We start from the raw sequence: 144,179 nt of genomic DNA, 5'->3' as shown, positions 1-144,179 counted from the left end.
CTACAAGATAAAACTCCTGCAGACTTGATCCCAAAATGAGCCACTCTGAATTAATTCCCATGATTTAAATGCAGTTCCTGAACATTTTGGTATTGAGTGAATGGCATGATGGAAGATTTGGTTCAATAATTACAGCCTGTTGAAGTCAGTGGGATTTCTGACGGAGCAAAATCTTACTGAGCATTATGCAAATGACCCCAAATCATTATACAGTTATTAAATGACTGCGTGCACCAGGAAGGAAGAAAAACAGTTGGTGGCCATAAATGCTTATAATTAAAACTGATGGAAAGTAATGGAGCAAAGGGAAATCTGGGCTGAATGCTAGAAAAAACACTTAATGTTAAGGTCCATCAAACTGCATAAAAGTTCACTGACTAATGGAAGCAATTTTCAGTTATTACACTGAACTGGACAAAGAACTGAAATGTATTCTAGGAACGTTTTCTGACATAGTGAGCTGAATAGTGACTTTTCAGAATATGTGAATAATTATTTTCTCTAAAGATCTTGTTAGCCAGTCTGTAGGTTTGATCAGGAGCTTCCTTTCTGCTTAAAGGTTTTGTATTCTGAGTTGCAGGTGTAGGGAAACATGTAACTTTCAAAATATAATTCTGGTTGTGTGACAGGTACAAATTTCCCATTTACCTTTAGAAAACAACAAAAAAAGATGTTTCAGGACTTTGAGGAGAAATGTTTTGTGCAGAATTGAGAAATGGGAGAACAACCACAGGCTAGACAAATTTGTATTTATTTCTTTAATGGTTCCCACAATCACTGAATTGTTGAGGTTGGAAGCAAGCATCTGGTTTAATCTTTGACTCAAGCAGGGCGACCTAGAACTAGGACTGTGTCCAGCCAGCTCTTGATTCTCTCCAGGGATAGACTCTCCAAAACCTTCCTGATCAACTCTCCTTGGTCATCCTCACAGTCAAAAATTGTTTTTTGGGGCTCAGAAGGAACCTCAAGAGTTTCAGTTTGTGTACATTGCCTCTAGACCCACCACTAAGAAAGCAAATTACCTGGTTACCTGCCAATGTAACTTTTTGGCTTTTAGATGCTGTTTACTAAAATGGCCAAAACATACCCACACCATTTTTTCCCTCTTTATTTAAGTCCAATTCCATTTTCCAGCGGAGAACTCTACTTAAAAAAAGAATTAACTCTGCACCTGTGTTTTCAAACTGTAATTAATAATCTGATTTGTGAGAAGTGAGAAAATGTAAATTGTGCATGGATTTCATATCATCTCTGTGAGGTGATGGAGTGAAGCTTGAGAAGGATTCTGAAAAAGCTGAATTTGTAGGCCTGGAGTCTGAATTGTTCAACCAGGTGTTGTTCAGTCCTTAAGAAGCTGCAAAATACAATTCATCCCGCCTTAAAAAGTAGACTGCTAATACCTGTACCTTCTGCTTTTATGATTAATCCTTAAATTGGAAGCATCCAACATCCTTTTCTTAGATGGTGATAAAAAGAACTAGAGGTTGGGATAAGAAATCTGCCACTACCCTAAGAAAATGCATCTTAGAAGAAGGTTTCACATGACACTGTTATTAGTATAGACCTGGCAACAGCTTGTTGTAAGTTTTTACATCTACATAGACATGCTTGTGTGCAAGAGGCCTTACATACATACTTTATCTTTACCATAATTATCAAGAGAAAAATTAATCACCACAGAAATCCCCTGAGAAATTCAGTAAGCAATAATTTTATAGTAAGCATTTTATATATATAGATTCACACTTATTGGTGAATAAATATGCAGAAACAATTCCATAGAAGCTGATTTATTATTCATAACAAATAAAATGACTTAGCAGTAATTCAAACACAGATCAATACAGAATAACTTTTTTTTCAGTACCAGTGACAGATGATTTTTATCTTTAGGTGATATAAAATATTGGAACATGGTACCTAGCATATAACTCCTAAGATTTAATGGTGCTGAACAGCTTGCTTGGATGCCTTTCCAATGATTTGCAAAGTTCTGACGATTTCACAGTGATTAACTCTACCATATGCTTTTTTTCAAAGGCCAATTTTGCCAGGCCATCAGTTTACATGCAGATTAAACTGACAAGCGTAACCAAACTTTTAAAATAAAGTAAATGTTAATTGTTTGTAACTACTTTTAGTTTTCATATTACAATTAGAAAGTTACAAAATAAATAAGACAGGTAATAGATGAAATTCCCATTTGGAATAGCAGAAAATTCTCCTGTAGTCATGGGCTATAGCAACCAGTTACTTTACATATCAATCTTTTCTCTCATCTCTGGTTGGCAGGATTTCATGGCACCACCGATATTTACAGTGGCTAATTCTCTTAAAGAAAAGTGAGAAATATTTTCCTTTCTCACTGCTTAAGAATCACTTGTATTTGGTACCAGAAAGAAGGCAGATTTCCAAGTAGACAACAGATGTTTTGGGCCCTGGAAATGGACAGAAACCGGCAGGTATGAATAAATACACCATGAGATTAACTCAGTTGGTTAGAGCACAGAAATAACCCCAGGATCGTGGGCTTCATCCCTTTATGGGTTCATCATTTAAGAATAGGACATGATGATCCTTGCAGATCATTTCCATCTCAAATATTCTGTGATTTAACTAGCAAGGAATATGGTTAGAGAAATCCTCCTTCTGCAGCACCCCACTGTCCAATGAGAGGATAATAAGTGTTGCTTCTCTGGCCATAGACAATAAAGTGAAACTTCTTACAAACTGGTTTGTGAGAAAATGTGAGGTGTCTGCCACAGTAGGCTTAAAACCAGGGTCAGGAATTCAGTAATCAAAAAATGCGCTTCATTACTATTGTCTATAGCTCAATTAAAAAGTGCACACAATCTCATATATCTATGTCTATATGCATCTAACATAGATTTCCAATTTATAAATTGGTTGGTGGATAATCTCCTGCTTTTGTCTTGAGATCTCAGTCTCTTTCTGCCAGGAAGGAAAGAACATTTTGCTCTCAGAAAACTCATGAACTGCTTATATTCACTTAGACAATCATGTTTTCCTAATTTATGAGTATGTGAAGAAGTTTTCCTGAGGAAAAAGCTAAATTCAAAGTCTTGACTGATTTCTGCTCTCAGAAATCCTTATGCTATGAAAAGGGACATGTCTAAAACAAAATCCAAGGAGAGATTTAGGTTTAGAATTTACATGTGTCCTCAGATTGCAGAACCCTTCTAGTGTGTCAGTCCTAAGGTTTATGTAAGAGCAGACACACAGCTGAGCTTGTGGTTAGATGACAAGGGAGATAACTGCTAGGTGACAAGAAAGGAGAGATCTGTCACTGATACTGATGAAAGCCTGCAGCTTGTTTAATTTCTCTGAACCTATTCATTAAACCTTTGTCGCTTTATTGTCTAATTCTAGACGTGGAAATGAATTACTAATATTTACTTATCCTATGTGCTTTGCAAACACTAAAGCATGTAGATAAATACTTAATAAAACTTCTAGGGATCTTAAAGGAGAACAGGGGCGGGTTCTTGTTTAGAGGAGTTAAAATATCCTGTATTTGTAATACAGCTTCTCTGTGGTGGGAATACTTCCATGTGAAGAGACTCTACAGTGACTCCCTGCTGATGGGAGAAGCCACCAGAAATCCAAGGGTTTACAGTACATTTGTAGATATCTTCCTGCTCCTCTAGACTGGAGACACCTAGAAGAGGTACTGAAAGTATCCTGGTTTACATTAGTAGAACCTGGCACTAACTTTTATATTCTAGCAAAAGGTTTCTATGCTGAACAGGTTACACACATTCAAAATTAGGGGAAGAATAATTTTATTCCCCTCAACCATATTAGTAACTACCACGGTGAAAAAAGTTTGCAGGCACAACAGGTATTCAGAAGGTGAAGTTTTTTTCTGGAGGGAGAGGTGGGAAGTTCAAAGACTAAAATAGATATCACAGCTTAGAGGGGTCAAAAATTTAAATTAGGGGAGCAAATGAACGCAGAATAAGAAAGAGGAAATGAAGACCACAATTTAATATTTTCATTTCCTTGCAATCCATTAACTATAATTAAACACTTATCAGGCGGAGACAGAAAATTAAGAAAGTATGAAGGAAATAAGTGATTTACTAATCAAATCATCTAGGAGAAATCAATAAATGCATCAAGGTGGTACATCCTAGAAAGAAGAAACTGCACCATCATGAATATAAATGACTCAATAAGAAAGAAGTCTATCCATAAATATTGAGAGTCTAAATAAATAGGAGATAAATTATACCTCATTAAAAGCCAGGTGTAGGAGTACGTGGAAATACTGTCCATATTGATCATTTGAGACAATATTCCCTTCCCATGATACTGGTTAAAAAAATCCATTACGGAATGAAATTGGACATAGGGATGAACATTTCTCAAACTTTAAACCATGTTAAATAATAAAATTAGAATAAGTTTAATGTCAGTCCACATTTAGAGGTACATATCTTAAAGAGGTAATTAATTTAGTTAAAAGCTGTAAACTTTATATTGTCTTAAGAAAATATGCTGTATATTGTAAGAATTTGCCACACCTCAACAACTTTTAGAGGACTGCCTTTTTTGTTTCTAAAGGTATTTTTTTCTTTGAGACCAATTCTAGGAAAAAAAAATAGGTTTAGCAGACTAAAATAGATTATGAATAAATAGTAAGTATAGAATTAAATTAATACAATATGTCAGCAATTCTTTCTTTGTTGAACTCCAGAAGCTTTCTTGAGGTGACCAGAAGATGGAGGAAGAAGGTCACTAACTCTGAAGAAATCTTTATTGTATGAGGGAATTGACCAACAGAGAACAACATTTCTTTTTTGTTTCAACAGCATAAGAAAACATGAGGGATGTGGGAAACTGAATTGCTGGCCTCAAGATTTCCTTTTTACTTGTGATATCGGTCAAGGAAAATGGAAAAGTTCAAAATCCTTTGGAAAGTTTTTTTCTTCCAACTATGCGTACACATGTACACAAAGAGAAGACATGACACTTGGAAATGCAACAGCAAGGAGTAAAGGAGGAAATAAAAAGAAAATGGCAATAAAGAAGAAAAATATATGTACCAAAATGCCAAGGCTCGTGGACATAGTAAGGAAATAATTGAATTGTATTTCATCAGTATCATTATGCTAGCCCTTGTGTTAGAAAAATACATTTTAATGAATATGCTGAAACACTGCCTTTATTTTTGGTTGTCATCTTCAGAAAAAAGGTTAGAAAACTCTCCTTGTTCCCCCTTTGTCTTTCTGCCCTGCACAGGAGAGGCAACCCAAAAGCACAAGTTAATGCTTACTGTGTCCTTGTAAAGGGATACACAGAAGAAAATCTTCCATTCACACTGAGACCCACTTTGGTGGAAAATGAGTCATGAATATATAGCCTAGTGTAGCCCACAATAAATTTATCATCTGCATGGTGTTGCAAATTAATTTTAAACTAATCAGTCAGCATCTTGAGAAAGTGGATGTGTCTGAAATAAAATTCATGTAATACCTTGATTGTAGACCTAGTAACAGGAAGTCACTTAGAGAGCCAAACACAAATGGTTAAATTAAAGGTACCTATTTTCATGCTAACCCTATGAAGACAAGACAGGTGAGATTGCTACGAAAAAGAAAAATTTTGATTCACTTTACGTTGACCCTAAATGTTTGGTGATCTGGAGGTATATTTATGAACAAGCCTCATGATTTCTGATACCATGGCATGGCAGGTGGGTCTTGATGTAGAAGTTAAAACAATATCTTCCTACTGCAAAACAGGGAGATAATCTTCAAACCAGAGGCACAAATCTTGGTCTTCTCTATTTTGCAAGACCCAAATGGCTGAGGTTGGAAAGCAGTTCTGGAAACAACAGCCCAGCCCTCAGTTCAAACCAGGCCAGCCAGGGTAGGATGCTCAGTGCTACAGGTGGATCCCTAAATCCAGAGGTTATAAAGAACGTTCAATTTCTTTCTTCAAAGCTTCAGAGCTGGAGAAAGAGTAGTGATGTGTTTTTAGGAAAACAACATATCATGTAACCACTTTGTTTATGTGAGTGCTGGGAATCCAGGAGGCGTACCAGTAATCAAGCAGAGGAGGTAAGTGGACATTTTTTGGATTAGTGTTCCAACAAATATGTTACAACTTGAGGCAGGCTATTCTAGACAGAGCCCTTCTGGGAGAGAAGAGATTCCCTTGTGGCTCTCGAACTTGTTTAAATATACTAATTACTTATTCAGCAATGTTGTTTGTGGGTAATTCTGCACATATAGCAGAGAGGTATTTGGTGAAATTAGGAGGCAAACCCCCTCCCCCACTTCCTGCTGGATTTTATGGAATCGTCGATTCCCCAGGATGAGAGAGCAGCTGGATGGAGGTTTCTGGGGTTATTTTGAATTCAGGGAGAAAGTTAAGTCACTCCCTTTCATTTTCAGTGCATTTTTAATTTGAGCTGGTTGCTGAAACACAGGTAGATAGCAATATAATAATCTGTAAAGTTATTCTTTTTCGCCCTTTATAAGGACATTGACAATAGCAGATAAACTGAATTCATAAGTAATTAGAATGAGCTGTTAATTGCCCCAGTGCAACTTGCCACTCCAGCTGATTGTCTCTGAGCAAATCAATCTTCTGACATTTTCTAAGGGCCCTGGAGAATGTGTGGCTGAGCACCCAGCTGACCTCCCTGCTGCCCCGGGTGAACTGCAGGTTGCCTGAGTGATTTGTGATCCCACATCTCACCACACCTTTTAAATACCTGCTCAGTTGGATTGGCCTCTGGTGAAGGTGAATGAATTGAATCTGCTGAGCCATGATCAGGGAAGCAAGGTAGAAACATATGTTTTCACTTCTTGTCTAGCTACAAGGCTATTTCCTCAGGGGTGGGACAGAGAATTATTGTCATTTCTGAGTTGCTGAAGGATATCTAGAATCGCATATATGTGTGCAGAATAAGAACAAGAATCAACTAGTAAAAGTTGCATCTGTCTCTCTTAGAAGTAAAGGGACTGAAGCACTGAAGAAAGGAATGGAGTCTTCCTGTTAGTCTATCGGGTCTGAAACAGAAAGATTCAGAAATTTGAGTCCTTTCCTGCTGTTTTCTAGTCAGGGTCAGGAGCCTTTGTTAGGGAAGAGGACACGATGGCCTGCAGACCAAAGTGGTAGGTGACAATCACACCGAGGTCAAAGTGAGTGAAAGATCAGGGTTGGATTTGTTCAAACCCCAGGGTGGCTGTGGTAACTCAGTAACAGTGAGTGGTGCCTTTTGTTATGCACTGTCCTACCAGGCAACGGGCTGGGGGTGAGGTAAGATAAGGAGCTGATTGAGCTGATTGTCCAAAAATCTCGCTGTGTGTGGGAGGAAATACATAAGATATTCCTCTTTACTCAGAGTAGAAGGCTAGGTAATATAAATGGAATATATAACTTTTTCTACTTTGCTGCTGTTATAGGATGAAAAGAATGGAAACTGTAGAGCAACAGTCAAATAGAAGGTATGGAAATGGCACAAGGATGGAATGGTTTTAACTGCAAAGAGGAGTGTTGTTATATTTCATATTTCCAAAGTCCCATATTGTCACAATCATATTTCTAAAGTTGCATACCTTCTCGGCAATATTTCTTGGGGGCAGTTCATCGCAGACTTCTTCTTCTGCTTGTCACTGCTTCTTAGTCAAGACTCCTTCCATGCTCTCCCTGATGGGCCAAGCCCATCCCCTTTTATCTCAGTTATCTTCACTAGCCACAGCTGCTGCCCAATTAAGGATATCACAGCTGCAGCCCATCAAGAACAACTGGGGCTTATCAGGGCAAGGCCTATATACAGATATTCAAATACAATACAGATATTTTTCTAGGACTCCTACTATAGAGGAGAGATTTAATTAGATGTTAGGAAGAAATTCTTTACTGTGAGGGTGGTGAAACACTGGCAGGGGTTGCTCAGGGAAGCTGTGGCTGCCCCAGCCCTGGAAGTGTTCAAGGCCAGTTTGGATGGGGCTTTAAGAAACCTGGTCTAGTGGCATCACTGCCCATAGCAGGGGAGGAGAAAATGGATGATCCTTCAAGTCCCTTCCAACCCAAACCATTCATTACCACATTTTTATCAAACATTTTGATTCAGGCTGAAAAGAAGATTCAACACAATTTGGGGGGAGGGAGGAAGGGAAAGAAAATCATTGAGTTTGGATACATTTTGGTTTGGTTTAGGTATAATTGATAGAATCTGTTGTCCTTTTAAATTGATAATTTGAAATTGAATTATGAAAAGGTTTTTCAACTTGGATAATAACTTCCAAATCCACTTTCAAATAGCCTTTTCAGAAAAGTAGAATTCTGGTTTAATGAAAAAGTGATGTTCCAGCTCTTGATTTTCTTCCACAAGAAGAAGAGCAAAATCAAGAATAAACTTTATTCAAAAGCAGCCAAAAGCTTGTTATTTAGACACAAGTTAAGATCCCAAACCTCTCTTGCTCTCAAATACTGCATTCTGAACCAGAGAAAACATCTTCTTTCACTGCTATTATTTAAATTATAGACTTCCATAAAAAGTCTTTTTAGAAATTTGATTTTTTTTCAATTACTCATACATCCATCAAAGAAGTGCCATTGTAATATAGCATAAGGTTTATTGGAAATCCTGATTAATCCAGATATTTATGGAAACAAAATTTCCAGTTTTATTGGTCTATATTTTACACACATACATAACATATTTCAGAGCACAGCAGGACAGCATAAAATAAAAGGGATGGGTACTGGTTAATATGAAAGGCTATCATTAGTGAAAATTAAATTAATTGTATTATGCCTTATGTGATATTGGTTTTTAATAAAAATACTGGAACAAAACAGCAGGATTTCTTAAGAAGGGAAAAATTCTGTAAACAAAGCATCAAATACCTCACCAGGAAGCATTAAATTTCTGAAAACAAGAAAGAAATCAACCATAATTTCTAACCTACTGGGGAAGTTGGAACCATAGTCTCCAAAATAATGTCTGTACTTTCAATTCACATCAATGACTTTGCTGAATCTTTTTAGCCTATTTCTGGTAAATTCAGGTAGTGCTCAGAGTAACTTGTTTCATGCCACAAGAAGATTCTTCAAACTCTGGTCAAATGGATAGGACTAGATCATATTTAAAGACAATTTCCATATTTGTAATTTACCTAATTCTCCTTCAGAAATTCTTGGAATAAACTTTTAAAATTTTCTTTCTTGTCTCTGTGTGTGTAATTTTGTATTGATTAGGGATATATTGAATTGATCCATGGACTTTAGGCAAGGTAATTGCTGTGATATATAGAATGTCCATTAAATAAACAGAAGTTAGTAAAGCTTGCTGTTATACACCAAAATATCCATGGACTTTGAGTCATATCCCAGTTGGGTTTTTCAGTGCAAGGGCATAGATTTTGTGGATTAAATTTGTACTGTGCCAAAATGGAGCTATTAAAAGTCTTTTTAATTCATTACAAAACCTGTTCTAATCTGGAGCCTGAAAGCTGCATACACCATAAATCTTTCCTGAGTATTTACAACAAAGTTGCCAGAAGGAAAATTACTCCATCTGAACACTTTTCCAAATAGAAAAGAGCCTGAAACATCTATTAGCATTTAGCAATTTTTTGGTGAAACCTTTAATCCAGTATTGATACATAATATTCACTAAAATGTGAAAGTGTAAATAACTAGGCTGTATACAATGAGGTGTTTAAATCAAATGGGCATTAAGAAAATCAAAGCACTTCATTACTGCAGTAATCTGTAACTGTTCTTTGCTTGCTTAGCTAATTTCCTTTTTCTTTACAGATGAAAATCTATGTAAAACAATAAATTTTATTGTAGTAATTTTTTCTCAGGTATTTAATTTGGTGTTTCACTATATTACCTCCTCAGCTGCAAATTGCACTGCAGATCAGAATGACACAAAACAATATATCTTAATGGAATAAGAAGATGACTAAGAGTTGTTCAAGTGGAAGAACAAGAAATCAGTTGGAGCAGAAACAGAGAAGGATTCTGAGGAGTGGCAGTGATACTGACAGAAAAAAATCTGTGAAACAAACCTTTTGACTTGCATCTGTGGAGTGAACTTGGAGTAAGAGCACTATCCAAGACACACTGCCTACCATGATGAAAAGTACGACAGCTGGCCAAGGGCTTAGCTTCATGTGGGGACTGATATTTTAAAGAAAGAAAAATAAAAAAGAGCTTTTTATAGAAACAGCCAAATCACTGACAAAATGTAATTAGAAAGCTTTAAATCCTACAGAATTCAATGAAATGGTTTGAATTTTTTTTCCCCAAGTGATTCAACTGGATTAAGAAAAACAAAACTTCCAAAAGTAAAATGAAAAATATTTCTTTTTTGGAATTGATGATCACCAAAAGAGGTGTAACATAAAATACTTTTAAAAGTTTTTGAAGATTATTAGGTCTCTGGTGTTTGTAGAAATGCTTTTAAAACTGTTTTGAGGTTGATCCACCAGTGACTAACAGACTAACACAGAAAAGTGGAGATGAGATGCTGTGCCACATGGTTTTCAGAGATATCACAGCTAAAAAAGGAAAATAATACATAACCTTGGCAAGGTCTCTGGTGTTGAGATAACCCTGAGGTGTTAAAAAGTCTCTTTTTTTCAGCTCTGAGACTGAAGAAGAAGGCAAAATTCTTTGGCTCTCATTCTCAAGGTGGTTTATTTGCTTTTATCTATAACATTCTTTCTCTGACCTACTAAGCTCTGTCTAGCACGTCGGTTCACACACACAGACTGCTTTGGGTCGGTGTTATCTTTTTATACTAAAAACTACATGTACATTATTTACAATATTTTTTCTAACATCTATCACTTAGGTTAGATGGTTTGTCTCTACTCTAAACTAGTCCTTCTTGTCCTCCACCATTGCAGCAGAAGTTGGATGACAAGAAGGAGGAGAAAGACTACATGCTCAGATTCTTCTATCCTGCTTCTTGAACTCCTATTCTAAAACCCCCAAAATTCTACTTTTTCACTTGGTGATAAATTCAATAACATTCTACTCAGACTCTTGTGGCTTGCAACTCCTTGCACAAAGCTGGTAACTGTTTCTAGGGGATAAAATCAAAGGCACAGGTGTTTTTGACTCTGTGACAAGGTCTCTGAGCCCCCTGTCAGGGACTCAAGTCCTCCGGGGCAGCCAGAGGAATTTCTTGGGTTCTGAAAAACCTGACAAATCTTATATCTGTTTTTTATGGATCTTTCTGGGGAAAAAATGTTCAAACTAAATAATTAAATTCCTGCAATATCTGTTTCCTTCTGTTTTCCTTAGCATCTGTTTCCTTCTGTTTTGCTCAGGATCAAGAGACTTGTTTTTTTTTGCTTTCAGGACGCTGTAAATAAAAATTTAAGAGGTGATTTGAGATACGTAGGTTTAAATCAGACTTAAAAAGTTGCATTTATGCATTTAATATATTTCCAATATTGTGCATCATATGGTAACAAACCTTTAAAAATGTGGGAGGCAGTGCTAAGCACAGCAGGATTGTTAAGCTTAAACAACATCCAAAGCATCAGATTTACCTGAAAATAAGTCAGAACTACTGACATTTTCTTTGACTTCAGTAGGTGCTAAAGAAGGGTTAGTTATGAGACTCCTCATATAATGACCCTTAATTTTAAAATTAAGGTCTAGAAATGTGCATTTAAGTGGTGGCTGTGACATTCTCATTGGCAGGGAACACACAAAGTGTGCCTAAGTGCTTTCTGCAAATTACCCGCCAAGCTGCCTAAAGGTGGCATCTGAGTGAAGCAGATGAATAATAAATATCCTTTTTAAGGCTCAGAATTAAAACTGGTCTGTGAGAAGTGAATGCTGGGGCATTTTCAACATTTTCATAGGAACAGTAGGATAGAGTAACACTACTTCAGTAATATCAATTCAGACCCAATGGGACCATTCCTTGTGGCAGATGGTAGGACACTCCTGTGCACAGAAGCCTGGAGCCCTCAGACATCTTTGGCATTTTTCACTCCGTTTCTTACCATTGTAACTCTGATATTTTTTTGGTATCTCTTAGCCTATTTTGAATTTCATTGAGATTTTGTCTTCACTACCATTTGTGACAGTTAATGACAGCATACAGGACATTTGCTTACTCTGTGAAAATTACTGTTTCTGCTGTGAGATGTAGATTTGGTGCTTCTCGTCTCATGCACTGGCTAGAGACTCTCACCTTGGCATTTCAGGCTTATCTAGCTTTCTTTGGGTGTTTTTGAAAACTCTGTGTATGTGGTTTTATAACTATGCCACATACAGGCACAGTTTGTGTATCTATACTGCGTTTGACAACTAATTTGATATGCATCCCTAATTTGCTCCCTCTAGAGGGATTTAGTTTACAAAGCCTTTGCAAGATTCAGTCCTGAAACACTGCATGTACTTAGGTGCACTTGATCCATGACTAACTCAAATAATAAAAAGCAGTGGCATTGTCTTGGAAATTGCTAATGGACAAGGATCATTAAAGAAGGCAACAGTCACACAAAGGTGATTGTCACAGTACTCTTCTATTGCATTTCCATGCCTACAGAAAAGTAATTTTACAAAAAATTCAGTTACATTGAAGGACAATTTAATTTTGAAATTATATCTTCATTTGATTTTTTTTTTTTTTTTTTACTGTGCATTTTTTACTGCACAGCAAGTAAAAATCACAAAGCCTTTTGGAAGATTTACAGAATCATAGAACCATAGAATGGTCTGGGTTGGAAAGGATCTTTAGATGTAATCTAATCCAACTCCCCTGCAATGAGTGAGGACATCAATCAGGCTGCTCACAGCCTGTCTGACCTGACCTTGAAGTCTATATTTGTTACCTCTAATGTGCTCTCTTTGGGAGAAGCACAGGGAAAAAGGCTTGGACCTAGCAGGACTTTTGTCACCTTTTGTCACAGTCCTTCACTGAGGTAGCTGGATGCATCTGGACAATCTCCACCTCTAGACTGAGGATCTTGTGCCTTTTTGGGTGTCAGAAGGTACTGAGATGAAGCAAAGAATGCACATTTGCTGTGGTATGTGGTGTTCCCCTCCAGAGAGGCTCCAGATCATCTGAAGCTCTGACTGAAATGTCAGTTCTCCTGAGAAGCATTTTACAAAGGCTTGAAATGAAACTGAGCCTACTCAGTTTTACATTTTAATGATAATAAAAAGCCCCCCTACAACAAATCCTTTGATAACATTTTACTGTCTTTTTCCTTTTGGAGAAATTCACAAGGCATCAAACGTGTCTTAATGATGGGACTTGGGAGTATGACACAATGACTCAAATACGTTTAAGAGTGTCCTGATTTCAGCCACGACAGAATTAATTTTTGGAGCAGCCAGGAGAGGACATGTCTGGGACACAGAGTTTACTCTGTACCACTTCATGTTATTTTCCAGGATGAGGGAAGGGCTCCCTTCTGGATCATGTATTGTGGTGGAAGGGGTGGTTGGATATTATGGATGTTTCTGTGAGAATAATTTCCCTGTTTCTTGTACCCTGTGTCATTAGTATTGCTGTTACTGTTCTGTTTTCTTTTCACACTGTTGGTTCCAGTAAATTGTTCTTATCTCAACCCCTGAGCTTTGTGGCTCCACTTGCCCTCTCCAGCCTGTTTCAGGGAGAGAGAGAGGAGGAAGTGAGTGGCACATGGTTTGGAGAGTCTCAGTAGAAGCACTAAACTGGGGAGTACCAATCCTAAACCACAACAGTTTTATTTGAAAATTAACCCTGTCTTGGCTGGAACTAGGACAAAGAGCTATTCCAACCACTCTATGTAAAGCTCCTGCTTTCTGCAAATGAACTCTACTCTGTTCAGTAGAGTTGGACTCTAGTGTTTTTAAAATATTTTAAAAATGCCATGTTCTTAACCTTCCTGGGCATAATTTTCATGTATTCCTCTTTGTAACCATCAAATTTGTTTGTATTTCATTGTTATAAGTTTGAATTTCTTGCCTCTATTTCCTGTGTGCTATATATTAGACTTTTGTTTTCTCACAGTTTTCTTTCAAACTCAACAAGTACCCAGTTTTAATGAAAAGGGCTTTCCTTCTCTGGAACATGCTAAAATATTTTAAAATAATTTCTCTTTTTTTAGTCACATTTATAAAATTTTACTTTTTCTCCTCTGCAGTCTTGTATATATTCACTTCCATGGTAAATTAAAAAAAAATTACCTTTATTTGTGTCTTATCTTTCTAAATTAAAAATTAAGCATCTTTTCACTTTTTTCTGACCACATTAGAAACGAGTTTCCAGCTTTCAGACCCAGCAGCAGCACGTCAACATTTGGGTATTGGACTAACAGCAAGTGGTCATAATTTTGTCATGAAAATATTCAGGACAATGTAAATAATTTTTTAGAAATGCAAAATATAAATCAGAGGGAAAACTAAAGGATTAATCCACCTGTCTACAACTTTTAATAAAATTGCTAATCTGCTGCTTGCTCAAAAAATGAAAATCATCAGCATTTTGATCCCCACAATTTTCAGTGACAGAAAAAAAATTATAGGGAAGCAAAGCTTACAACAATTCTAACATGGTTTAGTGCATATATTTATCTCTCTATCCACACTCAGTTAAATAGTATGGTATGTGGCTCATCTAATTTCCTTGTTCCAGCACAAAGACACCCACCACTGAAGTTAATGGGGTTTATACTATTTTACAGAGCTATTCTAAGTTGAATGAACAGGAGCATTTTATTCAGTGTTGCAGTGGAGAGTCTCTTGTCAATCTCAGGGGCATTACAGCTTGGCTCACACTTCCACACACTGATATGTGCTTAACCGTCTCATGAACACAGAAAAACTCTCTGAATTGTATCACATGATCAGAGCTCCAAGAAGCTTGAGTTAATGTCAACATTACCTTTCTTGCCATTTTCAATCTGCAGAATGAAATCACAGCTGGAGTATTTGGAAAAACATGTATATTATTATTAACCTTTGGAAACTTATGGATTGAGCACTGGTAAGCCTAAGGTTGAAATCACAACAGTTTCTTTAGGGTTTAGAAAACAACTCTTCTGAGCAACAGCTCAGGGAACTGGGGTTCTTTAATCTGGAGAAACAAAGGCTCAGGAGTGACCTCATTTCTCTCTACAGTCACCTGAAAGGAGATTGCAGTGAAGTGGGGGTGATTCTACTCTGCCATGTCTCAAGTGAAACGATGACCAAAAATGGCATGAAATTGTCCCAGGGGAGGTTCAGATTACATATTAGAAAAAAAAAAAAAACCACTGAAAGAGTAATCAGGCATTGGAATAAATTGCCCAGGGCTGTGGTGGAGTCAACATCTCTGCAGGCATTTGTGTGTGGCACTTGGGGATAAGGTTTTGGAGTGATTATGGTGATTCTGGGCTGACAGCTGGATTAGATGATCTTGAAGGTCTCTTTCAACCTTGATGATTGTGAGATTCTGGGATTCTTGCCTTGCTGTACTTTCTTCAGCATGGAGGTGTAGTTTAATTCTCAGCTGTAAATTGTGAAGCATTTGATGTTTATTTTTTGGGTAATTTTTAGGAATGGTACCTCAATAAAACATCTAATCCTAATGTTCACTTGTTTAGTAGGAGCATTCTTGTTGGACGTCTTGTATTTTCCTGTATCACCTCCCACCATAGATGAAGTAGAAAAGATACAACAGCATCCCTTCCTGAAAATAAAATTGACTTAAGTGAGCTTAGTCTGAAGTCTTAAGTTATTAACAAATAGCACTATATATCTAATAGCAGAAAAGTTTATTTTTGGTCTTCTGGAAATAATAGAATTACTATTTGCTATGTATTCCTAGTCTTCAAAAATTGCATCAAAAATCACAGGAAATGTGATTGCATTAAATGTGTTCAAGGAGTATATTTTCACACTAGCCACACAGAAAGAAAAGTTATTTATTTTCACACATTATACCCAAAACACCATCCCAAAAAGACAGAGACTGGCTCTTCATAGTGGAGCAGGGGAAGTATGGGAGAGCACAGGTACAACATGAAAAAAGAGATGCTGCTTAGATATGCAGAAGGACTTTTCCCCAATTAAGACATTATCCATCACTTACTTGGATCTGGTAAAGCACATCCTGTTCAGCTGCACCACGTGGAGTAACAAAGCCTCACACATGGTTTATAAACATAAAAGCAGGATAGATATAAATTCAAGCAAAAATTTATAGACATAAAATCAGGAAAAGTAAAAATTCAACTCTCCTTTGAAGGGTTTCAGTTAGTCCTGAAGAATCTGAAAGATTTATAAGAAAAACAGTCCAAACTCTAAAACACTTTAGTGATGCTTTAGATAGCTAAAGCAGATGGAAGAGCCTGTGTGTGTACTTTTATTTAGGCATTTGGAAAGGCATCAAAAACCCCCTAATTTATTGCTCTATACTGATCATCTAAGAAGAAGAGAGACATTCCACTTCTCTTCTGTAAGATCTTGGGTGATTTCTTTACTTAATACTCTCTCCTCTTCATTAATAATAGCAATAGGTTTTCATAGGGAAAAAAATCATGGGAGAAGTATTTCAGTGTAATTTCTCTAAAGAAATGACACAAGTGTTGCATTGTACTGACCCAAAATGTAGTCTGAATTTTGTATTTTGTCAATATTAATCAATATATCTAGGTCACTTGCTGTTGTATTTCATGAAAATGATTGTTCATTCACACTTTCAGTCTTCAAGAGATCAACTTATTTTGCCAAGTATTTAACACAGTTTCTCAGTGTACCATGACCTTTTCCCTCTGGGTGAGCTAGAGAAGGATTTGATGTGGAATGAAAGTAAAAGTAATTAATTTTGGAATTTTCTGCAGGATGGAATTTCTGTTTTTCGGTTCCTTTTAAACCCAGTAATTGTCTCCTCCATAATTCTCCCTGATCATGTCATGAGAGGGTAAATAATGTGATCAAGTTGCACAGACAGATCTCAAAGGATGAAAAATACTAGTGGAGAAAATTAGCAACCTGAAAACATTTTAACCAGGTTCCCAAGCAGAAGGATTGAAGCTGAATTCAAACAGCAATTTCCATGTCTTGTACATTCCAGATGCCAAATTGTGCCAAACTCCAAGTAACTCCAAGTAGAGTCAAGTAATATTAAGTAATTTCTTACAATAAAAGAATGGGCTGCTTCCAATCCTGAACCCTGCTTCTGTCCCACTGTCTTGTTAATATATTGTGACAACTGGAAGGGGAAATTCATGGCTGAAAATTAAACCAGTAGTGAAAACAGGCTATTTTTAACTTGTCCCTTCTCCTTGACTATCAAAAAGCTCCACAAAGTGATGCAAATGAAGCAATGAACGGGAGCAATTGCTGATATGACTGTTCAAAGAAATATAAATATAAATTCATAATTTTCCTTCATCATGATGAGCTGGGTATAAGTGCATGTGAGTCTTTCCCCTTAAAAAATTATCTTTTGAGAGCTGTGAACTAATTTTAATGAAATACTAACTCTGAAATTTAAAAATGTTAAGGTTCATCCTGCACATTGCTTTGTCACAGCTCATCCTAGCAGAAGCAGTCAGTTAATGGGATCCTCTCCTGATTCTGCATTTCCATTTCAAATATTTGGAACTCAAATGTACATAAAATGCTCAGCAAAATTACCAAGAAATTCTTAGGTTCCTGTTCCCTCAGTCAATTTCTTTCTAGACTTTATGGATGCATCTGTTACTGAACAACTGGAACTATGACTTTCCTAAATACACATACATGGTGAAATGGATATTAATATTGGTTCATGGTGTCTTCTTCCCTGAGCATATTTTTGTGAAAAGATTAATATTGAGTAGATATTGTGCCATCTTTTCTTTTCAGAACTACCTAACTCCTAACAGCATTCTTCTCTAGTGCTTAAAGATTTTCTTTGATTTAGTCTCCTCAGCTTCTCTGCACATTTCATTTTTCCTGCTGTTTGATGTGATTATTGAAATGTCTTGAAGACAATTTATCTCAAAATAGCAGCAATCTCCTGGCACCATGTACAAGACAGAAGATGGTTTCTTTCTGCTCACATTAACATGCAGCCCTAAGGTCTTCTCAAGCCAGTAATGAAACATTCACTGAACATATCAGACACTGAGAAAGCATGTGAATAACTCTCTAAAATCATGTAGCATATCTTTCTGTTACGAAGACATATTTCTTATTAAATAATGTAAATGCTATTACCTAAAGGAATCCTTAAATACTTCCACTGTAAAAATTAGTTCTACTTGTAAATGGATAAAATAAAGTCTGCTTTGCAGTAGTCTTTTGTAACTCAAAAAGTCATTCAACTGAATTTTTGTTGTAAAATTTAAATTTAGGTAAATGGTCAGTTTTTTAACTCTTTTAGATCAAATGCATGCAGAAGTAGGACCACAGATTTTGAATTGGTTTTGATTGACTAATTAGTTTAGAGGGAAAGAGGCCTGTGTTGGTCATACAAAATGTATGTGACCATAAATCTGTATTTAGTGATGATTTGTGAAAGTGGTGCATGCTCAGTTTATATTTCAGCCACAGCTGTACAGAGTAGTGTTGCTTCTTCCACATTTGTCATTCCTATTTGTGCTCCTTTGTGCAAAGTCTATGTTGCTACAGTATATTGCCCTTATTTCTCAAAAATTAACTTCAATTTAGGTGTTTGTTTTTAAAGAATGGATTTGAAAGTACTGTTTCAGAGCATTTCTTTGAGCCTGGAATTTCATTGAGTATAATTAGTTTTCAGTCATTTATCTTTAATAACTAGAGATATTTAAATAAATATCTCTAAGTAAATCTTCTAATAAATCTCTTAAGAAATTTGGAAGAAGAAGCTGTGAAAATAATTTTATCTTTTAGTTAGAATCATCAAAGAAAGGTTTTTTAAAAATTGATTTTCTCCCTTCAACTTTTTTGTCTGTATCCCATCTGATTCACATTATGTACATGGGAAGACAAAATTTTTTTAGACAACTATTTCTCACATATCCCTTATTTTGATATCTCTAAATCAACTTGAGCATGACTTTCCATACTAAGAAGTTATTTTTCACTGAGTTGAACTTCATTCACCTTTACTAGCAGCAGAGTGAATTTCTGGAGGGGGGGAAAAAATACTTTTAAATAGATTTTGTACTCAGGGATGGAAAAATGAAGAAAACAAGTTATCACAGTTACAGTACAACTTTTTCATTTCTCATGACATGACTGCTTTTGAACCTGCAGGTTAGCTTTAGGTGCTTCCATGCAGGCATCAATTTGGAAAGAATTAGCTATGGGCTTGAGTGAATTTATTAGCCTGATACCACTAGGAAGAATTTCTAGTGAATTTGCTCTAGCACCAAAACTGTTGCTGTTCCTTCTCAAAATTTTAGGTGTTTCAGTAACTCAAGCAAATTTTTCAACTTTCAAATATTTTGCTAAGTCAAAACTACGGATCTAATCAGTGGAAGTGTCTTTCCTTTATAAATGCACATTACATTACTTGGTTTTCCATTACCATGGTCTCATCTCCTGCAGAAAATCAGCTTTTTCTCCCTGACACAGTTCCAAGGTGCTGCTGTTTGAAGCAAGATTATTCAGATTCCCAAACACTTGTTGCTATACCAACCCAACTGATGGCACAGCCTTGTTGCTGAGCAGCTGGCTTGATACAAATTGAGGTTTTACAAGCTAAACCACAAACACATGGCTTTGTTCCAATAAATGTTTTACAAGACAATCTACAGCCCCTGAAATCTGCCTTAACACATTTGCTGAACTAAAACTCAAAGTCTTCATTTAAATAATTCAATTTCTACTCTCAGGACAAATAAGCTGTGTTTATGAAATCTAGTTAACAAAATATAACTGTTCTGTAACAAAATTTCCTACTGTCATTGGTCTTCATGATCTGCCAAGACACTGAAATTAAAATTAGAGAATTTTCATTTCTATAATCTGGAGAAAAATCTGATTTGCTCTTGCAAAATTCTAGGCTCTTTTATCACCCAGGAAATTATTTGATAAAGTCTCAGTACAAGAATGAGGTAGTATTTCAGAATCTCAACTAGACCTGACTTACTTAAACAAATATAATTTTTTTTTAATATCTTATTTCTTAATTAGGTAGTGTGCTTTATTACCTCTATGTTATAAAGGATGTGCAGTCCCAAATAAGTCTGGAGTAGAGGTTTGGCTCTGGCTGACTGAGGATTAGCACTGCAGAAAATGGCCTGGGATGATGGAAGACAATAATTTAGGTGAGGTTGCAGTGTTCCCCAGCAGTGATGGTGCGGCTGCATTAGCAAGAATGCATCAAGAACTCAAGGGAAGTGATTATTCCTTTCTAGTCACTATTTGCAAGCGCCCTCCTCCTCCCCAGCACAAAAGACAGTCTGAGGCACCAGAAAAAGTCCAGCAGAAAGATTCTAACATGGCTGGGGTGCTGTAGTTTAACATGAGGAGACACTAAAGAGGGTGGCTTGTTTCAGGCTGGAGAAGACAAATGTAAGTAGTCTTCAGCTGCATAAATGCAGGGTATAGAAGACTCTGACTCCAACTTCTCTACAGTGCATAGAATGACAGGCAGTACCCACAAGTGGTAGCAGGGGAAATTCTGACAGGTACAAGGAAAAACAAAAATAAAAATAAGAGTGGTTAAGCACTGAAATATGTTAACCAAAGATGTGATTTCTCCATCCTTGCAGATATGTAAGAGATGACTGGACAAGGCAAGAAATCCCTTCTGGACTAAAATATTCTGTGATTCTAAGGTCATGTTAAACAGAGAGAATATCAGCTCTTTCCCAGGACAGTAATAAATGGCTACATTTAATCACTCTGATAAGGTCAGCAAAAGCAATAAACGCCTCCCTAGAACTGCTGAAAATGGATTAAACACAGCCTTTAGCTAACCCAACGTTAGAGGTATCACAATCTGTCTACTCTTTGCAGCTCATTGTCTAGTGACACAGTTTGGCAGTAATGATTTGTCAGATAAATGTATCAATTGCAGAGGTGAAACTTCTTTTAGTGAAACTTCCCTGAACATCTCTATCATCTCACTGATGCTCCATGTATTTATTATGCTTACAATTGGTGTGCCTCAGAGATGAATGGCGCTTCTTGTGTATCATCTATCCCTTTAAAACCATGACACAGGCATTACTGTACTGCATTACACTGATATTTATGAATTTAGGTCTTCATAATAATGTAATCTTGACCTTATTGAAACGAGTGGTTAATCCCCACTAATGGTGGTAAGGAATGCACACCTCTTCATGGAAATGGTGTATGGGGAAGAGTCTGGAGAGAAACACCCACAATTATTTCCAGCACTTGAAATAAGGAATGAGTAATACTCTTCCCAGTCATTTATTCAACAGTAGTAGCTGCAGCAGTTTTATAAATCAGATTCAGAATGTGTCTTTGAGAATTTGTGTCATAAAAATGCCACATGAGACTGTGCTTAATTATTAACCCCAAATGTATAGAAATGAAAAGTTGTATGTCCACGCATAATAAGTTTCCTGTCCTGTCAAAATATACTTCATGCTTTTAAAAGGTTGCATAAAATTTTTTGAGTTTAGCATTATTTTATGCATTATCTATGAACCATTTCTTTTTGTGTCTAACTTGCTTCTACACCTACAACAGCATTATGTCAGGAATGCCTTCAATTTGAATCTTTTCCAAATGATGACACAAACCAGCTGGACTGTATTTTCATTTCCCAGGAATACTTCCTGAATCTGTTTAACAGTTTTATCTTTTTTAAGTCTGTGAAATAAAACTTGAGCAAAAGGATAAAAAAGAAATATTCCCAGGCAAAAATCCCTGACACATATTATTCGATATCCAGACAGTGACTGTGGCTGTCTGTAGCCCTGGAGCAACATCATTTCACAATTTTCAGGTTACCTCTGAACACAGAAAGACTTTTTGACATTCCTTAATAGGACTTCTGTAAGGACTCCTCACTGACTTGCAAAATAGTATGTGGCTTGGAAAGATCTCTGTGTTTAGTTTCACTCACTTTTCAGAGAGAAAAATATGGGGCAACACTAGTTTAGCATATTTCATTCTGCCTTAAAGTTTCCTTGACTGAAAATAACCAGTCCTCTCTTCAGTTTTTTAGCTGCCTTTTGAAATCATAATTTTTATCAGCATTTACCATTAACCTTACATGAGTGTGACAGTAATGAAACAATTCACCCATCACTTTTGCATTATTTGTTGTGCTACAGTAAGAACTGCTTGCTGGAAATGAGGAGCTCTTTGTACTATTAAGACTACCCATACTGCTCCATTGTACTCAATATACTACTCCACTATCCTGAAACCAATTAAATCATGTGGTATATTAAAAAAAAAAAGACATACTTTCACTCACATGTTCATTTAGACTCACTGAAGAAATCTAAGCTAATTCTGTTTGTCATTTGCTCTAGACCATGTTTCATAAAAACCTCAATATTCTTGAAAGACATCTTGGGTGTAAATTTATCACTTTTTAATAAGACGGGAAATAATATTTTCTAGTTTCCCCTCTACAGTCTAGATCTGCCTCTCCATCTGCCTCTCATATCAAAACACTCCAAAGTCTTCTGAGACCTGGAGAAGGGGTTGTGATCCAGCCTCTGGAGGAGGCTTCCTTTTTCAGTGACCGCTATATGTTTGAAAAAAAGATTGTTAACTAGTATTTTCAAATTAACTTTCCAAAACATACTGTTTCCATTTTCCAAAAGGCATCAGGATTTTTAAAATTAAGTTCTGGTAGTCTTTCTCATCCATCTAAAATGCAGTGTCCCATTCTTACAGATTAATATAACTTTTCCATTTTTATTGCAAATAGCATATTTCTTTTATGTCTGCCCTATTATTTTTTCTTGTTCTCCTCTGAAACAGAAAAATGTTGACAGTTTCTTGGCTTTGCCACATGTTTAACTATTCTGACTGTTTTTATTTTGCTCCTTCCAAAGATGCTTATTAAAAAGTGTGCTTTTATTAATCTATTATTACATTGGATTTATTATTGATAGCAGGAATAGCTCAAGGCAAGAAAAAATTGAATGAATGCTTTTTCAGACTGCAGAGTTGTGTTGCATTTGAATTCATAGATAAAGTACCTGTTTTAATCTAGTTTTCCAAGTCCTTAATGATGAGACTGCCAGTGATGCAAATTTTTTTTTTCTTTCATACACAATGGAACATTTTTTTGACCGAATAAAGAATTCAGAAGCAGACCTGAGTATATTTTACATTTATCTCATTCTCTTAACTCTGGCTGTGAGTTGGATGCAGGAAAAAGGAAATTGGAAATGATGGAATGGTACCTTAACAAGAGTTGATGTAGACACTCAACATCTAAGATTTTGGATACTGGATTAATTTCAGAGGTGGACATTGAGTTTTAAAATGACTGTGAGCCAAAGCACAAGCTCACTTCACACAGAAGCTGTGATTTTCAGAAATAGTCACGGACTAAAACAAAAAAAAATCTTTGGCCTTATCAAGATATGTTAATTAGAAATAAAAAGAATGTTTCTTTATTGTCCATGCAATTACTTTTATTTCCTTCTTCTGTTATCAACCTCTTCTTTCAAGTCTAATATGAAATGAAAGTGCAGTATGGGTCCTGTCATTCTGTTGTACTAATTCAGCTCTTAGCTGTGTCACAGAACCAGTAATCCCATTTATCTTTGAATTAAACATGCCACAACTTTCTAAGAAAAGAAATAAAATTAGGTCATTAATATTCAAAATACTGAAACAAAAACATATTTAAGCAAAATTTACGGCATTGATAATATTCCTTTTTATATGCAAAATATCTAACTACATAAATATGATCAGTGATCATAGTAGATAACCTTACAGAATGTGTTTCCAGTTATCAGTTATCAAAATCTTGTTTGCAATTACTATCTTTCACTATCATCTAGAGTACAAAAATACTTTCTGCAAGTGCTTGGTGAAGAAGAAGAATGCAAGAATGCACAGAAGAAACACTACTGTTTTCCAACTTAATTAAAAAACTTTTAAACAGAAAGTAATTCCTAAGGTTTACTTCTGTCCATCTAGTTACTCAATCTTGAAAGGTCTATATTGCTAAGCATGCATGGCCAGCAAGGAAATATGAAATGGAGAGGAAAATACAGAGCTTTAAAGACCAATACCATTACAGAACATAGTGGAGCAGGGATTTCAGTCTCAGTTGTATCAGGGCTTTAAGGGCTACAGGAAAGTACAGTCAAAATTTGTCTGTCAATTTGAACAGAAAAAATAAATACCTAGTGAAGAAAACCATTAGAATATACTTCTAAATAAAACCCCCAAGCCCCTCCGCACCAACAACTAAAAATTTAATTGCCCAAACAAGCATTAAATATATTTCATATGTTCCCATGAATTGTTCATATTTTTACATAAAATAACAAAAAAGAAAACATGGCAGGTTTGAGTCAAGGTCTCTTAGGGCATTTGTGAGATATTTTAGTGATGAGTGTTTCTGTTTGCACAGTGAAGAACAGAGCCATGCTCATAGCTTATATGTTTGAGCCTTACCCTTCACAAACACCCATGTTTATAATTTTAATTAGCAATATTGCACTGAAAGTATCTGATCACCTTTTCAAGGAAATACTTACAAAATTTCAAAATGAAAGATCATATGAAACTATTGCTTCTACATACATGCTCTTGCCACAGCCACATGATCAAATTCAGTTTTCACTTCACAACATTCAAAGACTGCACAAGTTATTCTGAGTAAAGTCAGGACTATATTCACACATCCAAAAGGAAATAGGATTAAAAAATAAAGGTGAGTAACTTGAGATGATGTTAATCTATTCAGTCCTGGTAAAATTGGCCTCAAGGAGCCATGGCACCAGATACTTAAAATGACAAACTTAATGCAGAGCATTAATGATCTGTTCTTAAGTGTAACTTTGGTGCCAAAGGCAGTATAGTGAAGCTAAGTAAGCCAAAATTACATAAGGGAAATTTATTAACATAAAAAAATTAATAAAAGGTTGATTTTTAAAAATAATATCTAAAGAAATTGCCTTTGCAACAAAAATCTCTACGCAAAAACCCAAAAAACAACAAAACCCCACCAATTATCCTTTGAGTAATAATAATGATAATTGAAGAGCAGATTAAAGTTGTACTGATTTAAAGTTGTACAAATAATTGGATTCATAGTCATCTTCTCATCCTTGCAAAGTGGCAGAAATATTATTGCAGGTTCAGCTGTAGGAATCTGAATTGGTGCCCATAAAATTTAAGATAAAAAAAAAAAAAGTTCTCATAAAATTTCATTTTAAAATAATAATATTTGCAGTTAGTGGAAGGGTAAAGTAAACTGAACATTCTTGATTAAGGCAGATATTGAACTTAAAAGGGTAAGGAAGATAAAATTTTGAGTCTACTTAATATTACTTTTCTTAATTAATTTTTTCTTGTATTTACTATATCTAGAAATAATCAGTGGCATAGATCAGTTTTCAGTGAGCAAGAAAACACTGTTCCTATTTCTCTACTTAGTAACTAACAAAATTTAATTAGTTCAAGGTTCTGAAAGTATTTAAACTAATTTTCTGTAAAGAAAACATTTTCTTCAAATTTGAAGTGTCATTTCCTTGCATTTTATTTTGGCTATGATTATCTTTGAATTATGAACATGGTAATTTTTAATTGGAACATAACTTGAAATCCATTAAGCAGTAAATCAACTTCAATCCTTTGTGAAATTAAGTACATGTATCTAGAAAAATATCTCTGTATTAATACTTGAACATTTGATGTCACACTGCATTGGACTTCTAAATTTCTGCTTGCTGTTTTTAGTGCATTAGAAATATTCAGGGATATAACTTTTATAAATAGTAAAAAAAAAAAAAAAATCAGACAACTTTGCAATCTTTTGACCATAAAAGAAATAGAATAAAGTTAAAATAACTTTCTGAAAACTCTCCTAGCCTCACAAAGGAGTCTGCATATAATATTCTGCACTGGAAAAGAAATAGAATAAAATTAACTTTCTGAAAACTCTCCTGGCCTCACAAAGTATTCTACATATGGTATTCTGCATTGGAATTCAGTAGATATTCCTAATATTGTCCCATTATAAAAAATATCAAAAACTAAATCCATCCTTGCTAAATGAGGGTTTAGAAAAATGCTTAAGAACAAATTAGAGAGAAATAAATAAACTGCACAGGACTAGCATGCAGGTTGCTAAGACCATTGTGCTTTTTAATGTATATATTTTCTTGTCTCTTCTGGGATGGCTGTCTTACTCCTAAAAATAATAATAATAAAAAAAAATATAGGAACTATATTAAAAATATTTCCCAAAATCTCCAAAAGGAAGTGTGAAAACTTATGAAATCATACATCAAGAATGGATATTGATACCAGACATACTCCACACCATGCATGCTTAGAGAATTTTAAAAAGCAATTCCTGTCACTAAACTGAGAGCTCCCAACACTTGCTTTCAGACAGATTAAAAATGTAAAGACTAGCAATGACCTCTAGTGTTGTGGTTTCAGTACTGCAAAATACTCCTGCTAGCAATAAACCACAGCATCCATGGAGAATCCAGGGAATTTTAGACTTCATTTTTCAGTTACTAGTGCAGAACACAAAAAGCTCCTTTAAAACATAGAAAATGTTTTGTCTGTTACCTAAAGCTAACAGCAACAGAAATATACATTGCTATTTCTCCAGTTTAAAAAAAAAAAAAGTAGTTTACTGTTTGAGTTGAAAGTTTTTGCATCTGATGATATAGTGGGTAACTTTCTGTACTATTCTTTGCACCTGTTTCAAGAACAAGGATTATGTGTCAAGTGAAATGCCACTGGCTGGGAATTACAAGCCCAGGGCAAGTAGGACAAGGGGAGTAGGAGATAGTGAATGAAATTTCAAGAGGAAGAGTAAATAAGAAGGCATTATATTTAATACTATTGCTGGACACACATATTTTAGACCATTTGCAGAGAACAGACAAAGCAGTATTGCTTTCTAAGATGACCTTCATGCCATTACTGTCCCCTCCACAAGCAAATGTCCATGCTGTAGTGTATTGGTTTTATTAGCTGTGAGAGTAAACAGAAAAAGCCTTGATACACAAATGTTGTTACAAAATGACAAATGACAGTACTGGGACTTAAACCAATTGCCCACTGAGGCTTGAGAGGAAATGCACCACTTGTCTTTGGTAATACCACAGAATTATTTGCCTTACTCTTACAGCTCAGACCTTGCTTTTAGATTTTTTTTTCACTTATTTAAGAAGCAGGACCTTTTTTTTTTTTCTCTACTACATGTTGAACAAAAAATTCCACAGCTTCAGTGAAATACGAAAAATTGTCTTTAGGGACAAATTGCCACTGCAGAACAGTTAAAAAGATCATATTAAATTTGCTGAGAAATCCTTGTGTGGGTTACTTGATGATTGGGGGATACATCCCAAACACAGATGAACTGAAATTACAAAGTGATCTTCCAAGGTTTTTCAGGGCTTCCTCTCATCACCAAGCTCTGAAGAGAGTAATATTTCTGCATTTATTTCCACTTTTGGATCTTGCTTACTCTCACTTGTGCCTCATTTTTGTCTTTCTTAATATTTCCTTATTTTTTTCTCTCTAACAACAATGTTAAACACACTGCTGAGTTGTTCCTTACAGTAAGAGTTTTCATGCACTCTTTTTATCACTTTGGTTTTGTCTAAATGCCTCCATTTTACTGCTACTTTCTATATCAATGTGGATATGTTGTTTTTTTCAGAGTACACCTGTTCAATGCTCTAGCCAATCTTTATCTGCGATTTGAGATTATTTTTATCACAGACTTTCAGAAATGTAATCCTGTAGTTAGACACCATAGAACCTCCTGCCACAGGTTTGACTCCGCTGGCTGTAAACTGATAGCAGCACTGTGGTGCCATTGCTGCAAGAACACGGAGCTCAGGCTGGGCTGGCCCTTTGTGGATTTCTCCTTCACTCACTCAGCCTTGCCTGAGCCACACAATGTTTCCTACACTTGTGTGAAGCAAGTTCGCCTCTGCTTTGATGGTCTGAAATCCCATATAGAGTATTAGCATTGTGTGCTCATCCTTAGACTAGCTGCCTACAGTAAAATCACAAAACACTGCCCTTCATGTTAGAAATATGCATCACAAAAAATTTAGTAAACACAAGGACCTTAAGGCCAAGTGGGGAAAAAAAAAGGCTTTTTGAGATGGTAGTCTGGAGAATTTCTGAATTATAGATAATTGCACAAAATTCTTGAATATCTATGTGGCATTGGAGAGCACAATGCAACCCCAAATTTAGGCAGGTTCAGATTATAAGAAATATTTGGGACAGACCAAGGTTTTTCCTCTTCTGCATCCTAAGAAAACTCATAAATTGAGTTAGCATGAAGAGAAATAATAAACAAAAATTGAGTTAGCATGAAGAGAAATAATAAACAAAAATTTTTATGACAGTTTCTCCAGCACTGTCTTTAAAAAATAGCCTCATTACTAAGCTGGAAAGAAAAACACCAACAATTTCTTCTTTAGATAAATTCAGATTAACTGAGTCTTTGTGACTGTTCAGTGACCACCAACAGGTCTTATGTTACATTCAAAACAGATATATTTTGTTAAGATTTAGGGACACGTGTAAACTTAGCAATTACTTTAGACTAAGTTTCCAGAGATCAAAGTACTGAGAACAATTAATTGAGAGCAAACATACAAATAAAAACACAGACAAAAATTGAGTATCTTAAAAAGGATTTAATAAGCAGATAAAACCCCCAAATTTTGCAATCTAGAGAGAGCTACAGCTAAGAGCTTTTCCAGATTCATCACCTATATAAAAATACAGTTCGAAATTAAACAACAGCAGTAACAAATCTAATCAGTATTATGTAACAAAATATAGAGGAAAACAGAGGAAAAGAGAAACTGATAGGAGTAATGTGAACTCGAAGCTATGAAACATGGTCCATAGCCAGTCAAGGCAGGGGTCAGTTGCTCTTTTTTTCCCTAGAGTCTAGAACTAAACATTGAGCTTAAAAAAATGGCTGAAAGTATTAATGACATGAAAATTTTCTGCTGCTAATTAAGAAAGTGACTGGACAGAGTTGGAGTTTAAGGAAGTTGATCTAACTTGGGGTTTTACACTGTGGTCTCCTAATGTTAGTATTAATAAAAATGTGAAAATCAGGGAAACTTCAGAAAACTGCAAGTATTAATATTAGGGAAATGTTCAAAAAGGGCATATAGATAAAACTGCTTAATTTATAGTCTGATGTCTACAACCCACTTTTCCTTTATGCTGCCAATGGTGCAATTCAGTTACTACAGATAAAAGGATTAAGAACAGTGTTGCTCAGAAAGGTTTTGTGAAAATGGACTCCAACCAGTAAATTTTAATTGACTGTAATTATGTATTTGAGTAGAGCACATACTGCTCACTGAAGTTAATTTCTTCCTTGTTAAATGAGAAACAATGCTAAGCTTCATGTACAAATCCAATTTTGTACCTAGAGTGCTTAAGAAATAAAAGAAAATCAAAACTCCAAACCAGTCTTCAAGGAAGCAGTAATATTGTGCCAGGAGCTGGGATTCTGGTCATCTCTAGCTGAAACCTCAAGCCACAAGCCAGCCAATATTGCAGCAGTCAGCCTGGAAATGTACATCACCAGGCCCTCCAGTCAGCCAGACTTGGCTCTACAGTTTTGACACAATTTTTCTTTCTTTCTTTCCTGTGCTCAAATAATTAGGCAAGTATTGATCTCTATTACCTCTAACTTGCTTATTTCAGTAGAAGAGAGTAATTTGTAATTACTAGAGATTTGCATGTGTCAGTTTCTATTTGGTTGTCCTTCATACATTGGCATAAAAATGTACTAAATGAGATAATTTTAGAAATTTATTTTAGAAAGACATTAATTTAAGAGCCTTGGTATTTCTAACTGCAAAAGAGCCTACCACAATCTCCATCTATCTAAAGAATTCCCTGTCTACACAGATTTGAACAATTTATACATGCTTTTAAAATGCATAGGAAACATAAATGATGTAATCAAAGCAGAAACCATCTGAGCTGCTGTGTTGGAAAGCTCAAGTGAAGAGCAGATTCCAAAGCTGCAAAGCTCTGAAAGAGGACTCCACCAGCACCCACGCCTGAGCTCATCAATGAATATAAAAAAGCTCCCAAGAATGAGTAATGAATTCAAGTGCACTCAGAATAGTCAGATTTCTTTTTCTCTTTTTTTTTTTTTTTGAAAAGGATTTAAAACCTAGTTTAAATTAGTCTACTCCTACAGTATCTTTTAAAAAATGTAGCTAGGTATTTAGGAATATTTGAAATGTATAGTCTCTTCTGGAAATGCAAAGAATCACCATTTCAGTGGATTTAGTTCATAATTTCAGTTTACTCTGTAAATTGAGGCCAGTGACTAATGCTTTGAATTGAGACCCTGGGAGCTGCAAAAAAAAAAGAAGATGGTTTTGTTTCTATTCCATTCAGAAATAAAAGTGAAAGAAAAAGGACTGAATAGTATAAGTAAGCAGAACAAACGACAAATAGTATTCAATATGTTAACAGATTACATTTTCAGTTAGCAATTCATCTTTATGTAAGTACACAGTGGGTTTTATTTATTTGGTTTAAGGCTCTTTCTAGTTTATTTAAATATGTTAATAAAACATATTAAACAAAGAGTTTTGGTATCATGAATTTCTAGTTTGCATTACTAGAAAGGCTGGGAAGGAGAGGGGAATTTAAATGCTTATTTTAAAAAGGCAATTAGTACTTATTAACAAAATGTAAAAAAACCCCCAAATGTCTAAATTAGCGACTCAGATTAAATATAACTATACTTTTCTAGCCTCTATAAATAGACTGCACATTAAAAGCTAAATATAGAAGTAGTGGACATAGTCTAGAAGCATTTGAGTTTAACTCTCTGGAGTGCCTGGTGAAGTACATTTCCAGACCAGCTGCTGTGATGCTGGCTGGCTTGTGGCCTGTGGTTTCAGCTGGAGATGCCTAAAATCCCTGCTCCTGGCTCAGCACTGCCATTTGGATTCCCATACTGTTCCACAGGTTATAGGAAGAGACAAGTCCACTGGCATGCAGGGCTAAGGGAGAAGCTGAAGCTTCTATCCCTTGCTTTACAGATTCTGCTTTATGGTTACCAAACCAGAAGAGGGAGTGATGTGAATGATGAAAGGATCAGAGTATGTCATCTGGGAACAGAAAGATCATTAGAATGCTATTTTGTAAATGGGGACAGTATATTTTTTTCATGACTGTAAAAAGAAAAAAATACATCAAGTTTCTAGCAGTACAGGCCAAACAAATTCCTAGTATACCTTCTTCAACTGAAATTTCTGCATACGTCATAATTTTTTGTTAGCAGGAATTAAATTTTAAAAACATGATTTTATATGTGAACAAGGAGACCTGCACAGATTAACAAGGAGCTCCCGGACAAAATCAGAAAAGGGAAACCTTCAGAGGGTGGAAGTGAGGAACCTTAGAGGAATGTTGGCAAATTGTCCCAGCAACCAGGGATAAGATTAGGACAAGTAAAGCCCTGAAAGAATTAAACCTGCCTAGGGATCTCAAGGACAACAGTAAAAGCTTCTATAGGTACATAAGTAGTAAAAGGAAGACTAAGGAAAATGTGTGTCCTCTCCAGAAGGGAATGGGGGAGCTGGTAACCCAGGATATGGAGAAGTTTGAGGTATTCAGTGGCTTTTTTTTTTTGCCTCAGTCTTCACTGGCAAGTGCTCCAGCCACACCACCTGAGTTGCAGAAGGTAAAGGCAGGGACCGAAAAAATGAAGAACTGCCAGCTGTAGCAGAGCAACAGGTTTGAGACCATCTAAGGAACCTGAAGGTACACAAGTCCATGGGACCTGATAAGTTGCATGCATGAGTCTTGAGGAAACTCACAGAAAGTGGCTGAGCTACTTTCCATCATATTTAAGAAGTCATGGCAGTCCAGTGAAGTTCTCACTGACTGGGAAAGAGGGAGCAAATTTCTTTAAAAGAGGAAAAATGGAATACAGGCCTATGACTAATACCAATTTTATTGCTAATGTCTCCCCAACTCCAGTCCTTATTAAAGCTCTAAGATATAAGAAAGAAGGTTTTTACAACAAAGGTTTTAAAATTATGGAATAGCCTTCCTGAGAGGTGGTGGATGCCCCATGCCTGGAAACATTCAAGGCCAGGTTGGATGGAGCTCTGAGCAACCTGGTCAGGTTGAAGGTTTCCCTACCCACAACAGGAGGGTTGGAAGTAGATGATCTTTAAGGTCCCTTCCAATCCAAACCATTCTATGATTCTATGAACATGACTTCAGTGCTTTAGTATAAAAAACCAAAGCTGACAGACAGTAAACAATGGGAATTCTATGCTCAGTAACACTAAATATTCAGTAATGCTTACACAGCTATAAGTTTCTATAAATATTACTTACAATATTACTGTTCTATGTAGTCTGTGCTGTAATGCTTGTTTGACCTTGTTGTACCTATTATCATCTGAGTGCTGAGGAGAAGTGGTGGTATTGGAAGGTCCCTTACATAAGTGGAGCCTCTTAAATGAAAATGCACAACAAGGGATTTTTACAGGATTATTCAGGCTGCATGTTTCCCCTTGAGAGCTTTTGTCCATAACCACTTCTGAGGGTATGTCCACTCTGACTTTTTAATCTGAGATTTAAATGCCCTTTGCATATTTCTGCACAGGACCAAGAACTGATCTCGTGACCTAGATGTTAAAGTGAACCTAACTATTCTCTTCCTGCAAGAAGCTCTCACAGAAAACAAGAAAAATCACTTGTGAATTCAAAACTTGTGGAGTCAGAACTACTGAAACATTGAGAAGCCACACGATGTTAAAATCACTGGTTAGGAATGATCCATAACGAGGTCAGAGGGAGTGGCATGCTTTCAAAATGGCATCAGCTGTTCTTGAGTCACTGACCATTCAAAAACAAATTAGTGATTGCTTATGGGCCAGTCAGTGCTCTCAAAAAGAAGCAAGAGATGAGATAGGACTTGGTGTTTGCCATGGACTGCCAGGCTACGTGAAAGGATAACAGAAGTTCTTGAAGTCTCTCTCAAAACACGCAGGAGCACTGGTGTTGTTGGATACTGCTGTTCACTTTGCATATTCCAGGTCAGAACAGTACTTTGTCCTTAAAAAATATTGTTTTCTGAAGTGGTTGTTTAGTTGGAGGAAGACTTAAATTGAAAACAAATACTTGGTGAAAATCACTTTGCAAGATGCCGCAAAGCATCAACAGAGAAGGAAGGAACTTGGGTTTAAAGCATCAGCCTGACCTAGCAGAGGAATGAATATAGATGTTTTCAGTATTTGAAAAGGCAGAAAAACAAAAAAACAAACAAACAAAACCCCAACAAAACAAAAATCAAGGGACACTGATGAAGATAGCAATGTGTTTGGTTTTGACTTGGGCAGAGTTAATTTTCCTCTTAGTATCTGGTACAGAGCTGTGGTTTTTTAATTTAGTGTGAGAATAATGTTGATAACACACTGATGGTTTAGTTGTTGCTAAGCAGGGCTTATTCCAAGTCAAGGACTTTGCAATTTCCCATGCTCTGGCAGTGAGTAGGTGCACAAGAAGCCAGGAGGGAGAATGGCTGGGACAGCCAACCTGAATATCAGCTGGGGGGAGTTGAGGCTGGGAGGGGCTGATCACTGCCCCTGATCTGTCAGTGGGTGGTGAGCAACTGATTTAGGTATTATTTGTCTCTTTCAGGTTTTATTCATCTCTCTTTTTGTTGTCTCTATAATTATTCTTATATTTATTTGAATTATTAAACTGTTTATATCTCAACTCACGTGTTTTACAATTATTTCCTGCTTCTCCTCCACATCTCACCACAGAGGGGAACTGTGTGAGCGAGCATCTTTGTGGTACTTGGTGGCTGGCTGGGGTTAAACCAAGACACAGCAGTATGGGAAGCAGAAGTACCCAGGGCAAATTTCTGGCAAGCAGAGCTAAAGAAAATAGGAAGATGTGGGTTTTGAAGTACATTTGGAACTAAATAAATACTGACAGTATTGGTCCCTTACCAGCATGCAGATAACAATTGTACAGAAAAACAGTCACCAGAACTCACTGATACTGTGGGATTGTGCCCCTTGTCCATGACAGTGCCCCTTGCTGCCAGCCTTGGCTCCCAGTTTGCTTTCCCTTAAAGAGCAGCCTGCTCTTTTTGCTCTCTGACTGCAGCTGCACAAATATGTAGTTTAAGAGACATGTTCTTTGGTATGCCAAATTTAGCACCCAAAATTAAAAGTGCACAGTGAAAAACCCCTTCAACCTTCTTGCTTATTTTATAGAATGTGAAAAAAGTATAGGTGGATCCTAAACAGTATCTTGAAAGAATAATAACCTACATTTTGTACAGCACCTTGAAAAAGTGAGGAATTCTCAGTAACCCTGATTCAATGCTTTCTTTTTGTGTATCCTAGAGCAAAGACTTCTTCATAAAATGCTGCTTTTTTTTAGGATAGAATATAATGCTACATTTTAGGTTTTGTTCAGACAGGCTCATGAAAAAACCCTGTAATTAGTTGTTTGGCACGAAGTGGCTCTGGAACACTTTGAGAGGAAGCAACATAATGAAATGTTACAAGAACAAGCCAGAACAACCTGCTCTGCTAGCAGCGCTTTGCTTACTCCCCAGAACTGAAGTTCCTGCTTCAGTCCTGCCTGAGCTGCCTCTCAAATCAATCAACAGTTGTCCAACACGTGCTGTAAAAACCAGAACCACGCTTAAGTGCCTGAAGCCTCGCTTTATGCAATTGTTGAGAGCCTGACTGGCAGAGGTGCTTTGCCAGAAAACTACAAACCCTGTTGGCACTGCTGCTTCAGTGTTTGAAGAGATGCTGCTGCTTCTCTTGCCAGTGTCTCAGCTTCTCAAACTTCAGGAGGTCACTTTCAGTAGTTTCTTCTCAAGAGAATTTTAATGATACTTATTTGTGCTTCAGGCTTACCAAACCTCAAAATTTTGGGTTTTTTTCCTTGACTTCTGACAATAGCGTGCATGCCACTTGTTCTGTATTATACCTCCCAATACACTACATCTGTTTGAGTACTGCTGTCTTTTCTGCCCCATTTATTGTTGTAGTCTGAAGTGCCACAGGTGTCTTGCAGATTTTAGATGCATCTCCCAACAAGCTGCAGAGTTGGGGAGTACTTGTTTATGGGGTACCACAAGGTGGCAACTGGGGGCTTTTTTTAAAAGGCCAAGAAATTCCTGTCTGGACAGGCTGTGACTATCCAACATAGTCTTTACTGTGTCAAACAGGCAGGAAGCTCTCCAACATAGCAGAGGTGGCCACTACAAGTTTACTGTGAAAACCATAAGCTTGGTCCAGCTTGTGAGCAGTACCTTAAGGTATGGAAGGCCACAATCAGGTCATCCCAAAGCCTTTTATTTACCAGGATGAACAAAGGAAATTGCCACAGCTTTTCCTCATAGGAGAGATCCTTCATCCCTCTACTCAACCTGGTGGCCTCCTCTGGACTCTTTCCAGTATGTTGATGTCCTTCCTGCACTTGGGACCATGACATGCTTGCACTCTTTTTTGCAATTCTCCTCTTATATGCATAGTATATTCTGTATCTGAATATAGAATATACTATGCACATAAGAGGAGAATTGCACTTATGGTCACAACATTATGAAAGTGTCATCTAAAACCATCTCTTTTTAGGGTTTCTTTTTATAATTCCAAATGTCAGTGAAGCGTGTGAGTTTTTTTAGTATATCTCTTTACAATAAAACTCAAAACACACAGGACATATATTTAAACCTCTCTGTAGATTCCCTTAACTTTTGACTGCTTATCATCCCAGATTAAAATGAAATTGAATAAACCTCCCACTCAGGTAAGGCCATGGGCCTGACTTCCAAATGCCAATCATGTCCTGGGTTGGATCAAAAGCAGCACAGGCAGCAGGGCAAGGGAGGGGATTCTGCTCCTCTGCTCTGGTGAGACCCCACCTGCAGTGCTGCCTCCAGCTCCGGGGTCCCAGCAAGGGAAGGACATGGATCTGGTTGGGAGTCCAGAGGAGGCCGTCAAATTCATCAGAGGGATGGAGCACTGCTCCTGTGAGGAACGGCTGAAAGAACTGGGATTGTTCAGCCTGGAAAAGAGAAGGCTTCACGGTGACCTGATTGTGGCTTCCCAGGATCTTAAGGGAAGGAAGGAGGGAGGAAACCCGGGTTTTATTGTATTTACAAGGGCATGCAGGGACAGGGTGAATGTGTTTAAATTGAAAAAGTGTAGGTTTAGATCAGTCACTAGGAGGAATTTCTTTAGTGTGACGCTGAGGAAGAAATGGAACTGGCTGCCCAGAGGTAAGGTGAAAAGATCTTGAACACATCCCTGGAAGTATTCAGGGTTGGGGTGGATCGAGCTCTGTGCAACCTGGTCTAGCGGACGGTGTTCCTGCCGTGGGCAGAGGCGGCTAGAACCGGAGCCCTCCAGGGCCCTTTCACCCCCGGACTGGCGTGGGCAGAGGGGGCTGGAACCGGAGCCCTCCAGGGTCCTTTCACCCCCGGACTGCCGTGGGCAGAGGGGGCTGGAACCGGAGCCCTCCAAGGCCCTTCCACCCCCGACCCCTCCCGGTTGCGCCCGCCCGGGCCCGCGCGCCGCCGCCGCTTCCGCCGCGCGGTCCCTCCCGCGCGCCGCCCCCTCCCGGCAGCCCTCGCGCCGGAAGCGGCTGACGACAACAACAAACACCGGCGGCGGCGGCGGCCGCCCCAGGCAGGGCTCCCCCGCTCCCCACGGCCCCCAGCCCGCCCCGCCGAGCCGCCTCTCCCCGCTCGCCGCCTCTCCCCGCTCGGCCGCGGGCCCCGCCGAGGCGCTGCGCGCCCCCGCGGAGCCGCCGGGCCCGGCCGCGCGGCGCGGGGGGGGACGCGCCGCCACCGGCGCAGGATGAGCGGCGCTGCCCGCGCGGGACCCGGGGGTGAGTGCCGAGCGCTGCCGGGGACGTGCGGGCTCCCCCCGCCGCCCCGTTCAGCCCCTCCCAGCCACGGGGAAGGCGGGGACTCCGGTACCGGGAGGGCGGCCTGGCGAGGGGCGGCGGTCCCGGCGCTGGGCTGTACCCGTGGGGCGGGCGACAAAGAGCTGGGAGGCGGCGGAGCGGGGGTCGGGGAGGACCGGGAGGACCGGGATCCCGCGGCCGGAGCCGGTCCCGGGGCGGCGGAGTGAGCCCAGCTGCTGCTGGTGGGTGGGTGGGTGGGGGGGCGGTGGCTGCCCGGCGTCACGGGGAGCAGCGCCGGGCGGGCCGGGGTGCTCCTGCCTGCCCAGGGCTCCGCTGCCAGGGCGAGCGATTCGCGGTGAAGTTACTACAAGGAATGACTCAGCCTGGCAGCGCCGCCGTGCTCGCCGTCGGCGGCGGTCGGGCGAGCACCGTGCAGAAGCGTTGAGTGTTTACAAACGTTGTTCTGCCTCTCCCTCGGTTGTTTACTTGGTCCTGCTCCCGAGGAAGCATGTGTCCTGTAATGAATTGTTCCTTCGGTTTTTTCTTACGGCTCTGTAGTGGGCTTGCAGGATGTTCTTTGGATCAGTGCTCGCTTTTCTTTCTCACTGACCCCCAAAAGTACTGGCTGCCAGTGATCCGGAGGTAGATAGACTAATATAAATACTGGGAGAATTAAATGAGCTGACCTTTGTAATGTTCGTGTTTCTTACTTAACATCATCTAGATATGAAATAAAAAGTCATGTCTGCTCCCGAGAAACACAGAAATGTTAGTTTAGACCATAGCTTTTTTTTCTCTTGTGTCATATGTTTTTGTCTGAAGTAATTACATGGTATGTCCTGGCCATGAGCCATTTCTTGTGGTTCATATTTTAAGCTTTCACCTTTTAATTCTTTGTGGGGAAGAATGAGAAGGTTGAGGTTTGGTTCTTTTTCCTTGTATTCGCATATATGTGTGCCAGAAGTAGTTTGTGCTGTTGGGTTTATGGAAGGACTTACACTTCTGGAGGTGTGTGTTTTACTGTATGGTAAAAGGTACCTCAGCAATGCTGGAGAAATGGCAAGGATGGAAAAACATTTCAAGCAGTTGAATTTCATACAGCTGAGAAGTATTGTGAGGAATAACACTATAAATAGAATCAGAATTATAGAATGGCTGGGTTGGAAGGCACCTTAAAGATCATCTAGTTCCAACCTGCCTGCCATGGGCAGGGACACCCTCCACTAGACCTGGTTGCTCAAAACCCCATCCAACCTGTCCCTGAAGACTTCCAGGCATGGGACATGCACAGCTTCTCTGGACAACCTGTTCTAGTGTCTCACCATCTTCACAGTAAGGAATTTCTTCCTTATATCCAATCTAAAATTATACTCTTTCAGTTTAAAGCTATTGCTCCTTGTCTTCTATACATACCCTTCTAAAAAGTTCATCTCCATACATCATGGAAGTACTACATAATAATAGTGATAATGAAAACGTGCACTATTATGATATATTTCAATTGTGAATTTTAAGAATATTTAGTATGTAGTACCTTGGGAAGTTTTTAAAAGATGAGGCACATAAAGAAATTACCTTACTCTTATCTTGTGGTCTAAGACAAACTTTTGTGTCAAGAAGCAAATATTAACAAGAAAGGATTTAGATATTCTAGCATCATTAAGTTTAGAATAAAGTATGCAGAGGAGGTATTTGTACTTACTCAAAATGCTGCCTGGAACTTAAAATGGCTTTATTTTATTATGCTGAAAGTAGTAAAGAAAATTACTTGCTGAAGAACATGTAGTATGCCAGTTTTAGAGCAGGAAATGCAAACAGGATCTATTGGGATAGTGGATTATTGTAAGATAGACCTAATTGTGCTTTGGAAGTCCATTATTGTTGTCCACTCTGTACAAGTAGCTATATCTTTTGTAGATTGTAAAATAGCAATCTATCTTAGCCACAAATTGTGTTGCTCTAGGCTTGTGCTCAGCACAGATTTGGGTTAGTAGTTTCTGAGATCGTGTCCAAGGGGCTGTCTCTCTCCCCATGTCAGGTTACTATATTTATAATTAGAAGTGTGTGCAGCAGACTTGTGCTCTGACTGGAGGAGAGGGCAAGGGTTATTTTGAGGTCTTTTGTGGTGTCTGTTTAAAAAACGGTGTGTCCCTGCATGTTGTTGGAACACAGCTGTTACATGGCCTTGCAGAAACTAAGGCAGAAAACAATTTCTAAACTGAAATTCAGTTATTTTGTTTAATTAGGGGACTGAGGGTATGTTTGGGATAAGGGAGTAGCACAAGTTGATTTGTGTTTGATAAGAGTGGCAGTAACAGTGGAATCACTGGAAAGAATTTTTCTTTATCAGTGTGTCCTTAAGTCTTTATTTGCTTTTAAACTAGCAGTTACTTTCTGTGAAAGAGTGGTGTGAGAGTCTTGAGACTTAAATTGCACAGGATGGGTTCATTAGCATGTTGAGGTAAAGGGGAAACAAGTTCAAATGAAAAACTATAGTGTGTGTACCCAGTTGTTACACGAGCTACTTCAGTCATTTGGACAGTGCCCAGGCAGTCATGTGTCTCCTTCAGCATTTGCAATATTGCTCAAGAAAGTTGTGCTCCTGATTTTTGGTCCACATCTCAGTGACATTATATGAACAGTTTCTGAAGATGAGGAGGGGAAAAAACAATTAATACCTTACTACTTTTAAGGAGCCTATTAATAGGTAGCATTCTGGTGCAAAGTTGCTAATCAGTATTACTGAGTAGCAAACACTTGATTACAAGATGCCAGCTTACATAATAATATTGTATTATACTGCAGGATGTGATTGAATGCAGTGATAGCAAACACACACACAAAAAAATCATTAATATGTAAATTACTAATCCAATTGCAGGAATTACAGAGTGCCTGTTTTCTCGCTGATTTGCCAGACTAATGTTTTAGGTGTACAAGGTGAAAGATCTTCTCATGAATTGCGTGTTGTAAAGGCCTATAGCACAATTAATGGTGATAAAGAAATTTCTAGCAATTATTTTTGTGAGGTAATTAACATTCTGTGGTTACTGAGATGGTCACTTGTTTATTTATGAGTTAATTCATCGTGCAGATCCACTCTTTATTTTGTTTTAATTTAACTTTTAGTATTTTTAATGTAGTTCAGTTGAAAGACAAGTTGGAAGACATAATGGCCACATACCAGCCCTAAATTTTTTTCTATTTGTGAGCAGGGTTGGAAGTAGATATGCTTTGTATTTTCTAATAGGATTCATCTTGTTAATAATACGTGAATAATTTTTCAATACTAATTATTGGAAGTTGTCAATAGAAGTATCTAAACAAATTTATTGGTACCACATTTATGCTCATAGATTGAGGCAGGGCTGGTCAGGAGAAACACCAGGGCTGTCAGGGCAGTTCTTGCTACTCTTGTGTCCATCTCCAAGTGTATATTTTCCTTTAGTTCTTCACGTTTGCTGTCCATGGTTCAGGAGGGTTCTGAGCTCAAGCAACAGCTTAGTGTAGCTTTTTATGTCCATCCAAGATGTTGACAGTTTCTTTTGGAAAGAGATTTTGCACCTGGGCCTGCTGTCTTTTATCGCATCCAGGTGAAACGCTTACAGTGTGCTATATATAAAGCTCTGGTAGTTTGTGCATCTAGAAAATAAACTGTGGTAGAATGTGGGGAACCGTTTGCTATGAGTTAGTACAAATAAGTAAAAAAAAAAGGCTTGTTTGAGTGCTGTATGAATTTCTTTTTGACATGTGTAAATTACTTGTTAATGGAAAGTAAAATGTGAAACTGCTTTGTTGGCTAGCTGGGTTCCAAGTGTCCTGCATCTGTCTTGCTGTGTAATGCTATAGGATCAATGAGAAGAGTGGTGAGGGAATACTTGAGAGCAGCTCTGCCTAAGTCATGTTCTAAGGGTTTTTAAACTGAGTTCAGAGTGTGGATGTATTTTCTTTTTATGAAATAACTCATGTTTTCTTACCTCTTAAGACTTTCTTTTGAAACAGAATTTTTGCTTTTTCAGGAGAGTAGGAAAGCTGTGATGGCAATAGTGAAATAGTGTGTTCAGTGTTTTGATTGCCTGTTGCTTTTATTTGGAGGGATTAGGTGGAATTAGTATCTGTATGATACATCAATCTTCATTATTTTTTTTGAAGATGTACTTGACAGACCAGTATGCTGTTTTCATTTTGAACAGATTGAAAACTGTATGCATTTTAGAGGTAGAATGCAGCATTGGAGAACTAATTACAGGGAGAGTTTTACTTACATCATAGATTCAAAAAATCATACCACCCTTACCAAAGCAAAAATATAAATTCTGTAAGAATTGCACTTTGCTGAGGTCTGATTTTTGAATGTTTGAGGTAGCTGTTTTTAAGTTCCCAACTTCTATTTTGATTTAGTTCTATGATTGAACATGTTATGCTCTTTTTGTATTGTAGTTATAACTGCAGTACTTTTTGCTCTTTATCATTTGAATAGTGGTTTTTTTTCCTGATATTGCAGGGACTTTCAATGTCAGTGGTTTATCTTGAACTTTATTTTGAGTTTGTTGAGGCCAGGAGTAGCTGTGCTGGTACATCAAAAGTATGAAAATTTGACTCTTATTTATTGTAGTTGGCTTAGGATAAACAAGTCATATTGACAAAATGGTGCTTTTGTTTATACAGTTATTCTTCCATCCTCCAGAGTGTGTATTTTTATTAAATTCAGATGAAGGGAAGATTCTTACATAAGAATATATTGTGTAACAGGACTAGAAGCTGTCTTCTAATACACTCTGCTTATGCTGTGTTGTAAGTGTTCTACTAGTAAATTCAAGATGACTTCTCTATTTAAAAATATTCTTCACAAGTACTTGTGTAGTCTGCTGATTGAAAGAAACTTGATTCTCACCCAGTGAATGGTTTGAAAATATGACTCAAAATTCTCAGTTCTTTCTGAATGAAGGGGGGAGGGGTAGTGTGTAAACTTTCCTTTTTAAATGAAAGGCTTGGTGGTAAAATACCTATACATTTCAAAAAGCAAATGTATTGTGACAACATTTTCACATGCATGTTATGGCTCTGAACAGCACAACCAAGGTTCAATAAGGCAGGAATATAGTTGTAATGTCTCAGTCATTGTAAGTTGTGGTTTTCTCTGGAGTTTCTTTGGTGATTGTATAGTTCTTATATTGGTAAAACTACATAAAAGAATTTATTGGTGCATGTTGTTAGCTGTTATAAGCTACCAATGATTTATATTCCAGGAGGATAAAGAAGGGCAGATGAAGATCAGACAACACCTTCTTGAGATTAGAGGCAATTTAATATTCTGCAAACTATCCTGCAGTTTTTCTCATTTCTCAGCACATTGCTGTTATCATCTTTCGCACTTTTGCCAGTAGAGATATGAGGGTGATTTGTAAATGTGTGATATCCAAAAAGAGTTAATAAATTGATCTGAGAAGAATCTAGACATTTCTGCATATGTCTACCTAGGGAGACTGGGGTTTATATCAGCTCTGCATCTTGCTGATGGTCGTTTACTTTCAGATACCACTAAAAATAAAAGTAAGGTTGATGAATATGTATGAGGAGGTTGGTAGGTGACATATGAGTTATAAGTAACTTAAAAAAGAGAAATTTGATAAAATTTATCTTTAGATCTTGAAAGTTCAAATAATGATTTTATAATTAATGTAGAACAGGAAAAGTTTGAAGCAAGTTGTAAAGTTGCAAAGCAATTAAACAGTTTACCAAGACGGTAGAGGATTTCCTTATTGCTAGAAAACTTTAATGGTTCTTTTAAAATCTGATTGCTTATGAATAGCAATTAAGGAAGAACCTGTGACTTTTATGTAGGCAGTCAGACTAAATCACAAGAATCTTTCCTTGCCTTACATTTCATTATTGTCAGTCTTTGACTTTCTTTTCCATCTGTAGTGTTTTCATTGCTGTGAAGTAAATGCCATTTAATCAGTCCTATGTTCTGTATTTACATATTTTAAAAAGTTCTCGCCAAGATTTTTCTCTTTTCCATATAAAAGAAAACAAGAAATTAAAAAAAAAGTTGTAGCATCAGGATGTTGTATCTGAAGAGGGAAGAACAGGGGAAATGGCCTCTTGTACTAAATTTTGAGAAACTCTGTCTTTGGTTGCATCTGTAGTAACTGGAAATTTTTAAGTTATCTTAGCCTGCTTTTTAAGAGGGTACTGGTTTGGGCTTTTTTACTAGGTTTCTAAGAAGAGATCTATTAGTAACTGAGGATGGCAAGGGCAGTTAGAAACATGAATGATGCCTTCTGAAAATTTTCATTTGTCTTCTTGAGTGATGGTTCTGATGTTGAGTAACCGCTGTATTCATTGGCTTTTCTCCAGCCTTAGTTGAGTGTAGTTTTTGGAGTCTATGTAATGAACCGGATCATGGAACCAATTTGAGATATCAGTATCCTGGAGAATGGTGTTTCTAACTTACTACAGCACAGTCATCCAGTTTATTGCACAGATACACAGGTAGTTGCACCACTGAAAGTTGGTGCAGGGAAAGGAGCAGAAGAACAACTGGCTGAAGAAAGAGAATAATAAGTCTGGTGCACTTTTTGTTTGTGTTCCTGAGTTGGTGTTCTTGGTTGATCAGAGAGAGTGTTAGTGGAAGAAGTGTTGGTGACTTGTCTCAGTTGGGTATAAGAAAGAATGAATTTTTTGTTGTTTGTTTCTTGCAGAATTGTTTGCAAACACTGGAAGATTTTATATGCTAATTATTTTAAAGAGTATGTACCTACAGGAAGAACCTTCGCACCACTATGGAGTCAGTCAGTAACTTGAATAAAACCACATGAAGCTCCATGTACCTGAGAGTACCAATCTTTGCAAAGAGAATGTATTAATCTCTGTAATTCAAGGGAGGCTTGCACTTCACAAATGCTCTGAAAGGGCAAAATGATACATTTAAAAAAGGAAAATCTGACAAAACCTTCAGTTAACTTTGTCAAAAGTAAGGCGCAGACAGCTGTGGAAAGACTTGTTTCCATCAATTAAAAATAAAAGAAAGAAAGAGAAGGGATACTCCTGTAGGCTGTGGGCTGTTTCCTAGCAATAAGATTGTCAGAAATCCTGAGTTTGTGTTCTGGCTTGTACCTGTTAACTGAGGCACATAAGTTTCACTTTTTATCATGTAAGAGACGCAAGGTTTTTAAAAATGGGGTAAAATTGTATTTACTATTGGAAGAGGAGAGCTTTTGTCTGGTCTTTTATATGGACTGTGTTTTACCAGCTCCTCAAATCAGTGAAAACAGCAGTGTGAATAGATGCTAGCCATCAGATTTGAAGCTTTACAATCACATCCATATGTATTCATGACCTAGTGCCTGATCATGTGCTTGTTGTCTTATGAACATGTTTGAAACTATCGCGTTCCTAAAATTCAGTGTAAGTTTTGTCTGAACTTGTGAGAAGCTGCATTGTTTTGGCCCACACTGATTTCAAAGCACTCTTTAATGCACAGTGTTTTCTTACCTGCCCAGATTTGCTTTTGATCTGCTCTTTCACCCTTGATGTTGCTGAGGACTTCTGAAGGCGTTGCAGCACCTACGTGGCTGAATGAGGAGCTTCCATGTAATTCAGAGTTGTAGGCGCAACTCTGAATATGATGGCCCATATGTAACTGAAGTATTAGGGTAGTAATACATAAAATGATTCATCTTAAAGGAGGGGAAGGAAGGAAGAACTTAGACTGTGAAATACTGAATTACTGACTTTTGAAATTCCTCTTTAGTGCATTGGGAAGTAGGGGTTTAGGAATGTGTCTTGGCTGCTCTGCAGGATTGAGTGGAAAAGGGTTGCTGTTCTGACCAGGAGCTGAGTGTGAGAGCTGTTAAGAACACAGTGACTGTTGGAGATGCTGTAATTAAGTAACCGCCTCTGTGCCTGATGCACATCTCAACATATAAATAGAGCTCCAGATGGCTGCAACCTTACAGATGTCAGGGACTGACAGCCTTTCTTTGAGACTGCAGTGTGGCTTGAACATGAGGCTTATAGGCTTTGATACAAGGTGGCAGTGGGAGATAGGATCTCCACCTTCAGTAATATGTATCTTATGATTAAATGTGGTCTTCTCATTAAATTTATTTTGAAGGAGTAGGAGAATTAAATTATTCTCTGTACCTGGGTCAGGAGGAGCCCTACTACTTATTAATCACATAGCTTAGGGGTGTTTTTTTATTTTTTAATTTTTCTTTTAAGTTTTTTTAGTGCTTTTTAAAGCATATTTCCTTTCAACAGTTGGCTATCCAGAAAATTATATGCATTTGTACTGTATTTTAGAAACATAGCCATTTCTGTTGCTTAAAGCATTTCTAAAGAATGTGTGCCCTCACAATGAGGTCATACTTTCTATTCTTTCTATTTCTTCTTTGTGGTAGTAGTAATGTTCTGCAAAATTAAGGTATTTCTGGTTAGATGCATTAGGTTGTTTGCAGTATTGAAGAAAGGTCCTTAAAGCCTACTTTTAGAGAGGATCTTACAACTGACATTAAGAAAGGTGTTAGTTGGATTAAATTTAGCTTCAGTTTCTATTTTCATTTTCATTTGATTTATGTGCTATCAAATACTGTGCTGCTGGGGTCTGCAAGTTGAAGCAAGAGAGCATTTTTTGAGAAGGGCCCTTGGAAAAAATAAGGAAAGTGGAGGTAGAATGCAGGTTTATAGAAGAAAACAAAATGAATTATAAGGAATATTCTGCACTGGTCTTGTATCTTTGTCTATTATAGAGTATATTAAGTCGAGGTGAAGCAGGAAATCCTGCTCTGAAAGGTGAAATCACAGAAACTGTAGCATCTGAGAGGCAAACCTTAAGAATTGTGGTATGGAAATGAAGCACAATTTAATAACATGGTAATGTGCTCCAAAGTTGACTCCATCTTGAGAGGTAATAAAGGTATATTTGCCTTGAGGGGAGATGTTACCCAGATAAGATATTTACTGAATGATGAATAGCACTTGAGTCTTTTTAAGCATGTCACAGACTTGTTAGCCTTTGCCTCAGATGAATTGCCCTTTCAACAGTCAGGAATTCTGTGATGGTGCCCTGTGAGACTCCTGACCCTGGTAATTGGGGGTAGCATTTATGACTCATATAGGAGACACTGTTACCTGTGGTGTAGCCTCAGCGCTTCTGCAGTAAGGGAAGTGAAACTTCTTTATCAGCCACGCACAGATGGTGATCACACAGAAATATGTGAATGTCTAGTAGCAGTATGAAAGTGCAGGCACTGAGTGAACAGTCTTGCCTTGATCAGGTAATTCAGCTGTCTGTAGTTCTGTCTGCTTTCAGGCTTGAGCCCGTTTTGACCTGGAGATACACACAAGGGGAAAAGAATTTGGGCCTCTTGGTTCTGTCTGACCTGGCATATGAAGAATTGATGAGTGCAACACTTAGCATACAGATGTGGAGCCACACTTCCCTGCTCTTCCCTGGGAACAAAAAGCAAGATACCATGTACTGCTTGTGTGTTGCTGTTGTGGATGGAACTTCACACCACTGGGTTTAAAGGAAAACCATTACTTTGGCATAGTTCAGTTTAAATTTTATGGTGTTAAAGAAAAATTTATCAGTATCTCTGTTTGTTCAAGTTTAATTTGTAGTCCCGATTATAAAGGAAGTATGGAAAGTGAGATGTCGGAAGCATGAACATGAACAATTAAGATAATACAGGGAATTTAATGACCAAAGTGAAGTTGATTAATGTCCCATTAAACCCAAACAGCATAAATGTTGATTTCTGTTGTTATCCTGCTCTGAATGCCATGATTCAGTGTTTGAGTTTGTGAAATTGGAAAGAATTGTACCATGAAACTATGGAACAGTCAACATTAGGTAATTAGAAGTAGGGATTCTGCATTTAAGGGCAGAAATGGATGGTTAATGTGGCCAGAGGATCATATGTAGGGTGGTGTGAAACCTGTGATGCCTCTGCTGTAATTACAATAAGAGTCTGTAAGCAGACTTTAATTTCCTTTTAGAGCTGTAACAATGAGCAAGTTCTGAGCCAAGATACATCTGAATGCTTGTAAACAGCACGTGTTGAAAGTATTGATCAACACTGACTTCAAAAGCAGTTGGTTGTTGAAGAGTTTATATTATACAAGAAAAGATTGCAGTAATTGCATTGCAATGTAGAGTGTAGAGCAGTGAAATACATTGGAGCCAGCACAATGTATTCATGGCTGGTTTTGCTGTTTTATTACCTAATGTGACACTATACATATTTTCGGTTAATTGTGGAAACTTTTTATACTTTGTGCCACTCTTACATTCTTGTCATCTCATTTATTTTCTTTTATTCATGCCTACCATATTCTGTCTGATCTGGCAGCTGTTGAAGAGAATTTCACATGTTCAGCTATTTTTTTTTTTTTTGGTATTACTGATAATTCATGACAGTTGGTCATACAGACTTCTATACCATAGTGTGAAGGATCTAGTTTATATGATAGCATGAATTTAATGTTGCAAGTGACACAGTTTAAACAAATAATCTGAGTGGATTATTGTTGGTGGTTTTGTTTGATTACACAGTAGCAACTCTGTCTTCATTAGCTGTCAAATTGTGTAGTTATTGAACCTCTATTAAAACAAATGAAAATAATTTCAGCTATGTAACATTATAAAAGCCTTGAAACTTGTAACGCTACCTAAGAGTTTAAAGCTAAAAATGAATAAATAAAGCCTGATACTCTCCTAATGACCTGTTGTGGTAATACAAACAGAAGAAGAACAAAATGTGTGTGGATATATTCTGTTGTAACTTGATGGTGTGACTTTCACTCCATGATTATGTTAAGAACTTGTGTTACTGCTGGATGATTCTGGAATATTGGGAAGAAACTTAAAGGCTAATTTGTGATATGTAGCTGACCTTGCCTGTAACAATCAGCGATAACCTGGCCTTTGAAAGAAAAGAAACTTAGGCAACTGTGATAGGTTTTCATGCATACCCCCTGTAACTTTGAACACAGGGAGGTGTGTGTCCAGAGATGCAAGACTAGGGAGAGCTCTCAAAATTAGTTTTCTTCCAAAGCTGTAAAGACAGGCAGCTGGAGAGAGGCAGTTGACATAGTTCCTGCTGAAGGGAGGAAGGACATGCTGCAGCATGGGTTTGTTGGACATCAGTGAATCTGCAGGAAAGGTTGTTGCTTAAGGCATATATTCTCTGGAACTTTGCTTTACATCGTTCCCCTGTTCACTGAAATTTGTAACAGCCTTGAGAGTAGGTAAATTTAGTGGAATTTTGTGAATTCTATCTTCTTTTTTGTTTCTTACAGAGAAATTTAATACAAATTTGTCCTACCTGTGTTAGTGTCGTTCTTTTCCCCCAGCATGATTTGATGAGATGTTGGGTAAAGAAACAGCACCTGTTTTTGTTGTCTTACTGGTTGCAAAGCAATTACAAGGCAAGAGATTATTGTGTTGTATTCCTGGTTTGTGGCAGAAGTATTTCAGCAGTTTTGTGTTAATGTGCATTACTTTAACCTAAGGCAAGTATTCAGAAATTCATTTTGCTCAAGTACAGCTACTGACTGCTGATAGCTAAACAGGAGGAGGACAGTTCAATTACAGTTTTTTTTAATGGTAGCACTTAAGCACACTGGTTATTTCCCTTTTATTGTACCTTTGCTTCTGATAAAATGTCATGTGTGCATTTTGCATGGGTTTGATGAGGGAGTGGACAAAAGGGAGGAAGATAATTCTTCTATTCCATGACAATAAAATAATTTTTTCATTTATTAAGGTTTTAGAATGTAGGGTGGAGTGTTATTGATTTATCTGTGGTAGCACAGGTTGTGTAAAATCGTTTACATGTTCTAATGGTTTTCAGGCTTCAGCAAGCCTATTTTTAGTAATGGATTATCACCCTTTATAGTGCCTGATCATCTTCTCAGAAAGCTTGCTAGGGCATTAACATGATAGAAATAATGTTTGTTTGCAGTCTGGAATTTGTGCACTTGCTTCACTGCCCTGAGCCCAACAGGTCGTCCACATGTTCTTTACCAAGGCTCCTTCTCCTTTGGCACTGCTGCTTAACTGAACACAGTTAAAATGAACTAGGGTAGCTTAGAAAAGGTCACCTTTGCTGATCTGGCTCATTTTGTAGTCTAAGAAGCAGTTCTGGGAGAGGAAGCCCCTGACCAAGATGTAGTGACAGTCTGGGAGTGGTAACATCTTCAGTTTATTTAAAAAAATAGAATCAATAAATCTAACACATGCTTTGAAAGTAGGTGAATGGCTTAGCAAAATAGGTAACGTGTCAGGTAAGGAAAGTGATAGTGATTCCTGAAGGCATCTGTGGGAGGCAGCTGCTGGGTAAGACTGTTCATTCAACAGCAGTAGCATGTATGCCTTATAGTGCTGGATTTTCTTAGATAAATTGCATTGTTAAGACTTTCTCTAGTGCTCTCAGCATCACTATACCAGCATTCTGCATGAGTGCTGAAAATAATTTTGGTTAATGAAAAAGCAAACAGTTCTTTATAGTGAACTAAATTTCTCTCTTTGTAAACACTCAAAATTTTGATTAACAATTATTTTAAACAAAATTATGAGCAGAAGTATTCAGACATTTAGCAGATCTGAGCAGACTTGTGACTGGAGAGTATTGTTAATTAAAAAAACCCCAAACAACTACCGCATAATTATTCTTTGGCATTAACATACACTGATTTCTATATTAAATGCAATTAGGATCATAAAATCCTGACATTTTAGTAATAATTGCATTCTGAATCTTTTCTTTACAGATCTTCTTCTCTGGCTTTGAACAGCCATGCTACTCTGTTGCCAAAAATCAAGGAAAGTGAGTGTGTGCTTGAATTTGAAGAAGGCGGTAGCTCTGTATAATGCCTGAAGGTAATTATTTCTTTGTCAGAAGTTAAAAAAGTTAGAGACTCCTGATGTATGGCAGATGCTGTCATAAATAGTGTTGGTCTTAATAATGTTTCTTCTTTCTATGTTTTAGTTAGGTTTAGTGTTATGGTATGGATGGGTAAATGCTTGATTAAAATTTTGCTTTGTTTGTGTCTCGGACACATTCTTTCTTAAATCTTGCTTTAGCTTGGGTAGCAATGTTCATATGAAAACTGGGTACTATACAAACCTTTGCCTTTTACTATGCTTAGATGGAAAAGAGTTTCTTCTTTTTTTTTTTTTTTTTTTGTCATGTGGTCTGTGCTTGAAACATTGTATTATTTAATCCTTGTTTCTCATTCTACCTGGATCACAGTCACGAATACCCTTTGGGAAAAGAAAAGTGTGCATGAGACTGATAATTCTGAAACATAGTCGAAAGAATTTATTAATAAAATAAAAAAATTTTACTTTATTCTTGGTGTTCAGCAGTTTTTACCTGTCTAATAGCTTAGTTTATAGAGTATGTTCTTTTTCTGATTCAAAATGAAGTTGGTGCCACTGAATGCAGTAGAGTTCAGGTGTAAGGACAACAAAACTCTCTTCAGATCAAAATATTTAACTGGTCCTTTTTTATTTGATGTGCTTCTGTTTCTGAAACCTTTTTGTAAAAATACATATTTTAACTATGTCTGTAGTTAAGGCTTGAAAAGCATGAGAATAGCTGCTCTCTTATAAGCAAACTCTTATGACTTTCTGGAATAGTCTCATAAAACCTCTCCCCCCTGCTCATATTAATGGCATGTTTGTTATTTTTCTCTGTGGCTTGTCAATTTTTCTTTGTCTAGACAAAGAGATAAATGCACATTTAGACTAATTTTCAAGTAATATGATTAGCTGCATGGATAGCTGTGTGTCCTATTAATATTTCAAGGAAAAAGGGATGACTTATATTACCTGTGTAGTAATTGAATCCAAAATGTCATTTTTAGAATTACATAAAAATATTGCTTAGTGGCTAAAACTTACAGCTTAACTTTCTGTAATTCCTTCCACGTAAAAATCTCAGGTCATTAGTGACTGCAGTGCTTGTATTTCTGCAGCAGCAGCTTTGGTAGTGTGGTGGAAATTACTCATAAACTTCCTAGCTCCTAAGGAGAAGAGAAAAAGGCTCAGGAGTGTGAAGTACTTTAGTAATAGAATCACAAATTAAAGCTCAGTGTTTTATGAAGCAGGTTAAAGTTTTTCATCTGTCACATACACTGGAAAAACACATGCATAGAGTTACTCATCCAAGTTCTTGTAGGGCACAGGACTGAAAATATGTGTTGACCTTCTTGCTTGAATACTTCATATTTGCTGTCAGTAACAAAGAAAGAAGCTACAGATTTAGCTAATGCTGATAATAGAAAAAAAGATTTTTAAAGCTGTTACTTATTCTAGAGAAATGCAAAAAGGGATTTTGCCTTTTTTCTTTTTCTTATCTTTTTTTGTCAATGCTTCAATTCTGAGGGAAAAAGTATGGATAGGGATAGCAGTTAGCAGATAGACTTAGTAGCTGTAAGTTGAGGAGTTACTAGATTGTATTGCTCTTTGTAAAATCTGAAAAAGATGTCTGGAAATTACTATCTGGGATTTTAAAAGGTATTTCATAATTAAGAAAAGTCAGGAAATTATCTGGGATGATGGCTTCTGCTTTTGGAAGTCATACTTTCTTGTATTTTTCTAATTTAGTTTATTTTATTCTTCTCAGTGTATATTCTCATGTATTCTCCTGTCTGTGTATGCATATGTATGTGTATATGTGACCTTGCCCATGTTTCTGGCAAGAGGAACAACATCTCTGTCTTTGGTAATGAATAAAGAGCTGTGGAATGTGAGCACTAATGTATTCACACACTATATATCTGAAAGAGTGTTTTTGAAAACATATGTCTGTCTTTTTCATAACTCCTGTGAAACTAACACTTGACATTTTTGTTTCAGTTTCTAAATGATTTTAGCAGTGGAAGTTACAAACTTCAGAGACCTAAAGAAATCATCATGAAGCTATATGTATTTTTGGTCAACACTGGAACTACCCTTACATTTGATACTGAACTTGCTGTACAAAAGTAAGAGAGTAAATGAATCGTGTATTGTTTGTTTTAAATTAAAAAGTCTGTATACTTTTATATAGTAAGTATTTGACAGATGAAGATTAGGGTTTTTTTTAGTATGTTATTTTAGTTTTCCTCCAGGTTTTCTGGTATTTGAGTGAATTTTGGTGTGTTTTTTCCTTAATTTTTTTTTTTTTTTTTTTTTTTTTTTTTTTTTTTTATGATTAGCATTTTCATTGCCTTGCCAGGTGATTGTGTGTGTGAAAGAGTAGAGAAGTTACTTTCTGGGATAGTGGCAGAGGTTGACCTGCTCCTCACTGAGTGTAGTGTGTTTGGTGATTTTTGAAAAAACTGTCAGAATGACTTCTGATCATTTGTTCCCTTTTTTTTTTTTTAATAGTATTTTTTTGTGGGATTTCTCTAGTAAAGGCTTCTTTTTTACTGTCTGGCATCATAGAGGGAGTTCTGGAGGTTGTTCTTTCTCTTGTCAGTACATTCATCCTGAAGAAAATGTGTGCTCTGGATTGTTTGTGGATGCTAAAGAGTTGGCACAAAGGCTTTTGTCTCATGGCTAGATGGGTAAAAGTTGGTTTTGTGCCAAGTTGTAAGGCTCCAGACTATTTTGCATGGTTTTGTATGTAAACCATGAACTTCGGAATGCCCATCTGCCTGGAGCATGATCAGTATTAGAGGATCATGGTTAAGTCGCAACAAATTTACTGTTTCTATTTTTTTTTTCACTGCATGCTAAAAGCATCTCGTAAATGTATAGATACTTTTTAGAGAGGTTTGTATTGTATCCTTTTTCATTGTTCTCATGTGCAAGACCTTGAAGGTAGCAAGGGCCAAGCTCACCTGCTGTCTTCATAGTTTGTTTGTTATGGATGTGTTGGAAGTAATAGGGTAAGAAAGTTTTCTACCATGGATTTTTTTTTTTTTAATAATTCATTGTTTCCTTTTTCTTGTATTCCTGTTTGTAATTTTCATGACTCAAAAAAGACTGTCCAGACTGTTTCTGTGTGTTCTTCTCTAAAGCCAGCTGACAGGCTATTACTGAGCATGAAAGAGTGTTTCAGCCATTCTGTTTCTGCTGGGTCATTTACAGAAGTGCCCACCCCCGTGTAAGCTGTTTGATACATTTAGACATTACATTTTTAAATCGTGCCAAGTGAGGTGCAGCATCTAAGCTGCCATGCCAGACTCTTAATAGTTTGCTATGGGCCCACTTTTTGCTCAGTTGAATTGTTCTTTGAGAAAGCTTTCCAACAACTGGACCATGCAAAATCAGACTCTTCAGTTGAACAGTATAACTGCTTATTCTGTATATCTGCATGTATAGACTTGCATTTTCTGGTAAGACTGACTTTATTGGGTTCTTTGCCTGTCTCCTTGTACATGGACTGGCCCAGTTATCTTCCTAAAGCCCAGGGGAGTGCTAGGTGAATGGCTACTGTAACGCAGCTAGCAAGTACAAGCTTGCACTCATGAGAGGTTTATAATGCATGTGTGATGTCATGCTGAATCATGGTTGTTTAAATAACAGATCTTTATGATCTTTTTCAAGTAACAGTAACACTGTTATTCTTCCTACTAGTTACATAAAAACTGTTGATGCTTATATTATTCACTTCGTATTCTGAAGCTTTTTTATACCTTTGCACAGATGCTGCCACAGTGTGTTATGTTAGCTGGGGTCAGTGACTGTATCAGATTAGTGAAATCTTGTTTACTTTGCTGTTTACAAGTGTCTTAATGGCAGTCTAGAACTGTTTAAAATATGCAGTAATGTTAAGATGTCGTCAGCTAGATTTAAATGTTTAAGGCTGGTGAAGGAAGACCAGAAATGGTCTATTGCTACACTGTTTCTCTGTTAAAATCTGTGATATTTACGTTAATTTGTCATATACATATTGATTGTTGAATTTCCTGTTATTGTTAAGTGCTTTATGTACGGTAAATCAGTCAGAGTTTATTAGGTGGAATTGTGGTTGTGCTGTGAATAATGAAGTGTTGATAGTCTTGACTTCTAGGGCCTTAGCAAGTCAGCTGTTTGGTTGTACAGTATAAATTCAAGGAACACAATATGACTTTTACAGTTGCTATCCTAAATGCTTGGTGTGACTTAATCCAGAATTTCAGCATTCCAGCAGATCTGGGAAAAAATATTGCTGGTGATATATATCAGCAATGCAGAGACTGTTTTCTTTTAGCTGATAGCGTATTGATTGGATATGCAGAATGCAACACATCATAGCACTTACAAAATTTAGAAATATGTAATTGTGCAGAATAAAAATACTTCTTTTAAAAATGTTCTGCTTAGACACAGATAAGTCACCTGTGTCTCTTACAGAAATATGTACAATTTGAGACATGAGTAATCTGATAGCATCAACTTCTCTTCCCATTTTTTTTCAGTGTGGCTGATCTGAAATATGCAATTCAAACAAAGTATAAGATTGCCATTCAGCACCAAGTACTGGTTGTCAGTGGAGGAGAGTGTATGGCACCAGACAGAAGAGTGTGTAGTTACAGTGCTGGAACAGTAAGTTCATGCTGCATTCTTAGCCTAAACTTTCATTTATAGGGGAAGAAAAGAATAATTAAGGACCATGCCTTAATTTTTCTTCCATAGTTTGCTGGATTTCTTTCATTTGAGAAACAGGTGTTTATGTATTCTGCTTCTAAGTGTAGATTTTAACTTGTTCTCAAGACACATTACTCACATGAGGAAATAATTGATTATTAAACAGCAAGTTACCTTTACTCAGTGTTTGGTTTTGTTTCCTTTTTGAGTGTAGGACACCAACCCAATTTTTTTATTCAACAAAGAAATGATCTTGTGTGAACGGCCACCAGCTATCCCCAAAACCACATTTTCAGCAGAGAATGAGATGGAATTGAAAGTAGAAGAATCTCTTATGATGCCTGCAGTGTTTCATACAGTAGCATCACGAACACAACTTGCTGTGGTAAGTAGATTGTTACTGGATTTGCACACCAAAGGAAAATATGTCAGAGGGAAAGCTTGATGTAAAACATGAAATAGTTTCTTCAAAAGGCAGTAAAAAATGTTGTATTAGTGGTGATGTACTCTTCAGAGCCTGTCTCAGAGTTTCAAGGTAGGTTTTGAGAGATGTGCTTGCTTCTTCAGCATGTTCAGAGCTTCTTTCAGAACTGTAGTGTGAGGCACCTTTTGGATGTGTACATTTGCAAAAGTATTTACAAAACGAAAATGATCAGATTACTTGGACCATGCCTTAATGCACTGCCTTATTTTCCAACAACTTTTAGTCCGCCTCAGCCTGAAATGAGAAAAGTAACTTTGGAAGCGATGTTAACTCAAGTAGAAAATTAACACTATGATTTTTAAAAGCATGTTGCCACTCTTCTGTTTTATGCTCATATTTTATGTCTAAACTGGTGAGGAATTAATAAAACAAAGCTTTTTCCCACAGTTCAGGTTGCTTATTATTGAGTACTGCCTCTTACTTGCATATTGCATATATTTACTTGCAAGTTGGTCAGAAGTGCAATTTGATTATTTCTGTGGTTTTTTGATAGGGAAAAGTGGCTCACTGCAACATGGTCAGTTAAATACTAATGTGCATGCAGTAAAAACCAGCTGCATGCTCAAGACACTGACACAATGCCTTCAGTAGTTATGTTTTATTTTTACAGATTGTTTCTGTATTAAAAACTGATCTCCTTTTCTTTACAAATTTTACATTTAAATTTATTAAGCATTTTTCATAACTCTAAAGATTATTCCAGTGGTTGGCAGCAGGAGAATAGTTATGTGGAGCGCCTCACACAAAATGAATAGTGATATGTTTTTTGTCTTGGTAAAAAGTTTCTTAGTTTTAGTGACAACTCTAATGCAGTTAAGAAGAACATGTAGCACTTGAAGTGGCTGGCATTTAATACTACAAAGCAGAATTTAGAGAAGCTTGTTAACTGTTGTATAGAGAACAGGGATTTTGGCATCCTGGCCTGTCAGGAGGGGGAGGGTTCTCCTGAATAATGTGAAATAATGTGACCTTGGCATACAGTCTGATTTAAGGCAAGGACTGAGTCCCATAGACTCTCTTTCTCTCTCCCCCACCTGTTGACAGTTAGAGCTGACTTTGTAAATAGGACCTTGAGTTATTAGGTGTCTGTGAGTCATATGACTGTCATAGGCAAGAGTAGATACCAATGTGAGTTCAGCTAAGGAGTAGGAGGTTTTCAGTTAGGCTCTAGTTTTACCAGCTGAAACTGAAAGTGCTTTAAAACCATTCTTTGTGAAGTATTAAGAGGAGGTTATAAAAGTAAGGAAGACTGATAGCTTCTAAATACTTCACATTGATTTGATATGAAGGTGGGACTGTAGTAATTGCTACAGTCTTTGTGTTTTGTTGAGGATAATGGAAGTGAAGGGTGATGATACTCAGTTTCATGTTTCTCACTGTTGTTTTATCTGGTTTCTCTGTTCTGTACCCTGTTTTTTGCTCTTAGAATCTTAATTTGGCTTTCAGTTTGGTAAAATTACTATACAACAATGGAACATATTTAGTCCCTCTGGAGTAAGCTTTTTTTATATTCCAAGGTTTTATAAAAATACTCCTATTTAGACTTGAAAAGAACTGTTGATGCTGCCTAATATTCCCCCTTTGAGTCTGAAGACTGTATTAATACACAGTGCATGCAAGTTCATTTCAGTATTTATGCCTTTTAAATATGTTACTTAGAGGATCTTTCTAGAGATCTAAATAACATATTTATAGTTGTTTCTACATTCTGGGTGCAGGTCTATAGTACTATTAATATTTAGCTACAGACTGGAAACTATACAGAGTGATCATGAGTTGACTTGCAAGGAGAAAATAAATATTTCCATACTCAGTGTCACCTATTAGTAGTATTGCACGACTGGAGGAAGCGGGGGCAGGAATTGTCTTTAAACATGGGTCCAGGTAGAATTCACGTGTCATTTTTAGCTTGCAGATTTATTTTCAGGAAGATTATTATTTGTTCCCCACTTCTGAGAGTTCTTCCCTCCTTATAAAATGGTTGTAGTGATGGTATTTGTTTTCTTATGAAAAACTTGGAAATTTATGTAAAGATTAAATAGGTAGTAATATTCTTAAATCTGACTCACCTTTACATTGACATTTTATTTTATCCAAGATTTTAAATGTTCTAAAGCCACAGGCTCTGTGTTAGGCTGTGAAAATGAATTGAGTACTTCTCTGGGATATCAGGGGACTGATAAATCCATCATATGTAATAGAAGATTAGTAAATAGTCTGTTGTGATTTTTAGATGTACCAAGGTGTGAAACCTGTGTAAAGAAGTATTGCAGTGTTGTACTAAAGTAGTTTTTCATGATGCCTGCTTGAAGAATATTGAACAGTAATTTAGAAGAAACTGAGGGAGGACTGGGAATGTGGTTAGATCATTAATCTTCTCCAAGGTTCACCGTAAGCCTCTTGCCTGGGAGGAAGAAGGAACATGGGATATTAATCCTTCTCAAAATTGATTAAGATCTGGGGAGAGCTAGAAAGGCTCTGAACCTCTGTGGTTGTGTGATTGATGCACCCAAAGTCACACTGAGAGTACTGTATGGGAGAGTTCCTACAAAATAATCCAAGCTTTGTCTTTTTATTAATTCTAGAGAAATGGTAACCTGCTTTACCAGAAAAACAGAATGGCAGTACTTGATGATGGAGAGGTTTTTGCCTGTTGTAATTAGAGCATTTTAATTAATTAAATTTGACTAATTAATATTTACTACTAATACATGTGCTATTATATGATAATGTAGTAGGAAAATAAAGGTTACATTCTAAATTATTGCTTATGAAAAAGTCTTGCCTGTTTTTGTCAACAACAAGAAGCAGTGATGTATAAATATTAAAAGAAAGGAAGAATATTTGGTAGCTACTTGTTTCTATTTAATCTGGTATCTGCTCTGCCCAGAGACTATAGGATATGATCTTTAAAATCAGACTTGATAGGAAGTTGAAAACATAGAGTGATATATGGCCTCTAATTTTTTTCCTCTCAGTAAAAGTAGTTCTAGGGTCTCCTTTAACAAGTATTTTTAGGAATCCATGCATTGTGGCCTCTCCGTCATTTTTTCTATACTGTAATTTCTCTGTCTGTTATTGAATTAAATTATTTTTTTGCTTTCTGCCCTTTTTTTTTTCCATAATCAGTTGTTACAACTCAGGTATGGAAGTCATATTTTATCTTCATAGTGGAAGTCTTGGCATTCTTATGGCCTCTTGCATATATATATTTGTAGGATATATGTAAAAGCAGCCATCCCCCCCAACAATTAACACTAATTTCTTTGAGTTACATAAAAAGTAAAAAAGCTGCATGAAAAAAGTTACAATCTTTTTTTATGTTTCATAACTCCTAACCAAAAATTATTCCTGTGCAGAATGTATCTTGCATTTGGTTTTCCATGGTACTGTGTGTGTCAGACATCCATTTTCTGTTTCTTTCTGTTTTCATGATTTTAACATTTATTACGGATTTTCTTAAGTTCCTGTTCACCACCTATGATCTCGTTATGTAGAATTCAAAGCATAAAGCTTTGAAGAAGCTACATCTGTTCCCTTAACTCATTCCTTTACTATTTAAACTGAAATTCTTGTCACAGATTTTGTCATTTGCAATATGATGTTTTTGTTCATATGGTTTTTTAAAAATCTCAGTAAAGTCAACTCTCTAAGCCTGTTTTCATTTTATGTCTTGGCATTCTGGTTTCTCCTGGGCTAAAAACTTACATTTGAGATGTCTCTGCCTGAAGGGCTCCAGGTTGCCTTTTTTGCAGCCTGGTATCCCACCTTTCTTGCAGTTGAGCAGTTCTTGCAGTGAGCTGCAGTATGTGGACAGTGAGATGCACACAGTGTTTGCAAAAAGTTACGTGCACGCCAGCTGAGAAAACAAGCTGTTCTCTACACAGTATATTGTGCAATAGGTTGTGTAGTGTCAATCTCATGGTCTTTTAACACCACTATTTAAAATAATTTCTGGTAGTTTAGCCTTTAGGAAAGGATTTTTTTTTTTCCAATTGATCCAACTGAAGTTCATTTTTCTGGGAGGGATATTGAACTTTTTGGGAGTGGGTGTCTTTCACACTTCATGGGATGCTGCTGCTGTCATAATCAAACTGTCAATTCCTGTCAGTTCTTCTTTGAGAAGTGGAAATGAGGATGAGAAACTGTGTGGTCATTTCATTTGGTTGTGTAAAACCGCGACTGTAGTCATAGTGCATAGTCATAGATCGTTCTCAGTTTAGTTTCAAACACTTCAGATATTTAAGCCAAGAAGTATAGTCATGCTTCCTGAAAACTGTGGATCTACTATTTAGAGAAATGCTCTTTTCTACTAGAAAGTTGCTTTGAGACTCTCTGGAAAGAATTATTTTAAAATATTAATTTTCTTCATGGTGTGTAGTGTTTGAAATAATTGTGTTGCCAAATTAATTTTGGCTAAAATATTTGTCTAATAGTCAGACACACTTCTGGCTCCGCCTAAGAAGCCCACATTTCTCTGTAACTCAGATCAGTCTCAATCTTTTAAAGTAATTGAGTAGGGTGTGGTAAAATGGGCTTTAGTTTATCCCAAGGTATAATGAAAGATTTACTCCAAGGTAGGTCTTTCTAAATGCTACTATAGAATTTTTTTTGACCTTTGTAACCAAAATTTTAGATCAAGCTTTTAAAAAATTGATCAGAACAAAAAAAAGGTGAGTGACTTGGAATCAAGCTAGTGGAAGCCAACACTTACCTTATACCATGGTATGACTCCCTGATGTGGTGGTTTATATAATTTCTCAGTTTGTTTTTTGATGTGAAGTTCTGTCACTTGACTTCTCCAAATCTGCTTATAATATCAGAGAGAACTAGTGAAAGCATTACTGAAGAAAGGAATTAATCTGTCACTTAAAAAATGACTTCTACTGTGCTATGCTGGTGAAATAAGTACTTTCTGAGTAGGAAATAAATTATGAGCTGTGTGGACAAATGTCCAAAGGACACATTCACCAAAAATAACCAATATTAAAGGAGAATGGAATAAACAGCTGTCTACTGAAAGAAGTTACCATGAAATATCAGTCTCCCTCACAGTGAAGTTAACTGCTCCAATTACAGGGTTTTTTTACAACTTAAATGTTGAAGTGTACCTTAATTTAGTAGTTGCATGTTACGGCTGTGTATGTATTGGAGATAATGGTCTTGGTTACTAATTTTGGTAAACAAGGTAACAATTCCTTGTTGTGAAAGCATTTATCTGCTGTTGTGGTAAGTCTGTGGAATTTTACTTTCAAGGATCATTTCTATTGGTCTGAGGTTGATTGAAACCTGTAAGGAGTCCCTTGTACAGGATTCAGACACATAGCAATAGAGGACTTTGACTTATTTCCTTCTACCACAGGGTTTTAGAAAATGGAAAGAACCCTGCATTTCCTGAGAACTTTTGTTCTTTAGAGGTAAGTCCAAAGACCACTTAAGACAAAACAGACCGTTGTCAGATTTTGCTCATTCAGATGAGCAGAATTATGACAGCAGGATACAGAGACAGTCTTGAAATGAATACTAAACACTTCACCAGTTAATTTCTGCTTTAAATAAAACATACTTTGTTGATTCTACTGATTTTTGGTTGAAACCTAGGAAAAAGAATTCATTATAAGAAGATTCTTCATCAGAAAAATCACCTACATTTAATTTGTGATTCTCAAAGGAAATAATTCAGCTACACACTCTGTTACAACACCTAGCCAAAGATTAAATGCATTCTGGTGGCCCTGTGGATTTCTTGAAAAATTTGGTCTTGAAGATGTCATTATTTATTCTTCAAATAACAGCACGTAGGGATTAGTCTGGGTCTTGGTATTCATGTTCTGCTAGTAGTGCTCTTTTAGGTTCTCATTCCAGTGTTGCAGTGAGGCAATTGCTGTTCTAGATATGCTGCTGTACCTCTGTAGGATGATTGTAGCCCTACAAGGCAACTGAAGTTAACTTTTGTGCTCTGTGAAGCATTGGGTGTCTGCCAGTAAGACTTGAGTGTGTCTGTGAATAGTCAATGACAAAAGCAAGCCTGTTGTTAGGCAGGCTTCCTTTTCTGTGCTGGAGCTGGCAACCTTACTGAGAAGCATTAAAATATATGTTGGATTGCAGGCCTTTATTTCTGTGCTTGATATAATTCAGTTTTTAGACTTCATTTAGCAGAGAGCTGCTTAATTCTTTCTTGTATAGAGCTATACAGTTAGATAAAATAAATTGGTCTAGTGCCTTTTAAAGTAGCTTGAGATCTCTCGCAAAAATGTTGTCTATGGAAGTAGACAGCAGGTAGGAAGAACAAGCCACATCACCTGAAGCTTTATTTCAGAAGTGATGGCAAGATAAGAAAGGTACATTTGTGTATCTTTTAATTTCATAACTTCAAAGAAAATAGTTAAAGTTAAATTTGATAGATACTCCAAATTATGCAAAACAACTTCTCTACTGTATTTTCTTGCTGTGTGCTTTCGCAGTTTGAAAGCAGGATGACTAAAACAAAACTAATGAAATGTTGGTTTAACATAGTGTTCTTCTTGTATGCACCAGTATCTGCTTAGTATAGTCTAAGTCTGAAACAGCTCTGGCATGTGCACAAATAGTTACTCCATGTGGTTTGATCTTCATTAGAGTCATCTGTTTGGACCCTCCTGAATTCAGAGTAATATTCTTTACTATTTAATGTAATGAGCTTATTTCATGATATAGCTTAAGAAAGCAACATCAAAAGCACTGAAATCACTGCTGTGTTTCTGTGGACTCTAATTGCATGCCACACTGACATAATTCTCCTGTTTGCCTCCTACCACCTAGACAGAACTTCTGTGGCACATGTAAAAATAACTTTGAGAGGATGATAATATGGGATGCTGTTGTAATACCTTGCATGTGTGCCCTGAAACATGTCTGTTAATTTGTACAATCTGATTTGCAGTCTATTAGCATATGGATAACTTTGAATACATGTTACTTGAAAGAAACTTTGCCAATGAATTTTGATCTCAGAGTTAGCCCAGAAAAAAAATCTTTTGCCTGTGAGAGACTTGGTATGTCTCAGTGGTTATGATTGAGATGATTTATGAGCAATATTAATGATGGCTTTCATAAGAGGATTTTAATTTTAATGTCCACGTCTCCTGTGTATACATTAAGAAGCTGCAGCTCATCTGTCAAAGAATACCTGGTTGCGTACTTAGATGGCCTTGGAGTATTTTTATGTAATAGTTCCTTTGGGCATGTATCTGTTTGTTTGAGAGATTCTGACACTTAGTAGAATGTCCTCCTGTTACAACGTTTCTGAAAAATTAACAAGTAGTAATTTGCTACTCGGGGAAATACTGTTCACCTTTGCTTTTCTAGGAACCAGACTGCTGGGATAGGAGCTCCTGTTTGGGTTAACTTTTAAAATCCCACAGGTTACACTCTTAGATACAAAGTGTCAGTGCTGGTTTTCAGTTGTGTACCAAGTGATCTTAATTGTGAGGATTTTTTTTTCTACTTGTAACTTCTGTTTTGTGTTTGAAAGTGTTTTGCTGGGGAAACAAGCTTGTTAAAACAAAAATACTAAATTTGCAACACTTAGGTTCTGAAACGAGTATCAAAAATGACATATAATAAAGCTTCATAGGGCAGCTCTGACTTGTAACTTTTGACTTCTGTAGTGAACACAATAAATTGATCTAGCTGAAAAATCAAACATTGCCCACTAGTTAAGAATATGTCTTAAGGTGGCAAGTGGGGTCATATGAAGCCTAGTGCTTACTTTAATGTGTTGAACACATGAGCTGTGCTGTGCTAAGTGAGCTTGTCCAAAGGAAAATAGAACTGGCAAAAACCTCTACTCAGGGCATTTAAAGAAACAGGTGAGCCCCGTCTTTACTTTGGTTGATACTCATTTGGAGGAAATACATAAAAAGACTTTATGATTAGTTTTGATTTTGTAGGTGGCTTATATTGTTTTAAACTGTTTAAAACTAATGCGTGTTTTTGTATATTCTCTCACTTCTGGAACTATGGCTCATAGGTTTGGAGAGGTATGGCTCCTCATTTGGCAGAAGGTTGACTTTGAGAGAGAATAATTTTTGTGAGTTTAAAGTAAAATGTTTGGGTACATTTCCAAGATGTACATTAGAATGCAGCAGAGGCATTCAGTTACCTTTTCAGCTTCATATTATTGGTATAATTTTTTTTTAATATCTTAGGGTAAAACAGCTGGTTCTTTTGGTTCTTAGTGTGATAACAGAGGAAGCAGTAATTCAGCTTTTTTATATGCTGTGCAATTTGCCTTTGTACTTGTATACAAAGTCAATTTAAGACAGTAAAAAAAAGTTGAAATGTTCAAGTCAATATTACATTAGTCAGCTTATGTACATTTAAATTGTACTACCAAACCTGGGATAGTCTGGAGAAGATGACTTGCAGATTTCAGCATTGTCTGGATACCATCCCAGTTGTGTTATTGGTTGATTTTTGACTTAGGAAGCAAGAGTTCCTGGAGCAATTAAAATAACCATTCTTTTCAAACTGGAAATCATCATTCTCACATGCACAAGAAGCTGCCAAAATTCAGAAAACAAGAAGAGAAATACCACCTTTACTACAAAGTGATAGGAAATTGTATTGCCAACCTAGGATTTTGTTGAGTTGCATATATGGCTTTTTTGAATATTCATCATTCATCTGCTGATAGCTCAGCTATCAGTGATTTGAAGGACAGTAGAATTTTGTCATGTTGCTTGAAACAAGGCTTGGACTTCTGAAACAGGGAGGATGATGATAACTTTCAGTATGATTGCGAAATGTTTGTTTAAAATGCCATGCCCTTTTGTGGTTTATTTCAGAATGTAAGTGTTGTTGGTCCCTAAATTTTTTTGAGTGTGCGTATGTGCTGCTAACCGTGTGTTCAGCAGCAAATGCATTCTGAAATACACAGACGTGTTGGGTTTTTAACACTGCTTTCTCACTGTATTTTGTATAACTTGTTTTTCCATGCATGGTTTTCTCACATGTATGATGGCACAGGGGAGTTGTGTTCAGTCCTGATTTAACAGCATGCTCAACCTGCAAAAAGTGAAAAGGCCTTTTTCTTGTAGGTTAGATAGATACTAAAACCTAAAGTACAGGTGTGTGCAGGAAAGTATTTTCCAAGGAGTCTGTAACTGGTAATGTTCTGAGCTGAAGGATTTATTCTATACCTTTTTATTACTTTTTGATGTTTTGATAGGCTCTTTGAGAGGAACAGCCTTTTTCTTAAATTGCCAAATTTAAAGTAGTTTCTCTTCCTACTAGTTGAAACTTCGGAATTGATTATAACGGGCTTTGCTGTTAGTACACTTTTATTAAGATCTGGTAATTGCCATATGTAGACCTCTGTTTTAACTTTGCCAAGTGGGGCAGTAAATTCTCACCCTATTATGGCAGTAAAATGCCTCTCTGTCACCCAGTGCTTTAACAGAAAACTTAACTTCCACATTGGTTTGCAGATGCCAAGTTTCAGGATATGTTTTAGAGCTTTGTGAACACTGTACTGCTTTTTATCATGTTGCATCTGGTTTATTAATCAATGAAAGACTTTAATTATTTGCCCTTCTGTTTCCTCATGCATCTGTTCTTGCACCTGATCCACCTGTGCTTTTTGCTGGCTGACTATGCATTTTATTGTCTTGTTCTGAGCTTCTGCTTGGCTCATCAAAAATGTACTCCTTATTGGACCTTGATTGCCAGTTTTTTTCTACCATATTATTAGTATGAGGGTTATTATTCATGTGTATGTACCCTGAATATTTCATATTATCAGCATTTGATTCATTTTATAAGGTGGTTTTGGAGCTACAGTTTTCATCTCTGTTTTGAAGAGTTCTCAGTAAATAGTACATACTTTATTGTCATCTAATTAACTTCCTTTATTCTTAATTCTTTAAAAAGTGTTATTTTTATGAAGTTTTAAGGTGTACAACTTCCTAGCTGTCTGAGTTTCATACTTTTATGTTAATATCTTAAATAAAGCTACAACAACAGCCTGATTAGTATTTTGTTGATTGTTTTTTCAGGAAATGTATGAGGTTGCCAAGAAGCTTTGCTCCTTTTGTGAAGGTCTTGTACACGATGAACATCTACAGCATCAAGGCTGGGCTGCTATAATGGCCAATTTGGAGGATTGTACAAACTCTTACCAAAAGCTGCTTTACAAGTTTGAAAATGTGTATTCAAGCTATTTGCAGTCCATAGATGATATCAAATTGAAACTTACACAGTAGGTTTGCTGTTAAATTCATTCGCAGTCTCCAAATTTACTCAATTTTAAACTTAGTTTTTTCAAGTGTTTTATGTCTAGTGCTTATTCTGATTAATCAAGCATGTCTTTGTTTGATTATGTGTCATGGAGAACATTCTTTTTGTTCTATGCTAGTAACTTTTTTTTAACTGACATTTTTCCCTGTATTCGTCAACACAAAGAAACCTGTATTGAATTGTGTGGAAGATAAGCTTGTTAATGAACAGCTGCTTAAGAGCTGGAGTCATTCCAAATGTCCACAACAAAAAGCTGGATAACAAATTTAGACACCAACATGTTTAAATACCTATTTACACTTTTGAATTAATTGGTTTTTAACAGCTTGAACTGATATTTAGATTTAAAATCTGTGTTGAAAGTATGAAGTCATAGCATAAACTTTGAGTGGATTTGTATACTTTTGAAATGGATGGGGGGGCATGTATGTAAAAATATATCTATTGTTTGTGTGTGTGTCTGTACTTGTGTCCTGCAAACTCTAGGTGTTACTTCAAAGAAAATCTTTTATATATTTGTAGCCACTGTAGTATTGTGGTATTTTTATGAGTGCTTTGCTTAGCAGAATATAAATGGATATTGGATCCTTAAAAAAATATGTTTTTAAATATGTTTTGTCTTTAAAAAAAAAAAGTTCAACTTCATAACTTTTACCAAATAGCAACTATTCAAACTCTGCAGAAGTAGTCAGACAGAGGACACTCAAAGCTCTGATAAGAAGTGTTGATACCCATGCATATAGGACACATAAGTCCTAGTTGTGCATTTAAACAAAGAAGTAGATGTCTCTGTTTATCACTTTTTTTCATTCAGTATAAGCAAAACTTTGACTTCTTTAGCTGTCCTTCCATGATGTTGATATTCAGCACAGAAGTTTTAAAGGGTGGTAACAAAATAATTATGAAATCTGCTTCAATTCTAAAATGAATAACAGTTCATATTGTGGGTGATTTTTAACTAAGATTTCATATCATGTTGGCTTCTAGATACTGATGTTTTTTTTCTTTTCACTTTTTCAAAAAAGCTTGGGTTCTGCTGTTTCTATCATGGCCAAGATACCACTGCTGGAGTGCCTAACAAGACATAGTTACAGAGAGTGTTTAGGAAGGCTGGAGTCTTCCCCTGAACATGGAGGAGCAGAAAGTGAAGAAACAGAGGATGGGAAATCTCCTGAATTGGTGCTTTATCCTGATATATCCAAAGTGAACAGTAAATCAATGTTAGCATCATTTTGCAAGTCAGTTGAACATTCAGCTTTGGAAGGCACAGATCCTGAAAATGTAAAAGATGATAAAGAATCTGGTCAAAATGCTACTGTCCAGGACAATGAAATGTCAGTAGAATTGAAAGATGATGATCAGCCTTCCTTCAATGTGTCTTTGTTAGACTGGATAAATGTTCAAGATAGACCTAATGATGTTGAATCCCTGGTCAGAAAATGTTTTGATTCCATGAGCAGGGTAAGTTAATGATTTTTTTAAAAATCAAATTGCATTGCATTGAAGGCTGCAGCTTTTTTTTCCACATGCAGGTGCTTTTGAAGTGACTGACTCATCTCTTTTGTGACTTGTTTCTTGGATAACTTTCTGCATGAAAGCCAAAGCAGAGACTGGGGGGGATAAGTGTGGGGAAGGTGTTTTATGAGAATGAATGTTAAGAATTTGATCTTTAGGAAGATGTATAATTTTATGAATGCTTGTTGTCTTGCTTTTTCAAATAGCCCTTTCTTTTGGAAAGCCAAAAGCTTCTTGTAGTGTATAAGCAAAGTGACACTATCATTTCTTTGCATTTTTCATAGAAGCTACATTTATAATAAAATTATTTTCCTGGACCAAATTAATGTTGAGTTTAAAATAGTTAAGTCCTTATTAAAATATAAAAAGAAATATGGTTGATTGTGATAAATTTATAATTTATGTCTCAACCTTCATTATTACCTGATACAGAGGTGCTCAGAAGGGCCCAGTTAGCCAGTTTGTATTTCTTCTGCTGGAAGAATACAACAGTGCTTGCTTTAATTTCAAAATTAATATTTTAATCAGTGAGCATTATAACCTTTTAAACTTCTTTTACCTATAATTTTCCTTCTCTCTTTGCTTTCACTGTAGCTGATATTTCTTACATTGTCTAGCCTTGTTTGCATAGGTATAATATACTATTACAACACAACATAGCTTGAACAAAGAAAACATTTTCTGTTGTTTTTGACACTTTATTTCCTCTGTAAGGTAGGACTGGAAGACTGAATCAGTGATTTATAAAACCCATCTGTTGTAGGGAACATCATGGTATGGTCAGTTCTGTGCATTGATATTATGATTGTCTTAAAATTAATTGGAGAATTTGGCCTAATTTTAAGGGCTAAGATTTTAGTAGTGCAGAAAAGGCTAAGAAAAAGATTGGACATTATAAGTTTGGTTTTTTCTTCAACAAAAACAATAATTAATTTTGTATGCTAAAGACTTCCTATTGGCTGAAGCCTGAGACAGTTCTCCATCCTGTTTGTTCAGCAAGGCTATAAGGTGCTTTCTACTATTATAAAGCAAGAGTAACAGAACCTGCTAGATGGGTTGTGAGACAATAAATTCCATTTCTACATAATATTAACAGAACACAGATGTGTTCTAAAAGTTTTAAAAATCAGTATTGATGAGATGGATATTAAACAATTGCTTCCAAATAAATTATAGCATTCCAAAAGACACAAACACGCTAAGAACACTTTGGTTAAGTACATGCTCTACCTTTTTTGATCAGCTTGTAGTCTTATCTGACACATATCATGTGTTTTAGAGGCTCTGTCTTGTACTTGGTTTTTCTGTCCTTGTCTTATCGAAGATTAGGCAGAAATCCTTTATTTTGACTATTGTAATTGTGTGTTAACTCCAGTCAATTTTTATGGGAAAAAGTTGTGATTGAACCTGCAAAAAATGCAGTTTCTTTTTGTATTTGTGGTATAAGCAGAATTGGCAGGTAGGGAAGGTGTTTCAGTCTGAGTATTCTGGCCATCACCAGAGCAATTGTGATTGATCAGTCCCAATCCATTTTGGCTCATGAAAAACTCCCAGAGCTTTGAAGTAATGTGTTCCTGATTCTCCATAGGAAAACATTGATTTACTTTGTTTTGATAGCAGCAAAAGCAGACAAAGCATTGAATCTTTGCTTACCATTGGTTTAGAATTAGTTGAAAACAGAAGTGGCTTGCAGCTGAAAAGGAAAAGAAAGTCCTAAATAAATAACTTGCAACATAATTTTTCTTTTAATATTCATTTGAGGTGACACCTTAATATAAAAAAATGAAAGAACAGAATAAAATGGCACTACCTTTTTTAAATTGTTTTGCCTGCATTCTCCCCGTGCCCTTTCCTTCTTAGAAATATGAGCCATACAAATGGTTTGTGATTGCAATTCTTATTTCAAAAACTGAATTCAGGTAAGAGTTTCCTGAAAGCTTAAAGCACAAGAGTAAGAGGTAGTCTTGACATAATTGGTGTGTTGCACAGAGTGCTGCTAAGTTTCTGATGGTTCTAGCCTCTAGATGTTTGTACGAAATGGCACTTCTACTTCTTGGCTGCAGTAAAAGCACTTGGGTAAGTAGGAGCTAACCAGATGTTTTTGTTAAGTGCTGTCATAGCCTCTTAAGTAAGAGGCTAGAAATGGAGGTTACTTTAAAGTGATGAAAAGAGCAGTATTATCTGCCAGTGAAAGTAGAGATGGATGCTTCAGATGCAATTAGGGTAAAGATGAGATAAAAAGAGTGGATGGAAGAAATAGGTAGGAAAAGAATGAGAGGAATAGCCACTCTTTGTAAAAAGAGATAACACAGCATAAGTTTAAGAACATAAAAAGAAAAAAAAAAACCACTATATTGTTCTTTAGTATTTTGTTTTTTAAGAAACTTTTCTGGATTCTGCAGTGGACTGCAGGATGTCTTAGGGAGTAATCTTGAACAGGATGGCAGTGAAGATGATCCTGTAAAATCAATCTGGTTAAATGCTTCTGTTACTGTTTCTTGAAGATGGACAAGTGACTTGAGAAAAGACTAAGATTCAGAAGACATTGCATATGAAAAATTAACCTTTGATTTCAGAGAGTTTGCATGTATTTTGTCTCATTAATGACAGCACTTTGTGTTTATTCTAAGGAGTTCTGGGCTATTACTAGGTTTTGTTACTTTCCCATGAAGTTCTTGGTTGGCTGTTTTGGTTTTTTGTTTGTTTCTTTGTTTGTTTGAAGTGAGTGGAAGACCTATTCTTTATAGTTGCTCCTTAATTTTTCATGTTTCTCCTCTCCAGATTGCTCTCTCTAGCTCCCCCAGAAGGTTGTTTCCAGGATGAAGTGCTGTGTGTGAAAACGTAGTTAAATAGTGGATTGAGGGGGAAATACACTTTTACTTATGCTACTACTGAGTCAAATAATTGATTTTTTTTTTGAGGGTGGGGTTCATTTGTATGCTCTGTAAGTGGCATAAACCCTGCTCGTTGATGAAAGAAGCCAGTGCTGTAACAGCCTGTGTGACCTCACAAATAGCATCCTTTTCACTAAATTCTCTTGTAAGACATGGCATGCCATAACCATTTTAGATAAATTTGGGCAAATTTGTTCATCTTCTGTTATCACCTAATGATTTTTACTATGTTCTTGACTAATGTATTTCAGGTTTACACTAAACTCTGACCTTCATAAGGTCATGTTGTTTCTAGAACTATTGTTTCAATTCACTACTCTTACAGTGTGAAGAGTCACCCTTAATATCTGTGGACATTGGTAGACTCTTAATATTTCCAATACTTCTTTTTTTCTCAGATATTATGAAACAACTTCAAAAACATGTTTCTGTTCAGAAAAAAACCCTCTAGCTAAAAGTATGACAAATATGCTCTTTTTTCATTAGGTCTTTTCCAGTTGCTTAGAAATTATCTGCTTTAAGTAGTCAATTAAAACACTCATTTAGTGGGAAAAGATTTGCAGTTCTTGCAACTTTTTCTGACTACCCTCCCTTCTGCATTTTCCATTGAGCCACATTCACTGGGGGTTTTGATTGTAGCTGTGTAGACTCTGTCACAGGTCAGACTGTCCATTATCTACAAAGTGCCTCTTCCATCTGCACCTCGCTTTGTCCCAGTGTTCCTTCTCTATAAGGATCCACATTGCTCTGATTGGTCTGGTTGGAATACTTCAGAAAAGTTCATGCTGTAATAAAGAATCCACATACTCATTTACTCAGAATTCTGAAACAGATGATAGATGTAGTCATACATTAGATGAAAAAAAAATTAAAAAGGAAGATATTTGAGGTTAAAAAACCTCATTTGGTTAACTTAAATCACCTTTCAGTGTGTCAAATACTAATAAATTTCTTTTTTTAGCTTGATCCAAGGATCATCCAACCCTTTCTGGCAGAATGTCGCCAAACTATCGCCAAACTAGATAATCAGAACATGAAGGCTATTAAAGGTCTTGAGGATAGACTCTATGCATTGGACCAGATGATAGCAAGCTGCAGCAGACTGGTGAATGAACAAAAGGAACTTGCTCAGGTAATACACAATTGTGTGTGCAGCATGGAAAGATGGTAGGCTTTTCATATGTGTAAGCTGTTAAAGTTACAATGAACCAGTTGCATGTCTTTCTGCAAGATAGTTTTCAACATATCACACAGGGTAAATATGGTGCTATTTCATTACAATTTGACATTTAAATATTAGCAGTTTTTACATCTTGTCATGTTTTTGTGTGGTCTACAGCTAGAAAATCAGAACTTCAGTTAGAGATAAGTATTAAGTGTTAAGTAGATTAGTTTTAATTTTGAAAGGAGATATTGAAACCTTGGTAATTTATCACTCAGTCATACAGGATCAGGGAATAGGTTAATGGTTGGTCATCAGTGTTGCAGTAAGAAGAAAAAGTAGTATGCCTTCACTGGACAGTGTCATTTTAAGTGATAAGAAATTTAGTTAAATACTAAATATAAAATATGTAGCTCCTATTTTTAATGAACACTTCAGTATCATATGAAAGTTATTTTATTAAATACAGTTTATTAAATACAGTTATTTTATTAAATACAGTAAAAAGCTTGTTAACTTGATAATTAGGATTGTTCTTTAATGTCTTGTTTGCTACTGAAAATAAATAAAAGCCTATTTGGCAATACATGATAATGTTCAGATTTTCACCATGACCTTGGAGTTGTGACTCTGAAAAAAGGCATGAGTTTCTTACTCCTGCTTACACACTGATATATTATTGGTAGGCATAAATGAACAATCTTGTCTCTCTATTTTGAGGGAGCTTAGAGGCCCCTTTTGAGGAGGTAGTGCTGGGCTGAAAGTTGTGTAGGAGCATGCTCCCTGTTGCCTCTTTGGTCTGGTAAATGAAGGTGGATACAACCAGTACTTCTGGCAGCATTGTTTAAAAGTGGAGCCTCTCTCCCAGTAAATTCAATGAGTAAGTTTAGAAGCAAATGCTGAATCTCAGTCTTGTGGACTTTATATTGTAGGCTAGTACTAAACTCAAGTGAATTTGGCATGATGGCTATGATGGCTAAGCTAGTCTTCCCATCCCTATGCTTGGTTGCCCTTTATTGTGAGTGGTACTTTGCAAGCTATTTTTTCCTTCTTCACTTGGATGAAGAGCCTACCTCAAGTTTATGAATCCCATTTTGGAGTAAGAAACGTTACAGTCAGCTGGAAAGAGACTTTGCCACCTTGTTTAAATGCTGCTGTAAATTTAGAATTTGTACCTTTTCAAGACTTGGCAGAGACTTCAGCTTTCAAACCTTCTTCCTTGACATTTCCTTTTATAAATTGTCTATTCCTTTACTTATGATGTAAGTGTACAGTTTGCATGCAAATAAGATGTGTTGCGCTTGATCTTGGCTCTTGAGAAGAATTAGTTTCATGTGGGAATTTCTTTATGCAAGAAATAGAAATTCTTTAGCCCACGGTAGTATTGAACGTGCTCCAAGTTGATGTTTAATCTTTCAAATGCCAGAAGTGGGAGGAAGGTTGTTAGCAGAAGCTAGAATGATGGTTGATCCCCTCCATCCTAGTAACTATGTTTCTGCTGATTAAGTTTTGTGGTCTTTCACTGGTGTTGGTTAGTTATGTGAAGTTCTGTTAGGGTTGTGTTGGTAGCTGTTTGGTAGGGAAATATGGAACAAAATTGATTGGACTGGATTATAGAACTGAAAGAAAGCAGCTCTGACACTTGCTTTCTGTATGTATCATTCTGTTATACTTCTCAGTAGTTACAGTAAGTTTGTTAAAATTCTTGCATTCTTTGTTCTCAAATATGTATCACTTTCACTCTTCTTGATTGTCACAAAGCTTGTGTAACAATGTCTCTCTTCCTCTAGGGATTTTTGGCTAATCAGAAGAGAGCTGAGAACTTGAAAGATCCTTCTGTGCTGCCTGATTTGTGTTTGAGTCATGCAAATCAGCTGATGATTATGTTAACTAATCACAGAAAACTGTTAGATATTAAACAGAAATGTACCACTGCCAAACAGGAACTTGCAAATAATCTGCAAGTCAGACTGAAGTAAGTTAAAACTTCATAACTTTGTAGTACTTCCACTTGCAGCAAGTCAGTTTAAGGAATGTGTGTCTGAAGGAAATCATTACTATGAAAAGGTCAAGAGTGCAAATCTTGTAGTGTCTCTGTTAATATATATTCCTGTTTGCTTGATGTTGACTTGTTTGTATTTGTTGTTTCACTTTTGCTTCCGTTCTGTCAGTAAAAGCAATTGTATGGTTTTTGTTACTTGTGGCATATACCTCCACCTTAAGTCTTTTCTGGTGGCAAAGTTGCTGTAATATTTCTCCTCAAGCACACCAGTTGATCACCTTCCCAGTAGTTATCCTGTGGTTTAGTTATATTGATGTCTGTGCTTGAAATTTTTTAATTTATTATATGATTAAGGGAATTGAAGATGGGGCTACAAGATGTGAGAATTTGTTGCAGTGACTGTTGCTTGTGGTGCGAGTACATTGTGTGGACTTCCCAAACAGTGTTATGTTCTTATTTCTTTGATAGCATTCTAATTTTCAATACCTTTTGCTAAAGCTTTTCAATAAGTATTTTTAAGATCTATAAAAAGAAGTGGTCTTTTTTTTTTTTTTTTTTTGCCCAGGATGTATCAGCGTTTTTTAATTCTGCTGGAGAAAGTTACATTAGTACTACTCCTAAAGTTATTTATTCTAATAACTTGAATGTCTTACCAAGACATTCAAAACCAATGACTTAACTCAAATGGTGGTAGATATATGTTTTAGGTGTCTGGATATTCTGTGTGAGAAATTAATAGGAAACTGCAAGGTGACTACTGAATTCTGTACAGCTTGGTACTGTTGTTAGCCTGTTGTTGTCCCATGTGAAATGATGTCATTGTTCATTTCATCCAGATGTGTTGCTCATCTAATTTAAATGAAGAAAAAAAATTGCCAGGGTGTGATCTTCTAAAGTGTAATCTGTTTTGGTAGGTGGTGTTGTTTTGTAATGCTTCATGCTGACCAAGATGGAGAGAAACTGCAAGCACTGCTTCGTCTTGTAACAGAGCTCCTAGAAAGGGTCAAAGTTGTGGAGGCTCTCAGCACTGTTCCTCAGATGTACTGTTTAGCTGTTGTTGAAGTTGTGAGGAGAAAAATGTTCATAAAACACTACAGGGAGGTAAGTAAATAAAATTTTGAGACCAAACCTTTATATCAGCATATAAATTAACAAGTAACAATGTATTTTCCCCTTTCACAGTGGGCAGGTGCTCTAATAAAAGATGGGAAACATCTATATGAAGCTGAAAAGGCGAAAAGAGAATCTTTTGGTAAACTCTTTAGTAAGTACTTTCTCTTCTGTGAAGTTGAATTGTGTTAAAGTATGTCTCTTGTCTTTGTAGTTAAAATAATTTTCATCATATTCTTATTTCAAGACTTGAACATTTTCTTTTATTTAAATAGGAAGTGCATGCTGGTCATATTACAAAGAAAATATTTTTCCATTGATCAAATCAATTAACTAGTTCATAGAGATTAATCCAAAATAATGTGAAAGCTGTGAAATTATTGTAAAAGATACAGTTTCTCATTATCACACTTACGTGCAGTTTGTGCTTAAACATGCCTTGTGAACTTCTCTGAGCTTTATTGTTCTTTTAAATAACACTGCTAAAACCATTACTGAATATTTGGGTACTGCTATGACTTTCTCTGTACTACTCCAGAAAAATCCAAGAACTAAGATCCATGTCTAATGACCTTCACCTGAAGTTTTAAAAGTATAATTAAAAATAAAGATTCTACTAATAGAATTTTGATTACTTTTTCTGCAAACTCTGCCACTTGTGTTCTGAATAAACAGCTAAAATAAGAAAATTGAATGAAAGTTTATCAATTTTTTTTTGGAAGGGAAATGAGGAAGATTACAGTGAACATTTCAAAAATAAGTTGAGGCTTTTGCCTGTGTGTACATTAAGCAAAAAGAGACTACTGTGAAGGGGGTTCTGCTTGAATGGTGGGTTTTGTGTGATGTTCTGTGGTCGTTTGCGGTTTTATGTGGACATCAATATAAGTAGTAATGCTTCCAAATGTAGTTCAGCTATTAAACTGCAATAACTTCTGTTGATTTCTCTTGAGATGTTGCATTTCTTCCTTTAAATAAGTTGTTTGGGTTTTTTCTTCAGGGAAGTCTTTTCTAAGGAATCGTTTGTTTAGAGGACTTGACTCCTGGCCTCCATCCTTTTGTGTATGTATTCATATTTTTGGGTTTATTTCATTTCTAGATAGCTTTATAAATTAAAAACCTGGGCTTTTCATTGAAGCTGTATGCCCTTTGCATTGCTGTGACACATGAAGAAGCTGGGAGCTAGTGTTCTCTGCCATTTCAAGTGACCTATATTAACATTGGCTTGTAACTTGCAGTGCAGTGGGAGAGGAAATGTCAGCTCTCCTTTTTAGTAGTGCAGTCCTTTTTTAGTCTGTGGTATTGAAAAAAAATTAATCATAATGATCAGAAAAAAGAAGCCAGGAGGAATAATTTGATCATCTAATTGTCTTGTGAATAATAGAGCAATAAAATTAATTGGATGGTAAAAGCAAGTAAAAGTTTTCCATGTAATCAGTGGATGAGTGGAAAAGCATTTTTGCCTCTTAATTAGCTGATAACATGAGGGCACTGTAATTAAGTATTGCCTGTTAGCTTTGATTTCATACAGCTTGGTTAATTGAAGTAAGCTAACTCCTTGATTCTAATGTTGCCATCTCACTTTACCTTTTTAACCTTTTCAGCTTCTCCTTTTCAGCCTTTTTTTTAATTTAAAGGATACTTGGGAAATAAGAACTGTACTCACTTCAGTGTCTCAAATACCAAACTGAATTAATATTTGTATGTGTAGCAGCACAATAAATAAAGCTTCAGTGCCATTTCATATCCCTTAACTTCTAAACACATCTATAATGTTTATGATGCTTGGAAGGAATTTGGACTAGATGCTCATTGTAGTTCCCTTCCAGCTGGAATACTCTATTCTACTGCTGCCCAAGTACTATGCATAATTAATCATTACAAGTGTAAGGAGTGTTTTTTAGGGGCAAAGGACCAGACATGATTTCTTAAAAATTAAAATCTTTTTAAGATTTTTAAGAGTAAGAGATCAGTTTACTGCTGACTTTTCCGTGTTATTTATTAAGCTCTTCTTGATCCTTCTTTAGTCATCTGATACTTTACAGCAGTGTGTAAATTAATATCTTCTTTACAGACACGAAAACCTCGCAGATTTGACAGTGAGCTTCCAGATATCTCGTTGAGTGACTTGCAGTTTTTGCAGTCTTTCTGTCCTTCAGAAGTACAGCCATTACTCAGGTAAGGCACCTCTTTACACTTTGTGTGTTACAGAAATAGGTTTCCTGGGGGTCCTATCCTCATCAGTTTTCCATCCCCTTAGGTCATTTTCCATAAAAAACAAGCAAGGATTTTCGGATCTTATTACCATTCTTAAGCAATGATCTTCTCTGACTTAATGCAGATACATATGTATTCAAGCTCTGATGGTTTGAACATACCTATTCTGTATTGTTGGGTGTTCCTTTGATCTGCCTCAGAGCTAAAGACCAAAACAATTGCTATCAGCTTTAAAGTGAAATAAACTCATAACTATGTTTTGTCAGATCAGAATGAGATTTGATACTTTTTTCTTTTGCTCTTTTTTGTGTGGTATTCTGTAGGAAATAAAATAAATGTCTTTAGCTCAGCATGAGATCATAGAGATCTCCTATATTCAATTACTACTTTTTCTCCAATTTTATTAGACTGAATTTGCTAAAAAAATGCATTTTCTTAAGTGCCTCTGCTGTCAATGGAAATCCATCATTTTGAGTAGCAGCTCTATTTCTATGTTTCTTCCCAACAGTAAGGCAGACATGCATATGTAGACAGGAAAGCTACTGGTTTGTCTCAAAAGCAGTTTATGGGATTAGTTCCTTATCTAGAACTTGGAGATATCTTAGTGAAAAAGATGACTGCTAGTGTGAGCTTCCAAACTCAGAGCAGTCAAGGTGGAGAAATGCCAACCCAAGATAATGGGCCAGAAATGGGTAGTAGCAAGTTGTATGTAAGGTTCGGCCTAGGAGGAGATCTGTCAGTATGACCACATTCAGATCATCATCCTCTTCCTAAAAGAGATCTGCAGTTAGAGATTTGAGATTTGCTGTGATTCCTCTTTTTTGGTTTTTTATTTGTTTGTTTGTTTTGGATTTTTTTTTAGCCCCACGGCCACAGTCCCACAAAATTGGGATCGCATTTACAAAGGTAAATGCAAGAGGAGGATGCTTCACTGTCATCTATCAGGTCCACCAACAGTGTCAATCTAATGCCTGTTATTGGTGCATAAGGCAGGAGCTGGATTCACTGCCTTTGTTCATCTGTCTTTTGGACTGGCATTCTTTTTGATTCAGAATTCCTGACTATCTTTATGGTAGCGTTGGTGGAGTTAGCAAATGTAGTGAGCTTAGTCACCATCATAGTGGATTTGCCATAGGTAATTTTATAGCTGATGTATCCTTTTAATTTCTCTTGTTCTGCTCCTTGGGTTGCTCCTCATCAATTTTGTGGGGAAAAAAGTGAAAATATAGGATCTTATTCCTAATGTTTACCTGATTTTTTTAATCTGCAAGAATTTTACAATTTTCCTGGAAGTTTATACTGAGTTCAGGAAGAATTTTGCCCTGCTATTGTCAGAAAACCAATCACTGACTTAAGATGTTTCATTTGGTTTGAATTGTAGTGACATAGCTTTCCACTTGATGGCAATAGAGGTGGGATTATGTCATTCCTCCTGGTTTCTGGGCTCAGGGTTGCATTTGGTGAAAAATATAGAGGATAGTGATGAACTTGTAACTCATGTGGGCAAAAGCTGTCACACACCTTGGGTTGATGCTGATCTTCAGAAGAAACTTAAGAGCAGTACTTTCTTTGGTGTTTTCATTTAACATGTAAAGAGTAAGCAATAAGCAAAACTGAGACCCGGCACAAAGTCTTTTTCTATCAGCACTGAACCTCTCAGCAGCGTAATTAAAATGATGTTTTAATTTACTTACAGCACTTCTGTCTTCTGAAATTGTGTTTGAGCAATGATTGAAATCTTAATTCTGCAAAAATGCACTTAATGCCACTTGCCCTATATATTCAATAGAGAATTCAGAATACATTGAAGTGTAATCTGCTTTTACTATATTGTTAGTCTAGATGAACTATTGCTTCATGTTTTCAGCTTATCTTGCCACACTTGAAATGTGATCAGGATGCATTAATCAGTTGTTTAATTTTAGGTTACCTGTCATGAAAATAAAACAGTAGAGAATTAATTGCTTGTTCAGAGGAAGAGCTGGATTGGAGAGCATCCAGCTGGAGACAAAATATAGTCATTTGCAAACACAAGTGCTTCAATTAGATATCTAATCACTTCTGTTACTGTCATTGGAACACTAGGTACTACTGGCAAATGCTTTCCTTGGGCGGAAAGACTGTAATTACTTGGTCATTACTGTGTTTATTGTTATGGACTCCTTAAAAGTGCCCAAGTTTTAAATTTTAAACAAAAATACCAGGGAGTCTTCATAGACTTTTTTTTTTCATATAAAAGAGATGAAATTAAGAAAATACAGACCTTATACAGAGGCAAGCTTAGTATTGTTGAAATATACACATAATATTTTAGTAGATTGGAGTATTAAACTAACAGTGTGGAAAAAAGTAATCCTGTACTGTTTTTAAGGGTTCCCATACTTTGTGACTTTGAACCTCTTCACCAGCATGTACGTGCTCTACATAACCTGGTCAAGGCAGCACAGAGTTTGGATGAAATGTCACAAACTATTACAGACCTGCTGAATGAGCAAAAGGTATTTTTGCTTTTCTTTATCAATAAAAAAGAGAATATTATATTTAAAACAGTAGAACATTTTCATAACATTGTTTTATCAAACACTTTAGAATGCATCTTTTTTTTTTCTTGATATGAAGATTAACTGCATAAGTTTTCTTTCTAATCATGAAGTAGTAAATATTCTGAGAATATTTTATAGATGTTTGTATTCCACAGAAGTTGTAGAGGTAGAGTTGCTCTGTTTACATTTTTGTTTTCTGTCACTTTCAGATCTTCTGTCTGCAGAATGCATTGCTTTAGTTTGTATTCAGTGATTTTGTTACTTCTCTGGATTTCTGCGTTGTTTCTTAGGCCCTTTTGGCACAAGCAGTTAAGGAGATTTTAGGGCTTTGGATGGCTGTTGTGCAGTCTTTCTCTTTGAGTACAGAAGGAACAGATGGTAAAGAAGATCCCTTGCTAGTTTCGCTCTGCCTGTCAAGCAGATTCCTTCCCCTAGAAACTGTGTTTCTGCCAATCACTTCTGCTTCTGTGCATGCAGCCTCTAAATTCTATAGTACACCCCATAGGTTCCTTTTAGCTTCTGACTGTGGCCTTTCTCAGGGAAACACTGGGTGAATTTAGCAATGCTTAAGATTTTTTTGTGAAGTTGACTGCTTCAAACTGGGTTTCTTTTGCCATAGAAAATCAGTAGGTTTTTCCAGGGGCTGTGTTATTGTCTGCAGTGTAAATTCTTGTGTGCACTTGGCTGACTGGGAAGCATCTTATGTAACAGATAAAGCTATGGTCATGTTTAATTTTGAATAACAATTTCCTGCTTAAACCAAGTGACATGAAGTTATCTATCTTTTGATTTCTCTGGGAATTTGAACAGGAGATTTATTGAAAATCTTTTATTTGTGTAAAATATGAAATCTGGGCTGCTCTTTGTTCTGTAATATAGAAAAGGTGTATTACTTAAGAATTATTTCTCAGCTGTTTTCTCTTTATATGAAGATTGTTTTTCAAATGAACAGCCATTAGGAATTAGAATGTTAGGGCCTGAACACTGTAACAGCCATTGAAATTGCTGGAAGTGAAATTCTGTGAAATTTTGTTGTTTTCTGAACATGCCCTTACAACAGACCTTGCTCTAAAATATAGACATTCACTCCCAATATGGAGCCCCAAATCCTGAAATTTATCTTGTAAGAAATTAGGATAGTAATAGTTGTTCTAATAAATTAATTTTTTCACAAAGACTTGCACTGTCAGAAGAATGTGAAATTTATGTTTTAATTCAAAATACGCACAAAAACATTAGAAAGATAAGCAGGAAATATAACTGAATTTGTGAAGTTTGTAATTTCCCCTTCTTTCTTCAGACATACTTACCTGAAAAAAAATTACAAGTATCTGGCTGTACTGAAAAAGATGTTTGCCAAATCAGGAAAATACACTCTTTTATTTTGCCTTTGTTTGACTAGTTTGGATTCTTCACTCACACAGAAATGTCAGATGCTTAGACAGATTTGGATAATTGTCTCTTTCCTTGGAACAAATTGCATTGCACAATCATAGCTGGGCCATTCATGATGTCAGCTTGAAAATGCCCATCTCTGTGTGTCATTTCAGTGATTCATTTGAACTCTTTTTGGTATTGAAACAAACAGATTTGTCAGAGATTTTTTACTTTTCAAAGGCAATGTTCTTTTTATTACTTGTTGAAAGACACAAGGTCTTTCTCTCTGTTGGTTTTCTCTGCAGCTAATGTAGAGGTGTTTTTTTTAAATTATACTACTTTTGCCTGTGTAGAATTACTGAAGTAATTTTTAAAATGCTCCTTTTTATATCTTCAATATTGCTGAGAATTCACAATAAATTATTAGAAGAATAAATAAACATTTAATAATTGTCATGAAGATACCTACATCTTCATGCATCCCCTTTTTCTGGTGGTGAACTGTGCCAGCTTGGTGCAGAGTTGGCTGTGCAGGTGTTGAGTGCTGCCCATGTTATTATTCTCATACTCTACAAAAGAGACACATTCGACCCTGGCATTTCCCTTTCCATACTAGTGGCAGCAGAAGCTTTGTTCTTCAGATTTGACTGGGATACTTTCCCTGGATTGTTGGTAGTACAGCGGTTTAATTCTGTCTGGATCAAGTGGAAGTTCATCCTACTGCATCAGCCACAGCAACTGTCCTTTGATAGTTGCTTAGGCAGGAGGGAAAAGTTGTGACTGCAGACAAGGGAGTAAAGAGCAAGTCAGAGGAGATTGAATTACTTACTGGGAGGGTTGAGAGTATTTCTTTTCAGGTGTCTCCATAGCTCTTATTATTTCAGTTTTTAAGTTCATAGAATATTAATAATAATTTTTTACTTTAGTATTACATTGGAGTAGTTAAATGACATTTTTGTGGATATTTGTTTAATTTGTTAATACTTTGAAATCGATTTTCATTTTTAAGACTTTCTGCTTATTCTTTGCAATTGAATAGCCTCAAAGATGTTGCTGTGCCCTCTTATTTCCATAATGCAAAGTTTAAGCAGGTCAGCAGTTGGGTTAAAGGTGTCCACGAAAAGCTAAGGTGCCCATGGGTTAGGTGATTAAGGTGTTGTCTCGGTGATTAGTAGGTAATTAACATATGCAATCCTTTGGTATTAAAATTTTTTGTTATAAGGGAAGCTGGCTTTTCAAATCAGATCATAAATCTACCACTTCTTCTAGTTGAGTTTGGAATTTTAACACTGCTTGTAATCTTCCTGAGAATTGGAGCATCCCTGATTATTGTTTTTTGTAGTAACATAATTAGAGCAAGGCATGTAGTCTTGCAGTGTCTGAGAACTTGGAAATTAATTCTGGTTTTCTGTCTCTGTTGTTTGCTCTTGATTCCTCTTCCTTTGTCATTACAAAAATTGGTCTATGACATGTACATACATTGCTGCCTGTAGATTGTAAATAGACTAGATGGCAGGCTCAGGCTCCTCCGTAAATAAAGTCTTCATAGAGTTTCAGATACTCAAAATGTGAGGTTTAACTCTTCTCTAAGCAGTAATCTGGTGCTCTCACTCGACTCCCAACTCACAGAAGCCACTGCTGAGGCATGTAGTGTGCTACAGCCCCAGGTCATGAGGAAACAGAGTACATTATTGCTCCACAGAGTGGCTATTTTTTTTCTTCTTTATGCTAAGTCCTTACTCTTTATCTTCTAGGATGATTCTGCAGGGCTGCCAAAAGCAGATACTATAATTCCTTTGCATGTGGGTTTCTGTAAGACTTTCCCATATTCAAAGTCTTTGAATTGCTTTTTTTAGTGTCTGGTTGATAATCTGTGATGATAGTTTTTGTTACTGTTTCTGGTATACTAATAGTAGATGTTTGTCACTTAAAGTATGCTTTGAACCTAGACATGTATCAGCATACACAGTACCCTTCACTATCTATTTTTGTAAGTTTTCTTAGATAAACAACAAGCTGAAATGAAGTCCAAGGGAAATGCTTGAACCTGGACTAAAAGAATCATTCAAAAAGGAGCATTTCCTTTTCATTTTTTTTTTGTCTCATGTCCTGTTCACTTTTTGTAAATACAGTATTCTGTATGCAATGATCACAAGGTTTTTTTACAATGTTTAAAAGTCATTGTATGATTTAGATTCATAAAGATGCAAAAGCTAAGAGAGCGGAGGTGGAAATGCAACTCTGCTAAATAGATGAGCATTGAAACCGGAAATAGATTCTTCTTAAATCACAGCTGAGAATTGTTAAACATATACTATATCTTCTTTAAGGATTATTTCCTTGGTGCAGAGGAGGGTAGGGTCCCTTTTTGAGTAACAATCATTTGTACAGGATGGAGACAGCAAAAAATGGCTATTTACACAACAGCAGATCAATGTCAGTCACTTCTGGGATTTTTGCTGTTGCTGAACATTTATTGCCAAGCTCCACTAACTGTTGCCAGTCAAGTAGCTGAATTCAGTGGATGGCAGAGGTTTTTCAATAATAGCTAACATAGTAAATAACACCAGACATGCATTCTGGTTGCATTGAGGCAGTGTGGATGGTTTGAGAAAGAGGCATGAGCAAGATCACAGAATTATCAGCTGGAGGCAGTGTTTGAGTGTTAAAGAGCACCCCCAGATTTCCAGCACTTTGAGACTGAACATTTTATGGGAATTTTCTGCTAGAAAAATTCCCATGAGTTTTTCTTCAGGAACTCTTTCTTTTCAAGGTTGTTACATTTCTTATGAATGAATAAAATCAAGCAAGTTCTTAGACACGAAGGATAGAAGAGCAAGGTAATAGTTGAGGTATGGTGTTACAGAGAATGCATCTGGGATCTTTCAGAGCACTGATATGTTCAGAAAACTTTGCATCTCTTCCAGTTTGTGATCCTGATGATCCTGTGCATACCCCCTAATTGTGTGTCTACTTGCTATATGTATTTTAACTGTGTTTCACAATAATTTTCCTAGGAAAAATGGCTTCTCTATCCATCCTATTACAGACTTTTTCAGGAATGTGTCCTTGGTGGATACAGAGGCTGTACATTGCTGTTTGGCTTACACTGGAAAGTGTTCTGCACTTGCTGAAGCTTAAGTTTTATATTTTTGTCTTAAGAATCTATAGATGTATCGTTGGCTTTAGGGCTTCCATATTCCATGTTGTGTATAATAGTTAATAGCATAAGGTACTAAAGGAGTTTTTAATTACAATATTGGCAATAATAGAATAAAAATATTTTACTAATGAAATGATTAGGAAAACTGAAATAAGTGGGCTGTAAAGAACCAGTGCCTATTTCTGACTGGTAAGATACAGTTGACTATGCTCTACATGGGACTTTGGGATAGGTGAACATTTAGTATTTATGTGTTTACAAATGATGCTTTTCTGAAACTTAATGGAAGATCTCCTTGATTTTCTGCAATTTTTGCTTAAGTTTTAGTAGTACATATTTTGAATTGTTATAAATAATAAGGCTGATTTCTTAAAGTTCTTGTTTTGCCTTGTGATTTTGAATTAATTTTTAATATTAACGGTTCTGGTTATCATTTTATATTTATTTCTTGTTTTATAACTTTTAGGCCTCCAATAGTCAAGCATCGCCACAATCTGCTACCACGCCAAGGACGGAAAGCGCTACAGGAACCGCAATTGCTACCTCTTCAAGAACTCCTCCATCACTCAGTCTTCAGGGTCCCCTGTGTCCTCCTGTGTGTCCCCCAGCTCCATTGGAAGAATTGTCTCCAGACAGCATTGATGCTCACACGTTCGATTTTGAAACTATTGCCCATCCAAACTTGGAGCAAGCTCTTAAGCAAGGATCATTAGACTTGGATTCATTGGCAGAGAGCCCAGAATCTGACTTTATGTCAGCAGTAAATGAATTTGTAATAGAAGAAAATCTAGTGTCTCCTAATGTCGTAAGTGATCCACAAAGCCCAGAAATGATGGTGGAATCTCTTTATTCTTCAGTTATCAATGCAATAGACAGTAGGCGTATGCAAGATACAAGTTCTTGTGTAAAGGATGTTTCAGTAGAAAATGCTTCTCTCAGTGTTTGTGTGGAGAAGTGTAGAGTTATTGCACAAGACTCAAAGGTACATTTAAGAGGTATAAAAGAAGATCTTTGCCATTTCAAAACACTTGTACAAAGAGAACAGTGTGACTTTTCTAATTCTTTAAAATGTACTTCCTTAGAAATAGTAAATACGATTGAAAAGGTAAAGCTTTCACTTGAAAAAACGCTAAATGATAAACATCAAAATGAATTACAGTCTTTGAAAAGTGAGTATGAATCTAAAATTAACAAATTACTGGAAGATGGTGAAGAAAGTAAAAAGAAAATCAAAAAGTTAAAAGGTGACCTGTTAGGTCTTGAGGAAGTTCTTCAGAATAAGAATGATGAATTTGCAATAGTAAAGAATGAGAAAGAAGCTGTGGTTTGCCTTCAGAATGAAAAAGACCAGAAATTACTTGAATTGGAATGCCAAATGGAGACACAAAATTCTGAAATCAAGGAACTGAGGCAGTCACGTGAAATTGTACTTGAAGACTTGAAAAAACTTCATGTTGAAAACAACGAGAAACTACAGCTCCTGAGGGCAGAACTTGAGAGTTTAGAGCAAAGCCATTTAAAAGAACTGGAAAGCAACCTACAAGCCAGGCATTTACAGGAATTTGAGAAGGTCCTAGCTGAGCACAAGGACTGTTTGGATAAGTTAAAAAAAGAGAACGAGCATAGACTTGAGCAAATGCAGGAATCTCATGAGGTAGTTATGAAAGAGAAACAACAACAAGTAGAAGAGTTACAACTGAAGGTTTCAGATCTGTCTGATTTGAGGTGCAAACTAGAAGTTGAACTTGCCCTGAAAGAGGCAGAAACTGATGAAATGAAGCTTCTTTTGGAAGAAAGCAGAAACCAGCAACAAGAGACCTTAAGATCTCAGGTTGACAAGGAAACTGAAAGTTTAAGAAAGGAGATAGATAAATTAAACAATAAAATACAAATCAGCAGTGATGAACATCAAGTGGGCTTATCAGAACTAAGGACTCTGATGACAATTGAGAAAGATCAGTGTATTTCTGAGCTAGTAAATAGGTATGAAGAAGAATCAAATTTGCTTAGAACTGAGTTAAATAAAGTAACGCTTCTTCATCAAAAAACTGCTGAGGCAGAAAAAAGACTTTCAGAGCAAATAACAGAACTGCAGAGTAAGTTAGAGTTGGAAATGACTGCCCTAGAGAAGGAAAAAACAGAAAAATTGTCTCTCTGTGAGCAGCAGGAAAAATATGAAGCTATTATCCATAAGCTAAAGGAAGAGAAAGAACTGTTAATATCTAACCAAGAGCAAGACAGGCAATTGCTCATTCAGAAGCTCAATTGTGAAAAAGAAGATGCAGTACAAACTGCTTGTAAAGAGTTGGAATTACAGAGGGAAGCTGCTGAAAAAGGACTTTTGGAAAAAATACTGCAACTTGAGATGCAAGTGAATCAGAGGTACTGTAAGAATGAAGTTACTGTGTTTTCCTAGTATTTTAATCAGTATGGTATAGTCATTACATGCTGTGCAGTAACTAAGATTGTTGTATTTGTAATAGTGTTTATCTGTATTGGTTTCTGTATTCACATTTCAAAATATTTATAGGTAGTGGTGTTCTCATTTCTGTAGTTCATTTCAAGGACTGTAAAATATGTTACACAGGATTATTTCAAGACAGGAGTGAAGATTCTATATTTCAGTAATGTTGAAGGTGTGTTTCCACAGTAGCAATTTACAATTTTGATGGTCTCAGCCCTTCTCTCTTTTCCCATTCTTGCTCTGCTAGCACTGTGGGAGCATGCAGTGGCTGGCTTTTGGGTAGCCTGATAACTTTCCTTATTGGTTAACTGTACACCAGCTTGGTGATAATGGGGCATGAAAATTTGTGTCAGAGTTTATACAGGATTGACTGAGAGCTGTCCCATGTCCACATGGACTTCCAATGACCTTTGCTGCCCCACTTACCTATTTCAGTGTCTTCAGTTTGAGTTTCATAATGAAACACAAAGGTGCAACATATTCTTAAATAACATCCTATCATCACCGTTTTTCTTTGTTAATTTCTGGAGAGATTTTGCCATTTTAAAAATATATTTTTCCCTAGGCAAGAATGCGTACTCTTTCTATTGTATCTTACATACTTATGAGTTTGTAATGCCTGCCAGCAGCCTACATTATGTTGTTATAGAATGGAAATAGTAGAATTTTTCCATGTGACTAAGGCTTAGCAACAGTTTTTTTTTAATGCTAGCATTTATCATTTATGTTCTTGTGGTGTGAATCAATGCAGCAGATCGATCTTGTTTGTAAAATATCTTAATAGAGAAATTTTTTTCCCAGGTATTAGGCTATATCAAGTATATGAAATGGGAAAAGATCAATAAAATGCACAGAATTGACATAAAAGCAAGAATACTACAAAAAATGAGTACAGACTTAAGTTAGCTTTTAAATTTTTAGTATCAAGGTACTGTTAAAAGAAAAAAAGGTAGGAGAGGGGAGGTCATGCAGAGTCCAACAGCATAGTCATAGTCCAAGGGAAATGAGAATATATGCTTCACTGGAATTGTCTGGTACCTCAGGATTTTCATGTGCAAGCAAGTGCATGATTATGTGATGATGTGTTAGTGCCTGTGTTTGCTTGTCAGTGTATAAAGAAATGCATTAAGATATTATTGCTTCTTTGAATTAAGTTTGGGATAATGAAATCTAAGAACAGCCCTTCTTAATTGAAGAAAATATTCTCTTAATGAAATATGGTGTGATGAGAAGAAAAAAGATAAATTCTCCATTCTTTTCATTTTCTGTGTATTTATGCATTGTAGAAATTTGAAGAACTTGACTCAACAGGAAAAAGATGTAGCTGTGTCATCAGACTTTTTAAAAATCCACCTACACTTAACTTTCAGCTTGTGATTACAGCCGTGTGTATTCTTATCCAAACTGGATAAAACAGATAATGTATTTCAAAGAAATATTATCTGCTTCAATCCAAAGAAGTGCTGTTAGTTTGTTACAAAGTTCTGTAAAGTAATTTAATTTTTAGTGTGGCATTGAAATATATTTTGCCTCCTCAGGCTTCTTTTTATGCCTTTGTTCTGCTGCTATTTTTTTTTCTCTAGGAATCAAGATATACTATGTTTTTATCTCCAGAGTGCTTATATGTTGAGTAAATCTGTCCTAAGTTTTCAAAGTCACTATTTACTTGTTTGATTTTTGCATTCTTAAAACCCCAAGCTATGTCAATAACTCTGGTTGATTTGTTATTCTCACTCATTGTTTAGCAGTTGTAATGGTAGAAAACAACTTTTATTTGGCATGTGACTATATGTTTGTTTTTTTCTGCAAGAGTAATGTTACATAAGCCATTCAGAAGGTACAGATGGAGAGACAGATTGTTAAATTTTACCTGAGTACTGTACTGGTGTCAGGAATTTAGGATTTTCCATGGAAATTAACAAAAATATTAAGAGGCAACAAAGGAATGTTTGCTATCCATGCATTACCACAGTATAAAAATTAACATAGTTTGGTGTGTCTGAAAATTAAGTCATTTTGATTAAGAAAGATAATAAAACTGCAAGGCATTTGTGGTTTCATTTACTCTTTCTGCACTATGTAGTAATGTAAAACAGTAGAGAAAACCACAATATCTTTAATGACTTGTTGTTAAGCATTTTAAAGCAGTTTTCTGGTTAGTTAAAATATCTGTAATACTCTAAAGAATGTTAAAAGTAGAATAGGAATCCCAACTGCTTTAAAGATGGAATTACTGTCTTTGGCAGTCTTAGTATTGCCCAACCACTTCTGTCACAGCACCATATGTAGTGGAGCTTCACAGAGTGCATGTCCTCTCTCTCTCCTAGCTAGGCTTCACTTAGAAATAAATTGAAATTTAATCAAGCATGAAAATGTTTACTTGGTGGCACAAAAAAAAAAATTGCCTGAGTGTTTCGTGACTTTGTTTTCTCTGCTTATTTTACTTCTGACTTCTAGAATGTCAGAGGCTGTTTAGCCACTCTTGAGAACTTCAGTTGGCTTTTAGAGCTCTCTTATTTAGAGCTTCTTATGGGCTTTTTGTGTGCTTAGCTGCTGCATAATAGTTTGTATATTCAGTATATCCTCATGTGGTAAAACAAGTAACAGTATTGTTAAGTACGTTCTTTGTCATCTTAAAGCAATGCAAGTGTTTGCTTGCAAAGAAACCCCAATCTGAACATGTGTGCTTTTGGTATCTTGAAAATAATAAAGTTAGCCATTGTCACTGTTGCTGTAGTTGACAAGACCTTTTCAGATTAAATATTTAAACCTGGTACAGTGATGAGGTATGAAAACTGCTAATGTGCTAGCATCCTTTGCAGAGCAGCAATATCTTTTACTTGACTGACATTTGCAAGCAGTAGTCCAGGCAATCCATCTGAGAGGCAGATGATTTCTGCTTTGGTTTAGTTCAGCTAAGAGCTTTGGGTTTAAATATGATTAGTTGTAATATCAATATGGTTTAAATATGATTCTGGTGCAGATAAATAATAGAAACTTAAAATAATACAATTTTTCACAATTGTTGCCCAACAAGAGGGTTTCTCTATTCTGAAGTTCTTCAGAGGCATTCTTGATAACTCAAGCCAAAGCACAGAAGAGTAGTTAGTTTTTGCTCCAGTGGTGAGAAATACTTGGCTTATGTAACATTGTTTCAAAAGCCATTTAAGGTCATTTTTGTGCCTTTGACTGTTGATGGTTTCCTTCCTTTACGATCATCACTGCTGTCCTCCAGATTCTGCAATCCAGAGTTTTGAGTTTCATATCTGGATTCCTTAGCATCAGATTTCTGCTGAATTATTTTCCTTATGTGATATTTCTGAAGGCTTTCCATTTTGACATACTAAGTATCTTTGTGAAGTTGATAGTTTCTTTTTACCACTTTCCTGACTTTGTTACATTACTAAAAGTATAAACAAAAGTCCTCCCCCACCACAAAACTTCAAAATTAGAGCCAGCATGCTATGCTAAAAAGAGAGAAAGCCTGAGTAAGAATTGGTGAGATGCTCATGATTAAAAAGTAGAACTGAAGTTAGTAAGGGTTTAATTGTAATATAATATTTATTAAATATTTCAGAAATAATGTCTCAAAATGAACGTCTGACTTGTGTGTGTGTTTATTTCATGTGTTGTGGGGCTTGGTATTTGCTGCACATTTAAAGCCTAAACATTTTCTTTTAAGTCCTCCTGCTCAATCATCTGCTGAATCAAACTTAGTCGCTGAACTTCAGGAGAAGCTTCAGGAAGAAAAAATGAAGTTCTTAGAGCAACTTGAAGAACAAGAGAAAAGAAAGAATGAAGAAATGCAGAACATCAGAACATCACTCACTGCAGAGCAGCAGGTAAAGCTGATTTTTTTTTTAATTATTTTTGCTCCCAGGACAATTGCGTTCTTTTGCTGCTTTGAAGTTAGAGTACGGTTTTCTCTTTTGCTCCGTAACACTTACACATTATAAACTTGTGTGATTATCTGAAGCCAGGATATGGTGTGTTAATGTGATCAAACATTTAAGCATTAAGGAAAAAAAAATACAACAAAGAAACAAACAAAAAAACAGAAGGTGAACCCAATTGCCAAACAACTGGCAATCCAGATTCAGGTTTTGTGACTTCTCTTGCTTAAGTGCTTGGAATCTATATTCATTCATTTCTTTAACTGCAGAAAGAGATCAGGTATTAAAAAATTTGTGGACAACACTAAATTAATTATTTGAAATACTAATTGATCTGGAATCAATTAGTATTTCACTGGCTTTTAAAGTTTATTACCATGGACAGGTGGTGTTTTGAGGTTCAAAGCATAAACATATTGTATTTTGAGGTTCAAACAATGTATGTTGCATTTTACGTAATAAATTTAAAGCCACTGTGTAGTCCTTATCTTGATGAAAAATCACATTGCTCTGGATTATTATTTTACATCTGTATCCACACATTTTTTCCTTTCAAAACATCTTGAGCCTCTTAGTTTCTGTAGAGTAGTCTCAAGTTCTTAAATTAAATCTGTTAGTAACAGCTATTATCTGCAGTCTTGTTGCATTTAAACACTGAGAAAGGATTTTCTGTTTTAAGCACTTCTCCTTACTGTAGCTGTGGTGGGATCAAATAAGGACAAAGAGACAAGGGTGGTGATCAGCCAGCTTGGTGAATGAATGCAATGAATCACTTGATGCAGGGAGTAGGGAACACAAAATTGCTATAAATAAAGGGGTCTTACTGCAATTGGGCTACAAGCATTAATGCTGAAGTTAGCCTTACATAGTAGATCTAATAGGAAATTTTTTCCTAGATTGGTAATAATTCGATTTATTTTTCCATTATTCCTTAGTATTCCATTTTCCTCATTATCTAATAGCATTCTTCTGGAGCAGAGCATGTAAGGGAAGGTTCTGAGGCATTGACAGCAAATTCCAAGGAAAGCTGGAACTTCTTAAAAAAAAAAACAAACAATGAACAACCCCAAAAAAGACCCCAGCCAAAGCAAACAAATACCCCAAACCCAGAAAAAGGGTGTATCAGTCAGTGCTGACAGTTTACTTCATAGCTGCTTTCTGTTTGTTTCTGAATTCTTAGTTCATTACGCTTTGTTATTATGAATTTAGTTATTATTTGTTTTTTTTTTTGGTTTCTTTTGGTGTAGTTACGCTTTGTTATTAACATATAACAAAGTTATATGTATTTATATATGTTATATATATGTATATAACAGAGTTTTGTTATGCAGACATAACAAAGGCTGCTGTGCCCTATGTAAGTTGTGTAGCCCACCAAATAGTTTGCATTTTAAGGGTTGATAGGCATATATCAAGAGAATCTTCAAAGTCACAGAAGAATTAAAAGTAATTTGAAATATCCTTTTAGTAGATGGTTGTTAGTGGGTGTTGTCTGTCTCTTCAGCAGCACCCTAAGAGTTAAAGGGCACAATGATCAGTAGAAGGACTGAAGAACTGGAAAGATTTTTTTTGACTGGTACTGATGGCTATGCTGGCCACTTCTTATGTTCACCTATTCAAGCTATTAACCAGGATTCCTGTGTATCTTTTGCAATATATAATTGTTCACTGAAGAATTAATGCATGACTTGAAATGTATTTTTAATTCAGTTTATAGTGTATTGGTAATGGTATTTTTCTTTTTCATTTTATGTAACACATCTGGATGCAGTTCAGCTTTATCTTAATATTACAAAGCCTTCAAGTAACTGTTTTAAATATAGAATGCTCAAGTGATTTACATTAACTAGAATAAAAAAATATTAAAGAAAAATCTTTGAACCAACTTATGGTTTTTTAAATTATTTCTTACTGTACTACTTGTATGTATCAGGCTTGAGGGTATGAGAGGGTTAAAAATAAAATTATTACAAAAAAATTTAAAGAAATACATAAAAATAAAATGTACTGGCATTTTATTTCTTCACCAAAGCATTAAGTAAAAAAGTTTTGATTTCTTCTTCTATTGTAGAAAACTGAAATGCATGCTGTCTTTTTGTACTATCTTGCATTACATTTTTGCAGTACGTTCCTTGTTTCAGTAATACTTCCTCTCTGTTTTCAGACCAACTTTAACACTGTTCTGGCAAGAGAGAAAATGAAAAAAGAAAACATAATTAATGATCTTAGTGACAAATTAAAAGTGCTTACACAACAGCAAGAGAAAGATAAGGGTAAGCAAAGTTCTGAAGAAGTTTCATCTTTTCTAATAGGACTGTTCCATTCTTTGCAGATTGGTTTTGGTCCTTAGTGCTGCTGTAATTAAAAGAAATTCCGTTTATTTGTGTCATAGATTTGATTGAAACACTTTCTGAAGATAGAGCTCGCTTACTTGAAGAGAAGAAGAAACTTGAAGAAGAAGTTAATAAACTGAGAAGTAGTAATTTTTCTCCATCAACCTACTTGGCAGCAGCATCAGAAGCTTGTGGAGCCTGTGCAGCTGATGTGCCCACAGACACAGAGAGATTGGTTGCTGACTTTGGGACTGAGGGGAGAATGGATTCCACAATGGAAACCAGTATGATGGCTGTGCAGTAAGTATGGAGCATTAGAGTAGAAATAAAGCATGCTCTTGTTGTGGAAATGGGTGCTCTTGGGCAGTGTGAAGTACAGATGAGCGTGTTTAACTCTCCTGCCTTTGATGCTCTTCCTGAAAATATTCTTTCAAACATACATGGACATGCAGTTGTGGTGTCACAATCATTAGGAATGTGTGGGTTTGATGACTTTCAAGTGTGCAGCTTCAAGGTGAAACTTGGCTCCACAATCATGATGTAAAAGAATATACCTAAGTATTCAAAACTTAAGTCAAACAGAAGGAAAATTGTAATGGTGAATGAACTGGGAGGCTGCATTTTACTGACATATCTTTTGAACAGTGTCTCACTTTCATGCCACTAGCATTGTAGAGAACCCCAGGCTTCTCCTCCATACGTTTCACAGAAGTAAGAAACCTGACTGGCAACCACACAAGAGGAGCAAGGTTTTTATCAGAGGACAAGAGCAAAATAGTTAGATGTACTTACATTGACTTTAGTCAGTGTGCATCACAACCAATGCTGCCTAACCCAGAATCACATACCCAGAGCACTTAACAGCTTTGTAGAAGTAAAGATGAAAACTTGTCCTTGCCAAGCTAAACTTGCTCTGATAATAAAACCAGGAAGTACCCCATATTTTAAAAAAGAGCTTCTTATAGTAATCATTATAGCCCTGCACTCTCAAAACAGATGTACAGAAAAAATTTAAGGTGAGCTTGTGAACAAAAAAATGATGACCCAATGTATGATTAGACAGAAACTTTCACAGGTTTCTGTTGACTGCTTCCTATTGCATGAGAGCTAAACAGCCTTTTAACTGAAGTAATGATTAGTATTGTTTGTTTATTTCTAATCTGTTAGTTTTCTGATAATTTTGATTGGATTTATAGCACGTTTCATCCCGAAACTTGTCTGTTTTCTCAACCAAATCGGTTTGGACTAGAAAATCGTTGTTTCTTCCCTATTTAAACTGCTTTTAAAGTACATTATAACTGTTTTAGGAATTACTGCTTATGTTCTTAAGCAATTACTTGGGATGTTAGCATTTATTTTATCATGCTCCAGTACTCAGTTTGTCCCACAGATGAAAGGCAACAAGTAGCAAGTTGACATTAGTGTCTCTACCAGAGAGTATACGAGGGCACTTCGGAATACTCCCCAGCAGCTTTTGAGCTACAGACCAGGAAAATGGGACATGATGGAGCTGAACTACAATATCAGGGATTAACTGTCAAAGCATGTGGGGCTATATCTTTCATCCTGGTGTCTTGAAAACAATGCAAAATATGAAGAAATGCCCTGATGTAGCTTAATAAACTAATCAGTGGCTGAAAATTCACTGGCTTGTTGCGACAAAGAGCCTCTTTGGTTTAAAGAAAAGGAAGAAAAAAATCCAAAACCCCATTCAGAAATGTCGACGCTGATTCCTAAGGGTCTTTCTATGATGTTTCTTCTGTGCTAGCAAATATATAACACTCTCCACTGAGTGAAGATAACAGGTCGGTGTGGAAAAGACAATTTTTGATTATTAAAAAAAGGTTAGTTTTTAACCTGTCCATTTTCTTTCTCTTTTAGTGAAAATGTTCATATGTCTGAAGAAAAGCAGAGGATAATGTTGCTAGAAAGAGTGAGTAGATTGTTTGTTTGTGAGGTTAAGTACTTCTGACTAAGCATTTAAAAGTATGTACATGTGAAGTTGTGCTGTGGTCCATTATATGCTCTGATGCATCATAGTGTCTGCAGAGATTATCAATATGATTTCAGGGAATCTTTTTTTCATTGTACTTTTGGATCACTGTAATTCACTGAAATAATTCAAGATAACTATTAAAACATTACTCTTGGTCTATCCTTGTTATGTTTATGTGGGCTTTGGTACAAGTGACTGATCTGTCACTCTTTTTAGGAATGACAGATCATTGATACAGAGAATTTAGAGAGAGAAAAAATTAGAACTCCTTTTCCTAATTAAGAAATACAAAACAGCTGGACAGGATTTAAGATTGATTTGCCACTTTCTCATAAAAATGGGTAACTTTTCCTCATAGGCTGTATTCTTGGTAAAATGTGGGATTAACCTCTAGTAGTTATGCTGGAGTATTTCAGATTCTAGTAATTTTTAACTGGCTAGTCATATCTAACTTCATCTCAGTTGTCTTTGAAGTTGACCTTTTTTTTTTTTAAATAAAAAAAGGTATCATTAGCTTCCAACTTTTTAGGATCACTTGGACTAAAAACTGGAACCAAATAAAGAACAGGAATGCTTTCTGTTAATGGATTGTGGCACTGTATGAAGCAACTGCCTGGGTGTTTCTGACTATGACCACGTACATGCTTTTTTCTGTCATTTGATTGCAAAGGATTTGTCATGGGTAGAACCTATAACATAATAATATATTACATTTCTTTTGCTGTTCTATCGTTTACATGTTTTTCTAACTGAAAGAGAAATATGACTATGCAGGTACAATCATAGCATGAAAGTTTGTAGCACTAGCATAATTCCTAGACTTCAAGGGGTTTTTTGCATGTCTCCGTTCAAAAGATGCTTTGATAATTGTTTTAGAACTGAAGGATGTACTATTGTACAAGTAGTTGGGCTCTAGTCATATCAGAACTTTAAAAAAAAAGTTTGTACTATATGAAGGATAATATCCAGTTAATCAGATTAAGTTTTTCTTTTAGACTTTGCAGTTGAAAGAAGAGGAAAATAAGAGATTAAATCAAAGATTGGTAAGTATTTGTGCAATCCATTTTTTAAGCCTCATGAAAAAGTAAGAAAAGCTTAAAAATGTTAAAGTTTGTTAATATCTAGTATTTTTTTATTAATTTAAAAAATATTTAAAGTGTTAAGGCAAGTGGTGAATAGGGAACCTGATAACCTTCGAGAGGTTACATGAGCTTAGTCTTCTCATGGAAGAAGATTCACAGGACTGAGAAGTGACTTCTTCCCAAAGAGCACAGACCATCCAGAGTTGGGGTAGTGGGTGGTAATTTCCAGGGCACCATGACTCAGCTTTCAGCAGCAGTAGATTCAAGGCCAGTTTACATGAGTACAAATATGCCTACACTTTAAGCATAATTGGGAGTGTTAACAATAACTTACAGATTGTTTTGGGAAAACTGCACCTGCCTTAGTAAGGTGTGAAACTGTAATTCTGCCTAGTAGCTGGAAATGCAGGCAGACACCATATGAAATGCTACAGTAAATGCCTATGGAAGGAAAAATAATTTAGTGACAGAGTGCCCTTGATTCCTGTAGTATAAATTCTCTCCTTTTATTTATTCCCTTTTTGTCCATGCTAGCAGGTCTCAATTTTAAGTCTTAAAAAAATTCCTGTGTGTATAGGAAACAGGCACATCCTTTGGTTGGACTGGCTATGGAGATCACACTTTCTTTAAGTGACTGGTGGTACCTAAAAGTTTGGTAGGAACTGATACTTCTGTAGTGGGAAGTTAGACTTCATACCAGGTGTAAGGAAAGATTGCAAGACATCTAAAAGTATATTTTTTCAAGGATTATTTTTAATTCCGAATGTCAGTGAAATACACAGAATTTAAGTGTAGTTTTTACAATAAAACTCAAAATACACCTACACAGTTTTGTAAACCTCTCTGTAGATTTCCTGAATCAAACCCTTGATCTCTTGTCCTATTAGATTAAAATAAAATGGAAGAAACACTGTGTGTGGTACAAATAGAGGATTATTCTTGTTATGGTTAATACAAAGCCATGTAGGAGAAATTGGTGGTTCTTTGGTCTCTAAAGCAATTCAAATTTGACTTCTAAATGGAATGTCGTATCATTTCAATTCCTTACTTATAAAATGATTTTTTACTAGTGAGTTTTTAGTATTTGTCCCTTCATCCTTCTCTCCCTTTCCCCTTCCTTTTAAATGCACTTCTAAACTTAAGATATACATCAACACTTCAATACCCATGTTTATTTCTATTGAAGTACTTCAGATAAGGAACTCAGAGGCATTATGTGTGAAAAAGAAAATCTTCATAGGTCATTGGTTTTTGCAGAAAAACTTGTGGGCTACTTCTACAAGGAACAAAAAGGAGCTCCTTTTAATACATGGGATGTTATTACAGGATTTCTGTTACAGTAAATGAGTTATTGAGAAAGGGAACAATTTTTTCTGTATAAAGGCTATTACAATTGTATTATTACAACATTCCTTACTAGGTTTTAATGTAATTATTCTCAACATTCTAGTTTGTTCTGTTTTTCTTTAAGTTAGAAGTTAAGGAAAATTACAGAAATCAAGCTATTTTGTGTTTTCATTTAACACTTACTCCAGTTTGAAAAAAATAACAAGAAAATATCTGGTCTGTATATCTGAAGAGAACTCTCAAACTCTTCTGTGAACAGTCTAAACAAATTTGACAAATTTCATGATAGCTGCAGCCTTTTCAAGGAAGAAAGGTAACCTCTAAAGAAATTTAAAAATAATAAAATCTGAAGTTGGATCCTATAAAGAAAACCACTGAAGGTGTCATCAGAATTTGAGAGCATTCTGTGATGCACTGCATTCAATTTGGACCCATTCTTTGAAGAAATTAAGAAAATGAGCTGTGAATAGGCTACAGGCTCATATAAAAACAGGCTGGTACTGCCTCTGGGGAAGGCAGGGGGCAAGATTGACAATAGGAAGGAAATTCGCTGTAGGGAACAATATCTGAGTTACAGCTGAAAAATCACATGCTGAACTTCAAGTGTGAGCAATCTAGATTTGAATAGCATGTATAAATGGTCCAGGAAGTAGGAATGGATGGAAAAACTGCAGGAGCTCTAGTCAGAGTTTCTGTGGAGCAATTATGAATTGTCTGTTGTAAGGAGGTTACCAGAGGGTGATGGTACTGATATATTTATATCTGAGCAGCTTCCCCAGCTACTTGCCTGCCCAGGGGATAAGTGTTCCTTTGGAGATAGAAGTAGCATTAATTACCCGTTGTCATTTCTTGTTATCACAGTTCTTGTAGAAAGCTTGTGTGCACTTATGTTTATTTTTAGGTCTAGTTTATCCTATTGAAGTTGTTCCATGTGCCAGTAATTTATTAATTTAAACGGAATTAAAAGCAAATATACATATAGGAGATAATTCTTATGCCCAAGACCTTACAGAATTGAACCTTTGTTTGGTCTTAGTAAATCTGACTCCAGTTTTGTTCCAGGGAGTGCTGCCCTGTTGATTACAATAAACTTGAGATTTTGTGACTGTAAAAAAACTGAGAGACTATCTTAAGCTCAACATCTAGAGTTTAATTGTAATAAACATGTTTAATCTGTGGTGTTCTCATCAGTCTTCTCTGGTGCCAGTGACCTCTCTGTTAGAATGGACACATTTATGATAAGTCTTGTGTATGTCCAGAGTAAATCTTCACTGGCACTGATATGAAAAGCTCTTCCCAGTTTTAAATAATGAGGAAGAAGTTAGTTATGCTGGAACATTTATAATCAAAGGTAGCCATTAAAAAAAAGTACAATAATAAAAACCAAAACCGAACCACAAGCAACCAAACCCACTACAGAACAGGATCACAAAAGTATGATGGGTTTTCTGAGTGAGTATAAAATCTGCAAGACTAGGCACTGTTTGAAATCAATGAAAAATCATCTTGCCATGCTCTTACCTGCAATGTACATTTCACCATAGCTTGCTTAATAGGAAGTATGTACTTAGTAGCTTAATAGCTATTCTCTTTTTACTTAATAGCTTGTCTCTTTTTATAGATGTCTCAAAGCATGTCATCAGTATCCTCAAGACATTCTGAAAAAATAGCAATTAGAGAGTAAGTACATGTTAATTTTCATATGCATAGATGGATATGCTTGCAATAACATAAGTGTATAGTTAATGTTATACTTCTGCTGTTCTTGCTTTGTGGTGAAAGGATGCATAGATCACTGTAATTTAGCCATCAGCTATTGAACAGTCCCAGTTGAGCATAAATCAAATTTTATAAAACCTTTTTATAAACAATGAAATGGCCTTTTTGAATTCTCTGTTAGTGACTTTCTTGAATTCCATACTCTGTAGGATTTCTAGCATTCTCTGAGGCTTTTTTTAGACTACTTTTTTGTTTGCTAAAACATAATGATGCTATAGCATCAATCTGTTAGCAGCTGCATTTCGAATTGTTGGTGGAAAAAGAAGTATTCTTGTAAAATGTAAAAGCTACAGACAACTTTCAATTCATATTAGGCTTATATATTTCTTGAATAATATAAAAATAATCTTTGGAGAAAGAGAGAATCTGCACAGATTTTTCTATTAATGTTTTGTGAATTACACCAGTTTTCATTTTTGATGTAACAAGATCAGGATGTGAAGAACAATTTTTTTCCCTGTAGCATCTGAAAATTGTCCCAAGTGTCTTGGTAGATTTTGAGGAGGAAAATGGTATGACAGAAGAATTCATCTGTCCAATAGAGATGTTTTTAAGTCAATACAGCTTGTCTTCATAGTAAGTCTAGGCAGAAAAGTTTGGAGTATTGTTTATTTAATCCAAAAATGAACTTTAAAGATGATGACCTAAATTTCTCTAGATTTACTCATTTGATTGTCTTTGTATCTGTAATCTCCTTCTATGGAGAGGTTTTTCACTTTCTTTGCACTTCCTCCCTTATCCTCAGAGGAGTAGTAATATTTATTCCTAGAGCTCCCTTGTGATCTAATGCTTAATTTGTAGCTAATTTAGATTTCATTTCATTAATGGGTAAATAATTTACTCGCAACACTTTACACCGTGAAACAAGAAGTTTGGAGACAGAAGCTGCTCTCTGAATTCTGTAGTTGAAACTTTGCATGAGAACTTGGTTTTTGTGTTCCCTGGTGTCAGAAAAGCGGAATTTTAAAATGTTTTATGTACAGTTACCACAGTGTTTCTTTGGTTTTTCATCATTTTATCGAAGGTAAACACTTCATTCCTTACTTGTCTTGTGTGCTTAGAATTTTAAGATTGGAAGCTGCATGAATGTTCTTGCTGTATTTTTCTGTGTTCATATTTTTTTCAGTTTAAAACAACAAAAAATGTTTGTAAACACCACTACAGTGATGATTACCTTAAGTACCAGTGGAAAAAAAATAGTACAAAATTGAAACACTGGCATCTAGTTAGGTATTTCTGATTGTGTTTTAAAGAAAAAATGAAAGTTATTTTGAGAAAAAGAATTTGAGAAGAGCTGATGGGTGTAGAACATTTCAAAAACACTTTTTAAAGGTAGCCTGCTTTTGTTGTCCTCAGAAAATAGGAAATGTATATGAGTTGGCATAGCACGTGGAAATGTCTGCTGCTCTTCAACCTAGTCTGTCTCATGCAATACATGGGGAATAAATGTAGCTTTAAGCTTCTGTGCTGTTTGTTTAGTCAAGTTTCTGTGATTTTCTTTTTTTCCCTAGTTTTCAGGTTGGCGATTTGGTACTCATAATCTTGGATGAAAGGCATGACAACTACGTGTTGTTTACTGTTAGTCCAACCTTATATTTCTTGCACTCAGAGTCCCTTGCTGCACTGGATCTCAAACCAGGTGAGTGTGGTAAGTGTCAGATTTTTTTCTAATTATTATCTCCTCTTACAACTAACAGTCTTAACTTTCTAACACTAAGTGATTTTTATATGTATGTGATAAATACAAGAAGCATGTAATAGTTGTCTGCTATCTTTGTAGCTTTTGCTACTTGTTCTGGTGCAAAATATTTTTCAAAGCAGAACATTTTTAATTAAAAATTTATATAGATGTTAATATCTTGGAAAACTGGGAAAAAATGTCTGCATCTTCAAAGTAAGCTGTGGGGAAAAAAAAAAGAGGGAGAATATGCCTATTTGATACACACACAGAGTATGTTAACATTCCCATCAGGCTGCTTTAACTACTCAGCATAAATAATAAATAAAAAAATGTAGACAACAGTATATGGGAATTTGCAATCAATATTTTTGCTCATATTACCAAATTAAAATTGTATTTATTATAATATTTTCAGAGAAGACTTCCAGTATTTCTTTATGCTCAAGTTGATAACACATTTACTTTTTTTAGTCCCATAATTTTCAAGGCTTTTTGTTGGTTTTTTTTTGGCAGCTATCTAAACTTAGCAAAATTGAAATATTTTTGAATGAGGAAAAATAACAATGCTTTGCACTAAACCGTGGACTCTACATGAAGTGGATTAATGGAAATGTCTTTAAACAATTGTGTATTTTGAAAACTCACCTGTGCTCTCAACTTTGTAAAAACATCTTAGAATATGCATCAAAAGAAAATTTGTATTAATCCTAACTTATCAGTGAAGGTTTCTGTGTTATTGCATGTCACATGCTGTCAGATAATTTCCCTGAGCAGACTCACTGTAGATTGCAGTTATGATAAAAGATGATAGATCTTGAATAACTGTATTCTCCAGAAGACCACTAAGCCCTAACTGGATTGTGAGTCTGCTGTCATCTGTGAAACCTGAGGGGAAAATGCCTGTCTTACTTCCAGATGTAATATATTCTGACCCATGGCATTAGTAGTGCATACATAGCTGTGTGAAATATGGTAGACTTTTCTTACTGGTTTTTGACATATATAAGATAAAAGCCATGTCAGTTTGTATGTTACTGAGTGAGTCCTTAATTCACTGACCTGTTTTCAAATGGACTTGGCTTGCTCTGGTCCTTACCAATTGCTGAATAGAGTTAATCACAAATCTAAGAAAACTGCAGATAAAACAAATACCAATACCTAACAACTGCCTGAGAGACACATTTGTCTCTGTCTCACTGCTTCAGGAAACTGTCTTGATTCTATTCCTGCATCAGGGAAGTGGGGAAAGTGAAATATCAGAACACTTGTGATAGGTTGTATTTGTGATAGGTTAAAATTGGTGTTGGCCTAGGTACTGCAAGTTATTCTGCTAAGAGCCACCAAAATGTTGCATTTAAATCTGATCTTACTTAATGTTTGTTTATTTATACTGTTAAAAAAAAATCTGCTTTTAATGAAAATATAATGTAATATCCTGGTACCTGTACTTGCTTATCCAAAATATTACATACATTTTCTCTTTAGCATCGGGTGCATCTAGGAGACCGTGGGTGCTAGGAAAAGTGATGGAAAAGGAGTATTGCCAGGCAAAAAAGGTAAGAAAATAGTAATGAGAAATCATCTGTGATTAATAGAGAAAAAAGTATATTTTAGTATTTTTAACTGTTATGACAGATTCTCTCTGCATAAGAAGTTAGGTGAAAATTGTCCTAAGTTCTGCTATTCCTGCTTTTCTTTTGAGACAGTGAATAGCAAGAGTAGAGGAACCAGAAGAGTTGAGTGAGCAGTGGGTTGGGTATTTGCATCCACATTGTCCAGAGTCCTTCCAGACTCCTAAGGGTCTCCTGAATACTGAGTAGTGGGAATCAGTTTGAGCTTACAAGTACAAAAACCAGTAGAATAATTCCACATTTTAATTTTTTTATTCTTTTTTTGTAGGCACAAAACAGATTCAAAGTTCCTTTGGGTACAAAATTCTACAGAGTGAAAGCAGTACCATGGAACAAGAAAGTATAACACAACAAAGTTTTAGTTCATTCTGTCTCCATTCTTTTTTGACTTGTCCTTCAGTGCTCGTTCATCGCTCCAAATACCAGGCCATCTTTTTATACTGAGGTCATGTGACAAGATACGTCATTGATGTACTGCTTTTACTTTTTAACAGGTGACATTTTAGAAATGCATCAAAAACTCTGGCCCTAACTGCTTCGATTTTTTTACCCAGATAACTTTAAGAGTGTGGACCAAATGAGTTCATTTTCTCTAAGGGCAACCACATGAAACATGGTTTGTTTGCCATGTTAATTGCCTGTTAAATATACATTAGCTTGTATTTAGATGTTAAATGTTAGTTACCATTATTACCAGCATATGTCCTTTTGTGAAATCATTATCAAAGTACTTGCACTCTTTAACAGATTCTTTATATGTGTAAAATTCATCAACTATTTAAAGAGAGTGTTCATTGCATGCAGATAATCATATAATTTTTCTTCAACATGAGTTTGCCTCAGTAGATGAATAAAAATAACTACTGCAGCTTGTTTCATTACATGAAAATGCTCTTTAATGTTAAAAAAACCCTTGTAATTTGATGGACTGATTTTGAAAATCAGTCACAGTTAGATCTGCAATCTTCAAAAGCACTTTCGATGGATTGATCACACAGATTCTGAAGGGAAGACACCTGTGCTGTTTATTCAAGGTGAAGCACTTGTTCTTCCCAACAAAACAGAAGTCTTGTATTAATCTATTTAGAAAAATCATATTGATGAAATTGTATTTCATGGTTGAGTTTCAGGAAAAAACTCATTGTACATTAACCATACAAGAGTCATTTAAGTAACAAATTATTGTAATTGTAAAAGACATGTAGAATTTTAAAACAATAAAGATTTGAAACTGTATGTGTTTGAAGTATTTGTGTGCCTTTTAAATACTATCTCTAATATTTACTTCATGTTAATATGTTGCATCTTCTCTATGATTTCTCCAGTGGTTTCATTACATAGAAATACCCAGATTTTCTATGAGAGGTAGTAATTTTCAAAAGCATTTGGGAATTACAAGAATTACCTTGTAATCATAAAAATGAATTTAAGTAGACAGAAATTTTAATTTTGCCAGCATATTAAATGCATAAATGACATTTTTAGTAGCTATACTGCCTACATTTTTTAAATGTTGTCTTATTTATTTTATTTTTAATAACAGTATAAAAGGGATATACTATAAATATGTAACCAATGGGAAGGGAATTTGAGTTCAGCTATGAGCTCATGCCTAGGATTCAGTCCATGGAGTTATTCAGCTGTGATTTATCTTCAGGTGTGGAGTGGAAGAGGTAAAGAAATGATCACATGAAAATCTCAATGCTTCTGCTCATATGTTCCAAATAATATTTCTCTATACTAACCAGTCCAGTTGAATACCCAGGAACATCTGTATATGCTTTATTTAAAATTTTGTTCCATAAAATTTTTAAGTTCAGATTTTTATGAAATGCATGGGCTTGTAACTGTATCATATCTTTGATTAAATAAATCTAAGACAATTGATCTGTGGAAAACAGAATGTCATTTCGTCAAGTTGCCTTCTTACCTGATTGTTAAATTTACTAGTTGATGTACTGACTTTTTAAAATTAGTTTTCTAATGTGCCTTGTTCGTCAAGAATAGTATTACCATAGTTGAGTACTGCCCAGTGTCAAATATGTAAATAACAAAGATCTATAGGACAGGTTTAATGCAGAGAAACAACCCATGATGCAATATTTTTGTAATCATTGAATTTTTCACCTTCAGCTAAATTGGAATTCAGTTCTGTCTGCAATTTGGTGCAGTGTTGTTCCTTAAGTCAACTTAGTCACAAGTGGTTTAAGAAGTTGCACACATAGTATAACTCATTTCTTTAATTATGCCAAATGTTTAGAAGCCTTGATGTCTTTTACCCATTTACAAAACTTTCCCAGCCTCAGATACTACTGCTGTGAATATTATAAGTCTTGCAGGGATTAGTTGGAAGCTATCAGGCTTTGCTAAGAGGCAGTGAATCTCCTTCCATTTCTGGGAGGGCAGTTATTCCTTGAGTAGCAGCAGTGAATCTGTGTGGCAAGGGGCAATCCAGTGCTATAACATAAGACCCCACTCTTGTTATTGAATAATCTACTTCAAAGATAAATAAAATGTTGCCTAAAAATTTCTCAGTGGAGGAAAGAATGTGTTGTCAATCAAGTTCTTCCAAGTTGGATAAAACTGCTAATTTGACAATGGCCCTACATGACAGAGTACCTACAAGGGGCACTCCTCCTGTTAGAGCATACAAAAATACAAATTTTTCTTACACTGTGAATCATTAATCACTAAGGTTTCTGTGTCTTTCTGCTGTGTGTTGATGACATACCATGAAGTTCTTTTGTTGTAGGCTCTGAGATGGTGCCCTGAGTGCTGAAGTGAGGTGAGTACAGAACTCGTGCTGGGAATTAACTTCCTCGCCAAAAAATCCAAAAAACCTCAGAAATTCCTTATCTTTGTCTATAAAAACATCTAAACTTTCTAGTCTTGTTTTACTGTTGCTTAATTTAAAAATACATACTTTTAAGCTTATATATGGACAGTAGCAGCAATGATTTATGATACTATGAAAGTTGGCTTGATTTCTAGTTTAAGATAAAAAGGCTGAGGTTTATATAACTCAGAAACACATGAGCAATATATGAAAGTGAACTTGGGAAGCACCTAAATAAATTGATTAAAATAAATTGCTGTAATGCAAACTATGAGGGAAGAAAAACTTCTTCCCTGCTGATATCTGCCACTTAATAGAATGCCAGGATGTATCTGTTATTGTTACATGACATAATATTTTAAAAATATAAATAAACAGCAGTGCCTTTGGGTTTTAGGAATATTTGTCATGTGTTTCATTTTATAATCTTTATGTATATTCAAAATGGAAATTCTGTCAAACAAACTCCCAGCGTATTCAGTAATGAGTCTGAACAGTCATTGAGAAAAATGTAGTTTACATATTTTTGTATGTCATAGCCTTACTAGTTCTTGAAAGTATGTTTGTTATGTACCACCTATGTGCTTTGTCTTGCACCATAATAAAAATTTGTATATAGCTGTATGATTTGGAAGAGGAGCATGGTCAGAAGGGATGGGAGAGAAGTGGGAGGATAAATTTGATGATCTCAAATTTCTCTAATTCTTTTCTGGAGCAGCATGTTGGAAACATAGCAGATACTAAAAATAAAAGCCTCTTGTGCTACTGCTAATGCATGTTTATTCCAAAGTCTGGCTTTAGAGATAGGAAATTTATTTTTCTGAACTGCAGAAGGGAAAATGAATGGTAGAAAAAGTTGATTGAAAGCAAATGCTGTCCTGCAGACTTAACACAGAAGGGATGTGATAATTTAAAAGGGATTTTTTCCAATGTTCTTGGAAAGCTATATCCATTTGAATACTCTGAGAAGCATATTAGTTTTTGCACTGCTCTGCAGTCAGTCTCTTGTCAGGAGCTTGTGCTGTTTAGAATTCAGCTGTGTTGCATTTGAATCTTAAAATGATCTGAGTAGGACCATTTTTACTGAAGTATACACTTTTCCCTAAGTTACTTATGTTGTATGGTAGAACTGGGAAATCTGCCCTCTGCAAAATTATTCTGTGCCTTTTTGCAGCACTAGTTTTCTTTGTGACTTACATTGCAGCCTTATTTTGTGGAATTTAGCTAGAAGGCAGATTGGCTGTGAGCAGGTATGGTAAAAATTGATTAGTACTTTGGAGTGCTGTATAGTTCCTATATTTTTTTAATTAATAAATTATCATTTAATTATTATTTTAATTATAGTATTTCTTATTATTATAGTTAATATTATAATAAATTATTAATAGTTAATAATTTTAAATCAATAAGTGCAGGCAATTACTGCTTAGTGTCAAATTAATAATTCAGAGCATTCTCCATATCAGAGCTCCTTTTCCTTCTCAAGCCTTTTAAACTTCAGTGATCTATCTCAGTGCTGCATTTTAAGGTCACTGATTTCTTTATCTCACTTTACAGCCATTCTGCAGTCCTGAAGCAGTGATGATAAATGGGAAAAGGTAAATAGTTACTTCCTTTAGCACTAGCTCTTTTAACAATCACTCATATTAACAACATCCACATAAAATACTGAGGTGCATGGGAAAGTCTAGTCCCCAGACTCCAAATACTGGCTAAGAATTGAGTTCAATATTGGTGCTCTCAAGCAGCATCAGATTTAGAGAACAGTTGGGGTTGTAAAGAACCTCCTGAGGTTGTATTGCCCAACTCTCTGCTGGGGCTGCAATCCTGTGATGTTTTTAGTAAGGGTCTTAAGTTTGCAACCAATGTGGCAATTTAATGTTTTCAACATCAATTTTTGTTTTGAAGCCTGGATTGAAACTGCTATTGTAATTTGAGTAATTTTTAAATTCTCCCTTATTTCTGGCTCAATTTTCTGAAATTAATCATCGCTGGCATCCTTGCTTTCCTTTTCTTGACTTTTGCTTCTTTGGACTTAAATTCACTGTAGGTTTGACTTTTTAGGCAAAATCATTTAGTAAGTAGATTTTTTTTTCTGCACTGAGAAGAGCTATTTTCTTACCTCCTAGTCAAAAATTGGTACTGTTTGCAAAAGGGTGTTAATGAAGAACCATGCTCAGATCAGTAAGTCCTGTTTCTGCCCCAGATCTCTACATGAGATCTATCTGTTCTGAACACAGGGCTGCATGCTTGTGCACGCAACACAAGCTCCTGTGTTGGTTGCATTAAAGGTGCAGAAAAGATTGATAAGTAATGCCTCATTTTTATTTTTTAATGAAGATTAGGTACAGAACTATGAGTTACATATAACCAAAATATTCTGTGTTGGAATTTTACAGTTATGGGTTTACACATTTTATAGTCATTATCAAGGACATAAAAATGTTTATATGTCAGTTATCAAGGAGGGGCCAAAAAAATGGCCTGAAGATGCTGGATCCTTAAGGGTAGCAGTCAGTTTTAAGTACCAGTCCATCTCTGAGCCAGTTAATTTAAGCAGTTGAAATGTCAGCTCTTAATGTCTAATATAATCAAAGTGTTCACGAGGAGACTGCTAAGTTATGCTTCTTGTGGGTTGCTGGTCAGCATTAATTGTCTGCCATGTCTCTTGTGAATGGTGGGGTGTATTTTTAGCAATTATTTAATAATGATTGAAATGGTAAAAAAAGGGTATACTTAGATTGAATACAGTGCAGAATACTGCAAATAACAAGTGATAATTTTGTTGACAATTGATAGCTTTTTAAGCTTCAGAAGAGACATTTATTTTATGTAACTATACAAAAAAAATCCCAGGTATTTTATTTTCAGTTCAAATCAGCTGGCTAAAATCAACTGTCTGCTTTTAAAAGGCTGTAAAATAGAAATAGCCTTTTTTGGTATGTACTAAGTTTTCTTAAATTAGGCTGGAGTAATTTTTCAGAGGTTGTATTTTTTAAAATCAACAAAACAGCTAAGAAGTAAAATATTTTAATTTTAGACTATGTAATACTAATAATATTTCTATTCCTTATGTTTGTAGCTCTACTTATAAGTATATTTTTGGAAGCTCAAATAATTTGCCCCAGATATGATACATGCAGTTAAATATGCTTCTGTTGACCTTCTAACAGGGCATTGTAGGGTTTGAAAAAATATTTCCAAATTACCAGTAGAATGTAAGTGTATATTTATTGTTGTTGCTACTCTGGAACACCAGAGTTCCACTGGAGCTTTTGAATGTAGGTGTAGGATAGGGTATTGGTAATGGTTTTAAATGAAAAGAGGTTAGATTGAAACCAGATAAAAGCAAGTCTTTACGATGGGATAGGTTGCCCAGGGATGTGGTGTGTGCCTAATGCCTGGAAACATTCAGTGTCAGACTGGAGGGGCTCTAAGCAACTTGATCTAGTTGAAGATGTCCATTCAGATTAATGAGAGTTGGACTAGACAATCTTTAGAAAAGCCCTGCCAATCCAGAATGTTCCCCAATTCTGTGTATGATTACAGAATGTGTTTATATACTGTGATGGCATATGCTTCTATTTTGGCAGTTTTAAAGCACTGAAAAATTGAGAAATGTCAGCTTATGATTGCTTGTCAAACTTGGATTTTATATGCCTGAGGATGCGCTTTTCAATTAGTTAATTAGGTGCTCTTTTCCTGTGCTTGTGCTTCCACATCTATTCCCAGTTATGCATAAAAACTTTGCCTTGAACATATGATTACATTCTTGTACTTTTTATGGTGGCAATTTCTGAGCAGAATGCTTGCTATGTATCTCTTACGTAAGACCTGAGTTTCTCCAGATAATTTACTTATTTTTGGTACCTGACAACCAGGGTGACCAATTTGAGACACTTGGGCTGCTCTTTCATACCACAACAGTTTTATATCTTCAAATCCTGTTTTCTCACCATTTTGTTCTCTCCATTATGTAAGAAAGTAGGTAAAGCAGTGTGCTCAAAGGCATGTGACACTTCAAGTAAAACTTGCAGCCTTGTTCTCTGCTCTGATACTTGTGATTCTCAGGCACCTCCAGAAACTGTTGGTATCTGTGTGGGTCAGTTCTTACTCTGTAAACCAGTTCTCCATATTAATGCAAGATGCACTGTTGTAGTGTGGTGTGTGTGTTAAATCACATACTAATTGTTTTTCTTTGACTGAGACCTAATACAGCAAAAAATCAATTTTTTACAATTTTTTACCTGAAAATGTTAATTTATTTTCAGTGGACTTCTATAGGTTTCGATTTCTATCTAGAGATCTGCATTTTTGAGCTTTATATTAGACTTCCTTAATTTATTCAAAAAAAGGAAGAAAAAAATGAATCTTGGCATTTCTCCATCTGCCAAATTATTTCCTTGCAAAGCTACATGTGTCATCTTGAACTTTCAGACTTTTTGTTCATACAGTCACCTAGAAATCAACTTGAGAAATTTTGTTTAAGTTATAACCCAGTACTGCATAGGAAACAGAATGAGCCGTGATTCTTACATGGTGCCTTTGGACTGTCTATTTTAATCTTTCTTCCTAAACCTTTTTAGTGTCACGTGTCCCAGCTCTTCAGTGAGCTCAGAATGAGGAACTTAACATTGGCAATTCAAGTCCATTCCCTATATGGTTAAATGAAGCAAATGTGTTTGTGTCATTGTGTAGATGAATCATGTTTTCCATTGCACACAGGTAATTTAACCTACTCATTGGTGACAAAAAAAAAAAAAAAAAGTTGGGCAGAAGCTTTGATGTGCTGAAGCTGGTTGGTTAGGGTGTAGTACAAAGATCTTTGTTGGAAAATCTCAACTCTTAGGATCTTGAAAAGTTCCATTCATGTAAATGGAAGCTGCTGTGAGTAGAGATGCTACAGTGTGGTCTGGCCTGAAAGGGGCCCTGTGGCTCTTGAGGGAAGACACCTCACTTCTAACTGCTGGGCCAATGATCAAATAGGTTTCTCCAAGGAGGCTTGGTGTTTGGGTTTGGCAGGGTTTTTTTTCTCCTTAACTGCAAGAGTTAAGCATCAAAACTGCAATGCTTTCTGTAAAGAGGAATAGCTGTTTAGTAGGCATTGGTAGCGCCGGTCTCCTGACTACAAAACATTCTTATAATCAAGTGTTCTAATGGATACATTAAGAAACAATGAGAAGGGCAGATATTAAAATTATTTTATTTTCTCTAACTATTAAAAAAATAAGTGTATTTTCAACTTTTTCAACTTTTTTACTATAAGTGTGTTTTCATACTTTTTTCCTTATTTTGTTATGTTGTGTTCCTTTACCCATCACACAGTGACTTATTTATTAGTTTAGTGTTTCTCAAGCAACTGAAATCAATACATCTGTTAGCTCATCTTTTGTTTTAAACAGCAGGCTACAACAGTTTATTCTGCAGAAACATCTTAGGATGCCACAGACTCTCAGCCTAGCTTAGATAATTCTGTAATTTCACTGGCAATCAAATTTTGAGACAAAAACCAACATTTTAGAGATGGCAATGTCTATTCCCTTCTTGCTTCCTATGACAGCTATAGAAGATGAAGTCATAAACCTATTCAGGTGTTCAGTGCATAATTTGATTTTTTCCTAAATACAGAATTTTTTGTTCAAGCATCCTCAATATTGATATAGAGAACTAAAATTATACTAGGAATTTTTTTTTATTGTAAGGAAAATAAATATGTAAAGTATGTCTTGTACTTCTAAGCATAAATTAATATAAATAAGAAGGAAATGTAATGAGGGAGTTGTTTAGTCATTGCCCAGTAGATTTCTTGGGCACTTGATTTAGGTGAGAAAAATGACAAATCTGCTGCTGTTGTGCTGATGGCTGCATTTCTCATTTGCTGAACTTTGCATGTTGACCATTAAGAGAAGAATATCCTTAAGAGTTTATGATAACCATCTTCACTGGTGACATTTTGCCTTCTCCTTGCACAGAATTTATATCATCTTCCATAAATACTCCTCACCTGCCCTTCATGATTTTAGTTGCTCCAAATTTGTTTGCTCTATGTTTAACTTGTTGAATGGTTTCCCTGAGTTGATGGGATTTTAATCTCTTTTTCTCTTGTGAGATTTCTGCAGAAATTTGATTTGCTTTGCAATGGGCTGGATGTTTTGCTGTATGGCACATGTTCAGGAAATGTGGCACAAGGGAGGGAGTGGATGTTGGGTGTGTGCTCAGGAGCAGTGGCCCCCAGTGGGATAAGGGCTCTGATGCTGGCAGTGGGCTGTGGTCGTACAGCGCAGGGTCACAGGCAGGTTCTGTAGGATGCTGGTTTGCTACAGGTCTCTTCTTGCATTGATCCAGGCTTCTGTGGCTGTTCTGACCCTGGGTGTAGGGCTGAGGAAGATGACATCAGGAAGAGGAGGGGGTTGAAACAGCTGTGCCAGAGGCATCCTGTGATTCCTCTTAACATTAATCCCAGAAATTGGTACCAAGATAGAAAAGCCATTTTAGCGCAAGTTTTAGAGTCTTGACCAGGGGAACTAAAAGTAATTTCTGAAGCTGTTCTTAAAATTTAACCCTGAAGCATGTCTTCTGCAGGATCACTGGTAAAGCAATTCTGCACATGTTGTTCTGAAAGAAAGTAATCCCAGGACACTGTTTAAAGCTCACCCCATTTATACAGTGTGATGCTGCAAGAGGTAGAGACTTATGGGCCCCCTCAAAAATGCAGTTGGCTGCTCTACAAGCGCTGATGTTTCCCAATCACAAATATTCAGTTCCAATGACTTGTGGTTGTGGCATTTCCATCCTTAACACACCTCCAGAAGGTACAGTCTCCACATTTTTACCTTCCTGAAATAGATGGATAATTTCAACAGGATGATGTCTGTCACTGTTGCATAACCTCTGTTGAGTTCTTTCCGAGAGAATTATTTTTTTAAGTCTATGAGCACAGTTATTAGATAAATGCCAGAGCAATAGTAGCACTTCCATTTCTGCATGCTTAGTTACTCCTTTTTAAACAAGCATGTTACTGTGCTTCCACATGAAAGTGGAAGGAGTTGATTTAGTAGCTATTTTCATTTGAAAGCCTTTCTAGATGTGGAAAAAAAAATTTCCAACTCAGGGATAGTCTATTATTAAATTTTTGGATGCATAAAATGAATTGTGGTAAGTTACTGTTTTAAATGTGTCCCAAGAATCCAGAAGTCTTTTTATAATGCAAAATATGTGGGTTACTTCAACGAAAAGCAAAAAAAAAAAAAAAAAAGCATACTATTATTCTCATGCAAATCTTTGATATAAGTAACGTTTAAATTTATTTTTAAATATGTACAATTGGGTGCTTTCTTATTTTAAAACCAGATTTAAAAAAATAAAATTCCCTTTTATTAGACTGCATCCAATTATGTATGCAGGGTAGTTAAGCAGTTCTTTTGTGGGTTTGAGACAATTTCTGGTTGTTTTTGGTGATCAGTAAAAGTAGAGAATAAATGTGAAAACCCCTTCAATGGAATTCCCTGCTTTCTTCCTTCTGTGCTTCATCCTTTGACTAAGGCAATTTGCCTGAGCTGTGACTTCAACATATATTTCTATATAGATTGTGTAGCATGGAAACAGCATTGCTGTTACTCTGTGAACTGATGAACAGCTGTCTAACTCTGTGATATTTTGAATGATCTTAATGTAAAGCTGATAATTCCCTTTGTTTCTGTCTTACTTGAGGTTAGTCCTTTCATTAGACCAACTTCCTCTAGGCCTGCTTTTAAAAGTTGCATGTGTTGGAGATGGACTTGAAAAGAGTAATTTCTTGCAAGGAATAAGTTTAGCCTCTGTTTCCTCTCTTTCCACCAAGTTCTAATTTTGATTTGTGAGTGCAAATACATTCTGCTTAAAAAGTTACATGAAAAGAATTGTAAGGGAAGAATGGGTCTGCACAATCTTTGTGCTTTGTAAGAAGCAAAACCCACAGCTTTTTGAGAAATAAGAATTTTTGAGCAAATCCCAAGGGGAGAACTACAGATAATGGATAAAGTAACATGCTGACCATCGACTAGAAAATACTTTCCTAAGAGTAAGTAACAGTATTTTACTATACTTAGAGGATACTTTCTTTAGGATAAGTAACACTGTTTTACTATACTGTAGTTTCACTTCTTAAGAGCTGTTCCTCATAATTCCAATCACTCCTCTGTATCACTTTTTGGTAGGTGGAAATAAGAGTCTCAATTGAGTTGCTTCTCCAGGTCCCTGTTTTATGTAAACCAGGCCTTACAAGTCTGTAACAGCTTGGCATATTTTTCCTATTCTCCAGTTTGAGATTTTTTTCCACCTTCTTAGCCTTCCTTTTTTTTTCTTGTCTCCTGATTTCTAATCTCTATCATTTGATTCTGTGAGAGAATATATATTGATTTTTTTTCTTTTGCCTTGAAGAATTGTATCCCTTGCTACCCTGAGGTGCTGAACTGTGAAAGAAGAAAAACAATCAGTGCTCTGGCAGGCAGCTAAGGCCATCTTACTGATGGTTTGCTTCTGACCTGAAGACTACACACTTTGAGTGACTCTTTGATGGCAAATTAAAGGAGAAAAGGCCTGCTTGCATTTCAGGAATATTTTGAAGCTATGAAGAGGCAAGAAAAAATTTGTTTTCTTCAGAGTAAAAGTGAAAATAGATTATCTGTGGCATTAGCTACTTGGAAAACTGCAGTATTTTTAAGGAATACCAAAATGAAAATTATGCCGTTCAGGTTTGAGGTAAACATTAGCAATGTGATACAGAATCTGGAATGGTCCTGGAATTTCACAGATTAGACATTTCTGTGACAGAAATAGCTTTCCACTTTGAAAGAGGAAGGAAATTTTTTCTGAAGGCTCCCAGGTGCTTCACTGAGTATTCCAACAGGTCCTCATTTTCCCAGTGTCTCTGGTTTTCTGGCATGGAAGAAGGTTCCCATAATCCTCCCTGTTCCTAAGATACAAATACACGGAGTAGTTCATAAAGACATCTGATCCTGCATGGGGTGGTATTTCCAGAGCAGAGTGACATTTCCTCACATGTTACAGAAAGATACATTAAAATAATATGTGGAAGTCTCTGACCATTTCAGAGGTTTGAGCCCTTTCCAAATACAACTTTGCTAAAAATCCTGAAGAAGTGCTCAAGGTTCTGCTGCACATGTTAAAAATAAAGATCAAGACAAGCCAGAAAACCCCAGGCTAGTGGTTTAGGAAAGATCAATCTTATGCTGACTGGTTTGTGGGGAAAAAATAGGCCCTTGCCTTACAATTGAACTTTGAGTTCTTGCACCATTACCCTTGTTTAGCCTTTGGTGCAGTGTTATCTACTACAGAAAAACCTCACAAGGACTTCAGATGAAGGGTAGTCTAATGTTTGCAATGAGTCACAGTTTGAGCATGAAGTGCAGGACTCTGAAAATAAGTCCAGGCTTAGATACATGATTCCTTTGGAATTCAATTTCCATAGCATTCAAAGATCTAGGATCTGTACCTCGAGTTGTTTTTTTTTTTTTTTTTGCCATTTTCTGATTTCTTAAAAGAGAAACCCCGAGTAAAAATGTTAGAAACCCATCTGCCATCCATCTCACACTGAAGTGTCAAAGCATGTATTGCTTAAAAATTTAAAAAATGGATCAATCAATCCTTTGTTTTTTAGGATGGCAGGAGCTGACACTGTGGCAGCAGCATGAGAGATGCAGAAAGGTGGTGCTTTCTGATAACAATGTTTACAAGAAAGTTACCTTCATTTCCTTACAAGATTATCTTCTGAGAAGGGCAAATAGAGAATTAAATTACTTCAAGACACACAAGAAAGTTAATTAAAAATGCCAGATCTTTCTGTCCTGCTGAAGGAAAGCATCTCTCTTGCTTTGAGGCCCAGTGATGCCAAATGAAATTAATGTAATGTCTCCTGATGGCAGAGCAGTACTATTTAAAGAAAGACCCACAAATCCAGGCAACAGCAAAACATCACCTATAAACTGAATTTAGAAGAATGCTCCTAACAATCCTGAGTTTGGAATGTTTTTTGTCAATTTTTAGGAGGCATGGATTTATCTTTTTTTTTTCCTTTTTTTGGTCTCTTTTTTGCCTATAGTAGGAATTTGTAAGTTTACACAAACTCTTTCTTTATTAGTGGAGGAAAGGGATAGAGATTATTCTTTGGGAAAGCAGTCACAACTGGATGGACATCTGTGAGAAAAAAAAGGTTTTTTTGTTGCTTTATAGGTCTGAATATCACAACCACCATAGTGGGAAATTCCCATGAAGTTAAGAAATGAATAAAAAACTGCTGTTTCTTTGAAATACTGTTTTCCAAATTAGGAAAAAGTTGCCTGTGACAGGAAATATGAGCCAAAAGACAACTGATTAAATTGACTTTAATTTATTTTTTTCATTATTCATGAGAAGCCTTATCTTTAGTAAGAATGGTTTCTATTAGTGTCTTGCTGAGATGAACCTTTGATAGCTCTAACGTCTGTAATGCCATGGACAAGGTTGTCTGTTAACTGCTATGGAGTGTTCTGCAAGAATTTAAGCAATCCTGAATGTTAAACACACCATGGGAGATGTTGTAAGATCATGAAGCTTGGTCAGAAAAATGGTGCAGCAACCTTTCTCCAACATCTTTAAAATAATGAGGAAATCAACAACCTTCTACAAAGAAATAGATGCACCAAAATAAAAATACTCTTGTTAAGAAAGGCTGCCTTTCAGAATTCTACTAAAGCTGTCTATCAGTTTTACCTAATTTAATGTTTGGGTTTTCAAAGTTAAAAAAAAAAAATCTAATCTCATGTCTGAAAAAGAATTTTAAATTTGCTCCAAATATGTTCTTAGAAATCATCCTGCACATCTGATACTTGAAGAAAGGTATTGAAGGAGAAAAAAAAAAAAAAGAAGAGAGGGAAAAAAGCTGATGATAATTTATCTTGGGAAAAATAAAACAGTCATGTAAAAATGTCTTGGCATTATGTTCTGAGACTAAACAAGTGTGCATTCATTATAATGATCTTAAACATCTAGATAACTATTTTGGAAGCTGACCCTTTAGAGCAGTCTTCCACTACAAGATAATTAGATGAAGTGCCTTCAGAGACAAAAACAGCCATTGAGCAGTGAACATTAGCTAGAATTTATGTTCTTAGATTAATCTTTGGGGTGACAAAGTGTCTCAATTATGGATAAATATGAATTAATTTTTAGTAATTCAACAGAAGACCTTGTGTTAAAAAGCAAATAATGAAAAACACTGATAATAGTTTTTCTTTAGATGTTTTTGTTTCTATATTGTTAAAGAAAGGCTTTAGAATAACTGTCTTCAGCCAGCATGAGGAATTCTTCCATCTGACAGAAAAGAATAGGATAGCTTATCTTGCTGCTGTTCTAATGAGTTATTTCATAATTAACTATGTATTTTTAATTTTATAGTATATAAGTCAGAAAACTGATTAGATCACTTAATTTGGCCTTAGTTTGGCACTCTACAGGCCATTTTTCTCTATTCAGTTCAGGACAGAACTGAACTCAACTTGCCAAAATAAAAATAGCTTAAAACATGAGTCTGTCTTCCACAAGGACACTCGGTCTTGATGTCAAGGCTCCCACTAATTCATAAGTATTTGTAACAGTGGTTAATCCTACCTTCTAAAAATAAGGAAAAAAAAAGGGCCTGACTTCTAAATCCAATGCACGTGGCTTGTTTTCCAGCTCATGTTCTGGTTTTGCTGGTCACTGGCCCAGGATACTTCAGAGAGGGCCTGGAGGGTGTGTTGTGCTCAGAAAATGGTTGAGTGAGCCTGTGTCTGCTGGCCTATGTAGAGCAGGAAAGCATCTTCTCTTCCTGAAGGTCTTTGTGTCGTATTCCTGTTTTTTGACTGGCTTGCATAGATTGATGTCTAGAAGTATGTAAGATGGTGGTGGTGTGTGTTTGGGTTTTTTTTCTGTCTGTGGAAATCTAAGGTCCATTCACAAAAATCTACCAGCCAGACTTTTACTCTAGCCAGATGCACCTCCAAGGGCAGAGATGCCCCATCTCTCAGGAGGGACAAGTGGTGCAGTTCCTGTGTCTGCTGTGTGTGTCTTTGCCCGTGCTCCTTCGGTGTTTGTACAGTCTCCAGCTCTGTTGCTAGAAGCCCCAGAGCTGACTGCCAGTCCTGAGGGTGGATTTCAAGCTATCTCTAGGGCAGATCTGCATTGGCTCAGTGCTCTGTTGCCAGGGGAGAAAAAAGCTGGATTTGCTCTCATTGTGTTCAATGTGTAGCCATCATACTGAAGTATTTATATTGAAATTTTAGAAATTAGAATATTTTTTAAATTAGTCTTTATTAAATACAAAAGCAGTAACCAGAACTGATGTGTTGAGCAAGTTGAATACTGACCAAAAGTGACTCTGTCAGTACTCACATGATTGACAAACCTCCCAGGAGATGATTCCCCCCCAAGTCTATTGGATATGGTGGAAAAATAATTTTTCAGTCTCCTCATGCTGGCCTTCTTGAAACATGATGAACATGATAAGCTAACTTTATTGTTTGGTTTTCCTTCCCCTTAACTATATTTGAAGCTATATTTAGCCTTTTGATATTTCTCTGATTGGTTTTGTTAAGTAAAATGATTGCCTAATGATTGTGATCATATAGGTAACATTCAGGAATCATTTAAATAGAGATGATGGGCTTCTTGACAGCAAATGAATGGCAAAGGTTCCTACACCTTGTGATTTGAGTCTTTGAGGAACACAGTGGCAGTTCTGGGAAGGAGCAGTTGAGTGGGAGGTAGTGTGCTCCTCCTCCGTGAGCATCTTTGTTACTGCTGCTGTAGATTCCAGATGTGCTGAGATCTCCAAGCAGGCTGCATCTCCTGTGACACTCATGCTGTGGGAGGTGGAAAACATCCAGTACAATGTGAAAGGTTCTTAGAAGTCATGAAAGATAATAAGTACACCTTTAAAAAAGAAAAGAAAAGGAAAAAAGGTTTTCTCAGATATTAGTCCATCCAGAGAATTTGTCACTGGGATAGCAACAGCCCTATTTAGCAAGATATAAACTTCCCTTTTTTCCTAAACATCACAGGCATTATGGAATTTGCAGCTTAAACAGCTGAAAGGAGCAGCTGAGGTATTTGAGGAACTGCATTGCATAGACAAGTAGGGTCATAACTTATTAAAACATTTGCAAAACACATTCCAGTGAGATGAAGTTAAACAGCTAGAGCATCTTCCCCCAGAATGGGTCATCATGGAAACAGGCTGCTCAGACACATTCCTTGGATTGTTGAACTCACTTTTGGTACCTCTGAGCTCACTGTCACTAGCTTTCAGGACAAATTCAATTGGTATTACAGGAGGTGATGCTGGAGCTTATGTAAGAAATTTTTCCCCCCTATCACACTGTATTTCTAAGCTGTGTGTGGTTGTAGGCTGCCTTGAAAGCATATGTTTTGGTCAGAAATAGAGCAGTGTGCAACATACACTTCCTGAACATCCTGCATATAAATAGCACAGGTGGGAAAGATGAACTCAGTTGTCCTTTAGTTCAATGGCAGCTTGAAAACTGGTCTGGCTGTCCTAGTGCAGTGATGTAACATTGGCAATGGCAAGCAGGAGCAGAGCCAGAGATTTCAAGGTAGTGCACAGAGCTCCAAGGCTGCTTCCCTGTGCCCCATCCCATGCACAGTCAGTGCAGCAGGAGGTCATGGCTCTCTCCCCTTCCATCCCTGTTAGCTGTGGCATTTTGAAGGGCTAGAACAGTGGATGGTGTATCCTCCAAAGAAGAGGCAGAATAGTGGGAAGATTCTCTCCAACACTTCCTAAGTAAACTATGCAGCTGCCTGTAGTGAAAGTGCCTGCCCTGAAATGGCAAATGGCAAATGTAATGTTCACATTGGTGCAGAAATGTGTCCTGTTGGAGAAGATGAAAGTGAGAAGTTCTCTATGCAGTCTCAGAGGTGTTTGGTGAGCTGGAAACACAAATCTCCAGAAAGCTGCAGGCACTGTTCTGAGGGCATGTTAGATAGATTTTGTTTATTTGTCTTGTGTCACAAAGTTGTTCTGAGCATTAAACGATAATCAATGCCATATACAGAATATATTCAGACTCTACACTCTTCACAATTAACCATTTAACCACATTAAATTTATTTAATCACCTCACTTCCTAACTGCAGAATTCAAGTGCATCATAATTGCTTGAATGCTTAGTTGAATAATGCTTGAACACAATAACGAGTAAATAAATCAATGAATCCTGTGACTGAAAGTGAACGAAAAAGCAGAGATCCTGGTTGTCATTGGCCAGCTCCTTAAGACGTGCAGAGTTAGGATTAGTTACTCTTAAATCAGCAGTGCACTTTCTGCAAGGCTGGCTGCTGATAAGCGTCACATGTTGTTGTATTAAGTGTAAAAAATTGATTGTTTTTCTGGCTCTAAGGCTAATTGCTATTAGGCCAAATGAGCTATCAAGGTGATAAGATAAAGGCCCTGTTGAATATTTATACAGAATTAAATTAAATACGCATGTGCCACTAGCTCTACAAAGAGCATAAGGGAAAATATGACTAATACGTAGGAGCAAAGATTAGTTTACTTCTCAGTTTGTGATCATGATATAGATGGAATTTCCTTCCATAAAAACAGCATGACAAAGAGTTCATGAATATTTTCATCAGTAGCTAATGTTTCCATTCCCAGAGGAGAGCTCTAGGCCCACAAACAAGAAAGGCTGCTGCATTTGTGATTCAAGGGAATGTCATCACAAAATGTAAACTGTCTGTAAGAAACTTCCAGCTTTGATAGTTTTACCTCATTAGAGACAAGTGCATCCCAGCTGTGAAGTGCTTCATAGCACATAAATACAGGCTTGACCTGTATTTATGAAAACCTTAGGCTAATACAGCATTTTGTTCTACTGGAAATCTGAGCTGTTCTCCTGTGCTACTGAGAGCAATGAGAGTTTGTAGCTGGGGGCAGTATTTTGTTTGCATTTTGTTACCATTTTCCCATGAAAGGTGCTGCTTCTACACTGCTACAAGTGAGAGGACATCTTTTCAGAGAAAGGCATAATGAAATTTCATGCATTTACTGTCTGACATTTAGGTTTTGTAATAAATGTAAGAGATTCAATTGTAAGAGAGTATATAATATGTAGGTGCAACATACATACATTTTGATTTTGACTGTCATAAAAATAATTGATCTGGTTTAGTAGTTTAAAGTAATTCTCTCCTAGAATAATGATAGTTCTCATAACTAAATATGAATTAGTTAATTACTATCTGACTTTGAAGCCTTGTGTAAACTGTTTATGCACTGAGCTGGTTTGAAATAACATTATCAAGTATTTGGTGCTTTGTTAGCTTCTGCCAAAACTATACCTGTGTATTATTTAGATCATTCTTGTGTATTTTTCTCAGAAATATTTTTCTCAAAATATTTCTTGGAATATTTTGTTGCTAAATGTTGTATCCCTTCCTCTTGAAACTGGAAGCGATAGGCAAATAAAATTGGAAAGAATTTATCCAAATATGGGTAATAAATAGTGCTGCAGTAGATCTGCAGAAACTAGCCCATAAGTGAGAGCAGCCTTAATAGTAAATGAAGGAGAAAGGTGAGGATAAAGTTGGAACAGTATTTTAAAAAATGGATGTTTAGCAGAATGAGTTAGAGATGACACAGGTGGGGAGAACAGTTTTACAAAATGTATTATGGGAAAAGGCTGGCAGCCTTCAAAATGTGATAATGAAAAAATATCAAGTTTCTGTAAAGGGAAAACATCCACAACCACCTAGAAATATTTTTATTTTCAGTTTAGTGCTGTGACATCTTTTCCACAGAAGGAGTGTAGAAATTGAAGAAGTTCTTATTATAACTGCTGAGCAAACCCAAATGGGCAAACACTTACTTTTTTCCAAATACATGCAAGCTCTCTGCAAAAAGCAAAATTCTAAGAGAATTAGATAATTAAGTTACAGGATCACAGACATTTAGTTTTAAGGCAGTCTTATAGAGTATTGTGCTACATTTCCATTGTTTATATTATTTCAACATCTCTACTGAAGAGACAGCTGGCCTGTGTCTGTAGCCAGATGTTGATACACAGTCTGTTACTACTCTGTTTCACATAAAGTGTGGTCCCAGAAGCAGCCAGGATGTATCTGGAGTGGGATAAGGAGTGGTGTATCCAGAAAAAGCAGGGGGTCTCTGGGCTCCCCTGCTGATGCTCTGTGCTGAGGGGACACTTGGAGGCAGCTCCTGCACGGAGCCACAGGGTGAGCCCGCAGTCCCAGGTATGTACACACTGTGCACTGCACTATGCCTGGGCACTCCTGCCCCTGGTGCCCACTGAACATCTGTCCTACCAATTTCTCCTGCCTTTTTGCACAGGATTCCCAAAAATTCATGAAAATAACAGTCATGATGGGGAATAACAACCATGAGCAGAATGACAATCTCTGGGCTCTGCTGGCTGGGTTACTGGATGCCACTTGAAAGCTATTTTCTGTCTCAGTTTGGAAGTATTTTGTTGCTAAATGTTGCACTGTGTTAGTGAGCAGCAAGACTCAAAACCAGAGTACGAAGGAATAGAGAAGAATCACATTAATACAATTAGCATGCACTAATACATCATATATTATTATCTAGCTCAAAGTCAAATAATTGTAGTGGATTTAATTGCATGCAATTAATAGCCACTTGAGGGCTAAAACATTGATTTTTTTTTTAATATATATGAGAAAGATGCTGCTTTTTGCCCTCTTGAGCAGCAATTTTCTAGATCCATTTCAGTTTGATTTGCTTTGTATACCCTGGGCACATGCACTGGAAGTACACTTTTCTTTTCAAAATCTATATTTTTGAAGCATCTACTGAGAAAAAGCAGAAACTAGCTCTGAATGCTTTTTCTGCACTTCATAGCCTAAACACACAGACTGTTGTCTTCGCTGAGCAACAACATCTGTTACTCTGGAAAAACAGATGTGTGAAGTATATTAGCAGTTGGGAAGTATCAAAAAAGGTGAAGATAAGGCTTCAGCAGCTTCAGAAGCAGCAGAGAAACCGGGGCAGATGAACAAGGCATGAAAAAGAGAAAAAAAATACTGTGTGAATTGGTTAATTTTGAATGAGAAAGGAAAGTTCTAGGAAGAAAAGCACAACATTGTGAGGCCTTGCTTTTGTTTTGCTATCTTCAATGACATTCCTTGTTTTTAACAGAGTTGATGACTTAGAGGTTTCCCAGGAATTCTTTCATAGTTCTGGGTGCTGATTTGTGCTGAATCTCAAGGGTTTGCTATGAAGGGGATGTTGAATTAGTTGAACAATAGCTAAGTATAATTCTTGGCCATGTTATAACAGTCCATGAGATGAAAGTCTGGCTCCAGGAGATCAAATAGTAGTTTGCTAGTTTTATTTGCTATCAGGACTTTGCTCTGTTTTTTTCACTTTTTTTAACACCTTGATCAGAGAAGAGGAAAAAAAGAAAAAAGTGCTGGTATGCTGAATGTTTATAGTGTCATTAGAACTGAGAACTGCCAGCCCTTGTCATCTTGTGATTACTTTAAAAAAAAAAATCACAAAACCTTTAACCATGGAATTTAATGTTTTATGGGTATTTGTAAACCTGGAAAATTAACTGGACCAAGTTTTTTAATTTCAGATTAGTAGATTGAAATTTAATTATTGAGAAAAAATTATTACGCTTTTAAGTGTATGAAGGGATGCTGACCCATAGTACTGGAATGCTTGGAAAAGACAGTCTTGGATCTCCCCAGGTTTCTCAAACCCAGATGTCTTTCAAAATAGCCTTCTTGTGGTGCAAAAGTTGGCTAGAGGTCTTTGCCATTTCTACCCAAATCCAGCATGAAAAACTCAGAGTTCAGAAAAAAATATTAAATCAGTAAGTATAGTTCAGACAGCACATTTGAACTTGTAAAATTTTGATCTGTTCTCTGTTTTCCCTGAATATTTGATTCTCCCTTTGCAGTTCTTAAAAATATGAAAACTGGGAGACATTTTGATACATTTTTTCCTTGGGGTGAGGATTCCTGACTCTTACATGATGCACTGGTTCTTTGTGTGTCTTCATGACTGTTTTAGTCTCAAGGCTGCAAGTTAAAACAAATGCTGGCAATAGTTTCTCTGCTTCTGGGCACCCTGGAGGGCTTGGCAGAAAAGCTAAAAGTAGAATAGAGCTGGCATAGAGGAAATACATCTTGGATTAGATCCAGACCTCACCTAATCCCATACCATATCTCCAGCAATGATTAGTGTCATATACGTCAGTAGAAAATGGGATTACGTGGTCTTGGGTAATACACAGACATTTGAAGGCTTATTCTGAGTTGTAATCATTTGGAATTTGCTTAAATCCTGAAGGCTGTGGTTTAATGTCTCTTGCCCTGAATCAGTTGTAATGAGTGATACTGTGGAAGTTCCTGTCAACTGCAGAAATGACCACTGTCTCCTCAAACTTTATTGATGTCTTGACCCCAACAGTTTTTCATTTTATCCATACCCCAATTGCACTTGGGGCAAAAGCAGTTTTGGGAGTCTGCTTTGTCCTGTATTAACTGCAAAGGAGCAGAGAAATTTCCTAACTACATGCTCTAGTGCACTGGTTATTTCTGTGATAGTTTGTATGCTGTCATAATGGCACCAAATTTTCCTCTTGTTTTTTAGGGTATTTTTGGTCTGTTGAGCTTATCTGTGCAAAATTGCCTAAAAGAGTTTGCATTGAAATACAAACAGCAGTAAACTGAAACCATTTCCAACCACAGTCAAACCTCTGTTGCCTACTTTTTGTGTAGTAGTTGCAGCTGAGGGCTGGTTTTGTTTGTGACAATATTTCAGCCTCTTTCAAAGAATCACGTGTGGGCACCTGGGATATCTGAAATTGGTTTTCAGACCATGTACAGTTGTTTCAATAATTTCTTTACTCTTTCACAGTAGGAAAATGCAGTTCTCAGCAGTCCATGCGCTGTGCCCAAAATACTTGTCAGGCCTGTCACATGAGGGTCACTGCAATTCTCCTTGCTTTGCACAAGGTGGGTGACCTTGCTGGCCACTCTTGTGATGCTGTGATGCACCTGAGTGTAGCAGAAACTGTCTCTGAGGCTGCCATAGAGCTGCATTAAGGCAACAATTATTCACTGGGTTTCTTGACACAAAAAGTGGGGTAACTACATGCAATTAGTAGGCAGCAAATGTAAAGTGAAAGCAAGTATGTTTTTTTAAATAAAGCCTAGTAAAATTGTGTTTCTTAATGCAGTGAGATATGTCTGTACATAAAGGTGTCAATACAACTGCTCCTTGGGGTGCTGGAAATTGGGCACAGACTGTGTTCATACTTAAATTTCTTCTCTTCTCTTTTGCTACTGACCATCATGAGAACTAACTGGGGCAAAGCACCTGAACTAAGGACCTTTGCCTGGACCTTGTGATCACTCCTGGTTTCTTAGTTTGATGAGGTGGAGCTTTGCAGGAGTTTAATTGTTTCACACGCAATCATTTAAGAATTATAATTGGCTTCTTTGTTTTCTCCACAAGTGTTTCACCAGACAAATGCTTGTGATTCTGTATAAAGTAAGTTAAATGAAACCCAACCAACCAACCAACCAACCAACCCCCTTCCCCAAAGTACCTCCAAACCAACCTGGGGTTACAACTTTACATTAAATATCGTCTCAGTTGTGTTGTAGTGATGCTATGGGCACAGAAGCAGCTGCTCATCTGACAGTTCAGGATCCAACAGTGTTTTCAAAGTGTCAAAGCACCTGCAAATAATAAAGGTGAAAACTGCCTACATAAATTTTGTATTTTTTCTAGGTACTCGGTGAGGTGCCATGCTTTATCTGGAAGCAATTCAGTAACAAGCATTTACAAGAGGAAACTTTTTCTCACTGCAGTATCCTTTTAAAAAAAGAAAGGAAAAAAAGGAGAAATTTCAAAAACACTACATTAAAATAAAGCGTTGTGGGTTTTTTCTCTGATTTATTGCTCTCACAGCTTTTTTCAGATGTGTGAAAATTACTGTATCCATATACTTATCAAATGTCTTGCTCTTTCTTCAGTGTCACTCCTGGGGCAATGAGATGGGCTGGGTTTATCTATCTGGTTTATCTATCTGGGTCTATCCAGTGAAACCAGTCTAAATCAAAGGTTCTCAGACATCACCTGAGGAATCCTTGAAGTTCCCATTGCATGTGACCATTTTCCATAAATCTTTAAGGAAAGACAGTCACACAAGCAATGACTAAAACATCATCAGTCCTGTTAGGAGATGGGTCTGTGTTAGTGACCTGGTTTCTCTGCAGGTTCTGCTGAACTTAATTCTGGACCAAAAGGGGCCCACGAGGAAAAGGCATTTGAATAGGCTTTCCTAGCTTTGGTCTATGTGTGTATTTCTATTTAGATTATGAACCAGTTTATGCAAATAAAATAAATTGAGAAATCAATATGTGCCAGAGACTATTAAAATCTCAGCGAGTTAACAATATCTGTAAGAATGCTCACATTTTTATACTGTGTTGCCAGTATTATAAACCTAAATTTTGTGATAACTTGATAAAACCAAGCTCTGTCTTTTCACCTCCAGGCTTTAACACAGAGCAAAATGTTCCCATGAGCAAGCCAAACTTTTTTTAAAAAATCAACACAAATGGAAGTAACTGTAATTGTGTGAGATCTGAAATACAGCCTGTTTGATAAAGTGTTTAATATCCTTCCTTAGCTGGTTTCCTGTTTACTTGCTGTGATACTGCATCTTCTGTGGGGCTGTTAAAGCTCTAAAACTCAATTCTAGTCCTACACACAGTTCTAAATCTAATTCTAATAAACACAGTTTTGATCCAGTTCTTAATCCTTAAGGTTTATGGATGGACTGGTGAAACAAGGAGTAGAAACCTATTGCCTTCTGGGCACTGCAGCTGGGGTTTCAGAAGCTTCTGGGCTTGGTGCTCACCTTAAGTGGTGACTTTAAGGCTTTATACAGAAGTAAAAATTAAACTTCTTCCAGTTCAAAACTTTGAAGAGTTTTTCAACTGTAATAGAAATAGGCAGTACAGGTTAAAACACAGCTGCATAATCTGAATTGAATAAAAATCACTTTTCCAGTTTCAGTAGATATTTTGGTGCTGTAGAAAACACCCCCTTCTAACCACCTTTAACTGTTCTAAGAAAATTAAAATATTCATGGATATTTTTAACAGAAATTTCTATAATTAAATTGGGAGGAGCAAAATTCTTCAAAATATCGGGGTCTTTTATGTACAAGTTATGAAAACATTCAAACAGAAACTTACAATTTAGAGAAAAAAATAATAAATTGTGAATGATTAGAGATTTAGTAGGAGTGATTCCTGCTGAGCTTTGTGCTCTTGCACTTCATTAAAAGACATCCTTTCCTAGGCAATCCCTCACTATTTAAATTCTTTTATGTGTCTTATAAATCATAATGAACTAGGTAGTTTCCTGCCATGGTCTTAGTTGGTTTAAGCTTCTGAGTTCTTTGACTGTTAACTGAAGCAATTACACACTTAAAATTAATGGCTGAACTAACTAAATTGACATGCAGAACATAAGTCTGTCTTTTCATATGGGAGGCATTTAATGATTTATCACAAAGCTGTTTTTAAATTTGTGTTTCTTTGAGAACATTTAAAATATTACAAAAACAGAGAAATAGAAATCACTGTACTTTTCAGTACAGGAAAAAATGCCACTTTCCACATACAAATTAACAGGAGGGGTCTTCTTTTGCTGTCCATAGTGTTATTTGGCTTGGTACTACAGAAACCTGTTTACTGTCTCTAAGTGTACTCTTATTCCAAAACTACCATATTCAATTCAAAATTCAAATATTCTTTGACAAGCAAAAAATTTTTGGTGAAACTTCTGTTTTGGTGTCTTCATCAGAAAATTAGATTTTATTTTTAACATTTTGTCACCTTTTGGATGGGTATGTTGGATAGTGTGAGTTTGGAAATAAGAGACTGCAAAGTTTACCATTTGAGGTATTTAGTATATAAATCAGAGGTATTTGGAGGCTACATTCTGCCTTAATTACAAAGATGGTAAAATGGTAATTTTTTGCTTGCCCTGAGAGCTCTAAATTCTATAGGAAACTGTTAACAGGCTGATGACCTTTTTTTTCTCTTTGCTATTGGGATGTAGCCAAATGTCTGAATTTCAGTTTATTGAAGGCAACCCAGTCTGTTCTGGAAGGAGCCCACAGCCTGCCCGGCTCCCTCTTTCCCATGTAAAAACATACATTATTCCAGCTGGAAAAATAACAGAAAGGAACTTCAGAATTCTGGAAGCTGCTGTCTATTCAGGGAGCAGGTATAACATGGAAGAGTTTTTCAGACTTCCTCCAGGTTATCTTTAGAGGGTGGCTCATGCCCTGTGTGATGCAGTCAGTGCTTGGCCTCAAAGCATTCAGGGGTTCCATTTCCTCTTAGACAGTCCATCCTGTGTGGCAAAAACTATGTCTTGAAAATTTAACTGGTCACCAAATTCCCCCCACTTTTATGGGTTTTGGCCATTAAAAATATGGATTTAATTAATTCTGTCTGTACCCATACAGCCTCATATGCTGGTTTGAAACTGATGATGCCATTTCCAAAAGTCTTTTTCAAAACTCTACCTGATGACACCCCTTAAAAGGTATTTTTTTAAGCTCAATCTTCCTCTCAAAGAAGTTCTAAAATTTATACTAGTGCCTTGTTCCTGAAGGCCCCCATTAAACCAAAGCATTTGGTGACTGTAAAGAGCATGAGTAGCTCCAGCACAGGCAGCAGGACTGTGAATTTTCAGGGCATTTTGTACTTTGAAGGCTGGAGTGGTTTGCTGGCACTAATGTACGTTAATATGTCTGACTTTAAAGATTTTACAGTTCCATATGACCAATGAGGCAGAGAAAGTTTAGGGTTCCTAAACTTGTTTTCTCTCCTCTCTATTCAATTGTGCTGATTCCTTGTCCCCCAAATGTTGTCTTAGACTGGAGTGGGTAGCTGTCAACTCAGCAGGTAGGTCTGAGTTGCTCCTGTTTTGTATTTTTGTAAGTGAGCAAGTCCTTCCCTCCTGAATTCAGTTGCTGCTGGACTCATCTTTTTCACACTAACTCAACAAATAGCATTGCAAAACAGAAAGAAAGTTCTTCTATTTCAAAGGTCAAAGGTTTTGACATGATTGTTAAAGTTAATAAGGGATAGTGGTTTGGATGCTCACTGACAAAGACTGCTCTTCCAAGGTAAATGAAAGCTTTGTTTTTAAAGTTTAGCTATCTTTTATTGGCTTTTTACTCCATACTCACACTGTGGTAAAAGTAAACAAAGTCAGTTTCTAGGGCATGGTAAATCCTTTAGAAAACTTATCTTCTAAAAAAAAAAATGTCTATTAGAGAAGCAGAACCTAAATGAAGCTATTAGTAGTTCTCTATCTGTAAGACCAATCAGAAACCAGATTGGTACTAGATCAGAAAGAACAAATGTTGATGCTTTATTTTGCTTTTATTGTTGCAAAACCTGGAATAGAATAGGATGCTATCTTCTCTAGTTACTCTTAGAAAAATTTCTGATGATTTTCTGATGAAAATTTTCTGTTGATCTGAGCCCTGCACTGAAGAGGAGAAAAGTGGCCCCAGTTGAAGAGTCTCAAAGAAACTGATTGGACTTCTAGCTGTGACTGGCTGTGCACATTTTTTTGGAGAATTTCTTTGTAGTGTCACTCTCAGAGGAGTCAGGAGGAACTGCTGGGATGCTTTCTGTACTAGGGCCAGGCCACTTGGTGTATTTGCTTGATGAAAGGAAGCATTTACTGTCATTTATCTGATATGGAAATAGAAGGAGGTAAAGCAGAGAAGGAAAAGGTAGTTTAACCTAGGTATGAGAAACAACTAGAATTTCTATAAATTTTGAGTCTTAAAGATTCCATGGTATTTTATGAAATTCAGATGCAGAAAAAAAATGCCTTTTCTGCTAACTTTCAGAGCCACACGTGTTTTGTTACATTTATTTTCAGTAGCTTCTAATCTGACTAACAATTATTTTTTTATCAAAGTGATGTGGTTTCAACAGTGAGAAGATCACACATTTTGAGCTATTTTGCCATAACTTTCTGTCCAACAGAGCATTTTGCAAGGAAGTTTGCAGTGTGATGAACTCTGAGGAGTTTTTCTATCTGTTCATTTGCAGGTATCTGCCACAGAAAGAATGAGAGCATTTCCCAGAGGATGCCCTTCAGACATGTTATCCACAGATCTGGGTAAAACTGCTATGTAAAAGGTTCCATGTGAAGGAAAAGAGATCAGGCCAAAGCATCAGTACTTGAATAGTTAGCCCAGTAATCAGTGTATTCCTCACAACAAAATTTGCTATATTGTTACAAAATAAGAATTTGAAAAATTTAAGTATTTTACCTTAACAAGATAGGTACTCTAGGACTGTTAAAAGCTGTGTAAAAAGGTATTTGAAGATCTCACTTTTATTTATCAGCACTGGAAACAAAATGCTACTTTGTTTTGATCAAGATTTTGCATATAAAGACTATAATGATAAAAAAATAGATTAGGTTTGTTATCAGAAAAGTATCACTTTTTGTGATTTTAGTGAAGTGGATGACAGTTAATCTCTGGTAGTGTAAAGTGTAAAGTATCCTCAGATACTTTACTGTGTAAAGTATCTGAGCGTGCTTTACACACATAGTAGGCTACATCTTCAAAGGTGAATTCAAAGATGAGCCTAATTGAGAATGTGGGTACTGAAAATTTAAGAGACGACTGGCCTATGGCATAGCTGGGGCACTCTGTCCCCAGTCCTTGTTTGCTGCTGAGCTAAATAATTAATGGTTTTAATTCGGTTCACGACTTTTTTTCGCAGTTTTTAAACTTATTGGCAGTTAGGGCTGAATCTATGTGTAGATACCCAAGATTCCTGGTAGCCCATGTGTGATTTAGGCAACACTTCTCTTTGTCATAGGTGTGGAAATCTCTTCTCCTCTGACTCTCCCATTGCTGGGGATGTCTGTGAGAGGAATGAAGTCGGTGTGCTCCTGCCCAGACTCTCAGTAACCCGGAGAAAACTGGAGTGACTGAGATATTCCCATCTTAGCAGTTCTCGGTTCTGTGAGGAATTGGTGATGCAGACTGGTCTGGGGTTTCACTGACTCCTTAGGGAAGCTGGCTGCTGCAGGCTCAGGCAGCTCAAGGAGAGCAGGTGTCAGTCTGGCAGCTTCCATGGGGACAAGGGAGGAGATGGATGGTGATTTCTTCTTCCTATCACAAAGGGACAGGACCATGAGTGTATTCAAGTGAGCAAACATGTACAGATATGGACATGTCAGCTGTCACAAATTAATTACATGCTTAGAGTCACAGAGGCTAACCTGTGGTGGCCTTCACCTTTCAGAGCATGGCCCTCATCAATCAAGGACAACAGAAACGCCCTTCAACAAGTGAGCAGCCATCTTCTTCTGGGAAGAATGCCACAAGCAAATTAGGGGTATTGTAAACAACCCTGGGTTTATGTGTTTGACATCAATGCTAATACTCAAAAAAAAAAAGGTTTCCATTTTTTCTATTTAATTTCAGCTGCTTATGTTGTTCTTTCTGAAGTGTGTCACTGATATCTGTATGTTGCTGACAAAACAAACTGAATTTATGTTGCTGAAATCATCACAATGAGTCATTAAAATCATTAAAATGAGTCAATAATATGAGTCATCAAGTGAGAGAGCTACATCTGCAACCAGCTCCTGTCCCTATGTTATGCAATTAAATTTTTGATGATGGGCTTAAAACTTATGGCTGTCACATTGAAGTGTTTCTTAACAGCTCATACTGCCACTGGAGTTACAATATTTAGTGCTGCTGAATGAGTCTTTGTGATTGAATTAAACTGTTAGTCACAGAAAATAGAACCTGCCACACACAAAGGGAACCTCGATGCTCGAAGTGAAGTGCTCTTTTGAAAAAGTTGTAACAAGCCCATGCTTGGGCAGAGATTATTGATATATTGGAGCTGGTGTACAAAATTAGTGTATATTATGAAGATATGCCCTGCCTTCTAGATTTTAGTTTATTTACACTTTTATTCTTGCACTAGTAAACTTTTTTATTAATGTGAATTAAAATGGTTTCACTTTTTTGGGGAGGAAAGTATATTGAGAATTATAAGTTGTATATATTTGTGTCATATAAAAGAAGCACTTGAGCTTTTTAAGGAAGGGGATGACACATTACAGGTATCTATAAAATGCCTGCAATACCTCTTTCTCACTCTTATAGTTGGTGCCTTATTAATTAAAAAAAATAAAATATTATCCTTATTTTTAATGTGGTGGGTATTATTTGCCAAATACTGAATATCAGAAGTTAGAAAACTTCTAATGAATGAAGATGCATCATTTATTTTAACAAAAATCTGTTCTGTGTGTTATTGGAGCTTTTCTCTGACCATTGGATGCAATTTTCAAAACCTCAAATTTTTAAACTTTCTTATGTAAATACTGACTTAAATGATTTTCCTTTTTGTAGATTTTTTAATATTTTGCTTGATTTCAGGGACTTAAACACAGATTTTGTTTTCCACTTTTACAAAGCCATTCATGAAAAATTTGGCTTTAGGTATTGGCATCAGGTTTTGGAAAGGTTAGACTAGAAGAAAAAGAACTGTTCAACCATTGTTTTTTATTATTCAAGTAGTCTCTTTCCAGATTTTCCCTGTTAGTACTCTGAGATACAAACAAGCTTCTAAGAAAAAAACATTAAAATTTTTTTTTGAAAATTAAAACTGGAAAATTAAAACTGAAAAAGATGAAAAAGCTCAGTGGATCAAGCTTAGTGGTTCTTTTAAAAAAGTTTGGGCTGTTTCATAAGTGGTTTAAGATGATGAGGAGGGAATCTGCATTTTTCTTGTTCCTGCCCAGTGCTTTTTCTTGAGTGGCTTTAAGAAGTTCACTGAGGAATTAAGGAGCTTTAGCCTTTCCTGCAGTTTCTTCAGCAGAAATTTATACCATGCTACAAAATGCCTTTTCTAGACAGATTACACATTTGTTCTGTGAGTCTGTTTCATTGTCTGTCAGATCACAGAGAGGTACCAATGGGGACTGCCTTTTCTTCTGTGCTAAGCTTCTATTTTAAAAGTGATTTACAATTACTAAACAGAAAATCAGAGCAATAGAGCTACGAAATTTATGATTGTGATCATATCACCTTTCTTGGTGGACTTCCGAGTATTTAGTAAGTAAAAGAGTGAAAATCAATATTTCATGGGTAGTATATAATCTCCACAGAGATGACAATCTTTCATTTTACTTTGTCTTGAATGAACAGGGTGATACCATTGCTATGGGAAAATCTCTATCAGGTGGACACATCATTTGGAGCTTTCTAGAGCAAACACTGTGCTTTTAGTTTGTTTTTACCAGTCACATACCATGAAGCAGAACAGTGTTTTGACCACTAAGTAATGATCTTTTCCTCCACATCTCTTTGCTACTCAAGTACACTGTTTGTAGATAGACATATAATGAAAGTCGTGCTTTGGATTAACATCTAATACATCTTGGACAGAAAAGGGAAGGAGAAAAAAGGGGATTTTGAGGAAACTAAGTTTTGGAGGAACCCTTTCAATAAGGCTCTTTGTGCAGCTAGAGTCATATTTGCTAAGCTGAGGCAAAGCAACACTAGCAAGTGCCCCAGATCTGTGAAAATGCTGATACTTTTACATTAAATTCCCTTTATCTTCTAACTGCTAGTGTCAGAATATTCTGAGTAAATACGTCTTCCACAAATAATGCCTCCAGCTGACTTCTCTGCCTTGCTTTATATTTGCTTTCAAGTTAAATAACGCAAGACCAAAATCAAGAGCACTTTTATTCCTGTTCTTTTCTCAGTCCTAATGTTCCAAAAGTCTTAAGGGAAATTCTCAAAGGACTCTAATAGGCAATTTCAGTAATACAGCAATGTTATAGATTCTTGTCTTTTCTGTAAGGTGGACTATGATTTAAGAGACAGATCTTTTTTTATTTGCCTTAGTCTTCTATTAAGGGGTTTCTGCCTTCCTGGAAAAATGCTTATTTCTATCATTGATTGATGTCTTCAGTGAATCACAGTTTAAAACCTGGTTCAAGGGTTAGGTAATTCTTAGTGATATGATTTAATATTTCTAGACAGTAATATTTGCCTTTAAAATCTAAAATATTTTTATATTTTGGGAGATGGTGCAGACTTTGTTGTTTTTCTAGCCACAACAAGAGCCAAGCCTGCAGCAATATTCATGGGAATTTTTTTGCATAAAAAACCCCAAACAATAAAAAGGGAGAAAGCTTTTCCTGGATTCTTATTATGTCAGAAAAAAGAAAAACAATCACAGTCACTTGTCCTCCACAAGGATGGCTGTTACTTAAGGGAAGAGAAGACTTGAGGAAGATTTGATAATAGTCTTCAGCTGTGTTAAAGGTAGATGTGGAAGAGTAAGCATTCACTCTGTTTTAATTGGGAATAGTAATAAAAGATTAAAATGATAATAAGTGACAATAAATTATATAGAGTAAAACTTTCTTACAGCATTGAAGTAGTTTGCTTTTAGAGATGAGAGAGTCTCCCAGCACTGTAGGCTCTTCAGAGTAGACTGTGCAAGAATCCATCAAAAATGCCAGTGCTGTGTTTTGGAGAAGGCTGAGAGACCAGATATAATGTGATAAGTACTTCCAGCCCTACTTTTCTGTGAGAAGAAGGAACTCAAGAGCTGCATGTAGAAAGAGTAACACTTCTAGAAGAGGAGAGTGGAGAGTGTGCTTCCCATGGTGCCAGTGCTAGACCGTCATTATGACCTGTAATGGAAGGATGGTGAGGAAGGCAGTGCCATTTCTGTATTGTGCCTGCAAGCACTAAGCTCCCTCTGCTTTCATCTGTGCTAATGGAAGAGGAAGCATTTGCCAGCTGCAGGCTGTCTCACCAGGAGGCACCGACGCAATTCCTGCGCCATCCCTGCGGGCACCAGGCTCTGAGAGCTCAGTTATTGCTTCTGGCCCCCAGCAGTTTTGGCTCAGCCGAGCTCGGCACAGCCACACTTACACAAAGTCTCTGCTGAGGAGCTCAGGGCGCTACTCAGGCAATTTCACCCCATTTTGCAGACAAAGTGGCTCACGGAGTGCCTGAGTGACAGCTCAAGACCACACAAAAGCAGTCAGGTGCTCACTCCCTGTCAGCCTTGGGTAAAACACAGGAGTTTGCTCTGCAGGTTTTACCTGAATGAAGCCCTGTTTGTGAATGGACCAGCGCTGTATCCCCAGAGGACCCTCAAAGAAATTTGTTGAGACTTCTTCATGTTTAAGCCTTCCTTACATGTGTTGATTAATTCCAGCCTCAGTAAATGCAGAACAGTGAAATAATGTCTTCTCCCCAGAGGTCTTTAAAAGACTTGTGGATGTGTCACTTGAGAACATGGTTTAGTGATGATCATGGTGGTGCTGAGTTAAAGACTCAACCCAATTATCTCAGAGGTATTTTCCAACCCTTACATGAGTCTCTATTACTAAACATAATGCCAAGCTAGGAGGATTCTTTTAACACATGTTCAAAACAGCAAGGGAGCTACAACAAAAATTAAATAAAATGGATGATTTTAAGTACATTTTACTGACGGTAGTGATCTTGGTACAATTTTGAGAGACTAAATTTGTGCAAAAGTATTTCAAAACCAGGCTTTTTTTCTTGCATATCCCATCAGTGCCTTGGGGTTTACATTCCCTGTGGTGGACTTCAGTAAAACGTTTCAAATTTAAACTAGAGCTGCATTAAAAGTTTTGGTGAAATTGAAAACTAAGAAGTCTACAGGAAACTTTCACTCTGCAAACCCAGCCAGAAGTTCAATTGGCACAATTCCCATTTTTCCCTTGGATGTTACTGCTGATCCCTTCCTTTATGAGATGAATGAACCTTTGTTTCTTTAAGTACCTGCTGCTTGTGCTATCTCTGTGCCTCACAGTCAGGGCAACAAGTAGTTAAAAGTTTGTAAAGCCTTTCCTGATCCTGAATTTACATTTCTACCAACTATGATGGGTGACTGCAGAGAAGATCTGTCACAGGTCCCTTTGAAAGAAAAGTGTCAAGACAAGTGAGTCAGAGGGGATGGATGTGAAACTTATCTTCCTACCATCTCTTTTCTGAAATAAAGATCATCTGACTCGACCATCCTCTTGACCAGACTTGATCAGAGCTCAAAAGGAAGTAGATGATGGGTGTTTTTTCTCAAAGGCAATAGATGTATTGCCTACTAGGGAATTACTTTTTCTCCCAGAGTCCTATTTAGGGCATTTGGATTCTCAAGTGAATGTTGGTATGTTAGCCATGTAAACCGTTTTTTTTTGTCATCCAGTTGTATATCCCTACGGTCTGTGGCTGTAATATTACTGTTTTGATTACCTTTTTTCCATTTGCAGCCGCTCATACTCTCAATAACTTGGTCAACTCTAGATCTAATATTTTCAAAATTTATTTAGAGCTTTCAACTAATTATTTTTCCCAGATGATAATTTTGTTTTAGTAGTGTGATCTTTATTGCATTTACCCTTATTAAACTTTGTAGGTTAGAACTGTGCATGGTGTTTTAGTAGAAGGTATTGTGAGGTTTTAGCCTCTATTTATATTCCTGAGAATGTGTTTATTTTAATATTTAATTGCAGTTTATGAAGATGTTGTGTTGTGTTTTAATATTAATGGGTTAATATGAAATGTTTTCAGTTCACAAATGAGATTTTTATAATCAGAGCCATAGCAAGTTGGTCAGAAACCAAGAGAGAAACAATACCATACATATCTGTAATGATTAAACAAATCTATGTCATTATCACCAAGATAATTGTTCTAGAACAGGTTTAATATAACAGTTACACATTTTGGGTGAAATATTAAAATGCATTTGTTGTTTTATGGCATGTTGAATTTGATCTTCTATTTTAACATAGCCATTCCTTTGAAATGAGTAGATTTAAACCTAGCCCCAAGTCTTCTGTAAACTTTATTCTAACTTAGAACACACAAGAGGAAAGGCATCTTTAAAAAGCTACTGAAGGAGCTAAGCCACCTACAGTTAACAGGGTGAGCATCCACTGGAACTTCTCTGAGTGACCTGGAAGTGATCCTGACTGTCAAGTTGTGATAGCATCTGTCTCAGGTTGTATCACTCTGCCTTCCCTCCTGTCCTGGTGGATTTGGTAAAAGACTCTTCTATATTAACTCAACTAATGTTACAATTAAGGATTTTTCCAATTCAAGTACAACCTCTGTTGTAAACCAGGGATGTACAGAGGAGCTCTGATTTTTGAAAACCTTGAAATGGTTTGCTTTTCTAAAGAAATACCAATCAATGACCAAAATACATTTCTGTCAGTGACTAACTATTCTGGGTTGATTTTCCCTTTTAAAAGCCTGTGTGTTTTGCCCCAAATATAGATCATATATATATATATATACACATATATATATATATTGCTGAGCTGCTGTTGTGTTCTCTCTTCACTGAATCAAGGACTACATGGTTAGAGCAACAGATTGTTTGACATCTGTGCTCAATTACCAATCTTAGTTTACTAATCTTTATTATGAATGGATATTAAGTGCATTGTGATATATGGTTGTTATAGAACTCAATATAGAATTAAATATCTAATAATGTCTTCCTACTTTTCCAAGAATTCAAAATTTTAAAAATGTTTTTTCAGACTCTTAATGACTTCTTTTCCATTCAGATTATCTCAGATCACAGCAACAAATCTGGCACTTTGATCTTGAAGTCAGTAAAACCATAACAGTTCTTCTGAAGCCAATTAGATTAAGAGCATGTATGTTTCAGAGTTACTGTATCAGATCAAAAAAGGAGGTAGATTCTTAGTTTTCTGAAACAAAAAACCCTCAGACAAATTTAAAGCATGCAATAATGACTCTGGAATTATTCAGAGGTGAATGAGAAACCAATGGAATTCATAAATAAACACAAGTACTGCTGTTCTGGCAACTCTTCTGGCACAGTCTGGAGACTCAAAATATCATCAAGGCAATCTTTAGCTGGAGTTTAGGAGCGAGAAGTCTGAACTCCTTTCTAAAAAGGTCAAAGAAAAATTGTTGACACTAATCAAGGCTCAAATGAGAAAAAGGATTCTGAGCTGAGAAAACTTCCTGGCATCTTGTGTTGATGGTTTAAGCTCTGTGTCATAAATTACATTATTTATGGATGTCATACACTGAGTCAGCTGTGAAAGTCTGGGCCACAGATAAATTAAAATTTTACACTGGAATAAAGTCTAGTAAAACACATGTCAAAACTATGATCTATGATTCTGGCTGATTCTTTAGACTCAATGCAGAGAAAAAGTGTAATGAGAAATTAAACACAGACATATATGAAGAGAAATTAGGCAATATATGTACACTCATTAAAAGCTTCCTGGCTAATTAGTTTTGAAAGCTAAGGCAGAAGGGCAGAGAAAATTCAATTAATTTTTGTTGCAGTGTGTTTTAAACTTTCAGGTCCCTTCCCCAGGTGCACCAATACCCTCTTCCCCTCCCCACCTTGTCCCTTGCTGAGTGAGTCCTGTCAATCAGGCTTAACATTCCAACAAGGCGTCGTGTGGTTGGTCAAGTTCAAAGGATGACCCTCAGGCCTGGGGGTCATTGGCCTGTCTAGCTGTCATTCTCCCCTGAGACCCTGCTCCTCCCACCTGGTTGGTGGCTCACCTGTCCCCTCCCCTCCCCCTGCCCCGGGAGTTTAAAAGGTGAATCAGGCCATGTGGCCAGCATTCTGTTGCAGCTGTTCCTAAGATTCAGACCTCTGTAACCATGGAATAAACCCCTGGATATAACCCTCCAGCAGAATCCTCTCCTTTTTCTCTTCACCATCACCTGAAGCTTTCCTCCTGAGGTAAATGGAGTTCCTAACAAGCCTGGACTTGTTTAGTGCCCGACTGCAACCACCAGCCAGCTAAAGGTGTCTCTGGGGTGATACACCACAGCTGCCGCCTTTGGCCTAGCAGCGAGGGTCAGACTGGCCCAGGCACAATCTAACTGGTAATATTGGGATTCATATTCCAACAAATTTTCTTCATCTTCTGTTTCAGATTCTCTCCCTTCTTTTCTGTTCTCTTCTTTTGAATAGTATTGAAATGGGGAATGATGCTGAATATTATTGGTATCAACTGTGAAATAGGTGCAATAAAGGAATGAGATGTTGTAAAGGACATTAGATACAAGTTCTGTGGTTTGGGTTCCAATTTTGCCCAATTCTGCTGAGCCTGTTATGTTGGAAACATCCTGAAAATACAGTGGATTATTTTTTATTTTCCTTTTGTCTTTCATGAGCTGCTTGTACCATGATAGTTATTAGTTTTCCTGGGCATATTGAGACTGGATTATTTTACATGGGAAATAGTATCAGAACACATCTGTTTCTACCAGACCAGATGAGCATGTGACTGAAAATATTGAAATAGTTTGGTTTTGGTGATATATCAGATCGAAATGAAAAACCTACTGTATTAGCTGAGTCATTACTGAGTCACAGAGAAAAAATTACCATCTATGTGTTTGCATTAATGTATTAGAAGCTTGGTAGATGAGAAATGCCTGTTCATCCCTACCATGATCCATCTTAAATCCCCGAGATATTCCCACCTAAGACACCAAAAGTGGTAAGTAGTTCTCCTCATGTACATACTGGTTCATGCTAATCAGTACTACAGATGAGACCTGGAGAAGCTATTTCTTTGATTAGAATATTTAATAATTTCTTTGTGACTAGGGGATGTGTGCTGGATCCAAATTCAGTCAGGTGTACTAGAAATTAAACAGAAACTCAAGTTGGTACTTGCAGTACTATAGGTACACATCCCTTTTTTATTTCTGTAAGTCTTGGACATGGATATTCAGCCACCACTACTTCCTCTAGGAAGTCTGACATTTATCTCAAGGCTGGAAAATAGTTTTTTTTTTTTTTATGATGTTCATATCCATCAAGTTTGTCCTTTAGTTAAGAAAACAGTAATACAGTACAAATGGTGGTAGGGAAGAGAAAAGGGGTATTGAAATGATAAGTGAATGACTTGAGTAATTTTTAGAAAGGAGGAAAAGTGTGCTCACCTCCTGTGAATTCCTGTGAATTTGCAGCTGTACAGATTAGAGCAGCTGTCAAATTTCAAAGCTTTTTATTTTCAAGCAGGAAAGGAAGCTAGCTTTGATTTTCTTCATTCCAAGTAAATTTTTAACCACAGTATTAATAAGCAAAAATATGCTGCCATTGTTGCTTCTCTTTTGCTGATGTGTGTACAAATACTGTTCTGAGAACAGTCTCATCCAACTTGGAAGAGAAGCTCTTAATTTGTTAATTTTGCTGGAACTCTGGTGCAGTGACAATGTCTGGCTGATCATCAAATATGTAAAGACTGTGTAAAACCAAAAGTGGCTTCAGACTACAGATGGAACCATGATTGGGTGATAGATAAGTGTGGCATTTTGAGGATCTAGAGATTTGACTTAGGTATTTAAAGGAGAAGTAAAATGTCTAAGTCCCTTAATGGATCTGTGGTGATTAGTCTATGCAAAGGGTCCTGAAGTCTCAAGAAATGTTTGGGAAGGGTTCATTTTCCTCTAACACAGTGGAAAGAAAACAACTGAGAGTGGAAGTAGTTAAAACAAAGAAAGCAGTTGACTCCTTTACCAAAGCTATGAGATGTTTTGATGTGGACTGAAATAAGCTGGGAGAAGACACATCTGTCAGAGATAACATTTGAGCTGAAGTCACCTCGTGTCTTGGCAAGCTGTGCAACTGCTGAAACAGAAAATTTTGAATGTGCTGCATATTTCACCATTTGCATACTCCGACCCTTCAGGAGGCTGTCTGAACTTTGTAAAAGAGTGAATATTTGTGTGCTCTGAGTCACACAAAGAAAACAAATCCATACTGCTGAGACCTACACAGGATTCAAGCACAGTAGGTACCATCTGGATCAGAAAGAACCTCACCAGTGAAATGGTGAGGATTTGCTGTTCTCTTCTCTTGCTTTCATGCTGATGTCACAGCAATCCCAGCTGATTTCTGTTTTGCTTACAGGAAGTGAGTGAAAGGGGAAATTTTGAATGTATTTCATATGCCAGATGAGGAGATCCTTTGCATCACCAGTGACACAAACAATTCAGGCAATTCACTATCCTCAAACCCCAAAGCTTCCTGTCCATCAAGTCAGCTTTTGACTGTACCTTTCCAAAGAGAGAGGCCACTGCCTGCTGAGCTGCCCTTGGCAGCTGCCCATTGAGCAAGAAGGACATGTCAGAAAGCAGAAAGGGAAGACTACAGGGAAGAGGTGCCTACAAACTGGGATATGAGCTAGCAAAGGAAGAACACCCGCCCATGTGCCTCCTGAGGAGGGAGGAACAGTGTACTAGGAAGGGAAGGCTTCACCTCAGCCTGACACCAGGCCGTGAAACTGGCTTCAAAGGAAGCACCAAAAGAGGTTTCCTTAATCCAAGGACTACCTGATGTTGGAAGACATGAAAGTAAGGAAATGTTCTGGTTAAACTCCCAACAGTAATAACTTCAGGATTTATAGAAGGATCTGCCTGAATACCTACCCATCTCCCAACACTTAATTTGTTACAGAATTTTTATTCCTGCAGGAAACTGAGTGATCACTGCCATCTATTGGCAACAAATAAGCTAACATTACTATCCCACTGAGAAAATACACTAGAAATTACACAATTGACCGGAAATTGAACGTGCTGCTGTAAAAGCTTTTGTTTTTCTTTTTTTCTTTTAATGACAATATTAGTCCATGTGAAATGTGCACTTCTTATGCTAGTTTTCTTTGTCTTAGTTGGATGTTTTTGTCTCTTAAAACACAAATATCCATTTATATGATTTGCATGAGATTGTGCTCCTGTTTCCAGCAAACAACTGGCTAGGACATCTTCGAGGGATTGAAAATTGAAATTTCCAAGTATGAGATAATTTGGTTGCTTGAGGGAAAAAATTCTTGCTCATGACACAAATCTTGTGAGAAGAAACACCACAAGATCTTCTAAAAGAAATGCACTGATTGTCATATTTTGTTCATTATTAGTACACTGGTCTTAAGAGCAAAGAAAGGAAAAGGCTTGCTACATGGGAGTTCTACTACTTTAAACATGTAAAGGAGAACTGACCCTACCAGCAGCTATGAAATTAATCACAGGCAAAACAAGGTAAATGATAAACCCCTTATTAATATGTTAAATATTTTATTTGATATCTGAATATTTAGGGGTACTAATTGTACAGAACTAACAAGTGTAATAATGCACTAAGTAATGTTTTTCAACACTTTTGAATGTTCAGTGTTTACAAGATTTTCATACCTGCGTATAAATGATTCAAAACTAATTTTAGACACATCCTCTATGGCTCAATATCACTAACTTTATTAGAAATTGGAGCTATTTACTCTAGAAAGACATAATATAAATTTACCATGAGTGATGCCATTGCTGCAGTTGTGTTGCAACTAAATCAAAAATAAGTTTTGTTGTGTGTAAATTTATACTTCAATGGCATTATTGCTACTACAGATTAGAGAAATAGTCAAAACAAATTTGGAAGAAGGAAGTTTTTTTCCAATTTGTTGTCAATGGTGTACAGACCTTGCTAAACGCATTCAAGGTTGTTAGTTTGTCTTGAAAATTAACAGATGTATATTTTCAGAAGCCCTAAATTTCCTCCATATTTGTGTTCCAATTACGGATTGCAATTACTTCAGCTGACATCCTTTCCCCTAAACGGCCACTGCACATTCGCCAAGTAAGATGCCAACTGATGCAAAAGCAGAATGGTGATTCAAATAGCCTAAAATTTCATTTCTCATTCATTTCAGATGAATGTTTTTCAGGTGCTTGGAGCAGTAAAGAAAACTTTGTCGATTTGAACCATAAATTAAAATAAAATTGAAGACTGCTAGCTTGTAAGAGGAAGCTGCTCAGTACAGACCAAGGATTTCAGGATCTATGGAAGTACAAGGCTAGTAAAGCTGCCTGACAAGCTTTATGAATGGCTGCTTGAATTCTGTAAGAGAAAATTTTCATATAGTTGTACTCCTTTTATCTTGAAAGGATTGCTGCTTAAATTACTGTTAACAAAAACAAGAGTGGGAGGCAACAGAGGCCTGCCAGTATTAAGGGGATCAAAGCATGCTGGCATCAATGGATATATTTATGTTGCAGGTTTACTGTATTAAATTATTGAGGTATTTGAAAAGAGAAGAAAAATTCACTATCAATAAAAGAAATATTATATTGTTAACTTTGGTTTAAACTTAGTTCTCTTTAAAAAGAAAGTCTGCTTAATTTGTCATTATCTAATAAATTTTCTGTCAACAGCAAACTGGGAGGAGCTGTCAACTCCTTCAAGGCAGAGAGGCTCTTCAGAGAGACCTAGATAAATTAGAGGCCTGGGCAATCACCAGCAATCTGAAGTTCAGTGAGGAATGTGCTGGATTCTGCACCTGGCCAACCCTGACTGTGTATGTAGACTGGGGAGGAAGATGCTGAAGAGCAGCACTGCAGAAAGGGATCTGGGGGTCCTGGCTGGTGTGAGGTTGAACACGAGTCAGCAGTGCCCTGGCAGCCAGGAGGGCCAACGCTGTCCTGGGGGGCATCGGGCACAGCATGGCCAGTCGAGCAAGAGAGGGGATTCTCCTGCTCTGCTCTGCACTGGGGTGGCCTCACTTCGAGTGCTGGGGGCAGTTTGGGGCACCACAATATAAGAAAGATATTAAGGTGTTAGAAAGTGTTGAAAGAAGGGTAAAGAGCATGGTGAAGGGTCTGAAGGGGAAATCTTTTCAGGAGTGGCTGAGGTCCCTTGGTTTTCTCAGCCTGGAGAAGAGGAAACACAGGGAAAACCTCATTGCAGTCTACAGCTTCCTTGAGAAGGGAAGAGGAGGGACAGGTAACAATCTCTTCACCCTCATGACCAGTGAGAGGACCCAAGGGAATGGCCTGAAGTTGTGTCAGGGGACATTTAGGGTGGATACCAGGAAAAAGTTTTTCACTCAGAGCATGGTTGAATACTGAAATGGGCTCCCCAGGAAAATGGACACAGAACCAAGCCTGACAGAGTTCAAGAAGTGTTTGGGCAATGCTCTCAGGCACATGGTGTGACCCTTGGGGTGTTCTGCACAGGGCCATGAGGTGGACTTGAGGATCCAGATGGATCCCTTAAAATACAGCATATTCTATGATTCTATGAAATAGTATTCAATTATTTTATTATTTCTTTAAAAGAATACAAAATGTAATATTTTTCTGTACTTGTTTAAGGCTTAGGGGAAGGAGCGATTTCCATATCCAAGACAACAAATCTTCATATGAAGAGATTTCCTGCATCTTTTATACTTCTGTCTTGTTATAATTTCCCCTTGTTCTACATACAAGGGAGTTTCTAAAACACAGTAGCTGTGGTTTTTTCCTTTGGGAAAGTCACTTGTGCTTTCCAGACCCAGAATGACACAGAACCACAGAATGGATCAGGTGGGAAGTGACCACAGTGGGCCATCTGGTCCAACCTCCCTGTTGGAGTAGGGTCACTGGAGAACACTGAAAGGATTGTATCCAGATGGTTCTTGAATATCTTCAGAGAGGGATACTCCACAACCTCTCTGGGCCCTGTGTTCCAGTGCAGGGTCACCCACAGAGCACACACCTGTGTGTCTCTGCCTCAGTTTTCTTTCTCCTTCTTGCTCTGTGCATTGGCTGGACAAAACCACTGACTGATTGGTCCAGCCAGCCAGGACTGCAGTCCTCAAAACACTGCTTTTGTGCTTATGGCCAGCTGAAAGCAGCACCCTCAGGACATTTCTGTGGCTCTGCTGGCCACCTCCATCAGTAGCTGCCAAAATTGAGAGCTTGCTCCTATGTCTGAAACAGTGATGTATGCATTACAGCATTTTCAGCCTTTGTTTTTGTTTGTTTTTTAGTATTTCCATTAATTTGCCCTTTGGTTTAAAGAGCCAGGATCAGAAAGTCCTCAGAATGAGCTTATTATCTTCTCAGCTCATGCTTTAGTTTTTTTTCTCAACGTTGCCAAACGGAAGAATATTTTTTTTTTTTACAAATAGGAACAGGAGAAATGTAAGAGCAAAGATTGCTGACATGGAAGCCCTACTTCACATAAATATATATTTTAAAATTTAATTAAATTACTTACTTTTTTTTCCTCCTGCCTTCATATTTTTCTCATACTTAATAAAGCTTGAAAAAGAATTTAGTGATGGTTGTTAAATGCAGGACTAAAAAATCTCTACTCTATGAATAACTTCATGCCCTGGATGATATTTTATTGTGATAATGTGCAGTGACAACATCATGATATTTTTTATAATCAGCTGTGGTCCCTGAAATTTTCTTGCCTAATTTTAGCCTTTGATTGCCTCCTTAGAAACTTCATGACAGAGAACAGCAAAAATTCATTATGCTCAACTGGAATAAGGATTTGATTTGTCGCAAAAAGTAGTATTTTTAAACAGGTGTACTTATATGGAGACATATATGACTTTTTTTTGCTTATATATCAACATATGAACACAGGTGTATATTTCATCCTCGGTATGGATGAAAAGTCAGGAACCTGACACTTTTCATGGGAATGAGATCCTTCTAATATCTCTCTTAATTTGCTAGCTGCCAGGCTCCTTTTCTTCCCACAAAGGAGCAAGTGCAGGATTATGGGGAGCAGGCAACCTCCCCACCCCACTGTCAGCTGGCTGGAGCCTTGTAGAAGGAAACCTATGT

General features: G+C 36.5%; 1 protein-coding gene across 3 annotated transcripts; it reads left to right on the top strand.

Moving 5' to 3' along the window:
• The first annotated feature begins 33,072 nt into the window (after positions 1 to 33,072).
• On the top strand, positions 33,073 to 102,773 carry RB1CC1 (RB1 inducible coiled-coil 1). 3 transcript variants are annotated; one of them, XM_064706094.1, is made up of 24 exons: positions 33,073 to 33,170; positions 49,798 to 49,906; positions 51,890 to 52,017; positions 54,421 to 54,547; positions 54,804 to 54,974; positions 65,111 to 65,313; positions 66,377 to 66,812; positions 70,722 to 70,892; positions 72,713 to 72,897; positions 73,839 to 74,025; positions 74,107 to 74,188; positions 75,032 to 75,093; positions 76,106 to 76,209; positions 78,620 to 78,746; positions 83,798 to 85,713; positions 89,478 to 89,637; positions 91,853 to 91,961; positions 92,081 to 92,321; positions 93,903 to 93,954; positions 95,013 to 95,060; positions 98,068 to 98,126; positions 99,737 to 99,873; positions 101,392 to 101,462; positions 101,806 to 102,773. In XM_064706094.1, the coding sequence occupies exons 3-24, from the start codon at positions 51,947 to 51,949 to the stop codon at positions 101,881 to 101,883; spliced, it is 4,797 nt and encodes a 1,598-aa protein (XP_064562164.1). In that variant the 5' UTR covers positions 33,073 to 33,170; positions 49,798 to 49,906; positions 51,890 to 51,946; the 3' UTR covers positions 101,884 to 102,773. The 3 variants fall into 3 exon arrangements, with proteins under 3 accessions (XP_064562164.1, XP_064562165.1, XP_064562163.1); XM_064706095.1 differs by lacking the exon at positions 33,073 to 33,170 and adding an exon at positions 36,880 to 36,999 and having other exon boundaries at positions 99,737 to 99,864; XM_064706093.1 differs by lacking the exon at positions 33,073 to 33,170 and adding an exon at positions 36,880 to 36,999.
• Positions 102,774 to 144,179: the final 41,406 nt, after the last annotated feature.

The sequence above is a fragment of the Zonotrichia leucophrys genome, chromosome 2 (assembly GCF_028769735.1).
Source record: "Zonotrichia leucophrys gambelii isolate GWCS_2022_RI chromosome 2, RI_Zleu_2.0, whole genome shotgun sequence".
Taxonomy (NCBI): Eukaryota; Metazoa; Chordata; class Aves; order Passeriformes; family Passerellidae; genus Zonotrichia; species Zonotrichia leucophrys.
This window is presented reverse-complemented; position numbering and strand designations above follow the sequence as displayed.

Coding starts and splice junctions, on each gene's coding strand:
- RB1CC1 (XM_064706094.1), top strand. CDS start 51,947: ATGAAGCTATATGTATTTTTGGTCAACACTGGAACTACCCTTACATTT. Junction 54,975..65,110: donor CACGAACACAACTTGCTGTG/GTAAGTAGATTG, acceptor TTGTTTTTTCAG/GAAATGTATGAGGTTGCCAA. Junction 92,322..93,902: donor ACCAGTATGATGGCTGTGCA/GTAAGTATGGAG, acceptor TTTCTCTTTTAG/TGAAAATGTTCATATGTCTG.